The 144179-nt window shown below is 42.9% G+C and overlaps 1 protein-coding gene across 1 annotated transcript; it reads right to left on the bottom strand.

The window, feature by feature from the left end:
* Positions 1-34344: 34344 nt before the first annotated feature.
* On the bottom strand, positions 34345-99701 carry LOC147429747 (dolichol-phosphate mannose synthase subunit 3-like). The gene is made up of 4 exons (XM_086495294.1): positions 99567-99701; positions 73422-73538; positions 34730-34837; positions 34345-34655 (listed from the first exon to the last, which is right to left on the bottom strand). The coding sequence occupies exons 2-4, from the start codon at positions 73527-73529 to the stop codon at positions 34596-34598; spliced, it is 276 nt and encodes a 91-aa protein (XP_086351420.1). The 5' UTR covers positions 73530-73538; positions 99567-99701; the 3' UTR covers positions 34345-34595.
* Positions 99702-144179: the final 44478 nt, after the last annotated feature.

Below are 144179 nucleotides of genomic sequence, written 5' to 3'. Positions count from 1 at the left end.
TAGTTGCAAGGGTGGTAAGGCACTCTCCCATAATTTTACTTGCAATGTTGTTGTAGGTGGTGAACTTACAACGGTGGGTACAAATTCTTTCTTGTTTGTAAAGATAATTACAATGGTAGGTAGAGGTTGTGTCGAAGCTTGTATTTATGTTGAAGAACTACATGAAGAGCAAGAAGATCCATTTGTTTTTCTATGATTGAGCTGAGCAAAACAAGCCTTTCTCGCTTGGGTACCCAAACTAGCCACCGATCAGGTGTATAGTGTTCTGTGATCTTTCCCTTCCCACGATCTTCAATCGGCTTTATCGTTACATGATTTGACTCACATGGGTCTCTTGGTGACAGGTAAGAACACAATCTATGTTTAGCCACCAAGATTTGATCATTCGCTTCATAGTAGCCTTGGGCTTCCAATAGTCGTTGTCGCTAAAGAAGCTTTAGGGACCCATTTGTATGTTTTCTTTGTTATACTACACTGAGTCTTGTGTGTCTCATGTTTTCTTTCAGCAACAGAAGTCGAAGTTCCAGAGGGTTGGGCCATAGGTACAAATGGTTCAACCTCTTGGACATGCAATGTTTTGGGTTTTATTTTCTCAGGAGGTGATATCTAAGGGACTATCACTTAAGTGGTGGGGCTAAAAGTTGGTTTTTGTGTTGTGACACTTCCATTCCCCAATCAATAGTGGATTTGGTCGCTATCATCATGTGAATCCTACGTTTATATTGCCTTTCATAGTCCCAACATGCATGACCAATAATTCTTGAGCTACGACCCCGTTGTCATAAGTGACAGAAGTGTGCCAGGTTCCAAAAACCGTTGTTTTTTTGTTGTTGAATACCCTTGGCTTGGATAATACTTCTCAGCTAGAGATGGCTTTCTTAACTAACACCCACACTCCATATGATAGCATATTATATTTAGCACTCGTCCAACAAGAGAGTTATATAGAGCACATTCCCCATAGGGTTATTTAGCTCAATAGGGTATCGTACAGGTGTGCCACAGTTTAACCAATCATCCTTCTGTTAATCATGTGAATCCTACGTTTATATTGCCTTTCATAGTCCCAACATGCATGAACAATAATTCTTGAGCTACGACCCCGTTGTCATAAGTGACAGAAGTGTGCCAGGTTCCAAAAACCGTTGTTTTTTTGTTGTTGATACCCTTGGCTTGGATAGTACTCTCAGCTAGAGATGGCTTTCTTAACTAACACCACACTCCATATGATAGCAGATTATATTTAGCACTCGTCCAACAAGGAGTTATATAGCACTTTCCCATAGGCGTTATTTAGCTCAATAGGGTATCGTACAGGTGTGCCACAGTTTAACCAATCATCCTCTGTTTCAGCGTGAAATGCATGTGTAACTCCAACGTTGGCCTCTCATTGGCATCTTATACGTTGTTGTTGCTCCTTAACCTCAGCTTGAGCTTGTATCATTTTCAATCGTACTTGTGTCTTGGCTTCCTTTTGTTGTTGAGCTAGCTCTTGATTTTGTCCTCTCCTTACAGTACGGCTGAACTTTGGTTTCTCTGTAGCTTCTAGCTATGCGATGTCAATGGGTTGTGGACTACACCACATGATGCTTTGAAGGTATGATGCATCATATGCCCCCACATAATTAAGCCATTCTGTGGTAGATTTCTTTTCATTTATTCTAGCACACACATTTGCTCGATATCGTCGTCTCTTATATCTCTTACTCTTCTTGTCTAATTTTTTATTATGGCCGATCTCCAGTGAAGAGTCACTAGCTGAATCGCTACTCATGTCTTCTCCCCTCCTCAATAGATTGTCATCTAGGTTACCACTGGGCCCTGAATGGTTTTTCCCCACATTTGCACCAAGATTTAACTCAGATTCTTCCTCAAAGTCAATTTCAATTGATGACTTTGACTCCCAATCGTGTGGGCTATAGTAGTTTGAGACGCTATTGGTTCCAATGTCAGTCAAGCCTTCATCTTGTAGGTCATTAGAAGCTATATGCATTGCTCCTATCATATTTAAAGGTACGAGTGGTGGCATTTCATCCCCCTCAGGTGTTACCTAGGTCATTCCCCTTTTCCCCCAAGTGTCTATGGTTGCTGCTAAGTGGACCCAATCCACATTGTCAGACTTAGTCATCCTAAGTAGAACATCCATATAAGGGGAATCTTCCCCAACATCAATGTCCTTTTTACACGTATAACAATACTACAATGGGGCTGAGTGAATTGTGGTGTCGGATCTATGATCAATTATAAATCTGTTTCCTAGAGGGTGTGCTTGACCAGTTACAAGATCAACTCGAATGACAGAGTCTTGGAACTACAAGTAGACATGGTTTTTAGACCAATCATGCACCATTTTTGCTTCCCTCATGAAAGGATGTCCTAAGATCATCTCAGATGACAAAGTGTGCTTGGAAAAATCCATAACAATTAAGATGCCTTAATTTGTGTCCAAAGACCTTGATCTTGAGATCCTCTAGCATTCCAGTAGGTTTAAGAATAGTCCCATTGGCCATCTTTACCACTATGTTTGTAGTCCAAGGTGAGGTCTTCCCATAGTTTCAAATCATTTTTTAGTTACAATGCTAACCCCAAAGCCACCATCAAGGATTCCCTTCACAATTAATCCCTTGGAAGTGATTGGTATGGTCACATTGGATTCATTGCCTTCATATTGTCCCAACTTGTTAATAGATATTTCAACAACAGAGTTCTCATCTAAGTTGGGTTGTGGATCTATTTCAACAACAGAGTTCTCATCTAAGCTGGGTTGTGGATCTAAGTGTTCCTCCTATATTGGCACCTCCCTAGCTCCATCCATCTGTGAAAATTGTGGTAGCCCGACTTTCAGTTCTCCATTGAGGAAAGAACGAAGAGCTGAGACTATCTTGGGCTCTCCATATAGTTTAGACATGATGGTGGTTCTAACTTCTGAAGCCATGAAATCCATCACTTTGGAAATATTAAACGGCACTTTTTGGGCTTCAGTCCCTTGAGTGGGGAAGATGAGATCTCCATTTCTTCGAAGGGTCAGGTAATCCCTATGTAAACATTCTCTCCAACAAGAGGGAGTACGCCCACTACCCGATGACTTAAAGTCACTTTCTTCTTGGATGACACGAGGTGTGGCTAGTGGTCTATGGTCTTTGTGAGGTTGCTTTTGCGTAGAGAACACTGTGTGGGTAATCTAGATCTGCCTAGGTGCTGGCTCTAGATCCCTTGTGATCTCTTCTACCAAATTCATTAATTGCTTGACTCGCTCGATCTCCTCTATAGGGTTTGGGTAAGTTCCTATCTTCTTCTTGGGTCCTGGCCATTGTAACTCATGACGATCTTCCTTGTTTGTTTCTTTTCTAATGGTCATTTTAGTCTCCATGGTTTCACCTGAATCAGAATCATCTTCAACGTCGTTCATATATACGGGATCATCACCAGTCCCTATGTTGGTCTTTGAACTAGGGTCTGACTTCGCTGCTTTTTGCGATCTCTTCCTTCGTATTTTCTTCTTCTTCTAAGATTGGGCAATTGATGTTATGTCTCTTTCTTCAAGAATATAATTTTGGTTTTGGAGCATCGATCGTGTGAGTACATTTACTGGTATCACAGGTGTACTTTGTGTTGGTTCCTTAGTAACCTCAATTAAAGTCAATGGAATTATCTTTGATGCATTTGGATTATTAGGACATTGGCCAATCAAATAATCTATGCCACATCGATTACACATGAGTATCGGCATTGTAGATGTGCTCGCTTGATTGGTTTGCATTAGTGTGGCATTCTTTTGTAGTCTAATGGGATACTCGGCTACACGATGTGGACCTCCACACTTGTAGCATTGAAGATGTGGTCTCTTGGCAGTGAAATTGATATTTTGACCTCTTGGAACAAGAGTAGCTACTTGATAGATAGGTTTGACTTGTCCCCAATAGTCCTCCATGTAGTATTGTGGACTTTCTTCAAGTGCATCAATCCCACATGCAATATTAGGGTCTTTATCTTCCTCACAGCCTTCCAAACAAGTAATAGATGACTCACAACCCACTTGATTCACAGAAGTGATTCTTGGATGTGGGGGCTGCGGTTCTAGCACTGGAGGTGGTAAGGGTGTTGATTGGACAACATTTTGGGCCCTAGGGACCATGTGTTGTGATGGTTGTTCAAGAGGTGGATCCGTCATCAATGTAGACACTCGTGGTGTGTCATCCATGCTAAGGTTGGTCTATTGGCCATTGCACGTTCAAATATTATGCAATCCTTAGCTTGATGACCATATCTCCCACATGCATTACAATTCCCATTAAATTTTACTCTAAACGTAGGGCATTCACTGGTACTATGTGGACCGTAGCAAAATGAGCACCATTGTTGCTCCGTTCTTGGATACATATGATTGTTTTGTGGAGCACAATTTTCTCTAAGACTTTCTTGAATGGCCTTGGTGAGGATATCTTTGGCTCTTTAGCAATAGGCTTTATGGTCATTGTCTCATGTCTTGATGCTTGCGAGCTAGTAGATTTAGGTTACTCTTTCTCCTTGAATCATTAAGTTGTCCTCCAATTGCATCGTATTGGTGGTGACTGCTTTCCAAGTGGTGATTCCTCTAATGACTAGGCCATTGTAGATATCTTCATGTTGTATCCCCTAATGAATCTATCGAGCGAAGCACTCATTTGGATTCCAACGAGAATTCAAATGCTTCAAGCGACTAATAAAGTCTTCCACTCGCTGGGTTTTTTGGATATGAATATTGCCATATTGATGGATTTCATGGCTTCAGAAGTTAGAACCACCATCATGTCTAAACTATATGGACACCCTGAGATATTCTTAGTTCTTAGAGCTTTCCTTAATGGAGAACTGAAAGTCGGGCTACCATAATTTTCACAGATGGATGGAGCTAGGGAGGTGCCAATATAGGAGGAACACTTAAATCCACAACCCAACTTAGATGAGAACTCTGTTGTTGAAATATCTGTTAACAAGTTGGCAAAATACTTTGAAGGCAATGAATCCAATGTGACCATACCAATCACTACCAAGGGATTCACTGTGAAGGGAATCCTTGATGGTGGCGCTGGGGTTAGCAATTGTAACTAAAAATTGATGGGAAACTATGGGAAGACCTTACCTTGGGACTACAAACATAGTGGTAAAGATGGCCAATGGGAGTATTCTTAAACCTACTGGAATGCTAGAGGATCTCAAGATCAAGGTCTTGGACATAAAATAAGGCATACCTTAATTGTTATGGAATTTTCCAAGCACACTATGTCATCTGAGATGATCTTAGGACATCCTTTCATGAGCGAAGCAAAAATAGTGCATGATGGGTCTAAAAACCATGTCTACTTGTAGTTCCAAGACTCTGTCATTCGAGTTGATCTTGTAACTGGTCGAGCACACCCTCTAGGAAACAGATTTATAATTGATCATAGATCCGACACCACAATTCGGCCCCATTGTAGTATTTTTATACGTGTAAAAAGGACATTGATGTTGGGGAAGATTCCCCTTATATGGATGTTCTACCTAGGATGACTAAGTCTGACAATGTGGATTGGGTCCATCTAGCAGCAACCATAGACACTTGGGGAAATAGAGAAACGACGTGGGTAACACCTGAGGGGGATGAAATGCCACCATTCGTACCTTTAAATATGATAAGAGCAATGCATATAGCTTTTGATGACCTACAAGATGAAGGCTTGACTGACATTGGAACCAATAGCCTCTCAAACTACTATAGCCCACACGATTTGGAGTCAAAGTCATCAATTGAAATTGACTCTGAGGACAAAGAATCTGAGTTAAATCTTGGTTCAAATATGGGGACAAACCATTTAGGGCCCAGTGGTACCCTAGATGACAATCTATGCGGGAGGAGAGAAGACACAGGTAACGATTCATCTAGTGACTCTTCACTGGAGATCGGCCATAATAAGAAATTAGACAAGAAGAGTAAGAGATATAAGAGGCGACGATATCAAGAAAATGTGCTTGCTAGAATAAATGAAAAGAAATCTACCGCAGAATGGCTTAATTATGTGGGGGCATATGATGCTCATCGGAAGTTGGTAGATAACTGGGGTGAATACCTTCAAAGCATCATGTGTTGTAGTCGACTTCCCTTAATACCATAGAAAATACCTTTCTAATTGTCAATGGTTACTTTAGGTTCTTAATCCAATTCAAGAAACATTGTGTGCAATGTACTAGTGCTTTCTATAGGGCTTAATCCCTATTAACCTTTAATTTAAGTAGTATAAAGGGAGTTTATTGTTGTGATGAGCCGAGGAAGGGTGATAGTGTCAATATGACCCCCCAAAGTTACAAAATTGAAAGGTAATGAAAAACAAAACAACAAAACAAAAGTGCCAATAATGTAAATCTTAATTTGGTTCTTCACTCACATGTATTGCCTATGGTACTAGGGCCCTAGAGGTTCCCAGTGTGGGCGCTTTTCCTTGAAAAGCAAAAAGCCCAAGGCATACAAAATAAGCGCACACATCAAAAATTGAATCAATGTGAAAAAACTTTGGGGGGTTAAAGAAAAGGGAATAATTCAAGCGATGATTTCATAAGCAATCCTTTTATCATAGCTTAACCAGAATTTCTTCTAGGTATAGCCTCTAGTCAGCCCTCGGACATGAAATACTTTGCTCCCACGATTAAACAGCTTAATTGACCATTGAGAATTGAGAAGCTTACCTATGGTATTAATAGTTGATCTCTTGTGCCTCTCGATCGCTAAATTAGCAACCCGAAACTTGTTTATTTTTTGACCTTTACAATTGCTTATGCGTTTGATTATATTACATTTTAATGTTTAGTGCTGACAAATTGTTTAATATTTTGTTACCAATCAATTTGTGTGCTTACTCACAGCATATGCCTTTTAATTGTATAAGAAAATGCAATTACTGGGCCAATTTCGATTGATTTTGTAGTGTTTGAAGAAGGTTAAGAACATTCAATCTTAGATGCTCTTCCACCTCGACGAACGGGCTTCATCTCAATAGCTTTCGAGGACGGAATCTACATTTGGAAGGGGGGCATGTTAAACCTTACGGACACCCTATCACCTTCGACGGACGTCTTATTCCTTATTTGAGTCATGGACCGGGCTTGTCGATCCTATAGGTGTGTAGGTGATCTCCGATGAGAGGTGCACCACTTATCTTATTTTTACAGTATTTTTGCAACAATCGGCCAATATCGACGTCCATGTATGAATGGGTCAGATTCTTATAAAAGGTCTATTTTGACCTAAAATCCTCATTCTTCGAGGTGCATGCTAAGAAGTGCTCTTGCTCTACCTCTATCTCCTTCTCCTTTGTTTGCTCACGGGTGTGTGTGTGTGTGTGTGTGTGTGTGTGTGTGTGTGTGTGTGTGTGAGAGAGAGAGAGAGAGAGAGAGAGAGAGAGAGAGAGAGAGAGAGAGAGAGAGAGAGAGAGAGAGAGCATTGCGGTGGCATCGGCGGCGAGGCCGTTGAGCGCGGCGGTAGCGATGTCTCCTTCTTCTTTGCGGCACAGGATCCTTTACAACGGAAGCATTGAGCGGTGAGTGACACACCATTGTCCCTTTGAGCTTTGTCTAGTTGTGTGCTTTCAACCATTCATGGCTTGCACATGGTGTTTTGGCAAGTTCCGAACCTCCAACACGTGCGGCAAAGCGCATAGTACTCAATATGACTTCTTAGTTAACATGCCCTCAAAAATAGTTGGAAGTACAAACACATGACATTAAAATATGTCATGAAACCATCCTCCAAAAAGAGGAAAACTGCCTTTTATACATAAACATTTAGTTGAAACAAAATGCTTGTTGGGATACAAAGGGTTAAAGAAATCAAGAAGAAAAGCTACACTTACAAAGAAGTAGTATGTACATGTATTTATATTGCAATATTCATGAGTTTATCCTTGATAAATGATTCACCAACCTCAAAATTTCTATATTTAAACAAATCATAGGTGTCCCAATGAGATAGTCATGTTCACCATTATGAGTTTATCCTTCATAAATGATTCACCAACCTCAAAATTTCTATATTTAAACAAATCATATGTGTCCCAATGAGATAGTCATGTTCACCATTATGGTGTAATCTATACTTAGCATGGTTTGAACTTGTGTGCATTAAGAGGTTATCCCGTCTGGGAAACATGAAATGTCAATACAAAGCTTTTCTTTCAACATGGAGATATATAAGGTCAGTTAACATAATAAACTGCTTAAAGCTTTCCGACTGGAATATTTAGACAACAGAGGAGATGAGGATATACTCTATGAGTTGGATAAGATAAGGCATAGAAAATTGTCGGTGAGAAGCTATGTTGAGAAAATCAAGGAACTAACTAGACAACTGCAGGAACCACCATCCGGAAAGCGGCTGTGAGCATAGTTTTTGAATGGTTTTTGCAGTAAGAATCTTAGGGAACAGGAGGTGCCTGCACCAACCAAGAAATTCAATGATTTGGTGCAGCGAGCCCTGAAGCTAGAACAACAAGCTAAGAAGGAAAAGAGTCATAAGAAGAGGAGGCCCAGTAGTAGCAGTACTTCTACTGAAGATTCTGAGTCCAGTAGAGCCTAGAGTATTTCTGAAAGTAGCTCAGATGAAAGAACCAAAGACAAGATTAAGAAAGGATCTTGGTCTAAGAAGATTGAAGAGATGGCCCGGAAAATTGCTGAAATTAGCCAAACCAAACAGCCGGTAAGAAGAATGGAAACCTGGTGTTCAAAGTGTAAATCTAAAGACCATGTTTCAAACAAATGCCCACAGTGCACTTATTGCAAAGCCTATGGTCATCTATGGAACAAAATGTGGTATTCGAATTCATCATTTTAAGAAGGGAAAAGATTTGTCAGTGGTGGCATTCACCAATGCTGAACCAGTAAGAGTGGAAACTACTAGTGCTTCTCAAGAAGAGAAACCAGGTGTAAGTGGTACTGGTGCAGGGCACGGTAGATACCAAACAGGTACCAGTCGGGGCCAAGGTCGTAGTAATTTTTAGAATCGAAGCCTGAATTGCTATACATGTGGTAAGTATGGGCATTTCGTGGCTCAGTGTCCAGAAACACCTGGGGCTACGGATACCGAGGCGAAGGTTCCAGAACCGATCCTGTACGAGCAGTTACATGAAGTAAAGGGGTGGTGATTGAGGAAATTCCAGAAAGTCCAACTAAAAGTAGCAAATGGGCTTAGCAAAGAGAGGTATGGAAAGCCAAGGGTAAAGAAAAGGTGGTTGATGAATGGCAGGAGCAAAGAGAACTAGCGGAGAAAATCAATGAGGATTTAGCCAAGAAGCTGCCAGAGCAGCCAGAGAGTTATGATGCCCGGGTCATTCATAAGATACCTACCCAGTTGTCTGAGATAGCACAACCAAATCAGTCAAAGCTTGGGATGCCTCAGACCATGTTGGCTGTAGTACAAGGGTTGATGGAAGAGTTGGGAACTGTTGAAGGAGCTGAAAGCACTGAACTAAAGGAATGGTATTGTGAGGATACTACCAGTTCTTCAAGTTTTGACGACAACTCTGATCATGAGAAAGAGGAAATTCATGTCAAAATTTGTGACAGAATTCAGAAACTCATTGTGGAGTTAGAGGACATTAGAATAACTTTACCTGAAGCAACGAAATTCATCAGGCAATGAATGAAGGTTGAGGCGGAGGTCAGATCAATCTACTTGACAGTTGTCAGAGATGATGAAGTGCTGGTGATTCAGGTGGACTACAAAGTTTGGAAATAGTGGGAACCACTCTCAAGCGTCATACTAGATGGAGGAGCAGGGGTAAACATTTTGCGAGTACATCTTCAACAAAGGATGGGAATTACTAACTTGAAACCAGCACCTTTCAAAGTCTGAATGACGGATCATCGAGTGGTGCAGGCAACTAGAATGGTAGAGAGTATGCAGATATGAGTGAGCAAAGAAAAGTTCAAAGCGAGTTTCCTAGTACTATATGTGCAAGGAGCGTATGGGATGCTACTGGGACGCCCATGGCTGCGAACGGCAGAGGATGTTCATGACTATGCTAACCAGACTTTGACAATACAAGGGGCCGGTAACAGAATCCAGATTCAGACGAATAACACTAGAAGTTGGAGAAAAGAACTGAGACCCAAAGAGCTTTGCCAGAAGTACAAGGTGAAGAAAATTGAGAGAATGTTAGCAGCTATGAATACTTTTTCATTAACAGAGATAGATCTCAATGCAGTTTTAATAAACAAAGATGAAGCTGAAAAACAAAAGAAACAATTTCCATACCAGTTTAATGAACTGAATTCAGGAGAACGTCCAGTTCGGTTAATTGGAAGGCCAGAAGAACCAGTTGAACCAGTAGAACCGGCATACTTTGGAGGAGCGACTGGAAATCAGAATGGTAATTCAGAGCTCAGAGGATCGTCCTGGGATTATGCTGAGGAGTCAACCAAGAGAAAGGGTGGAGGGCCTAACTGGTTGCTTCCAGATGATCAGGAGATAGAGGAATGGAATTTAGGGTCTGAAGAAAACCCTAGAATGATCAAGGTTAATAAACATATGAATCCTACGATGAAAGAGAAGGCACGTCATATGTTCCAACACTATAAAGATGTGTTCGCATGGGAACATACTGACCTCAAAGGAGTGGATCCAGAGGTCTGTCAACATCGAATACCACTGAAACCTGATGCCAGGCCAATACAACTGTAGCGCTATCAAATGAATCTGAATTATGCTAAGAAGGTCAAGGAAGAGATTGACAACCCTCTAAAAGATGAGTTCATTACTAAAGCAGCTAGTAGTGATTGGTTGTTTCCTATTGTGGTTGTGCCTAAGAAGAATGGGAAGCTGAGAGTATGTGTAGATTATAGGAAATTGAATGCTCAAACCATCAAGGACCCATTTCCATTACCCTTCACATATATGTTACTTGATGAAATTGCAGGATATGAGATGTATAGCTTTATGGATGGGTATAGTGGTTATAACCAGTTACAAATTGCTCTTGAGGATTGGGGAAAGAGCACTTTTATTACAGAGTGGGGAGCATTTATGTATCTCGTAATGCCATTTGGCCTTTGCAATGCACCGGCAACTTTTCAAAGATGTATGATGGAAATATTCAGTGAATTTCTTCATCAATTCCTTGCCATATTCATGGATGACTTCACTGTATATTCCATAGAGGAAAATCATTTACTATTTTTGGAGATGGTTTTTAAGCGTTGTCAGGAAAAGCGGATTTGTCTGAATCCATTCAAATCTGTTTTCTTAGTCTGGAAAGGATAGCTACTGGGACATGTGGTGTCCAAGTATTAAATAGAAATGGCCAATGACAAGATCCAGTGCATTCAACAGGCTAAGGCGCCGAGGAATGCGTCAGAATTAAGTTCTTTTTTGGGATATATTAATTTTACAGAAGGTTTGTGCACAAGTTTTCTTCTCAAGCATTACCATTGTATGAGCTTACAAAGAAAACCACCAAGTTCAATTGGACTGCTAAATGTGAAGAAAGTTTTCAAAAATTAAAGAAGGCCATTGTCAGTAAACCAGTTCTTCGACAACCGGATTGGGATGTCATTTTCCATGTACATGTGGATGCTTCGGGACTGGCAATGGGAGCAATTCCAGCTCAGCCAGAAGGAAGAACTGACTATCCAGGATACATTACCAGTCAGGTTCAGTGAAGTTGAACAAGGATATACAACTACTGAAAGAGAAGACTTAGGGATGGTTTTTAGTGCCACCAAATTCAGACATTATTTGTTGGGCAAGTTGTTTCATTTCTATGTGGATCATCAAGCCTTATTATTTTTTAGTAATAAAGTCATTATTCAAGGCAGGCTGATACGGTGGATGATGTTCCTCATGGAATTTGAATTTTGTATTTTCCATAAACCTGGCAAAAACCATTGTGGTGCTGATTTCTTATCCAAGAGTACAAAAGGCTACTCTAAGGAGTCTTTAAGAGACGAGCCAGTAGATGCAGAACTTTTTCAGCTAGAAGCGGCAAAGTCAATCGATCTAGAATTGTATGAAGTATATCAGTTCCTATCTAAGGGAGGGTTCCCAGATGATTGGACTCAGAATCAGAAGAAGTCTTTGGTTATTAAAAGCCTTAAGTTCACTATCATTGACGGCTCACTCTACAGATTGGGTGTCGATGGGATTCTTCGCAGATGTGTGCCTATGGAGGGTAGAAGGTAAGTTATTGCAGAGGCACATAATGGAGAATCTGGTGGACATTTTTCTATTGATATTACTTTCAAGAAGATGCTACAGGCTGGGTTATGGTGGCAGACTTTAATATCTAATGTCACAATCTTTTGCAAAACCTGTGATATATGCCAAAGAATGGGCAAACCCACAGCAACAGACATGACTCCATTAACACCACTCCAGCCACTGGGTGTTTTCATGAAATGGGGTTTGGATTTTATGGGGCCATTCAAAAAGATTACTCCCAGAAAGAGTAGATATATATTAATGGCTACCTGTATGTGACTAAGTGGGTTGAGGCTAAGGCTCTTCCCGACAACACAACAAAATCCACGGCTAGGTTCTTATTTGAGAATATTGTCTGCCGATACGGATGTCCTGTGCAGATTGTGTCAGACCAAGGTAGACACTTTATAAATGACACTATGGATATTCTCATGCAAATGCTTTCAGTCAAGCATCGGAAATCAACACCTTATTATCCTAGATGCAATGGGCAAGCGGAAAGCAGTAACAAGACTGTCAAGACTATCCTTACCAAGATCGTGCAGAAAAAGCCTTGAAACTTCAAACTACTCTATGGGCATATAGAATAGCTTATAAGGTCACTACCAGGTTAACACCATTTAGAATGGTGTATGGCACTGAAGTTGTTGTACCAATGAAATTTGTCATACCCTCAGAATGGCCGTCGAGCATGGCCTGGATTTTAATCACAATCTAAAAAAGAGACTGGAAGAGCTGAGACAGAGGGCTATGCTGGAACAAGAAATTGTTCAGCAATGAAGGAAACACTGGCATGACATACGAATTAAGGTCAGGGAGTTTCAGAAAGGCGATCTGGTTCTCTTATATCAGTCAAAATTAGGCCCTAAGAAACCAAACTTAAAGATAGTCTGGGAAGGACCATTTGAAGTTGATTGGGTGTTCTCAAATGGCACGGTAAGGCTGAAAGATCTGTCTGGATTATTTTTTCTAGGGGTATATAATGGAGCTAAAATCAAGCTCTATTATTCAGAAGCCAGGAAAATGGGTATTGATGGTCTAGGAACTGAAGACTAGGAAAATCCAGAATCAACTATTTTAGTTCTTTTCGATGTACAACCAGTTCGAGAGCCAGTCAAAAAGCCAAAACAGTACCAGTGCAACCAAACCCTGTCCAAACCAAAACCAGAAAAGTATGGGAACCAATATCAGTTCTTAGGGAAACAACGGTCGGAAGGACTATCAGTGGTAATCATTTCAAAGACAAGAGAAAGTATTGTCCAGTGCATGTCTGCCACGTCACTTGCGGTGCACAGAACTCTAGGAACGGTAAGTGGTGGAGCTTTTATGGCACGAACGCGTATAACAGTAAGGCGAGTAAGCGTTTTTCCTCGCAAGTCTCCTGCACGACGCCAGATTGTTGTTCATTCGCCATCGCCGAGCTCTGAAGTTTCTTTGCTACAGCCGCAAACCTCTTCATCCGAGGAGACTGTAGACTGCAGCTTATCCTTGCCAACCACACCAAGATACGGGTTTGACAAATCAAGTAAGTCATCTTCTTCTTTGTATACTGATTCATTGACTTCACGGTGTATGGGTAGGAAGAAAATGTCGGAGAAGATGCAGAAACTATAGACGAAACCCAACCCCTTATTGCTGTTGCAAAAGTGACTCTTCCGCTTATTCCTCACAGCAAAATATAGAGATATGTGTTTACTGAGCAAGCAGAGGCCTTACTGAGACTGTGGGATTTACATGTGGTTGTGTAAGCAACAAGGATAGAGTTCGACACAACCATTATAAGGCAAGTTTTGGATTCCTTCAATGTTGAAGATGGAAGTGCTATGATCTATGGTAGAAAAGTAGCAGTCACTCCAGAGAACATTGCTTTTGCATTCCAAATGCCAAATGGGCCAAAGCCATATGTGGCAACTGCACAGCAAATCAGTGCAGCCTTGAAAGAAGATGATGCTGCCAAAAAGAAACGAAAAGCCAGTGCGCAAGGAGTGCCAGTAGCAGGTCTGGACATTCCTGCTGCCTACCGCTTTGTGGCTGAAGCTGTGAGTCTTAAAAATAATCCTACTTATGTGTCACAGAAGCTCTTTGCTATGCTCTTAGCAAAAATATTGGACTCTACAGTTTCTATTAATCTCAGTCAGATATTATCACACAATGTGCTTCAGCAGACTGCCAAGTTGAAGTCCTAGAATGTCTTCAAAGCTTGGTATGTTTGGCAGTTTCTTTACTGGGCATCTGCTTCAGACCCCCATGCCCAGGTAAGATTGGCTTGGAGCCAGAAGCCATTTCCAGCGCCTAGCAATGTTGAAGTATCTTCAGACGAAGAGTCCCCAGAAAACCAGTTAGTTATCATTGGACAAAAGAGAAAGGCCACACAAGAGGAGGCTGGCAGTTCTAAAAGACCAAGGACGACATTGACTAGAAGCACTGCTCTTCTTAAGAAGTTAGAAAGCCAGATTCAAACAATGTCCACTGAAAAGACTCCGGCCAGTTAGACTGAACAACCTCTCAATCAGACCATTGGTGGAGTTACCCAGTCAACAGGGTAGATTTCAACAACTACCAGTACGGAACATGACCAATCAGATAAGGCCAGTGCTGAGCAACCAGCAGATCAGACTGACAAGGGAAAAGGGCCAGCACCTTCAAGTCCATTGGGAAAGGTTTCCATTCCTTATAGTGAAGCGGCCCTACGATTAACAAAGAAAGACAGGTTACAGCAGCTGCGGACTCATCCTCTCACAGGACATCTAATTCTATAGAAATTTGATTATTCTACACTACCATATATGGCTCCTGTGACGGTTTATGAGCCAACTGCCTGTGACCCAGCCACAGTGCAGGATGGATGTTCTATATTCAGACATCTTGGAACACTATTGTGAATGCCATAAGACAAATGTTGGATACTTCAGTGTCAGATGATGAATTAACCAAGGCAAAAACTGAAGTGAAGGAAGCTGAGCAGCGGATTGAAAAGGTGGAGTAGGAGAGGGCCTCCCAGACCCTGCACCACAGTATCATTGAAGCTCAGTCGGCTAGGACCATTCAGTAATTAGAAAATAGGTTATCCAAGGTGGAGTATGAGGTACGGACTTTGAGGGCACAAAAGATAGAAGCTAAAAGGGCTGTGGACAGATTCGAAACTCTGCTAAGAATGAAGCGAGTTGATTTCAACTCCTTACCGAATACCCACACTGCTCTGAAAGCAACCTTAACAGAAAGATACATCTATAATAATCTTGCTGAGATATTAAATCCAGAAGGGAATGCTGTTTTCAATATATAGATTTAAGAACTCTCATGGAGACAATGTAGAGTGACTTGCAAGACAAACTCTTTGAATATAATAGTGCTTTGGCAAATCAAGTTATCCTTGATTATATTGAGCAGCAGAATAACCTTGAGGAAGATGATGATAAGGCAGAAGCTGATGAAGAAGAGAAGGGGGAGGAATATGAAGAAGGGCATGGTAATGATGACTCTCCTCCATCTCCACCTTCAGGACCTAGTAATGGTGGAGCGGGGGCTACAGGAGGGAGTCCAAGGTAGACCAATTAGACCAGCCTGAAGGACAACAATTGGGTGACCAGCAAGGGGGACAACAAGGGGGAGATCAACAAACCAGCAATGCTGGAAATTCACCAACACACCAATCACAACACGGTACAGATGATAAAGGGAAAGGCAAAGCTGTGACTGAGATTCCAACAAGTGATAAGCAACATTCATTACACCTCATCACGCTGAAGAAGAATTACGACATCAGTAGGCTCCTATAACCAGGATGTATCTGGAGGATGATGATCTTATCACTAATCTGGAGCGATTTCAGCAACTATATGTCGACGCTAGGAAAATGGTTCAACATTGGAAATCAGCTGCTTTCCATGATCAGGAGGTGTGCTAATTGCCTGAGCATCCTAGTACAATACAACTACTAGAGAGAGTGCTTGAATGGATATTAACTGCTGATGATAAAGTGGTTAATCCACATTGGCATAGGCATTCTACTGCAGATTTCCATTCCCTTTCTATGTAATTAGAACTCTTGCTGGGGAATAAGCCGACATATAGATGGATGAAAGATGTCAGAAGTCGGTTAAAAGAGGTCTTAGTGCAAATGCAGATTGTTTGGGGAGTTTTGGATTAGAGGGTGAGAGCTATTCTTGAAGACCAGACTACCACAAGCAAAGGACCTCAAACTCAAATGACAGTAGGAGAACAGGTAACTGCTCTTCGGAGATTATTTCAGCTGGTTAAAGTTACTAGGAAGATGATGCAGCAGGAGAACCAGGTTGTCCTTAATTTTCTAGAGTTTGTCCCTGATTCCCTAGTTCTTCTGTATGCTTTACCAGCAAGAGAAGTGGAGCTGCCAAGGTTTTTTCCAGCTCTATACCCTCAACATACTAAACCAGTAGATATACTAAACCAGTAGATCGGCTTACATGCTTTAAGATTACTGATGATCTTCAGGATTGGTATGAGTGATCGACTGTGGAGTGGAAAACCTGGCAAATGCTATTCAATGATGCTCTTTAGCTAAATGATTTCCAAGAATTGAAAGATGAGGTACAAAGGATCAAGCTCTATATGGGACAACGGAAAATTCAGATTAGAGACCTCATTAAGATCACAAACCAGCTGCTGCAACTCACTATTGAGTCCTCTAAAGTTCCTGAAAAGGACATTACGGCTAAACCAGGCCTAGGACCCCAGTACAAAGAAATGTTCGCTTTTAAGCTAGGATCAGAACAAATCAACCTCTTCCAGAAGGATGGATCCATACAGCTTTGCATTGTCACAAATTGACCAGGACTCATCTAACAAAAGGCAGACGCACGCTCTATGATCCTGAAACCAAAACTTATCATCCCCTCATGCCTTATGAAGTCGAAATGACCACAGAGAGGCGGGATCAGCTTGAGCAAGAGGCCATTTACAGACTCATTTAGAAGGACAATGCTGGCACTGGGACTTCGGAGACACCATCAAGACGTAAGGGCAAAAGGAAGCGGGTTCAGTGGAAGGATACTGGGTAGTTCCATCTTGGTATTCGATGGAGGAATTTTCCAGCCGTCTCAGAATCAGACGGTGGATTTTCTCAGCTAGGTGTGGGCATCTATTTGGCTGACACCCTTGGAATTACAATTATAGGGGGTGTCAAGCACTCAACAAAGCATGAAATATGACATAAATCTATGTTTCAGAAAGATCAGACGGTGAATCATTTTCCAAAATTTTTGGAGTCTTACCAAAATTCAAGAAAGGACGGAAGGATGTAGATGGCGAAGGCAGTCTCACTGGCGGAGGCAGTTTCACTAGGTGGGAACCAGCTCCTGGAAAGCCGAGCAACGGACCAATCAGTAATTACCATGACGGTTACCACAGTAACTCCAAGAGGCTATAAATAGGACCCATTACATTGTAATCAGGTTGGCTGTACTTTTGGGCTGTTTTATCTTTTGACTTCCTACTCTTAGTTGTGTGGTTGTAGTCCTGAAGTTGTTCCCAAGCTACATTATTCTCACTTGTACTCTTACTTCGTAATTCTTAATACAGTAGTTGAGTATACTTCAGCCAGATATACTTTGTATCCATTCCAACTAAATCTGAATCTGAACTGAATCTCAACACTAATTCTAGTCATTCAGTTGTCTATTTCTCAACAGATGTATTCCAATTCATGTAACTGTTCTAGCTCAGTTTCTATCCTTTCCTCCAGTTCTACTGATTGAACTAATGAATCACCAATAGCTGTAAACTCTAACACTGGAATAAGCTATCTAAAGAGATCAGGTCCAATTCCAAATGTCTTGAATGGGGTTCGCATTGAAATGTCTTGAATGGGGTTCTCATTGAAATCATCCATGTTTTGATCCAAAGGAACCAAGTCCCCTCGTCCCCTCTACAAGATGCCATCGACTGAAAAAAATTGAACTAATGAAGTTTTGGCTATGGATCATGTATTTACAGGTAGTGGAGCCAGATTTCACTTTGTAAAGGACCCCATTCACTGTTTTTTGACTCCAACCCTCATCCACAAATTCTAACACATCTTCATTGTCTAAGCACTTAATTGACATCATTGTTCTAGAGACTTTCACGTCAAGCTTTGAAAGAAATACACAAAGACAATGATGGGCATAAACATTTAAACCATGTAGCTTGCTTGCAATGTTGGCCTTTAGACATTTCTGGATCTCACAAAAGGCCTTGCACCTATAGTTTTCACTTGTTACTGAGCTTGGTGAAGGAGTACGAGCGGAAGTGCGATGCGAGAGAGAGTGCGAGAAGAAGAGCACGACGATATGGTGAACTCGCTCTACTATAATGTGTAGAGCATAGTGAGTTCTTATTAGGTTTTTACAAAAGAATATGTGTACATACCTAGCGGCCCGCCCACTTACCTGGGCGACCACATTGGGCTTTATACCCCAACAACCTCCCACTTAAAGTCCAATGTGGTACTTTAAGTGTGAGAGAAGCTACTATACAAGCTAATATACAAGAGATGTAGAGAAGTGATGTACTACCCTACACCTAACTGCTTGCGAAAATGCGCAAAGCTCTCTGAGGGAAGTCCTTTTGTAAGTAGATCAACAGGATTTTCTGTGGTGTGAACTTTGACAAGCTGAAGTTGCTTATCCTCGAGCATTTCCCTGATGAAATGATACTTCACATCCACAAGCTTTGTCTTTGAGTGATAAACTGGATTGCGAGCCAATTGTATAGCACTTTGACTATCACAATATAACACAGGCATCTCTTCTTTGATTCCCAAATCTGTTACTAGTCGATTAAGCCAAATTGATTCTTTGCATGCCTCTGATGCTGCAACATATTCAGCCTCTCTAGTAGACCGAGTAACACAATCTTGTAATCTAGAATGCCATGATACTGCTCCACCAGCCAATGTAAAGATATACCCTGACGTAGACCTTCGGTTGTCTAAGTCACCTGCATAATCTGAGTCTGTAAAACCCTTTACACTTAGCTCCTGACTCCCATAGTATATACGCATACTCTTTGTAGCTTTTCAGGTATCTCAATATTCCTTTCACTGCCTCCCAATGTTTCTTGCCTGGGTTTGACATGTATCGACTTACTACTCCCACTGCAAATGCAATGTCTGGGCGAGTAGCAATCATTGCATACATCAAACTACCCACTGCAGACGCATATGGAATCTTATCCATTTCAGCCTGTTCTTCCTCAAACACAGGACAATCTTGTTTGCTAAGTTTCACATATGGTGGCAATGGAACACTCAGTGCCTTTCCCTTCTCCATATTGAAACGTTGCAAAACCTTGTCAATATACTCTGTTTGAGATAACCAAATCAACTTCTTTGATCTATCTCTCTCAATGCGCATACCAAGTATATGACTTGCCTCACCCATGTCTTGCATTTCAAACGATTTTGCCATCTTTGACTTCAAAGCTGAAATTTCTTCCAAGTGCTTGCCAGCAATCAACATGTCATCCACATACAAAATAAGGATCAGCCAACTGCCTTCCTTAGCCTTCTTTGTATATAGACAGTGATCGAACTCACTACGTTTGTAGCCTTGAGAAAGCATAAACTTGTGGAATTTATGGTACCATGCCCTCGGTGATTGTTTTAAGCCATAAAGACTCTTTAACAACTGGCATACCCAATCTTCCTTGCCTTTCTCAACAAACCCTTCTGGCTGCTGCATGTAAATTTCCACATCTAAATCACCATGAAAGAACGCTGTCTTGACATCCATTTGGTGCAACACCAAATCTAATATGGAAACCAATGCAAGAAAGCATCTCAATGTAGTCATCTTGACCACCGGAGAGAAGACTTCATCAAAGTCAATGCCTTGTTCTTGCTTAAAGCCCTTGGAAACAAGCCTTGCTTTGTACTTTGGCTGACTATCATGAGCGGTGATCTTATACCTGTAAACCCATTTACAAGGTAGAGCCTTTTTGCCCTGTGGTAATTTAACTAGCTTCCATGTCTTGTTTTTATGCAGAGCTGTCATCTCTGACTGCATGGCCAATTCCCAATTCCCGGAGTCCTTCATTTGCACTGCTTCCTTGTAACATGAAGGCTCATTGCAATCAGCCAACATGACATAGTTCATAGATGGAACAAACCTATCAGGAGGTCGCGTGACACGTCCAGATCTACGCACAATAGGTGGCTCAGGCTCAGCCACAACCTGTGGTTCCACTCTATCCTGTCCTTGCTCCTCTTGAGCCCTGACATTTTGTCTTGCACGTGCAGGTCCATCTTCTTGGAAGACAACTCTTCTAATCTCCTCAACCCTCTCTGGTTTAGAATGATATTTGGATTCATTAAAGTGAACATCATTGCTGCGGACAACCTTTCTGGATTCGGGATCCCAAAGTCTGTACCCCATCTCACCAGAATTACCATAGCCTAGAAAGATGCACTTTCTACTCTTTGGCTCAAGTTTATTCCTAAATTCCTTTGGAACGTGAGTATATGCCTCATAGCCAAAGACTCTGAGATGCTTGTATGAGGGCATTTTGCCTGACCATACCATCTCTGGCACTGAATCCTTCTGCAAAACCTTGCTAGGAGATCTATTTACAAGATGAACAGCTGTTGATACAGCTTCAGCCCAAAATCCATTTGGCAGTTGTGCATTAGACAACATACTTCTGACCTTCTCTTGTATGGTCCTATTCATCCTCTCAGCAACACCATTTTGAGGAGGATTGCAAGGAGCAGTAAGTTCACGTTTTATACCTTTTGACTCACAAAAGTCCTGAAAGGCCTTTGAAACATACTCTCCACCATTGTCAGTGTGTAAGCATTTAAGCTTCTTGCCACTCTGATTCTCCACAAGTGTCACAAACGTTTTGAAAACACTAAACGCTTCATCCTTGTGCTTGAGAAAGTAAACCCATACTTTCCTCGAGTAATCATCTATAAATGTCATAAAGTAAGAAGCTCCCCCTAGAGATAGGTTAGGCATAGGTCCACACAAATCACTATGAACAAGTGCCAACTGTGTATCTCTTCTACTGCTTCTATGCTTATGTGGCTGCTGTGTTTGCTTACCATACAGACAATGTTCACAGAATTCAAAATCATTAAATGAAAAGCCAGGAAATTAACCAGAACGAGACAAGATTTCCATTCCCTTCTTGGACATATGTCATAACCGGCTATGCCACAAAGAAACGTTTGGCTGCTCGGTTACATTGATTACATTTTTAGAGACATTTGATACATAAATCATGTAAAGTCCTCCAGACTTTACTCCATGTGCTACTGTCATAGAACCCTTGGATATCTTCCACATGTTCTGTCCAAAAGTGGTGACGTAGCCAGCATCATCAAGTAAGCCTGTGCTGATCAAGCTCTTTGTAATTGCGGGAACATGTCTCACATTCTTCAGCGTGAAAGAAGAGCCATTCTGAAACTTCAATTGAACATCTCCAATACCTAAGATCTCACATGTTTGCCCATTGCCTAGCCGAACATGATCTTTAGTGGGCACATAAGAGGTAAACCACTTTTTGTTTGGAGACACATGAAGTGATGCCCCTGAGTCTATAATCCAGTCACTCAGTGAATTTCCATCAGATGCTGTAAGAAGAGCTGAGTCCATTGTATTCTTCAAGAAGTAGATGTCTCCTGACACTAGACTGTCATCCACTGCAACAGTGTTTGTCACATTTATTTCTTGAATCTTCACTGAGGACTTGTTCTTCTCACCATGGTGTGTTCAAACCATCTGGAGGTGCAGAATTACTCAAAGCTGTGCGAAAAGTGTCCCAACTTTCTGGCAATGTGATGAACAGGAACATAGCTCTAACATGTTCATCAAACTTGACACCTTGAGCTGACAACTGACTGTAGATTGTGTTGAATTCATTCAGATGATTGGACATAGGTGTCCCTTCTTTCATCTTCAAGTCAACAAGCTTCTTAAGCCAGTATACCTGTGAAGCTGCACTCTGCTTCTCATAAAGATCACTCAGCTTTAACCATGCTTGATAAGCCGACATCTCGTCTGCTACATTGAAGTAAACGCTTTCTGCCAAAGTCAGCATAATGGTAGAAAGTGCCAATTCATCCATTTCGTTCCATTCATCTTCGTCCATATCTTCTGGTTTTATCCCCTTGAGATTTATAGGTTTTATCTGCTTCTTTTGTACCAACACGTGCCAAATCTGCTTCTTCCACAATGGGAAATTGGTTCCATCCAGCTTCTTGATATTGTAAAGAGCAATGTCCTGTGATCTAGCCATAGCTACGCTTCACAGTGGTTTACTTTCCTGGGAAAAATTCGGCAGAGTTTGCCCTGTAAACTGACCTCTGAACCAATATCAACCTGTCAAATGAACCAAGAAAGCTTCAGATTCTGCATAAATTTTGGCAGAGTCTCCTTTGTAAAATGGCTCTGGTGTACTCAAAAACAGACAAAAAAACAGCTTAAAAAACATTGTCTCTCTGACACTGTAAGCTGTGGGTAAACCTGTCCTGCACCTGTACTGTCTCTGACTGTCCTGTCACTGTCCTGTAAGCATAGACTGCGACAATGCCTCAATGGCAGTAAAGCAAAGATGCAATCCCAACTATCTAACTCACAGTCAATACATCCTAGCTGCCTATCTAAGGGTGCTCGAGGGATCGCTCCAAGACCTGTATCACCGAAAGGATCTCAACATTCGAGAATCCCCCAGCTCAATAAAACCTCACTCAACCCTCAACAAAGGCTACAGTAAATCTGACAGTACATAGACTTCCCACAAAGTCATACATCCACAAATTTCCCACTGTATGCTGTAACCGCTGCGGCGGTTGTTTGCTGCGTGACTCACAGCCAGCAAACCCTCAACAAACATACATCATCTCTAACAACACATCCCATGTGGAAGTACCTGCAATGTCAGGATGAAATCTAGAATATCAAGCAGCAAACACAAGCTACCTGATGAACTAGTGGATGTCGCCTACAGTCTGTGTGTAGATGCGCCCATGTCGTATGTGACACGCCTCCAAGAACTGTGAGCCGTCCTTCGATGTGTAGACAGCCACAAATCAACACTCTGGGAGTGTCGATATCCTCAGCACCTGCAGTCGTAGGCCGAAAACCCCAAATTTGCAGAGTCGGATCTGCACCCGTTGAGACCACATAGTCGAAAATGGCCTGCGCAGACCTTTGTCGAAGCCGAACAGTGGCCGAGATGACCTCAGAATGAAATTCTGACAACACCAAGCCCGTCGGGTTTTCCCACGAGATTTGGGGCCGTGTCTTTGCCTGTCGAATTTCACTCCAATCTGAGTTGGTGACTCTAGCCTCCTGCAGTGCTGCCCCGAGCCTCGATCTGAGCTCTGATACCAGTTGAAGGAGTACAAGCGGAAGTGCGACGCGCGAGAGAGAGTGCGAGAAGAAGAGCACGACGATATGGTGAACTCGCTCTACTGTAATGTGTAGAGCATAGTGAGTTCTTATTAAGGTTTTTACAAAAGAATATGTGTACATACCTGGCGGCCCGCCCACTTACCTGGGCGACCACATTGGGCTTTATACCCCAACACTTGGCAATGGCCACTCTCCACTTCTGAAACTAATCAATGCAACCTTGGTGACAATGCCCCAATCCTTCATAGATTTTGGTGGGACATAAAAGAATATCCGTTTTTCATCCAGAAAACTATGTGTTATCCCATTGTAAATATCTTCACCAATGGATCCATGCGAGATATCTAAAATATCTATGACACACTCCACTGGTTTCCATTTCTCTATGCTTAAGGGATAAAAGTTTGTAATGAGCATAGTAGAGAACCACAAACATAGTAGAGAACCACAAACCAAAATTATAACAATCACGTACAGAGGATAATCTACTGTAACAACAAACAAGAATAGAACCAACCATAAACAAGAAGAAAAGTGTGAAACACTTACAGTTAGCTCTATGCAGAGGAAGATTTGAGCTTTCAAATTGTAGGTGAAGCTCCTTTTGCATGTAAACATGTTGCACCAAAACCTCTTTCACTGTCTTCTTGGATCCAACAAGTCGGAAGTCTTTACTCTCCCTTTCCAGCATGACAAGAATGGGTTCTTGGATGAGCATTATAATTAATCCTTGGTTATAGATATTGGGATCCATTGGTTGTGCTCATCTAATGTGGCATAAGTGGTGATAGATTCAATGGATGTGATAGGGCGTTTGAATCAAGTGGACACCATTGCTCAAGGAGAATAGGATGCAGAGCAGATGAGGGTGAAGAGAGGGTAGTGGGAAGAGGATAGAAGAGGAGGAAAGGGGAGGTGAGACGAAGAGAGGTGGGAAAGGAGGGAAAAGAAGACCGTGAGAAGATTCAAAAATATTTGGGGTTGGTGAAAGAGACCTTTTTGAGTTAAAAGGCACATGTACTTAAGAGTTACCTCAGATTGTGGCTCCGAGAAAATTCACATTAGAAATCAAATGCAATTCCAAAAATAAAATTCCGTAAAAGAAGCCTTCTCTCTCTAAACTTTAAAAGGCAAGAAAGGGACTTCAAACTTCCCCTAATGTCTACACCTTTTGGTATAAGAGAAATAAGTCTCGAGTAGATAGAGGCATGCATCTCTCCTGTGTCAAGTATGTGCTACAAACCTGAAAGTATAATAGTACTAAGAGAATCTCGGAACCTTAGAAAGAACTGTCTAGTCAACCCATCCTCTTCGAGACAAGAGGCCCTATCCAGGCCAACCACTATGTCATGCCGATCTTCTTCACAGAGAAGGAAGCTAGTAACATATAGCAAATAGTCCATGTAACCATTGGTTGTACATGAGACAAAACCTCTTCTCTAGAACCCACAATATCATTTGTACTATGATCAGTAGTAAACAAATGCTCAAAATAATTTGAAGCTATGTCAAGGACCTTGCCAGGATGCGAATGTAATCTATCTGCAAAATCACGTAAGGCTCTAATGGAAGTCCCCTTGGGACGCTCTCAAAAGTGGGCAAAGGAATCCTTAATCATATCTGCTTTGAATATCCATGTTGAGACCAAAGCATGATAGGCGAGTTCGGATTTCTTTGTCTGAATGTGACTAAGTGACGTTGAATATGCTAAAGCAGTGCATGTCCAAACATCTTGAATCAACTGAGGCAATAAATCATTCTCTACACCAAGTCAGGTATGTGAAATCCTCGTCTAGGCATAGAGAAAGATTCAAAACGTAAGTGCAAGAAAATGGGGCATGATCAAAGAGCAATGCACCATGCTAAATCGTAAGTGTCCCACCATGTGATGCTACCCATGTGCCCACATAGAATATGTCTACTCTCTCTAATAGAAGACCCAAATACCATCTAAAACCCCACAAAAATTGTGATGACTATGAAGTGCGAGCCACAGATGAAATATGTCGGGCATCTATACCAAAAACTGTAAAAGGGAATCTCTCACACACAGTGCTACATATGGTAAGCATGGGGGCTGAAGGGCGCATCACTCCTCACTGGTCTCTACATTGTTGATATCACCACCAACAACCCATGAATCCACAGGAGACAATGCATGTACAATCTGCTGCCAGAACTCGGCTCTCTCTTGGGCTGAAGTGGGGGCATAGGTGCACATCACACCAACCACAGTATCAGCAATCTCTAGAGTAACCCACATCGCTCTACCATCACACCATGGTCACGAACACAATGGTGTCAACGTGGCCCCGCACAAATTCATACACCGCTGCTAGAGTACAGATCTCCAATCATAGTCTCCCAAAATTTATGAGAATCCCTAGGTAACAACTTGCCACATTTGCGGTAACTATCTTTTCATAACTTGTGCTCCTACACAATAAGTATATCCACATCTTGATCTACAGGAGAGCGCAAATCTCTGCAAAGCAAATTCTTTTTGGGACCACTGAAGCTAGTATGATGCAAGCCATTGACATTCCAAGTGACAATACATAAATTTATATGTCAACCAATGATAAATCTAAAACCTCAAAAGCATACATCAACTGTGTCAACGTTGTGACAAGACTCAAGATCAATGCCGTCCTCTCTTGATCCCTGGTCAAAGCCGTGGAACAAGAGCTAAAGGAAGCGCATCCTCATCGTGGGGAAGTGGTCCGAGGAGTTGTCCTAGAGCAGAGGAGAGAGCAACTATAAACGACAAACCAAAGTAGTCAGAAGAGCATCACAATGTGGAGACTACTGTCAACTCTGCCATACTTGCATGGTGGGAGGGATCGATGTAGTATGGTCCACAAACCGAACCAATGGTAAACAGTAGCAGTCCTCTGTATGGAGCCACTGTGTGGATCCTATGCTCTATGCCAATTTGTCTATAATAATGCATGATGGAATGCAACCGCCCAAGTCTGGATAGCCCGCAAGGTGTGACAAAGAACAATATCTATGATTGAAACCTTTGTCCATGTATCTCTGCTAGTAAAAGGTACTGAGAAGGAGAGCATGAGACTCTACCTACTACCTAGAAGAGAGTGTGCCATCTGGGCACATGCACAAGCAGCTAATAACATACTAGTGCTATCACCGTTGTACTTAGCTCTAGAAAATTGCCAAGCTAGAGGCGTAGAAGCTATGAAGGATCTAGGAACCTGAGGGGGCGGTGGGGCTCACAGAAGAGGTGGAGAGGATAGATTGTCATCGATGGGCATGGTTGGGTGGGGATGTGTTGCAGGGGGTGATGGTGTTGTAGTGTCAGTGAGTGGAAGCGAAAGGAAACAAGGGGCTGGTGAAGATAGTAGAGGTGGGAAGTTTGTCTCCGTAGCTAAATGTGATGAAGCTTTGGGTGGATGCCATAAAGTAGAGCGTATGTACCGTAGCGACTGAACCGGCTCAGTGGTTGAAACATGTGAGACTATTGGGGAGATAAACTGTTGAGGCGGTGGTTGTGGTGTTGTTGGAGGTGGCGCCCATCAAAAAAGTATGGCGACGAGGAACCTTTTGCCAACCTCCCATTGTGCCTTGAGGTGGGAAATGTTGTGGCTCATTGCGAGGCGGAGGATGGGAAGGGAAATTCTCTCACCATGTGCCCAAATTGATGGCATATAAGACACTGATCCGGGAAACCAATAACCACCAACCTCTATAGACGGACCTGCTCTATGGTGGGATCGTGAAGTCGTATTGTATCTAGTAATTGGGTGTCTCCATGTGTGTAGACATGTATCCGTGGTGTGCCAATATTTGTATCCATCGACTCTCTCTCTCTCTCTCTCTCTCTCTCTCTCTCTCTCTCTCTCTCTCTCTCTCTCTCTCTCTCTCTCTCTCTCGTCGGCTAGATCTTTAAGGTCTCTTGGGATAGTTTCCTACGACGTTAAAATTCTCTTATTCTCATTCTTCTTCTTCTTCTTCTTCTTCTTCTTCTTCTTCTTCTTCTTCTTCTTCTTCTGTGTGTGTGTGTGTGTGTGTGTGTGTGTGTGTGTGTGTGTGTGTGTGTGTGTGTGTGCGTGCGTGCGTGCGTCCGCACGCCATGCAATGATGTAACATAGGTTATGTTCACTAAAGTGAGTAGGAGGTTTTAAATTGGACTTTTTAATCCATCTTGGTTTACGTGACTGAGAAATGTAGGTGTGTCCTCTTAAGTTGGCATTATAAAAGGCTACTCTGATCATTTTTCTTAAAACGTTTTTTAAGTCCCAACGCCCCATTGATGGGAATGTTTTCATAACATTGAGTGATATCGACAGAGAAGAGATAGAAAATTAATTTGGGAGGTTAAGTGTGACTTTGATAAAGTTTTTAATGAGCCAGTATGGATTGTAATGGATTTTAGGAAAGTCTTAAGCACATTTTTTGGTTTTTAGCACAAACTAATTCAAACTCGGGTAGCACGAGATCAAGACACATAGTAATGTCTTTAGTAAAGTTTGTAAAAATACCACTAGAGGCATCCAAAGTCCATTTAAATTTATGTTTGTGGTATTTATAAGTTGGAAATAACACAAGTGATTTGTTTTCATCAAGGGAGTAACCAATATTCCTAAAGTGGTCGGTGATGAAGGTAGTGGCATCTTTAGGAGATGCATTGAGTAAAGTAAACCCATCACCGGCAAGATGCAAGTGAGTAGCTTTCCAAGCAAGATTTTTGCAGATAAAAGTAGGACTATCAACAGCTTTATCTAGCCCAACAATGAACCATTTGTGTGAAAGTCTCTGAAAAATTCTTGCTAGTATCAAGAGTAATCCAAGAATTTGAAGTAGACAACCATTCATGTAGTAAGAGAGCTATCTTTTGTAAAAAAACGGTTTTTAAGTAGATTGGTTAAGCCTGGTAGGACTGCCATCTCCAGTTGGAGAGTATTGCAGTCAAACAGCTAAGTAAAGTTGTAAGGCGAGATATGGATTTTTAGGAAACATAGGAATATGATTCAAACTCTTACCAATAATTCTTCGAACCGAGGAATTATCAATGATCTTAAGATCATAAGTGCACACATGATTACCCAATTCGCCAAAATCTTTACAAAATAACTCACAACCTGCACAAAAATATTCAAGAATATAAAAAATAGTGCTATCTTATAAAAAGTCCATGTTGTAAACAAGATTCTTAATGGGTTGATGATAAGTCCAACCGATTATGACATTTTTTAACAGGTTGTGATGATCGAAAAATACATTGAAACATTCACAAAAGATAGATCCTAGAAGAAACCAATCAAGGAGTTTAGTGTAGTAGAGACAATGTACATAAATCTAGTCCATAATAGAAGTATTACTGAAAATTGTCTTTCTTCCACAAGGGCCAAAAGTAACATGCACACCAAATTGAGCTACATGTCAAGAAGGTGTCGAATAGGGGCACTCCTTCCTTTCCCTCTAGTAAAACTACGAGATTTTCTTCTATTAGAGCTAGTAGAAGTGCCAGGAGACGTAAAAGAGTTGGTAGGAGTAGTTAGTGAATTTGGTCTTTTAAAAGATTGAGAATTATCGTCTTCAATACATGGTTTAAGTAGACCTGTGGCTATTTTGACCCCTTTATAGTTGGCATAGGTGGTAAGATAGGTGCAAGGTTCATTAGATTTAAGTTCCTTGAGGATATCGAGCATCGGGCCTCTAAAGGCATTGAAAGAAATCTGGGCAATAACAAGGAATCTAGCTTGTTCAATATACCAGATAGCATGGTCAAACCACATAATACTAGATTCACAAGCTGGCTTTGGGTCGAGAAATTTGCAAGCACATTTTAGGTAAGGTCGATGTACATTCCAAATGTAGAAGTCGGGATTTCTCTTAGCAAACTCCATAATTCCTTTTGTTAACGAATATAGAGGCCAGCATCAGAGGCACATTTAGCTTTATCAACAAAACTGAGGTTGAAAGGGGCCTTTATAAGCTCTCCTTTGTCCAAAAACTGGCCACCTTTAAGAATATTGAGACGATAGTCTTCAACATTAGATATTGGTAGGTTAGCAAGGTAAACCCAGATTTCAGTGAGTATGGGTGTTGAAAAAGCTTTGCTAGGGAGAATCTAGAGCTGACGGTTTACTCCAAAACATTCTACTTCGATTTGTCTGACCGGTAGAAAAGGGAAAACTTTAGAGACTTTTGGAACCATGTTTAGGAGGTTGGAGTCATTGAGAGTACACGAATTGTGTTGGAATTCTTTAACAGCTTCCAAAGTAACATTGTCTCTTAAAAAGAGGCCACCAGTTTGTGGGACAATAGGAGTAGTCGAAGTACTAATAAAAGCAGGATTAAGCCCATAGAATTTTTTGAGAAGATTGACAAGTTCAACACCAGAAGAAGAGAATTGGACAAGATCTTGATTATATTGATGAGCTAATACATATAGTTGAGTAATGTATTGTGAGATCATAGCAACACCATCCTCACGATTTTGTTAAGAGTGACAAGAATCTTGACCCAATCACTGGAAGACAACACATGTAAGATAGAAGACTTCTTGTCAACTCATAGGGTGAAATCATATAAGTTGCGAAGCATCCAGATTGCTCATATATCGAAGAACAAGGGAGCTGGCAATAGAAAGGGGTTCTGAAGCTAACTCAAGCCCTTGGGAGAGGGATAAGGCTTGTAACAAAAGAGTGAGAGATTAGATTGTACTTATTTGGGATAAGTGATCTTTTAACTTTTTGCTTTTCTATTAATAAAAGACGTAGTCCTAGGAGGTCAGGGTTTATGCAAAGGGAAGTCTTTTAACTATTGCAAAATATTTTTCATTATCTTTACATGTTTCAGAGAGTCATGGATAACCCTTATACGAACAGCATGCTTATCTATAACATGTACCTGAAAAATCAGTTAAAACAAGGGTAAGTGGTCATGGATTAACATGCAATCCTAAAACCGACAAAGTCCAAAGACTATAATAGCCATAAGAAAGAACCCGATCTATAGTCTACGACGGACTACCGAACACCAATCAACCTAAACAAGAATTATAAACAGTGGAAATTATAGACAATGGGTCAATCGAAGCACTATAGACCAATAGATTTCTAAAGCCGGTGTCTTGGTCTCTCGACATTCCGAAATAACCTTATGTTTAGGACGTTGTGTTGTTGTACTAAACTAATACTTTTGCAAGAAAGAGCATGAAAGATCAAAAGACGACTGGCTTTAGACATAGAACAAAGATTAGCACAAAACCGATTAAGTCTTACATTCATTTTTGTAAATAAATAATGAGAATGAAGTGTCATTCTAATGCTTTTGTACAAGAGATGGTCAAGATATAATGGTCCTAAAGTAAAGGAACCCAAGTTCTTCAGTGACAAAGAGCAACTAAGCCAAAAATTTCTTAAGTAAAGATAAAATTCTCACATGTATCCATATAAACAAGACAACCGATTCGTTAACGTTGAATATGTATTACAAGTGTAAACAAACCTATCAATTGTTATCCATGTCCTTAAAAACTTTTTTAATTCAAATCTATTAACCTTCTTAGAGTATTAAATAGTACCAAGGATTTAGGAGACAAAAAGCCCTTCAAAAAGTAGATAGACCTAAAGAAGTGTTTTTCCACATGTTTTCATTGTGATCAAAAGACAACCAACCCTCCTAATCCAAATGTCAAAAGATCCCTTAAATATTTCATACAAAAATTGAAATATTCCAAATACGACGTAACTTTTTGAATTACAAAACTTGACATGTTATCATTGTGATGAGAAAGCCACCACCCCTTCTGATCCAAGTGTCAAATCCCTTTAATGTTACATTTTATTAAAAAAATTGATGGATTCAAGACATGATGTCGCTTTTTGAATTACAAACCAATAATGAGGGCATCAAAAGGCCATTACCCTTTTTGATGCAAGTGTCGTGATAAAAATTCATCGCAAATATTCAAATTGAAATTCTTGTACATTCACTCCTAATTGACCCATAATAAGGCCACATAGTAAACTTTAATGTAAGGTTTTTTAGCAATGCTTTAAGAAAATGAAAGATAATCAATGAGTTTCAAAGTTAACCCATTTTAATTGACTGGACTATCAAGTTTTAAAAAAATAAAAGAGTAGACAGATAGTTGCTTGGTCCTTCAAAGCAAAGTCACCATAGATCCAATCAAATGTAAAGTGGATTTCTAACATTAATTGGAAACCACCGGCTAAATAATGTATAGCCATGTGGGGTAGGTAAATGGTTTAGATGCATTAAATTAATGTTGTCAATTATCCATGCCAAAAGAGATCATTGAACCATACTCTATTTAAATCTATCAACCTAAACAGGTCGCCAAGTATCAATCATCTAACAATGATATTTTCAATAGTTTTTAGCTTAGTGTACCACAAAAAATATCATCTGCAACAGGCAAACCACAAGGTTTTTATCAGCCAAATTGAGTATCGGTATTGCATAGCAGTAGAACAGGCAATATAAGTTATACATACTGAGTATTTGCATAGCAAAAGATCTAACACTATCAACTTACATATGAGATAATGTTATTTAAACCTATCTGGTTTTTTTTAAAACCATACTTATAACCAAAGAAGTCAGCCAATACAGGCGATCATTAATTTATTAGGGCAGCCAAAATGAAAAGCAGCACAACCCTGCGATAACAAATACAGATATACGGAAAATTGGTGCAGTATAAGACACAAGCTCAATAGTCAGTGATGACACTACAACACCGGGACTTCATTAAGCAAACGCTACTGCAAATCTTCAAAGATTGACAGATCATGCCACCACAATAGTCTAATTTAAGTGATTAGTTAAAACTACTAAAAATCATCAAGCGATTCTGCAATTACAAATATGTAAATCATCACAAATGAGAGATCATGCAACAAAGCAAACCCAATTTGAGTGATTTGTTTCAATCATTAACAAATCATCAAAAGCGGTTCAGCACTAACCAGAGGCATTAGTTTTCTCAACCAGTTCCATAGTGTAGCATTCAGGACAGCAAACAATGCAGGGACCCTCTCTCACAATTCGTACTGTTAATATGGTAGGTCAAGGCGAAGTTAGGGATAAACAAAACCCTCACCTGTTTATAAAGGCACAAGTTGAGCCAGTACTCCAGCAGATGCCTTGAAGATTTCTCTGCATTCAACACGACCAGTGGTAAATCCCAAAGCAATCCAAGGCTGCAGGGACTAAAGCCTTCATGCTAAGTATAGCTGCTGCCAAAAGGCCAGATTCCAAGCAGTTACAGGGACAGAAGGGGAGAAGCAGTATGAGTGTGCGCGAATATGAGGGCTAGGGGCAGAGAGAGGGGAAGTATTGCATTAAGAAGACCAGAGCTGGTCATCGAACAGAAGGGAGTAGCAGGCGACGTCACAGCCAACAAAAGTCAGCTTATGGAAGAAGGCGCGATTAAATGCCATGCCAGGGAATGTGGGAAAGGTCCCATAAGTGGGGATAAGACCTAGTTTTAGGACTCGGGCAGCAGACTCGCCATGATTTTTAGGCCAAGAGGAAATAATGGGTAAAATCCAAAGAAATACCAGAGAGTGTAAGTGCTGGTAAGTAGATTTTTTGTAGATAGATTTAAAAATCCAAGTGACAAGGCTAGGGATTTTAGGGAGATAGATCCTGCCAGCAGTCACTGTATGACATAAATTAAGCTACTATAAGGAAGAAATTAATGCGAAGGTGCAAATATATCAATAAATGTAAGTGGAAGGTAGAGGAATTTTCCAAGGGAAATGCTCCATCAGCAGTCACCAATGTGTGTGTGTGTGTGTGTGTGTGTGTGTGTGTGTGTGTGTGTGTAGAACTGCCAAAAGTCAATGATAAAAGCCTCACATAGAAATATGGTAGGGTGGAAGCCTGAGTGGAGAGCCATTGGACTTGTGAAGTTGTAAGTCTGCCCCAGACGGGCATAGAGGGAACAAAGGCTAACCATCGTTTCACTATCACTGTAGATGAGCCCGAGGAGTCATCCCATAAATTGTACAAGGTATGAATGCATAATTTGGAAGTGGAGGAAGGCTCTACCCCCAATATGTGAAAACAACACATCTTCCAATCCACCCCGCACCTGCACTAGCTATCACTGTGAACTGCTAGCATGCCCAATGCGAGGACATCTAATATGCATACACGCGAATGCATGAAGAACAATATATTGTGCAAGTAGAGACGATTGAGGGGTATCAGAAGCATTGATACAAGGCTTTACAAGCTACCATTTCTTTATAGATATTTATATAAGGTGGCATATGAGCTGAATGCAGGATTCATTGAGTAGAGGCATAAGGCCATGTAATGTTGCCGCTGATCAAGCGCGAAGAAGACAAAAGTGGGAGATCAGTCTCCAAAACCAAGCGGAAAACCATGGCCAATCAGCCACATACAATACATATCCATCTCCTGGCAGTCCAGCTCTCCCATTAGTATCTCCAAAAGATGGTAAGAAACATCACAGATAGTCCACCATGTAACCAAGACTAAGGCGTATATCTTGGCATATATAAAGCATGCAGCACATAAAGGGAGGAACCTGGCTAGCAAGGTTAAAGTCGAGCCTACAACCAGCATCTTGACCAGGTTGATGGAGTTCTCATCCTGCACTGGCAATCTGTTCCTTTTCCTCCCGAAGCTGCAGATCAAGAAGTCCACACAAAGAAAATAGAAACATCCTAACATGAGATTGTTCATAAACTTATCAATGTTAACAACCCAATTGAAAAACAATATGAACAAAGAATGTGATCAAAGAGGAATTGAGTGTATCAAACATTTGAAAGGTGTCCATTCATGTACACAGTACACGTACGGCCGCATTTTATCAGAAGTGCTTCAAGATGTGTTGTTTTGCTCTTCAACTGTTTTACATCAACTATAGGATTTGACTGGTATGCAGCATATCTTAAGAACTAAGTTAAGGACAGTAGCCTGATTTCAGTTACTGTTGGCTCACCTCCTTTGTGTAGCCTAGACTACAATTTGCACTAGATTGCTCAGCTTCTAAAAATATCTATTTGGTTTCTCTGTAAAAACTCTTTTGCCTCAGCTATATCCTGCACGAAGGAAAAACTGATGTTAGTATAGCACCACAACAAATTGTAAGCTGTGAGAGATTGCTCTATGTTACCTTTTGCAAGAGAACTGCCTCTTGTGGGCAAGTTGGGAACACCATCAAGCCATATCCAACCATGGCCAAACCATAACAACCCAACACCACCACAGCGTACAAAGGAAGCTGCAATACAACGTCATCAGTTCCTAACACTGAGTTACAAAATGAAGAAAGACATGAGAAGTTGATACACTTAAAATTTGCCGAGCATGCCTCTAAGGCTGATCCAGTTTCTCAAAAGCCATACCCCTAAATCTTTAATCTGGAACCCTAAAGTCTGTCACATACTCAAACCGGCCCATAAGGCAGTAGTAGGGCAACTTTCCCTTTGAAGACAAGTTTTTTTGCGTGAAATCTCTCCAAATTCACTTGTACCTGCGGGGGATTAGCAACTAGCTAATCCAATACCTGTGCAAGAGGCTCTTGCCTTGGCAATCGCGCATAAACCCACACAACTGTACATACAGATGAAAAGCCCTCTAGCGGGGCATCACGTTTCTATATTCAAAGGGGGGGAGGTGTGCACGAGAGCGGAATCATCGCGTTACATAAAGCAAGGGAGAAGGCAAGCTTTCCATTAAAGCGGTGAAACCTGCACCCACTACTCACCCACACACTGTAGTTCACTTAATGAACTAAAATCAGCCTCCTCTCTCAATTTGCGCGCGCCCTCTTCATGTTGGCTTGGCATTTTTGCTCGGGAACCGCCATGTGTCCACTTAGCCTCTTTTGAGTTAATTCCTTGTACCCACCAACTTATAAGTGTAACAAGGGGCCCTAAATGACTTTGAGTTGAGCTTAGACACCCTACTGCTCGGATTTTAGTGCCGGTCGCCCCGACCAACTCGTGGAGACAAGGCCTTCCCGTCTGCGGGTGAAACTCTAGGCCATCGGCTGTTTCACACTGGCCACACAATGTCCGGCCATTTGTGACTTCAAAAAGAGGGTCCCAAAAATTAAATAAAAATCATCGGAAAGAAACCAACAACTAAGGTTAGCAGTTGCCACGTCCTCGTGACATACCCCCCTCTTGAAATCGCAAACGTCCTCGATTGCATGCTATATACATGCCATCAATGATCTTGTGTTGTCACCACGCTTTTATCATCACATGTACCCGCAAGAAGGGTCATAACACAAAGATACAAATGACTTAATGAGACATTCATACTTTTGTCATTTCCATCTATGATAGAAGTGAGCATAATACCTTTAACACTTGAAGAGCGATGCACACTTCTATTGCAACCAATCTGTATGCACATTTGATGTGCTAGCTCCATCATTACCCCTCCTTTGCACACATTGGGTTGGGGCATACATAGGCTGTAACCCAAAGGCCTCAAGGTAAAGCTGCAATACATTTGGTGACTCTGACAGTTCATGCTCTTCCATCCACTTTGCATCCATAGGTGGATAGTTTTTTAACTTCACCAAATAGCGTCTTGCAACCTGTCCCTTAACATTTCTTTCTTTATGTGGAAAAATCTGCTCGAGTACCAAGATCTCATCAAGTTCATCAACTTTTGGCTGATCCTCCAGTGGCAGATCTTCTGGCACATCACCCACAAAGGGTCTTAGAAGACTCACGTGAAACGCATTATGAATCTTCCAAGTGTCAGGCAATTTCAGCCTATAAGCAGTATCGTTGAGCTTATCAAGGCCCATAGTAACGCATGTTCAGTTTCGGAAACAACCTTTCCTTGCCCTTCATCTTCTTTAACCTTGCCTTCTCAAACCGTAAAAGTACCCAATCACCAGGTGAAAATAGTAATTCACGACGGTGAAGATCATCAACCCTTTTCTGCTTTGCTTGAGTCTTCTCAAAGGCAAGCTTAATCTTCTTATATATTTCATCCATGTTCTCAACATATCGATCTGCCTCAAAGATCTTGTCCTTCGTATGAAAAATGGGAGAAACCTTTTTGCCACCTTCAACAATCTCAGAAGGTGCCTTGCCTATGAACAAATGCACCGTATTGTTGTAGGCATGCTCAAGCATAGGCAAATAATGTTCTCATTTGCCCTTATTATCTGGCACATAACACTTCGGTAGATCCAAGACACTAGAATTAGCCTCTTCTGACTTTCCATCAGTTTGTGGATGAAATGAGGATGAAACCTTGAGCCTGGTGCCCATGTTTTCAAATAATCCTCTCCAAAACAAACTCGTCATGCCAGGATCATGATCACTGACAATCGATTGTGGCATACCATGGTACCTAAACACACTGTACATGAACAACCGTGCCATCTCGTCAGATTTTATCTTCTTCTTGACAGGAATAGAATGGGCTTGATTGTTAAACATACAAATAATGGTCCATATATCATCATTCCCTGTCGGCGTTCTTGGACGATCAAAGATAAAATCCATAGCAATGCTTTCCCATGGCTTATCTGGAATCGGCAGTGAGTGTAACAACCCTGGTGCCTTTTTGCCTGTCAAACTTGACCTTTTGGCAAATCACACATGCTCGCACAAAGGCATCCACATCTCTCCTCAAAGTAGGCCAATAAAAAAATGTCTCGACCGCTTTCACTGTTGCATCTATACAACGATGCCTTGCATACGGTGGGACATGGCTTTCTACCATAACCTTATGTCGCCAATGGCTTAGTGACACAGTCTACCATGCATCATCATAAAACCATCCTTGAGGAGGTAGTGCTCATGGCGTTGTCCATCTTGCAATTGTTCAAAGATCCTTGCAAAATCTTCATCGGTACTATATTGTTCCTTCATGTTATCAAGCTCATGATGATAAGAAATTGACACAGCTGAAATTTGTGGCTGTCTAGCTAACGCATCAGCCACAACATTCTTCTTGCCTTCCACGTGCATAATCTAGAAGTGGAACATAGAAAGAATGTTTGCCCATCGCATATGATTTTCGGATAGCTTTGACTGTGTCAAGAAGTATCGCAAAGTCTGATGATCTGTCTCGACAACAAAATCAGCACCTAACAGGTAGTGCTTCCAACTAGAAAGCGCATGAATCACGGCCAAAAGCTCTTTCTCGTAAATTTGCATAGTCTTCTCTAAAATTCTGTTTTCATAAGCTACTACCCGTCCATCTTGCATTAGCACTGCTCTGTTGCTATTGCCACACGCGTCACACTGGACCACAAATGACTTCCTAAGATTTGGTAAAACAATCACGGGATCTGAAGTCAACTTTTCCTTCAAGAAACTAAAAGTTGAAATCTCTTTTTGGGTTCATCTGAAAGTGACCTCTTTCTTTTGCAAAGCATGAAGAGGTGAAGCTATCTCTGCAAAATTCCTGATAAACCTTCTATAGTGCGAGCACAATCCCAAGAAGCTTCAAACATCGTGCACAGTATTCAAGACCGGCTATATCTTAATAGCTTCAATCTTTGCGGGATCCACTCAGACACCATCCTTGACACTATGTGGCCAAGAAAGTAAATCTCTTCCAAGAAGAATTCACTTTTCTTAGGATTGACAAGTAACCTGTGACTGCGTAGCTCTTTGAACACAATGGTCAAGTGACGTCAAACACACACGGCTTGGGAGCTAGAGCGCTACCAAGTAGACGCCGACAACCTACTGACCCCAAAGACTGGAGCCCCTTTCGGTATTTCTTTATTCTTATAAAAAAGGGAATAAAACTTGCGATTTCCTACAAGCTATCTCGCATAATCCGAGCTAGAAAAGACCATTCTGGCCCGATTTCAACAACATAACCGTACTAGGAAATGTCACAAATTGCTGACGTGTTAAAGTCCTAAAGAATGGAGCCAACTTGCAGATGCCGGCCGAGGAGCCTAAACCCTAAGAAGAACAAGTAACAGAAGAAGAAGTCCTACCAACTTATAGGGACCCCGTTCGATGGGGCCCTAAGTGACATAAAGGATTAGAATAAAGATGGACCCTCTCACACACAACGTGGAACCGATGACGTGGCAGATTTCTGAGAATTACACTGACAATACTGACGTGGCAAGCTAGGATTTCCGCGTTTTGCGCTGATTGCTGACGTGGCAGTTATACGGAATTCCATGCTTTACGTTGGCATATGGAATTCCATGCTTTACGCTAGCAGCTTTTGAGCATTGCTTTTGGACCAGAAGCTTTTGAGTTTGAAGGCTTTTCATGTAAACTGCTTTTCGGGCCTAGGGCCTTTAAATATGAGGCCATGGGCTCATTCTCAGGCACACTTCTAGGAGGAGGTGCAAAGCGTGAGTACCGGCATTGTATGAGTTCAAGAAATATAAAGAAATACCGAAAGGCGCGCCACGGTTTGGGGCCAATACTCTTTGGGGTGGAATTCCGCCACTCAGTGTCGCGTGTCGTCTCGCTTTCAGTTCAATTGTTATTGACTCAATTGCCTTTATTGTTCCTTCTATGCCCTATGGCCTGCAAATGGTGGATTCACTCCATATTACTTTTCGTCTTGTGAGACATAGCGTCGCCCGCTCCATTAGAAAACCGTCTTTGAGAGAAAATCCAAAGGAGTCTCTCCATTTTGAAGCCTAGATTTCACGCGAAAAATCTCGTCCGATTCAAAGGGTAAGTAGCCCTACAAATGCGGGAGCTTGAGGGCTTGCTACGGTTGCGATCGGCACGCGAAACGGAGCCTAAAACAGGGAATTACAGTCTGCTGTGTAAATTTTCAGGTTTAGGGGTTTGGCCCTCATTGATCCCTAATACCCTTAGGAGGTGTGGGAAGCGAGGGGATCGCTGTACATGCAATCTGGTGCATTTTCGGGGCAGAAAAAAGAGAATTTAGTGTGCTGCAGATTCTCGCCAGGTTTGGGAAAGTGCCCATATGCGTCGGGAAAGTCATCCAATGCGTGGGGATTTGTCTGTAAGGTTTCCTATCACAAGACGAGCACCACGTGCCAATAGAAAAGAACAGTCTGAACAGACAGGGACAAGGCAATTGGGTTGCTTCAATCTTTGCATATGCTAGATAGGCTGTGGGACAGCATTACTAGGCCATGATGTTCTTGGACTAATATAAGCAGATTTAGAAAGCAAGCTCATTTTGTTCCAGTAAATAAGACCATCAAGGCTGATCATATGGCTAAGTTGTTCATTGCTCAAATTTTCCGATATCATGGGATGCCTACTTCCATTGTGTCCAATCGAGATCTTTGGATGACTAATTTGTTGCAGCGAGCTCCATGTGAGAATTGGGATACTACTCTCAAATTCTCTTCATCCTTACATGCCCAGACAGATGGTCAGTCAAAGATCACTCATTGAGTGATTGCTTGCCCTTTGGTTGAGTTTTCCTAGAACAGCACTATTCATAGATCTACAAGGATGGACCTCTTTGAGATTGTTCAGGGTGGCAAGAAAGTTCCGCCCATCTTGTGCCAACATTTTCCACGTAGGTGAAAGAGGCTTGCAAACATCTCAACATAGGCACAAGAAGGCAAAAGATAAGAATCCGAGGGATTGCAGCTGAAAGAAAGAGATTGGATGATTCTTAGGATTAAGAAGGCTAGGCTCAAAAAGATGATAGGAAAGGAAAAGCTTACCCAAAGCTTGCTATGAGATACTATGATCATTAGCACTTTCAAGATCACTTGAAAGACAATGATATATCTTTCGGGATCAGCTGCCAAATCACTAGAGGATTCACAATGCTTTACATGTGAGTCTTCTTAGGCAATTTCAAGGACAAGGACATGGCTCCTGAGGAGCAACTAGAGGATAAAGAGAGAGAGAGAGATTCTTCAGCCTGAAAAGGTGTTGATACATAGAGAAAGGAGGTAAACAGTAAGATGATCCGACGATACTTGGTCAAGTTTAGGAATTAACTGGCTTTAGTAGTTGGAGGGGGACTAGGCAAATTACCCCGTTGTTGGATCTTCACCGTGAGTAGTTTCAAAGCTTGAAACTTGAATCTGATGCAGGGCTTGCTAAATAGATGGGAGCCACACCACTCCCTTGTCAACAGATCAATTGGAATATGTATAGTAGTCAATTGGTATTTCTTTTAGCATGCCAAGAGGTCCTAAACTGACAGTACTCTGCCCGTGGGACTTCTATAAAAGTACATAAGGATGGTTGCAACACTAGTAACACTTAATCATGATCGACTGTCACGTGACACATCCAACCCTATGTGTCCATGGACAAGCTACAACACGACAAGGGTTCAGTCAATCCCGTCAGTCTAGATTTAGAAGTGATCTCGCACTTTTGTGAGTCTGTTCGCAGACCGTGCATGTCCAAACACTTAGTGTAGATGCATATCCTCCAATTGCACACAGCATGATCATAAGCATTCCCATCAAAATCCATCAGAATCCTTCAGGAGAATTTTCCAGTGCATTTAGCCTATTTTACCTATTTTTGACATTTTTCACTTATTATTTTGAAGTGACTTTTGTTGGAAAGTAGGTAGGGCAAATTGAGTAAGTTTGTATATAAGCAAACCTAGACTAGCACTAATTGGCAGAAGAGGAGGCAAGAGCCCAAGCTCAACAGGCAACTTCTCAAGCAAGAACCCTTTGGTGGACTTTTCTCCAAGCAAAGACATCCCCACACCTAGCGTTTTTCCTCAAGCTTCATCGCCACAAATTGCTCTTGGCTAGCGTTTCCTCAGCCAGAAGTCATCGCCAGCAGACTCCAGCATCTAGCTTTTTTGAAGATCTGCAGCCCTAGCGTTTTTTGAGAGTTCCAGCGTTTGCAGATTCTTAGCCCTTGCAGATTTTCAGCCGGTCATTTTCAGCAAGTTTCCCTAGCCATTCAGCCCCACAGTAGATGTGGATTTTCAGCCATAAGGACCAGCAAAATCAGCGTTTTCCATAGCGTTTTCGGCAACAGCAGATTTCAGCCCATAGAGTTTTTGGACAACAGATAAAAGGTTGCAGATTTCAGCCCTTAGGTCGCACTCGCCATCACCGTCGTCAACACCGACATAGCCTAGACTTGCATCAATCACATGCATTCACTTTATACCAGTTTGTGCAATCATAAGTAGACCACTCTCGCCGACGAGAGTGGGGCCTTGCGGAGGAGGGGTTTACGTCTCTGGTGTCGTATCTCCTTCTCTCTCTATCTCTCAATCTCATACACTTGCACGCACAGTGTCCACTCACTTTGTTCGTAATCATTGCACTCTCTCATTAAGAACGGAAGGCTCTCCCTTCCATAAGAACAAAAGGAACCTTGAGCACAGTTCGGAGCACTCATCTTGAGCAAAGTTCAAACATTCATTCCGCTGCACCTTACATTGGTATCAGAGCTTTGGCAGTATTTTGTATCACTCAAGGAAAGAACCACAAGAATCACAATAATTTTTTTTTGCTTGTTGCGGTCGCACGAACCAAAGTTCACTTGGGCGCGATTCCTAATCGTGTTTTTGAAGAGTGAAAGGAATTCCAAGAAAGAAGGGCTTGTCCAACCTCCCCTTGTGCCTCTTTTCACTCATTGAGACCGGACCGTGCACTTAGCGGACGGCCAATTGACGTGAGGTGGGAAAAAGCAACCTTGGTGTGAGCGCAAGGCCGCCAAGGGGTGCGCCCGCAGAAAAGAGAAGAACTCGGGTGAAGAGAAGATCCTTCTCAAACACAGATTGCAAGCGAAAGAAAACCTCAAGAACCTCAAGACCCCAAGAACCCAAGTTCCTCGTCAACTTAAGAACCCAAGACCACAAGAACCCACAAGAACCCAAGACTTTAGTGGATGGTCATCACTCAAAGCGGAATGGATACTTCGCTTGGAGATGATGAGCATGAGAAAGGTGAAGAAGAATTTTCCCCACCAGGAGGTTTTTCCGACTCTTCTCCTTCCCCATCTACGTCAAGGATTGCACTAACTGCTATGGAGGAGTTGGAGCAGATCTTTATGGAAAGGAAGTTAGAACGCGAAGCAAGAAATGCAGAAAGAAAGGCAGAAATGGATCGCAGACACGCAAAAAGAAGAGCAGAAAGAAAAGCAGAAATGGACGCAAACACTAAGAAAGAATGGCAGCCATAGCGCGTGAGCGCGAGCAACCATGCTTGGAAGCCAAAGACGACAAGCCAAATTGGATCGTGAGCGCGCAGAAAGACAAGCAAAGAACAAAGCAAGACAAGCAGAATTTGATCACGAGAACAAAGCCATCAAAGAAAAGAGCGACCAACACATGAACGAGTTCTTGCAACACTTTTCTCAAGTGCAGGCACAGATGCAAGAGATTCAGGAGACGGAGACTCTCTCACTCTCTTCTTCTCCCAAGCATGACACACAGGATTTGCATGATTATGAGAAGCATGATGAATTGAATGATAATGATGATACGCATGATGATTTGAATGACAATCATGAGCATGATGATTTGGATGACAATGACAAGCAAAATGATTTGCATGATCAAGATGTGATTTCTCACAAACATGATGATTTGCATGAAGATGACGTGATTGTTCAAAAGAATGATGAGTTAGTTGATGTTTTTTCTAGCAAAGCTAATCTCGTTGCAGATTCGATCAATCACGAAGGATCGATCTTGGCTCACTTCTTGAGGAAAAAGTGATTGATGTCCCGACAACGGAACCTTGAAACTGCCCCGAGGCTTTGGCTTTTCACCCGAAATCTCTTACTTTAGACACACACAGAGAGAACGTGTAAAGGAAACTTGCGACGAGAATTAACACTTAAGTACACACACGGCTCGAAAGCTAGAATGCTTCGGGCAGACCCGACAACCTGTAGGCCCCAAAATTGACGCCCCATTCAGTATTTCTTTATACTTTGAGAGAGTAAATTACAAAAAGAGTCCCGGGAATCCTTTACCTGTATCCCGCTAGATACCACCTGTTTTGGCCAAAATTTTAGCAACATAACAACCCCGAAACTTGCGCGAAATCAATTCCCCTGCTGGAACTCACTTCCACTGGCATAAACCCTCTGATTCCTGCCCAAAAACAGTAAATTCAGCACGGTGTATTTACTGGTTTTTGCCCTATTTTCAGCCCCAAACAGTCCCCGAACTGTCCTCTGCCAATGGGACACGATTCCCAATGGTTCTCGCGTCCGTATGGCTGAAAAACAGTCAATTTACAACGCATACACAACGTTGAAAATGCACCTGTACGGTGAAGTTATGACCCTCACCGGTGCCTGCTTTGGAGTAGCAGTTAGCTACCCCTATTCCTACTCAAGGAGGCTCTTGCCTCAGCACAAAAGCATGAAACCACACAATTGTACATCAGTCAAATGAAGAGCCCTCTTGTGGGGCATCACATAACTGCACGTAGGGAAGAGAGAGAGAGAGAGAGAGAGAGAGAGAGAGAGAGAGAGAGAGCAATGTGTAGTGTGCAGAGCATCACTCCTAGCACCAAATTGTACATGAGAGGGAAAGAAAGCACTCCATAGCTCTTAACCTGTGACAAATGCAAAATGAGGCCTCCCTCAGCTAGAAATTCAGCAACAAATTTTTTGTAAGAGGCAAGTGCATGAAATTGTGCCACTTGGCGCGATTATAAGCTTTTGCCGGATTGCCGCCTAAAAATCTCCCGACCGGTTGCCCAATTGACTTCGCGGTAGAGTTGTAAAGTGTTCCCCTAGTCATATGGAAGGTAATGACGCAAACACATTTCACGGCCCAAAATAGCAGTTCCCTAATTTTTAGGAAATGATTCCGTTGGGCTCACACTGGTCATCTGACCATCTATCCTCATTGGGACCGTATCCAAAAGTGCAATGTGGCCCAACTGTCGGATACTTCCGGTTGGTGATCCCACCTTGACTTTATGCCTTTATTGAGTTCACTTCCTAGTATCCACCAACTTGCTAAGTGCGACGGGGGGACCAACATGATCTTGCACTGAGCCTAGACACCCTCTTACTATACGAATTCCAGTGCCGACCAACTTCCCGTCTGCGGGTGAAGCTACCGTTCACATTGGCCATACAATGTCCGACCATTTGCAACTTCAAAAAGAGGGTCTCAACAGTAAAACAAAAATCATTGGAAAAAAACCAACAACTAAGGTTAGCAGTTGCCACGTCCTCGTGACATAGTTAACAGTTGCCACGTCCTCGTGACACTGAGAGTAACCACTACTTAGACTTCTTAATACTCCCCCCCTAAATAACCATCCAAGTCCGGGCCATGAGTAAAAACAACATTTTTCAAACATTCAATACTCCCCCCGCAAATAACCACAAGGGTCCAGGCCATGAGTATGAACAAGCATTCTCAAACATCATTTCTCACTACTCCACCGAGGAATAAAATCAACAATCATTGAAACCAGTATTAAAACCAGAGTCACAATTCAAATCGGCAGCAAGACAGGTTTAAAACAGATAGCATCCATTTCAAACAAATTCCAAACAGGATCACCAAACAAGTTCCAAACAGGACTCAAACTTAAAAAAGAAATCTCGACATTAGTCAAGCTCAAAAAGTCAATTGACTTTCTATCCCATAACCTGCACCAAAAATTAGGGTTAGATTCCTTCCATAAGGTCATAGCCGACCACAACATGGTCCATCAGCTCTTGGACAGACAGTGTTCCTCTAGCGGCGATGGTAGTCCCAAGACATAGCAATCACACCGGACCTCCAAGGTCATCAGCTCATGAAGAGACATCTACTGAGAGATGTCGAGAAATTTCAAGTTATAATCTGCTAGAGCCTAGGGTTCCATGGCAAGCATTTCAGGATACTCCTCTCTGACAAAAGTTGCACTCCGAAGGAAGATGTTAGAAACCAAATAACTGATGAGCGCGGAGCGGTGTGTGCAAGTGATAGAGCACGCGAAGAAGTGTAGGGTGTGTACCTTGGAGGGAGCGAGTGCAAGCAGAGAGGTGGGCGCTAGCAGAACGAAAGAGGGAGAGAGTGAGGTAGCGCTAGATTTTGGAAGGGGAAGAATTGAGTGAGTAAAATGACTCACGTTCCCTTTATTAAAAGTATAGGACCAATTTTAAAGTTAGTGGCCAAGTTCAATGTGAACTTGCCAAAGGTTAATAACCTTTAAACTATACACAAAAGGGGGCCATTTGAACCTTTAACCCAACAACCTCCCACTTAAAGGCATAAATGGCGCCTTTAAGCTACGTGACTCCCACCATCTCTATGCATAGGTGATGTTGTGCTTTGGATAAGCACTAAGTGAGAGCATCTGCTGGATTTTGTGATGTATGGACCTTAACCAATGTAATAAGGCCATCCTCAAGCACTTCTCATATGAAGTGATACCGCACATCAATATGCTTTGTGCGTGCATGAAACATGGCATTCTTTGCCAGGCATATGGCACTCTCGCTATCACAACCAAGCATAGGTGCCTTGTCAGGCAAACCAAACTCGCTGCATAGACGTGCTAACCAAATGGCTTCTTTGGAAGCCTCAGTGGCTGAAATATATTCAGCCTCTGTCGTAGACAATGCAACAATCTTTTGCAATCTAGAACACCATGAAACAGCACCTCCCGCAAGAGTAAACACATAGCCACTTGTGTATTTCCGTGTATCCACATCACCAGCCATGTCAGAGTCACAAAATCCCTTCAACTCCAATGGTCCTTTACCATAGCAGAGGCATTTTTTTAGTCCCTTCCAAGTACCTCATAATGGACTTCACTGCATCCCAATGCAACCTGCCTGGATTAGCCATAAACCAGCTCACAACTCCCACTACATGGGCTATGTCAGGCCTAGTAGCAGCCATAGCATATATAAGTGAACCACATGTTGAAGCGTAAGGCATACTTTGCATATCATTGGCTTCTTCCTTTGACTTGGGACAATCATCCTTGGAGATTTTGACATATGGCTGTAATGGCACACTAAGAGGCTTTGCTTCAGTCATGTTAAATCTGTCCAGCACCTTTTCAATGTACTTTTCTTGTGATAAATACAATAGGGCTTGTCTCTTTGCCTTGTAACACGCACTCCAAGTATATGTTCAGTTGCCCCAAGGTCTTTCATTGAAAATGCAGATTTCAGCTGCCCTTTAAGAGCATCAACATGCTTCTTTTCTTTGCAACTATCAGCATATCATCCACATAGAGCACAAGAATGATAGGGCTGCCATCCTCATCACATTTGGTATACAAACAATGGTCTGCATGGCTTCTTTTGTAACCATGTTTAAGCATGAAGCGATCAAACTTCTTGTACCATTGTCTACATGATTGTTTCAGTCCATACAATCTTCTATTGAGCATACATACCAAATGTTCCTTGCCAGGAATAACAAAACCCTCGGGTTGCTTCATGTAAAGCTCTTCTTCCACATCACCATGCAAGAAAGCGGTATGTACATCCATTTGGTCCATTTCCAAATCAAGAGCAGCCACTATGGCAAACAATACACTCAAAGTGGTCATCGTCACAACATGAGAACACTTCCTGAAAGTCTATGCCCTTGGTTTGAACATATCCCTTTGCAACTAGCCTTGCCTTATAGTTGGGTTTTGCATCAACTGTCTTGATTTTATACACCCATTTGTTAGGAATAGCCTTCCTTCCTTTGGGCAATTCCACCAAATCCCAAGTATGATTAGCATGCAAAGCTTTAATCTCTTCCTGCATAGCAAGCTCCCACTTGTCGCTATGCTCACATGTCTTTGCCTCTTTATACGTAAGAGGCTCTCTCTCTCATTTGTCAACATAATGTAATGCAAAGAGGGATCATATCTGCTGACAGGCCGTCTTTGACGAGTAGACCGCCTCACCCAAAGATCCACATTATCCGGCAATGGGTTTACATCAGGTGGCATGATAAAATCATCAACAATGGGCTGCTGTACATCATTTTCAGCACCGTTTTCAGCATTGTTTCCTGGCTGCAAATGCCCTTCAGGAGCCTCAATTTGCTACCCAACATCATCTGGCTCAAACACCACTGGATCATCTACATTTTCAGCCATATGTGGTGCATCCTGAGGGTCAAAAATAGGCCTAGCAAGTGGCTGGTCATGCTGAAATTTGACCCTTTTATGGTCATGCTTTGAGGCACAATTGTTTTGAAGCAGTCTTGCCTCATTAAAAACAACATCCCGGGTGCGTACAACCCTTTTGAGCTGAGGTAACCAAATCCTGTAACCCATTTTGCCTTCTTCACCATATCCCATGAAAAGGCCTTTAATGGACTTGGCATCTAGTTTGCTCCTCAACTCGGATCTAACATGCACAAAAGCTTCGCAACCAAAAATGCGTAAGTGATCATACGAAGCAAGTTTGCCAGACCAAACCTCTTCAGGGATGTTACCTTTCAAAGACATGTGAGGGGATCGATTGCATATATGGATTGCAGTTTTCAAAGCTTCTCCCCAAAATCCATGAGAGAGATTAGCTGTGGACAGCATGCATCTCACCCTCTCACAGAGTGTCCTATTGAATCTTTCAACCACACCATTAGAAGAGGGGCTGTATGGCACAGTAAGCTCCCTCTTAATGCCCAAATTTTCACAAAATTTGTTAAATTCAGCACTTGTGAACTCCCCCCCCCATTGTCCGTACGCAAGCATTTTAGCTTTCTACTTGTTTGGGTGGTCACAAATGCATGAAATCTCTTAAATGCAGCAAAGGCTTCATCCTTAGATTTAAGCAAATAAACCCAAATTTTCCTAGAATGATCATCAACAAAGGAGACAAAATAGCATGCACCTCCCATAGACTTAGTAGGCATGCTACATACATCAGAATATACAAGATCAAGCACACAAGATTTACGAGAGATACCAGAGTAGTAAGAACGCTTTACTTGCTTGCCATATTGACATTTATTACAAAAGTCAAGCTTTGTGCCCTTAGCATCAAGCTTGTTCAAAGTACAAAGTTTAGAAAGGCCCTTTTGGCTCATATGGCCAAGCCTCTTGTGCCACAACTCCATGTGAGAGTTAATTTCAGCCAATGCAATAAACTTGCCCAACACAACCTTTCCATGCATGCAGTAAAGTGTCCCTTTCTTTGTGCCCTTTACAATCAGCCTTAAGCCTTTAGTCATTATCCATGATCCTCTCTCAAAGAAGATGCTGTAACCATGCATATCCATCTGACCAACAGAAAGCAGACTCTTCTTGATTCCCGGCACATATCTAACATCATGCAAGACAAGCTCAGTTGTGCCATCTATGGAGAGATGCACAATGCCAATACCCTCAATGGAACATGCATGATTGTTTCCAAGGTATACATGGCCACGCTTGCCTGCATCAAAAGTAGAGAAACATTCCTTGATAGGAGTCACATGAAATAAAGCACCGGAATCAACAATCCAAGTCTGGGATAATGCATCATTGACAGTCAACAAAGCATCAATGAGATCACTCTTGGTGATCTGCATGTCGTGTGAATGAACATTTAGAGAGGCATCAAGGTCATAAGCATCATCATCTGCAAAGTGGCACACAAGATATCCTCTACATCTGACAGCTCCTCAATCACAACACTAGAGGCCACATTGGCCTTCTCTTTGTCCTTTGAGCTATCCTATGCATCTGTCTTGACTTCCTTCTTCTCTTTCTTTTTGTCTCCGCCATTCTTTTTCCGTTGTAACTCGGCTTTATAGTACCTGCAATCGGGTTTCTTGTGACCTTTCCTGCCACACTGATAGCAAGTCACATCACCCTTGCCTTTGCTGGCATTCCCCTTTCCTTACTCTTACTCTTACTCCTTTGTGCATAGACATTCTTCTTCTCTTCTTGCCTCTAACCATGTTAGCAGAGCTGCCTCCCTCCACTTGCTTTCCTCCTGATTTCCTCATTCAATAGAACCCCTAACACCCAAACAAAATTGGGGTTATTTGACAATGAAACCACCAATGTTTCCCATGACTCACATAAGGTCATAAGCAAGAAGATAGCTTTCAGCTTATCATCCTTCAAAAAAGAGGCAATGCCTGGAGTCCTGTACTGCGAACAAAGTACCTGCGAACAACGACAAATGCTCTGCAGCGCTCTTGGACTCATCTAGTTGCATGCCACAAGTTTTAGCATCAAATGCACTTGGTTGACAGGCGTTGTATTCTCATACATTTCCTTTAACTTCTCCCACACATCAAAAGCACTTGTGAGACCTTTGACATCAATGACTGGCTCATCGGTCATGGCCATTTTAATGTATGTAACAGCCTTCCTGTTCAGGCTAACCCATGCTTCATCCGTCATATTTGTGGCTTTACTGTTCAAGTGCCCCTTCACAATCCTTAAGAAATAGGATTCCCTGGGTCCTATCTTTTCCAAAGGTCGAATCCTGTTCCATCGAACCTCCTAATCTCGAAGAGATTCTTCACATCCGAAGAAGATGAGGCCATAGTTGCACGAATAAGAGGGCTAATACGCTGAGTTTTTGGGCAAAATGCACAACAAAGGTAAGCCTAAGGAGAACAAGTCTTCTCACAGTACCTCTTAGAATTCTCAGAACCCCGCAAAACTGTAAGAACGGTAAGAACAACGGTAATTCTCCTAATCAATCTTCCTCTATTTCTCAAGCACATAATTGTCACAATGAACCTCAAGGAAAATGAAAAGCTAAAAGTCAAGAAAACCCTAAGTTGACGCCTGATGAAAAATCCGCTCAAGGAATTTTAGAAGGTTGGTTAACTCTTTAAGGACAAGCCGAATATGCACGAGACAAAAGATGTTTCGAATGTCACACTGAAGGTCATATGAAAAGAGATTGTCCTAAGAAAGCATCCAACGATCCTAAAGAACCCACATAACCCACATCCTCTATTAATGCCATAAATGAGAACACTATTGTGTCCCAAGTTTCTAATGATCATCTAGCTGATGAGTCTCTCATGAAGTGTTATGGTCATGTGAATAGTCAACGCATTGTGATCTTGTTTGATTTTGGCAGTATGCATGATGTGAGGTGGTGACTCTCTTGTAGAAAGAGCCGCTTGGAGGTTAGCCAGACAACTCCTCTCGAGGTGTCGGGCTTCGCTCCGGTATGGACTCTCTCATTACACGAGAATGCCTTGATGTATTATTCACTGTTCAGCAAGCTTCCTTCCGTAGAAGATTTGTTGTGCCTCCTCTCTTAAAATGTGATATGATTTTGGGCATTCGATGGTTTGTGAACATAACCTCTTATTGATTGGTAAACAATACGCTCACTCTAAATGCCAAAAGTGACTCTCCCATTATCATTCATGGTGAGGAGGGTCTTCACTCTTTACTCTCATTTCTCATGTGCAGGCGACGCTTGAAAAAGAAACATGAGAAGGAGACCTCTCAGTCCTTTCTTCTCCGAAGCACGGCACACATTTTTTGCATGATAGAGATGTGATTGTTCGCAAGGATGATGGTTTGCATGATGATGTTTCTAATGCAACTAACCTCATTGCAGATACGATCACCCGCACAGGACTGATCTTGGCTCTCGAGTCGAGGTCCAAAAGACCCACTCAGGAAGTATTGTGTGTTCGCATAAGTAGTCAGCACGCATTGTTCGAGTTTCTCATGCATGACGGTTTCTTGTATTTTCGTCACCGTCTTTATGTGTTCCCTTTTCACAGGCATGCCGTATTGTACGATGCACATAGATTCACTCATGGATGAGCACGGATGCATGCGGATCACTCTCGAAAAGTTTGCATTAAGGAATTCACATTGTTTCTCGATTGTCTATTTTATCAATATGTTTCTTCCTTGGCATGACACAGTCTCAGAAAGAGCACAAGCAAGATTGTCCATCAAGCATCGACGTTTCGGTTCTGATTTGCCACAGTTGATAGGTTTAGGTCGAAAGGTCAAGATTTGATCTCACTTTTTGTGTGTGTGTGTGTGTGAACAATTTGGCATAGGTTGCATATGTGGTAAGAGATGGGGGATGAAGCATGGAACACCTTATTCCATAGAGAGATGAAGGAGATGGCATCGCTTAGTGGGGATATTGCGAGGAGGTGGGCATGGGGTTTTTGAGGACCTGGGAGTAAAGATGATGGCAAGCAAGCACCCATGGAGGTCCTTTCAACTTGCAGCTATAGCGAGCAAGAATTCCATAGCCTACAGTTGGAGGTAGGTGCAAGCTCGACCAAGGGATGGGTGTAGACGCTTGATAAAGGCTCGACTGGTTCAACCTGCAGCAGCTACCGAGTCAAACAATGGAGGGAATATCCAATCGGAGAGGGGTCGCAACAGCTCGATGGAAATGGGGGAATAGCCAATTGGCGAGGGGTCGCAACAATCATGGAAATAGGCAGAACCTTGGGCAATAACTGCAGAGGACAATGGCTGCAATAGGAGCTCAAGGGAACATTTGGAGAGGATTGGTTGGCGGGACGGCGAAGAAAGGGAGAGAGAGAGAGAGAGAAAGAGAGAGAGAGAGAGAGAGAGAGGTTTGCAGCTTGCGACACAGTGCATGTGGCGGCTGCATGGTTTGTGTGTGTATACCAAACGAGAGGCAAAAAGAAAAAAGGGATACATGCACAACATGTGGTCATAGTTGGCCGAGATAGATTTGCATGATGATTTACATGACGATGATGTGATTGTTCACCAGGATGATGGTTTAGTTGATACTTTCTCTAGTGAAGCTAACCTCATTGCAAATTCAATCAATCAGGAAAAACCGATCTTGGCTCTCAAGCCTAGGTCCAAAGAACCCTCACAGGAAGTACTATGTGTTCGTATGATTAGTCAGCCCGCATTGTACGAGTGTTTCATTCCTGATCGTTTCCTGTATTTTAGTCAGCGTCTTTATGTGATCCCTTTTCCTAGGTATGACATATTGTACGTCCAACACGTTTCACTCATGAATGAGCACGGATGTATGCGGATTTCTTGTGAAAAGCTGAAAAGTATACATTCAAGGAAGTCACATTCCATGTCTCTTCCTTGGCACGACACAGTTGTAGAAAGAGCACAAGAAAGAATGAGCACCAAGCTTGGGCATTTCCGTTGTGAATTGCCACAGTTGATTGATTTAGATCAGCAAACAAGATTCGATTTCATTGTTTGCGTGTGTGTGGTGAAACGGTTTGGCATTCCGTCTATTGGTTCATCTACATTGCATACACAGTCTTTTATGAAGACAAAAAATTTTCCAGTCCCTTTACATGGAATAGGTATGTTCATGTTTTGTGTTGGAAGTGGTTTCAGGAATTTTCAGCCATGGACATTCTGCCCAGAGAAGCAAGCATTGCAGACCTTTATGAAGTTCAAGTACTGCGCGACCCACACAGTGGGCCAGTGAAGAGTCCCTTCTAGGATTCCGGATGCTATTGGCGATCTCCTTCAACGCTATATAGTTCGGTACCAGTACCTCACTTTGAAAAGGAGGGGATGTCACGTGACACATCCAACCCTATGTATCCGTGGACAAGCTACAGCATGACCAGGGTACAGTTCAGTCCAGTCAGTCTAGAATAGGAAGTGATTTGGCACTTTTAGTCTGTTCGCAGACCGTGCATGTCCAAACACTTAGATTAGATGCATATCCTCTGGTTGCACACAGCATGACCATCAGATTCCAGTCAGATCCCATCAATAGCATTTTTACAGTGCATAGGCCTATTTTTCTTATTTTTGACATTTTTCACTTTTTATTTTTATGTGACTTTTGTTGGAAAGTAGGTAAGGCAATTTTGCTAAGTTTGTATAAATAAAAACCTAGCGCTAGCACTTTCTGGCAGAAGAGGCAGCAGGAGCACCACTCAGCAGGCAACTTCTCCGCAAGGACCAGCCCATATTAGCGTTTTTGGTGCCAGACAATTTCAGCCATCAGCGTTTTTGGGAGAGCAGCGAATCAACGACAGATTTCAACCATTAGCGTTTTTGGACAGCAGTACCAAAGCAGCAGAATTCAGCTCTTAGATCGGTCTCGCCATCCCCATCGTCCTCATCGATCTAGCTTAGATTTGCATCAGTCACATGAATCCACTTTGTACCAGTTTGTGCAATCAATAGTAACCACTCTCGCCGACGAGATTGGGACCTTCGGAGGAGGGTTTTACATCTCTGGTGTCGTATTCTCTCCTCTCTCTATCTCTCACTCTCATACACTTTCTCGCACAGTGTCCATTCACTTGTTTGTGATCATTGCACTCTCTCATTAAGAACGGAAGGCTCTCCCTTCCATAAGAACAAAAAAGGAACCTTGAGCACAATTTGGAGCACTCATCTTGAGCAAAGTTCAAACATTCATTCCGCTGCACCTTACATAACCCTATGTGCATGTGGACAAGCTATCACAATTCTAGGGTTCAGGTTAGCCTAGAAAGTGTTCTAGCACCCTTGTGAGCCTGTGCGTAGGCCGTGCATGTCCAGGCACTTAGAATAGTTGCATACCCTCTGATTGCATATAGCAGGATTATTAGCATGGCATTTAGTACCCAAGCATGAGCATTTTTTAGAGCATTGAACCCTTTTTGCCAAAGTACACATTTTTCAATTATTTATTAACAAGTGACTTTTGTTGGAAAAGTAAGTAAGGCAATTTGCTAAAGATCTATAAAGAAGAGACCCATGGGACACTCAGTAGAAGCAGAAGAAGCAGGGACACAAGGAGGCAGGCACCCAGCAGTCAGGCAACGTTTTCTTAGAAGAAGAAGAAGATCAGCGTTTTCAGGCACTAGCACCAACGTTTTCAGTTTTCAGCCTTAGCCTCGCGAGAACCCGCTCCCACATGGTTGAAGATCCTCGCCAGATTTCCCATCTAGTACCATATCAGCCCAGCATTTCAACAGATCAGCCTAGCGTTTCCAGATTTCAGCCAGATCAGCCAGTGTTTTTGCTTTTCAGCCCTTGCACGACACGGCAGTTGCAGATCAGCCCTGCATTGCCGCCACAGCAGCAAATCCATAGCAAAGCATCTAGCGTTTTCAGTTTTCAGCCTTCACACTGTCGTCATTGACACCATCGTCGTCGCCGACAGTCATCATCATCACAATCCCTCTCTTGATGACGACACCTTTGTCATCGTCGACGCAGATCCCTAACTTCACGACGACACCTTCCTCGCCATCGTCGCAGACTTGACGACGACACCATCGTCGTCATCGTCCTAGTCTCCATCGTCGTCGACAACATTGTCATCATCAAGTTCACACCATCTAGACCATTGTACCAAATTTGTGCAATCTATAGCATAGACCTCTCTCGCCATAGAGAGGGGAGCCCTTGGAGGAGGGTTTGAGAACCGTCTCGTGTCGTATCTTCTCTCTCTCTCTCTCATTCACAATAGCATTAACTTTGTTGGTGATCATTCCACTTGCACTCTCTCTCTAAGAAGAACGGAAGGCTCTCCCTTCCGTAAGTAAAAGGAACCCTTGAGCACAGTTCGGAGCACTCATCCTGAGCACTATCAACCTTCACTTCCATTGCATCTTACATACAGCAAGGCAGTGGGGGGTACCATAGGCCGCTTTTGGTATAACTTGTTTTTCCGACTAGCAGATAAATATGGCACCAAGGAACCAAAATGTTAATGGCCAAGGGGCACAAAAGATCCCCACCACTGTACCCATGTTGCAAACACTTCCCTATGATAATCTGGGAGCATTGGAAAAGCCAAAATCATACAAAGAAGGTGGTGCAGCTATGAAGTTTGATACTTTCGAGGGATTTGAGGACAAGACGAAGGCTCTTACTTTCCTCCAATAGTTTGATACGGCTTATACAGGGGGGAGAATTTTACGGAGGCCTCCAAGGTCAAGAAAGCTGCCACTTTCTTAAAGGAAAGGCGTGTTCATGGTGGACAGCATTGTTGATGCAAGGAAGGCACCCGCACTTGGATTTACTTCAAGCAAATGTTTGCATCTACGTGGCTGTTAAACAAATTTGAAGCCGATGTCATGACAGATTGGCACCAACTCAATACGGCTTCTTGCAAAAGCTTAGATGAGTACAATCAAAAGTTCTTAAAGCATTGCTCTCAATAACTTCCTACAGGTTTGTGCCACTGAAGTATTGTTGTATGATGCCTAAAGGGCTCAGGAATTACTGCATAAAGAATAAAGTGGACACCCTTACTGTGCTTATGGAAGTTGCCAACACCGGTCATGCCTTGTTGTAGGGAGAAGATAGTGGATTTCAGGGCAGTGTGAAAGGGGGTCGGTCAGAGAAAAATTCAGCAAAGAGGTCCTTTGCTAAAGCGACTCCTGAAGCTTCCTAGGGGTCAAAAAATGCAAAGAAGGCTAAAGACTTAGCCAAGTCTTCTAAAGACAAGGCAAAAAGAAAGAGAAGTTAAGGGAAAAGTTACAAGACGTTATTTGGTGAAGTTCAAAAACTATCTGTCACGTGACACATCCAACCCTATGTGTCTGTGGACAAGCTACACCATAGCACGGTTCCCGTCAGTTCAGTCAAGTCTAGATTAGCAGTGATCTGGCACTTTTGTGAGTCTATTCGTAGACCGTGCCTGCCCACTCACTTAGCATAGATGCACATCCTCCGGTTGCACACAGCATGATCATCGGAATTCCCATCAGAATCCATTAGCATCAGTTAGGGAAATTTTCCAGTGCATTTAGCCTATTTTCCGATTTATTGGTATTTTCACTTATTATTTTTAAGTGACTTTCCAACAAAAGTAGGTAGGGCAATTTTGCTAAGTTAATATATAAGCAAACCCAAGTTAGCACTTTCTGGTAGAAGAGGCAGCAAGAGCTTCCCGCTCAACAGGCAACTTCTCAGCAGTACCCCCCAGCAACCCCAGCGTTTGGATCCCCATCCCCGCGGGCAAGTCCCCACCTCTGGCGTTTTCCCTCTTTTCATCACAAAAACGCCAACCCTAGACCCGCAGCATCAGCGTTTTGATCAGCAAATTCAGCCTTGAAGAAAATGCAGGTTTTCAGCCATCACACAGTAACAGATTTCCCCCAAGTTGGTTGCAGATGATCCCCTATTTTCAGCCATAAAAATGCAGCCAAAACAGTCATTTTCAGCCACCGAAACAGCCCCGAAATTCAGCGATTAGAAGATCTCGGATTTCAGCCATCAAGTCGTCGTCGTCATCACCGTTGTCGTCATCGGCATAGTCCCATTGCATCAGTCCATTGCATACGCATTGTACACCTTTGTGCAATCAAAGTAGACTACTCTCGCCGAGGAGAGTGGGGCCTTCGGAGGAGGGTTTTACAACCTCTCAGGTGTCATATCTCTTCTCTCTCCTTCTCTCAGTCTCATTCACTTGCACGCACATATCCACTCACTTTGTTCGTGATCATAGCACTCTCCATACGACGGAAGGCTCTCTCCTTCCCTAAGAACTAAAAGGAACCTTGAGCAATAAAGATCACTAATCTTGAGAAAATACAACATTCATTCCGCTGCACCTTACATTGGTATCAGAGCTTTGGAAGTGTTCTGCATTACTCAAGGAAAGAACCACAAGAATTTTTTTCTGCTTGTTGCGATCGCCCGAACCCAAGTTTACTTGGGCGTAGCGATTCCTAATCGTGTTTTGTTGAAGAGTGACAGGAATCCCAAGAAAGAAGGACTTGTCCAGCCTCCCTTGTGTCTTTTTTCACTAATTGAGAGTGGACCGTGTACTTAGCGGCCGGCAAATCAACGTGAGGTGGGAAAAAATCAACCTTGGTGTGGGCGCAAGGCCGCCAAGGGTGCGCCCGCAGAAAGGAGTAGAACTTGGGTGAAGAGAAGATCCTTCTCCAACGCGATTTGCAAGTGAAAGAAAACCTCAAGAACCCCAAGAACCCAAGACCCTCAAGACTCGAGAACCTCAAGAACCCAAGATTCTCACGAATCAAGGACCTCAAGAACCCAAGTTCCTCGTGAACTTAAGAACCCAGCTCACAAGAACCCACGACTTCAGAATGATCATCACTCGAAGCGGAATGGATACTTCACTTGGAGATGATGAGCATGAGAGAGGCGAAGAAGAATTTTCCTCACCAGGAGGTTTTTCCGACCCTTTCCCATCTACGACAAAGATTGCACGAACTCCTATGGAGGAGTTAGACCAAGAAAGAGAAGCAGAAAGAAAGGCTTACGAAGAACGAAAGGCAGCCATAGATCGTGAATACAAAGAAGTAATGGCAGCCATAGCGCGTGAGAGCGCGCAAGCACGCTTGGAAGCCAAAGCAAGAGAACCAAAATTTGATCGCGAGAACAAAGAAATGCAAGCCAAGTTTGATCACGAGAACAAAGCAATAAGGCAAGAGATGTTGCGACTCTTTTCTCGAATACAGGCACAGATGCAACAAGATCGGGAAAAGGAGACTCTCTCAGTCTCTTCTTCTCCCAAGCATGACACACAGGATTTGCATGATTGTGTGAAGCATGATGATGATTTGATTGACAATGACTTGCATGATGATTTGAATGACAAGGATAAGCATGATGATTTGGATGCCAATGATTTGGATGACAATGACAAGCATGATTATTTGCATCATCAAGATGTGATTTCTCACAAGCATGATGAGTTGCATGAAGAAAATGTGATTGTTCACAAGGATGATGTGTTAGTTGATGCTTTTTCTAGCGAAGCTAACCTCCTTGTAGATTCGATCAATCACCAAGAATCGATCTTGGCTTTCGAGTCGAGGTCCACAGATCCCCCACAAGAAGATTCGATAGATCCCGAAGAAGCGATCTTGGCTCTCGAGCCTTGGTCCAAGGAACCCTCATAGGAAGTATTGTGTGTTCGCATGATTGATACGCACGCATTGTTCGAGAGTTCCATTCGTGAAGGTTTCCTGTATTTTAGTCAGCATCGTTATGTGATCCCTTTTTCTAGGCATGACATATTGTATGTTGAGCACGTTTCTCTCATGGATGAGCACGAATGTATGCGGATTGTTCATGAAAAGCTGAAAAGTTTGTATGTAAGGAAATCGCATTCCATGTCTCTTCCTTGGCATCACACGGTTTCCGAACGAGCACATGATTGTATGAGCACCAAGCATGGGCATTTCCATTGTGATTTGCCACAATTGATTGATTTCGATCAAACAGAAAAGATTCCAGCGCATTGTTTGCATCTGCTTGATGAACGGTTTGTCACTCCGTCTCTATGTTCATCGACATTGCATACACAGTCTTTAGAGAAGACAAGATTTTTTTCCTTCACTTTACATGGAATAGGTATGTTCATGGTTTTGTGTTGGAGATGGTTTCAGGAGTTTTCAACCATGGAGATTCTTGAAGACGAAAGAAGCAGATCTCTAGACGCAGTTGACACAAGAAAGGAGATTCAAACGACTGTGTCGCTTTCGGCACGGCCCAAAGAAGCAAGCGTTGCAGACCTTTATGAAGTTCAAGTACCGCACGACCCACACATCAGAGTGGGCCGATGAAGAGTCCCTTCCAGGATTCCGGATGCAGTTGACGATCTCCCTCGATGCCATACAGTTCGGTACCAGTACCTCACTTTGAAAAGGAGGGGATGTCACGTGACACATCCAACCCTATGTGTCCATGGACAAGCTACACCATAGAAGGGTTCCCGTCAGTTCAGTCAAGTCTAGATTAGCAGTGATCTGGCACTTTTGTGAGTCTATTCGTAGACCGTGCATGCCCACTCACTTAGCATAGATGCACATCCTCCGGTTGCACACAGCATGATCATCGGAATTCCCATCAGAATCCATTAGCATCAGTTAGGGGAATTTTCCAGTGCATTTAGCCTATTTTCCTATTTATTGGTATTTTCACTTATTATTTTTAAGTGACTTTCCAACAAAAGTAGGTAGGGCAATTTTGCTAAGTTAATATATAAGCAAACCCAAGTTAGCACTTTCTGGCAGAAGAGACAACAGGAGCTTCCCGCTCAACAGGCAACTTCTCAACAGTACCCCCCAGCACCCCCAACGTTTGGATCCCCATCCCCGTCGGGCAAGTCCCCACCTCTGGCGTTTTCCCTCTTTGCAGTTACCGCCGGCAGCATCAGATTCACAGCATCTCCCCCTTGCATGATCGCCCTACAGTACCCCTTCAGCCCAGCGTTTTTCATTGCAAAAACGCTACCCCTGCAGGAGCGTTTTTCATCACAAAAACGCAAGCCCTAGACCTGCAGCATCAGCGTTTTGATTAGCAAATTCAGCCTTGAAGAAAACGCATGTTTTCAGCCATGACACAGTAACAGATTTCCCCCAAGTTGGTTGCAGATGATCCCCCATTTTCAGCCATAAAAATGCAGCCAAAACAGTCATTTTCAGCCACCGAAACAGCCCCGAAATTCAGCGATTAGAAGATCTCAGATTCTTCAACCATCAAGTCGTCGTCGTCGTGGCATAGTCCCATTGCATCAGTCCATTGCATACGCATTGTACACCTTTGTGCAATCAAAGTAGACCACTCTCGCCGACGAGAGTGGGGCCTTCGGAGGAGGGTTTTACAACCTCTCGGGTGTCGTATCTCTTCTCTCTCCTTCTCTCAATCTCATTCACTTGCACGCACAATATCCACTCACTTTGTTCGTGATCATAGCACTCTCCATAAGACGGAAGGCTCTCTCCTTCCCTAAGAACTAAAAGGAACCTTGAGCAATAAAGATCACTAATCTTGAGAAAATACAACATTCATTCCGCCCCACCTTACACTATCCACCTATGGATGCAAAGTGGATGAAGAAAGTGAACTGAGAGTCACCAAATGTATTGCAGTTTTACGGTTTACCTTGAAGCTTTTGGTTTACAACCCACGTATTCTCCAACTCGGATCACCTCAGTGGAGCAAAGGTCAAAGAGCTTGCAACATGCTCAGAAGAGGGATGATGATAGATCTAGCACTTCATATGTACATAAGGATTTAGTGCAATAGCAATGTACATTGTTTGACAAAAGTATAAAGGTCTCATTAAGTCATTGTGTACACATGTTTGACAGTCTTTCTTGCAGATACATGCGATGATAAAAGGGTATTTACCACACTTCATCTATAACATATATATATGGCATGCAATCGAGGACGTTTGCAATTTTAATATGTCACGAGACCATGACAAGCACTACATATATTTGTTGGTTTCTTTCCCTTGATTTTTATTTAATTTTTGGGACCCTCTTGTTAAAAATCACAAATGCTCGAACATTGCATGGCGAGTGTGAAACGGCCGTTGGCTGAGAGTTTCACCCGCAAAAGTCAAGGCCAGGGAGCAACGAGATGGTTGGGCTGATCGACACTGGAATCTGACTAGTAAAGAAGTGGCTAGGCTCAATTAAAGTCATTTAGGCCCCTCGACAAGACTTTATAAGTTGGATAATACTAGGAATTAATCCAAAAGGAGCAAAACGGACACATGGCAGTATGAGAGCGACTTATAGATCAACTCTCATTCTCCAGAAAGCTCATCCCAAGAGGGGGCGCCCAAAATTGGGGTTGGGGCTGATTAATGAAAAGAAGTGCTCCACAATGTGTGTGTGTGAGTAGTGTGAGAGTGCGTGTGTGCACGAGAGAGAGAGAGAGAGAGAGAGAGAGAGAGAAGAGAGAGGAGACTATAACTAGCAATACACAGTAAAGGGCCGTACAAAATCTATAACCTGTTAAATTACACACAGAGTACTGATGGAAAAGAGAGAGACTCAACACTTGCGTCCAACGGTAAGAATGCCCTGCGCAATGATGACCGACACCCTGTTCGCCCCAAAAACTGGCGCCCCTTGCGGTATTTCTTTATTTGATTGCGATGGGAAAACCCCAAGCAACTTTACAAGCTGTCCAAATCTGTCTAGGGCTGTGATTTCAGAATTAGGCCAATTTCCACATCATAACGGCTGCATAACCTGTATAGACCAAAAGTACAAGTCAGGGGTGACTTCCCATGCAATTCTGAAGCTCTTCTGTGGGCTGGCGAGAAAACGCAGAGAGCTGTTTTTCACTGTTACAGCCTCTAAAAAGTTCCCAAACTCCTATATAGCCACACTCTAGCTTCCCGGAAGCTTCTGTGAAGTTTCTGGTGCACTTTAGGAGCAAAAAACCCTAAACCTGCAATTTTACACAGCAGGCTGTATTTCTCTGTTTTGGGTCGTTTCAGACGGAGCTAACACACCAACACGCTCCCCAAGACCTCCCACACGCAATGGGACAGTTGCCTTGTGATTTGGAGGAGTTTTCACGCGAGAAAACTCTCCAAATTCGCGTTCCTTCGCGATGGGGCTGTGCGCACCTGTGGGGGATTCCCAGATTAGCAATAGCTAATGCGATTCCAATTCAGAAGGCTCTTGCCTTAGTAAACGTGCATAAAACCCACAGAACTGTACATGATCATTTGAATAGCCCAACTAGTGGGGTATTATGATATGTGCAAAGGGGAGAGAGAGATGCGCGAGAGCAAATCGTCGCGCTACGTAGAGCAAAGGAGAAGGCAAGCTTCCAATTAAAGTTGTAAACCTGCACCCACCACTCACACACACATTGTGGCTCACTATGAGTAAACTTCAGCCTCTACTCTCAAATTGAGCGCCCCCTCTTCATGCTGAATCTGGCAAATTCACCTGGAGCCGCCATGTGTCCAGTTTGCCCCTTTTGAGTTATTTCTCTAGTCCCCACTAACTTATAAAGTTATAGGTGACTTCCTGAGTGGCCCAAATTCCATCTGGTGCACACAAGCTTCCATACTCATCACAATTCAATGCTAATTGGCCCGACCAGTCCCATACTGACCGACCTAGACTCCCGATGTGAGAAACCCGTTCGATCGCAGCCGTTTCACGCTGGCCATGCAATGTCCACTTACACCTTTTCAAAGGTTCCGGGGAAAACAAGTAAAAATGAAATAAATCAAAATATGTAGTACATAATTAGAGAAGGCAGCAGGAAAAATACACCTCCTGGTGACACACCCCACCCTTGAAATATTGCAAGCGACCTCGCTTGCATGCCAATAATACATGTTGTTATCTGCTGATAACACATATATTCTATGATAGGAATCCAAGATATACATACTTCCGGAAATGTAGAGTTGGACGATTAAACAATCCCACCAACCTGGCTACCACAGATATATCAAGCATAGAAGTCTTCTGGTGTACGCTCAAGCACAAACTTCTCTAGCCAAATTCTGTATAGAAAGAGTAGATACAATTGCTTAACTACTCTTTTGAGCATCATGAACCATGCTCTCACATTGCGCCATAGAGCTACATCAAGTCACTGTGGGTTCCATTTGAAAGGCTTCAAGATATAGTTGCAATAGTTGAGGTGAATCAGCAAATTCAGACTCTTCCATCCATTTAGCATCCAATGATGGATAGTTCTTGAACTTCACCAAGTAACGTCTTGCAACCTTTCCTCTAACCTTCCTTTCCTAGTGTGCCAATATTTGATCAGGTCCCAGGAACAAGAATCTCATTCAATTCCTCCACTTCAGGCTGTTCCTCATCAGGCATATTCTCTGGCACATCACCACCAAAGGGCCTTAGAATGCTAACATGGAAAGTATTATGTATCTTCCAACCTTCTGGTAGCTTCCACCAGTAAGCTACATCGCTGATCTTTTCTGAAATCTGAAAAGGATCATAATATCGCATATTGAGCTTAGGAAACAAACGTTCCGTGCCTTTCCTTTTCAAAGCACAAAAGCACCCAATCACCAAGTGAAAATACAAGTTCATGACGGTGACGATCAACTGCTTTCTTTTGCTTAGCCTGAGTCTTCTCAAGAGCAATCTTTATCTTTCTGTATGTTTCATCCATATCTTGCACATACTTGTCTACCTCAAATATATTATCCTTAGTCTGCAAAATGGGCGTGACTTTCTTCCCTCCTTCCACTATCTCAAATGGTGCCTTACCTGTTGACGTATGCACAGTGTTATTGTAAGCATATTCAATCAATGGGAGATGGTGTTCCCAAGTTGCCTTGTGCTCTGATACATAACATTTGAGCACATCCAGGATAGTAGAATTTGCCTCTTCTGACTGTCCATCACTAACAAGATGTTTGCCCATCGCATGTGTTTCTCAGACAACTTCGTTTGCATGAGAAAATATTGCAAGGTTTGATGATCTCTTTGGACAACAAAATCAGTCCCCCAGCAGATAGTGTTTCCAACTAGTGAGAGCGTGAATTACAGCCAACAATTCTTTTTCATAAACGTGCAAGTTCCTTTCGGTCTTCAAAAGTATTCTGCTCTCATATGCAACTACTCAGCCATTCTGCATTAGAACTGCACCAAGGCTATGACCACATGCATCACACTGTACCACAAAAGGTTTTGAAAGATCTGGCAAAATGATTACTGGATCTGAAGTCAATTTCTCTTTCAAGTGTTTGAAGGCTAAAATTTCCATGGCTTTCCACTTGAAAGTAATTGCTTTTCCTTGTAGTGCATGGAGTGGAGAAGCAATCTCAGCAAAATTTCGGATGAACCTCTGTAGTAGGAACATAAGCCTAGAAAGCTTCGAATGTCATGTACGAACTTCAAGTCTGGCCATGACCTAATTGCTTCCACTTTGGCGGGATCCACGCATACCCCATCCTTTGAAACAATGTGCCCTAGGAAGTGAATCTCTTCCAAAAAGAATTCACTCTGCTTCGCATTAATGAGTAGCATGTTCTTACGTAACTCATTGAAAACTGCAGTCAAATGATCCCTATGCTCCTCTTCAGACTTTGAGTAGACAATCATGTCGTCAAAGAAGGTACCCACATAGTTTCTATGTGGTCTAAATATTCTGTCCAATCATCCTATTGAACGTGGCAAGAGCATTTGTGAGACCAAATCGCATGACAAGAAACTCATAGAGACCAAATGTTGTCATGAACGCAGTTTATGGACATCTTCTGGCCTAATGCGTATCTGGTGGTACCCACTCTTTACGTCTATCCTTGTAAACAATGACGCTCCCTCAAGCCGATCAAGGATATCATCTATCCTCAATATGGGGAACCTTTTCTTGATGGTATTTTTATTCAAGGCCAATAGTCAATGCACATGCGCCATGAACCATCCTTCTTCTGCACTAGGAGCACAGGCGAACAAAAAGGGGATGAACTGGGCTGAATCAGCCCCTTCTCTAAAAGCTCGTTGACCTGACTCATAATCTCTTTCTGCTGGGCTGCACTAACCCTGTATGGTGGTCTATTCGGTGCACTAGAACCTGGCACAACATCTATGGTATGATCCTCAGGTCTCTCAGGAGGTAACTCCCCTGGCGAAGAGTCGAAAAACAATCACTAAAACCACTCAAAAAAGTTGACCTATCTTTATCTAAGGTAGACAAATTAGATACAACTTCAGGTACTTCTTTTGCAAAGATCAAGTACGCAAAAAGATGATTCTTTATTCAAGATGAAATAGCAAAAGCAAAAACAACCGGAACAGACTCGCCTTTAAGCTTTATGACATGAGTCTTTCCTCTATGTACAAGGGTAATCTTTTTGTTGTAAATATCCACCATAGCATGCAACCTGTAACACCATGGGATACCCAATAACACGTCACAACCCTCAAGTGGCATAATATGGAATTCTTCCGCATCCACATAACTCTGAATGTGCAGACGAAGCTTCCCCAAAATGGGAGTAACAAGCTCTGAATGACCTGGGCATGCCAAACCTGCTTCACCTGTCATATACCCATCTCCTCTGCACGAATGCCCAACTTTGATGCCTAGTGATATAAAATTTGCAAGGGCTCCTGGATCAAAGAAAACCAGCATTGTCTCGTCTCTAACTTTGCCCCAAGCTCTGCACAGTTCCGTGGCATCTATGTTTGGCTGGTCACGAACCAAATCTGGGACAAGTGTTACACTCGGCTTCGGCTTCTTCCCTTATGGTCTGACTTGTCATCCTTATCCTGTGACTTCCTCTATGGGCATTCATTAGCAAATTGTCCCTCCCTTTCACAAATGTAGCATTTCTTGGCCTCTCTTAGAGCTTTCCTCTCCTCAAATGTCTTGCTAGAAAAATGCCTTTCCTTCCCTTGGCTTTGCCCAGAAGAAGGTTTGAACTACCTCTGTCCTCCGAAAGGCTTCTTCTTGAAATTGCCCTTGGCTGAAAATTGCTTGCCCTGGGACTCCTTGTTGCTACCTTTAAATCCATTGGATTTACTTTGCAAAAAGTTATTGGCCACTGTCGCATTCTCAATCAACTGCATAATGTTGATGACATTGGTCTTTGTACAGTAGTCCCTGATTTCCTTTGGTAATCCACAACAGTACCTTCAATCTATTGTGTCAATTGTGCAAACCTGTAAGAGCTTATGGGTAACAAGGCATCCCAAAATTTCTGATTGTACTCTTCCAGATTTGCACAATTTGACGCATTCAAATCATACCATGCCGTGATCACATCCACCTCGGAGTGTTTGTGAGCCACGTAGGAGCAAATATCTGTTTAAACTGGACCCATGTTGTAGGTGCTTAGCCCTGAATTAACAACGTGGTCCACCATCTCAACGCATTACCCTTCAAAAAGGTGGCAACCTTGCTTATCTTGGAAGACCCTGTGAAGTTTCCATCTGCATATGCCACATCAAACTGTTGTATGAAGGTCAAGGCCTTCATTTTGTCATATGTGCCATTAAAAGTGTCAAACTTCACGGCTACCCAGCCTTCCTTGTATTCTTTTGGCTGGCTCGTAATAACCACATTATCATCAACAGATGCTTTAAAAAGTGGTACTTCTCGGTTAAGCATTCCAGCACTCATATAACCTGTTTTGCCAGTGTTATTCGGATTCCGAGCATTTTGCTATGAGAAACCAGCCATGCCAAAATGAGTTCAAGGCATCCCAAAATTGCCATAGGCACCGTGAAAACCTGGTTGAACACCTATGTTCCCGTACATAGGGTTAACCGCACCTGGTTGCATTGCCCCAAACACATTCCCTGGTATGTACCCTTGTAAACCAGTGGATGGTCCAACCATAGCCTGAAACACTGAACCACCACCAAAGTAACCAGGATATGAAGTAAAGGGTGGAATGGTCTGCCAAACGTCTTGTTCATTACTATCTTGACCATTCACAGCCTCATGTCCAGATACCACCTGTTCTTTTGGACCTGTAGACAAATTGGGTGTCTTCGCCACCTGTTGTTGCTCTTCCACAGGAGCCTTTCCATGAGTGTCATGAGACCCCTCTGCATGTGAACCCTCTTTTTCAGGTGGTAGGGAAGAGACATCCCATTTAGGGGAGCTTGTAAGTACTTCTATAACTTCGGATTCTGAGCCATTTGCTCGAAGATATCCATGATCTTCAAAAACCTAACTTTGAACATAAGATCCTCATCCTCCGGCTCCATGGGTTGCATCCCTTTGTCAACAACCCTTTGCTCCTCCTACCCACTGTAAGAGGATGCTTCCTTTTCAGAAACCTCGTCTCTCCTTTCTGCCATAGTGCTTAACTCTATATCCTTTCACGCACAACAATCCACGACGCACTCTTTGAGAAAAAAGTGTCTTATCCCGTCGATGGAACCATACAACCAGCCAATGCACAGTAAAGGACGGTACAAAATCTATAACCTGTTAATTACACACAGAGTATTGATGCAAAAGAGAGAGTTTCAGCACTTGCGTCCAGCGGTTAGAAGCCATGCGCAATGATAACCGACACCCTATTGGCCCAAAAAACTGGCGCCTTGCAGTATTTATTTGATTGAGATGGGAAAACCCCAAGCAACTTTACAAGCTGTCCAAATCAGTCTAGGGGCTATAATTTCAGAATTAGGCCCAATTTCCACATCATAACGGCTGCATAACCTGTATAGACCAAAAGTACAAGTCAAGGGTGACTTCCCATACAATTCTGAAGCTCTTCCGTGGGCTGGCGAGAAAACGCAGAGCGCTGTTTTTCACTGTTACAAACTCTAAAAAGTTCCCAAACTCCTATATAGCCACACTCTAGCTTCCCCAAAGCTTCTGTGCAGTTCTGGTGCACTTTAGGAGCAAAACCCTAAACCTGCAATTTTACACAGCAGGCTGTATTTCTCTGTTTTGGGTCGTTTTGGACGGAGCTATTGCATCAACACGCTCCCCAAGACCTCCTGCACGCAATGGGACAATTGCCCTGTGATTTGGAGGAGTTTTCAAGCGAGAAAACTCTCCAAATTCGCATTTCTTCGCGATGGGGCTGTGGGTACCTGTGGGGGATTAGCAATTAGCTAATCCGGTTCCTGTTCAAAAGGCTCTTGCCTTAGCAAACGCTCATAAAACTCACAGAACTGTACATGATCATCTGAATATCCCAACTAGTGGGGCATTACGATATGTGCAAAGGGGAGAGAGAGATGCGCGAGAGCAAATCGTCGCGCTACATAGAGCAAAGGAGAAGGCAAGCTTTCCATTAAAGTTGTAAACCTGCATCCACTACTCACACACACATTGTGGCTCACTATTGAGTAAAATTCAGCCTCTAATCTCAAATTGGGTGCCCCCTCTTCATGTTGAATCTGGCAAATTCACCTGGAGCCACCATGTGTCCAATTTGCCCCTCTTGAGTTAATTCTCTAGTTCCCACTAACTTATAAAGTTATAAGTGACTTGCCGAGTGGCCCAAATTCCATCTGGCAAACACAAGCTTCCATACTCGTCAGAATCCAGTGCTAAAACTCGCCCGACCAGTCCCAGATTGACGGACCTAGACTCCCGATGTGAGAAACCCGTTCCGCCGCAGCCGTTTCACATTAGCCATGCAAAGTCCACTTGCACTTTCTCAAAGGTTCCCGAGAAAACAAGTAAAAATAAAATAAATAAAAATGTGTAGTACATATTTAGAGAAGGCAACAGAAAAAATACACCTCCTGGTGACAGAGAGACAGTAGACCACAAACACGAGATATGGTGAAGAGGGGCGATCAGCGCGCCATGACTACCATGAGCAAAAGACCCAATACACAATACCCAGATAGTGGAAGTGGGTACCCCCTGGCCCCATAAATAGGTGTCCAAGGGGAGGTAGGGCAAAGCCTGGAAAAATCCCCCAAGACCCAGCAAGAAATACATGAATATGAGGGCGCCCCGACAACGTGGGCAGCCGGCCCAGGAGTAGGCGGCCAGACAGTGCAATCTAAATGCATATGCAAAGGGTGTCCAGCCCGGAGGCACACTAGCCGTACATGCATGCCCTAGACCTGTGAAGCTGCAGAGTGGTGTAAATCTAACACCCCCTCTAAGCACCTGACGTTGAACAAACCGCGTGAAGCCGAAGATGTGAGGCAAATGATGAAGATGTCTGTTGAAATGTCCACTGAAGGACAATACTCCGTGAGTGTAGCAGCAGTCAGGGGTGTCCCAACCGCCAAGAAGTCTCCATGGTAAAGTGACATCACGAGCAGTGTAGTTAATTGTTGTACTCCGTCGATACAGGATGAAGATACTGCGTGAAGGTCCCGAACTGAGTGTGAAAACAACTCCTTGTCGTAACAGAAGTGCCAATAGACCATGAAGTGTCCTATCCAATAGGATCTGTGGTGTCTGTAGTCAGCAGACCATCTGGAGATAATGGGGAAGCCCAAGAACCATCATGAGAATGACCGAAAGCCTGTCAATGCATGAACATGCAACCGAGTGTGGCCAGGTGGCTAACCTGCGTAAAACTCCAGGAAGGCCAGATGTAACAATTTGCATCGTAAACGTCCTCCGAATCAAGGAAAGCCACACTAAGCAGTCTGCACTGTAGAAGCTACCAAAAGCTGCAGCAGGCACCGAGAGACCGCACGGACGACCAACAGATGGTGTCCTGTCAGTAGGTAGGGTAATCCAAGATGAGGGGAAAGCCAGACTCAATAGTCTATGTTGTGAGAAGAGGTGTGGTCAGACCAAGCTGTCTACACCGTAATCATCATGTATGAAGTAGGGAAGCCAGACTGAGAAGTCGGCACTGTGAAGAACCTCTGAGAAGAGGAAAGGCCATACCAATCTGTCTACGCCCTCTTGCTTGTATCTCCTACCTCCAATCCTCCGGTGTCAACCAAACAGAATTTGCGCCAACAACGCCACCAAAACGCATCTTGGTCTGGCTCTCAATGTGAATGAGCTGGGAGTGGCCTACTGCCCAGGTCGGGGGATAAGTTTGTTGTAAGGTTACCGAGGGTGAGTCTAAGCAACTCTGAAGGTAGCAATCCAAATGATCACGAGTGTAGAAGAGAAACTGCTGTAACAAATTGTTAACGTGTCAAAGCCTAAAGAATGGAGCCAACTTGCAGATGTCGGCCGAGGGGCCTAAACCCTAAGAAGAACAAGTAACAGAAGAAGTCCTACCAACTAATGGGAACCCCGTTCGATGGGGCCCCAAGTGACATAAAGGAAGAAAATAAAGCAGGATCCGGACACACACCAAAAACTGATGACGTGGTAGATTTTCGAAAATTGCGCTGGGATGATGACGTGGCAAGCTGTACGGATTTCCGTAAATTACGCTGGCAGCTTTTTGGCTTTGCTTTTGGATTAGAAGCTTTTGAATTTTAAAGGCTTTTTACTGTAACTACTTTTCAGGCCAAGGGCCTTTAAATATGAGGTTGGGGCTCATTCTCTGGCATGCTTCCTGGAGAAGGTGCAGAGTCTTGAGTACCGGCTTGTATTGAGTTGATGCAAAATAAAGAAATACCGAAAAGGGCACCAAGGTTTGGGGCCAATACTCTCTGGGGTGGAATTCCGACACTCCGTGTCGCGTGTTGTCTCTCTCCCTTTTTAGTTCAGTTGTTAATGAAGTGCTAAAAGTCTGTTCAGTCTATTCTTTTCTATTGGCACGTGGTGCCCGTCTTGTGACAACTGCACTACCATCCAAACCAAGCTCCGGGTGACTTTGGGTGTAGCGGGATGCCTGATCTCCCGCATCTCGCGGGTAAACTCTCCAAGAGAGTCCAAAGCATTGAAATCCCACTCGAGTCTGTAGATCCAAGCAATGAACCTGTCCAAGAAGAGATCCAAGATCCTCTCCCTAAGTCCATGTAGATGCTCCTGTGTAAGCAAGTGATATGACGTGTCGAGGTCAAGTGGTAAGTGTCTGTCCACCCAAGATGGTGGTGTCTTCTCTGGGAATGTCGGAATCACATATGCCATGAGCATGGCCATATCTCGTGTGAGCTCCTCTGATGAGTGCATAGGTGTGTCCATAGCAAACCACAAGTCACCACCCCCTCTATAGTGCGCAACCGCCAAATGATGGCTGGAATGAATGAATCTTCCAAGGATCATACGCCCGTAGATGATCAAGCCAATGTCAAAGATACCGTGTACTACAACAGTCAATGAGAGACCGTATGGACCACCACCGGATGGTAACCTGGTAGGAGGTAACTTCATCCTCTGTAAAAAATACAAGCCATGTGGCTGCTGTCCACCCAAAAATGCAACTGCGAGGTGATGAAAACGCTGCTGTCCAGCGATTTTCAACATGCTCGTACGCTCCCAGCATGGTCCGAAGCGGTGTAGAGGGTGTAGGGAGGGCGGGTAATCAATTTCACAGCCCCAGGTGGGCTGAAAACAGAGAAAACAGCAAGGCTATATGGCTGAAATCTGTAGATCTGAAGAAGAATCGGACCGGCAACGCACCGGATGCAAGGCCGAGTGTCGTAGGCAAGATCTGGTGGAGCAAAGCCCCGCACTCCCCTCCTCTGCTGAAAACGCAGCAGCAAACCAAGAAACACAGCGAGGTGTAAAAATGTAAGCTGTCCCAAAAACGCAGATCTGGTCCAGAAAACGCTAGGCAATTCTGGTGTGTTTTTGGTGCGATTTGGTGTAGAGAAGTGAGCGCCTGTAGTGGGAGATGCAGAGCAATGCTTGCAATTGCAAAACGCCAACCTGATGCCAAAAACGCTAGCCTGATCTGCAAAAAACGTTGAGTAATGCAAAAAATGCTAGGCAGGTAGGAAACTTTCCGGAGATGAAAGTCGACAGAGATGCTAGCGCTAGGCCTGCATAGTGAAAACACTGGCTGTTGTGATCCCTTGGGAGGAGAACCTCTACAGAAGCGCTAGTCCCATGGAGAGCCTAAAGCTCTGATACCATGTGAGAGTGCGCGTGTGCGGAACCGTGAGAGAGAGAGAGAGAGAGAGAGAAACCACATACGCAAGATATGGTGAAGAGCGGGCGATCAGCCCCCCATGACTACCATGAGCAAAAGACCCAATACACAATAACCAAATAGTGGAAGTGGGTACCCCTGGCCCCATAAATAGGTGCCTAAGGGGAGGTAGGGCAAAGCCTGGAAAAATCTCCCACGACCCAACATGAAATATGAGGGCGCCCGGACTAGGTGGGCGGCCGGATAGTGCAGTCTAAATGCATATGCAAAGGGTGGTCGGCCCGGAGGCACACTAGCCATACATGCATGCCCTAGACCTATGAAGCAACAGAGTGGTGTAAATCTAACAAGTAGTGAGTGCAGGTGATCACAACTTTAACGGAAAGCTTGCCTTCTCCCTTGTCTCATGCAACGCGATGATTTGCTCTCGCGCATCTCTCTCCCCCCTTTGCCCATATGGTAATGCCCCTCTAGTTGGGCTTCTTAGATGACCATGTACAGTTCTCGGTATGCACGTTTGCCAAGGCAAGAGCCTTCTGTATAGGAACCGGATTAGCTAATTGCTAATCCCCTTCAGATACGCACAGTTCCATCGCAAACGAATGCCAAAACGGAGAGTTTTCTCGCATCAAAATTCGTTCGATTTACAGGGGGAACTGTCCCATTGCGTGCGGGAGCTTTTGAGACACGCGTAGACGTGTTTGCTCTGCTCAAAATGATGCGAAACAGGGAATTACAACCTGCTGTGGTTTTTTGCAGGTTTAGAGTTTTGCACCTAAACTACAAGGTAATGCTAGGGGAGCCTCGGGAAAGCCTTGGGCGCTTATACAGGACAATTTAGAGAGATTTCCCACGCAGAATCTCGTCTAATTTCAAAAGGCAAGTAACCCTACATGTGCGGGAGCTCGAGGGCTACCCACAAGAGTGATCGGCGCACGAATCGGAGCGCAAAACAGAGAATTACAGCTTGCTGTAATTTTTGCAAGTTTAGGGTTTTGGTCAGTTTTGACGCCTACAAGTCCAAAGAGCTTCAGGGAAGCTAGGGAATCACCAAATAGGTGTTTTGGTGCAAATTGGAGGCCAAAAACAGAGATTTCAGTGTGCTGTAATTTCTCGCCAGGTTTTGTAAAGAGCTTTAAAGTGCGTGGAAAGTCACTGTTTACTTGGGATTTTGTCCGTGGAGACTTCTATTGTGGTTATGCTGCCAAAATTGGTTAAGAGTAGGGGAATTTCAGCGCGATAAAAGTGGGACAGCATGTAGAAGTTTACATGTTTTTCTCAAGTGCAATAAGAATAAAGAAATATCGAAGGGACGCCTGTCTTTGGGGCCAACAGGGTGTCGCTATCTGCTTGGAAGCACTCTAGCTGCCAAGCCGTGTTTTATTTTGAAGTGTTGAATTCCAATCACAAGCTTATACGTGAAGTTCCATTGTGTCGTAAAGTTCAAGTAAAGTTACACAGTGTAAAGATCGGGTGAAGCTAAAGTCTACCGCCCTACAGGCCGGTTTCAATTAGAATAGAGGAGATGCATGCTCTGTTGAATAACATAAATGGGTTGAGAATGCATTGTTGTGAAGTCCTTATGAGAATCGTGTGCATGGGCTAGTGATACCACCAGAGACAGAAGAAATAAAGTGTAATATTCATCTCAAAAAAGTGTTTGAATGTATAACATAGAATATTGATGACTTGTTCAGTCCCTTCCTAGCACATAGACTTGCATGAGGTTTCTCACAGCATGATTATTGCACAAACATAAAATTAATTACTTTACGCACAAGTAGACGCGCACAAATGTTAAGTTGTCCATACCTACATAGCACATACATTAAAGTTTACAACGATGTAAAAGTTACAGATTCGTTAGCTTTTTCTTTTAAAAACCATTGACCTCACAACACTTACAGTTAGAATTATTTGTTGAGGAAATAGAGGGGGTTGTTGGTTAAGGAGGGCAATCCAAAGAGCTAGTGCAGCAAGGGCGAGTGTGCAAAGTCTCCACACTTGCTTCATGACGTGTTCCTATTGATTTACCAAACAAACAAGAACAATTTCAAGAAATTACAAGGAAGAACTCTCTCTCTCTCTCTCTCTCTCTCTCTCTCTCTCTCTGTGTGTGTGTGTGTGTGTGTGTGTGTGTGTGTGTGTGAGAGAGAGAGAGAGAGAGACACTATGCTTATGATATGGGACCCATCTCTCTTGAAGCCTATAGGATTTTCTTTGATTGTTTCTAGCTTTCGGAGCTTCAAAATGCTCCATCTTTTTATTGGAAGAGAGATTTCTGAGAAAGCTACACACACACTATGCAATTGCCATGGAAGCTACGATACACAAAACTTGAAGCAACGAAAAACTAACTACACACTTTATTGAAAAGGAAAGTGTCACGTGCACATTTAACCCTAGGTGTACGTGGACAAGCTACTTCATGACATGGGTTCAGTTCGGTTCAGTTAGCTTAGGAAGTGTTCTGGCACTTTTATGAGTCTGTTCGCAGACCGTGCATGTCCAGACACTTAGAGTAGATGCATATCCTCTTGTTGCACACAGCATGATCATCAGATTACAGTCAGAACCCATCAAGAGCATTTTTACACTACACAGACCTATTTTCCCTATTTTAGCCACTTTTCACTTATTATTATTAAGTGACTTTTGTTGGGAAACTAGGTAGGGCAAATTGGCTATGAATATATATAAGAAAAGCTAGCGCTAGCATTCTCTGGCAGAAGAGGAAGTAGGGACCTGTGTCCAACAATGCACCTTCTCAACAAGAGACCCCCCGGCAGGATGTCACGTGACACGTCCAACCCTATGTGTCCGTGGACAAGCTACAGCATGACCAAGGTTCAGTTCAGTCAAGTCAATCTACAATAGGAAGTGATCACTTTTGTGAGTCTGTTCGCAGACCGTGCATGTCCAAGCACTTAGATTAGATGCATATCCTCTGGTTGCACACAGCATGATCATCAGATTTCCATCAGGAGCATTTTTACAGTGCATAGACCTATTTTCCCTATTTTTGACATTTTTCACTTATTATTTTTAAGTGACTTTTGTTGGGAACTAGGAAGGGCAGTTTTGACAAGGATGTAAATAAGAAACCTAGCGCTAGCACTTTCTGGCAGAAGAGGCAGCAGGAGCTTCGGTTCAGCAGGCACCTTCTCAGCAGGAACCCCCAGCAAGGCCTAGCGGTTTTTGCTACACAGCAGCGAGACTAGCGTTTTGCATCAAGAACCCAGATCAGCCAGCAATTTTGCACTTGCAGATTCCCGGCAATAGTAGAACCACAGATCAGCCTACAATAGAACCAGCAAAAGCCCTAGCGTTTTTGCAAGAAGACTTCAAATCAGCCCTAGCATTTTTGGTTTGCAGATCAGCCCCGGCGTTTTGCAGATTCACCACGACGGAACATCAAGAACCACCAGCGTTTTCAGTTTTCAGCCTTTAGCACTCGCAGATCTAGCCCCAAATCTCGCAAATCTCACCTTCCCACAGCAGATCCTCGCCGCACGGTCAGATTCCGCAAGGTTTACAGATTCAGCCCGGAAAACGCAGATTTCAACATCTGCGTTTTCAGCACGTCGTCGTCGTACCGTCGTCATCGAAATAGAGTCAGAATTCAGCAGATAAAGATTTGCAGATTTCAGCCCTTAGTATTTTCAGATTTCAGCCCGTCTCGTCATCGTCCTCATCGTCGTCGACATCGTCGGCAAGTCCAAGCATTGTAGAGATTTGTGCAATCATAAGTAGACCACTCTCGCCATAGAGAGTGGGGCCTTCGGAGGAGGGTTTTACGTCTCTCGTGTCGTATTCTCTTCTCTATCTCTCAGTCTCATGCACTTCCATTCACTGTGTCCATTCACTTTGTTTGTGTCCATTGCACTCTCTCACTAAAGGAACGGAAGGCCCTCCCTTCCGTAAGTAAAAGGAACCTTGAGCACATTATGGAGCACTCATCTTGAGAAAGAACAACATTCATTCCGCTGCACCTTACATTGGTATCAGAGCTTTGGCAGTGTTCTGTATCACTCAAGGAAAGAACCACGAGAACCACAAATTTTTTTTTGCTTATTGCGGTCGCACGTAACCCAAGTTTACTTGGGCGTGTCAATTGCTAATCGTGTTTCTGAAGAGTGACAGGAAACCCAAGAAAGAAGGGCTTGTCCAGTCTCCCCTTGTGCCTCTTTTCACTCATTGAGAGCGGACAGTGCACTTAGCGGCCGGCCAATCGACGTGAGGTGGGAAAAAGCAACCTTGGTGTGAGCGCAAGGCCGCCAAGGGGTGCGTCCGCGGAAAAGAGCAGAACTAGGGTGAAGAGAAGATCCTTCTCTAACACAGATTGCAAGCGAAAGAAGAACCTCAAGACCTGCAAGACCTGAAAGTACAAATTTTGCCGCTTTTGGGGCAACGTGAAGGATCAGGAAGCTCTTTTGAAGGAGCCAAGGCCAACTTCTTTTCACTTGGAATTGGCGGCTCGATTTGTAATTACGCCCGACAGACTGACGCCACAGGCGCAGGTAGTTCGACTGGCACCCGGACGGGATGTTGCCATTACACCAAGCATTGGCAAACTTCGTTTGCAATGACAGAGGTGTTCAGGGCACGCGAGTGACGTTCTACTCGGAATCCCTTGATACCACAAGAACTACGCCGTGGTTGACTACCGGGCCGAGAAAAGCGACTTTGACAAATGAAGGGCTCAGAGATTGTACTTGATGAACTTCAATTTCTTTACTCATTCTTTTGGGACAGAACTGAACGATGGATAAAGATTGAATATGTTTTGACCTGAACAAAAGAACGCCAAGGATTTTCTCCACACTCATGTCAATTGCTTTTTAGAGGGCCTGAAGATCACACCATTGATCTGATACCTGGAAGCACGCCACCGAACCGGCCACCTTACTATGTGAGCCGAGTACAAAATGAAAAGATTATGAACCAAGTGAAGGACCTCTTGGAAAAGTGTCTTGTCCAGCCTAGTACTTCACCGTATTGCTCTCCACTGTTGTTGGATTTGAAGAAAGACGGATCTTGGAGAAAGTGCATCGATTATAGAGCTCTCAACAAAATCACCATCAAGAACAGATTTCCGATTCCTAGGATCGATACTCGACAGGTTACAGGGATCCTCGTGCTTTAGCAGGATTGATCTGAAGAGTGGATATCATCAGATTTGAATCGCATCGGGAGACGTCTACAAGACAGCCTTTCGGACTACTTTTCGGGTTATTTGAGTTTTTGGTGATGCCTGTTGGCTTAACCAATGCTCTTGCGACATTTAACCGGATGATGGACAGGATTTTCGAGAGTACAAGCTATTTGTTGGCACTTTCTTTGATGATATCATTGTTTTCTCCAAGAATCAGGCAGAACACAAAGATCATCTGCTTCAGAGATATACTTTTTTTGGGACACTTTGTCTTAGCAGCAGGAGTGCAAATGGATCCGGCCAAGATAGACACTATCCGTGATTGGGCCGATTTGAAGAATGTCCATGAGGTTCTTGGGACTGTGTTCGTACTACAAACGGTTCATTCGAAAGTTTGCAGAGGTTGCTTCCCCTTTGCATATCTTGATACAAAAAGGAGTCCCTTTCTCGTGGGGATCCACAAAGGTGACTGCTTTTCAAACATTGAAAGAGAATTTGACTACAGGACCAGTTTTGACTTTGCCAGACTTGCAGAAGTCCTTTGAAGTATATTGTGATGCTTGTGGTCGTAGTCTGGGTGCGGTCTTGATGCAAGATGGCCATGTCATTGCTTACGAGAGCCGATTGTTCTCTAGGCCGAAGATGACAGCACAGATTTATGAGAAAGAGCTTTTGGCGGTTATCCATGCTCTTACTCAGTGGCGGCATTACCTCCTCGGAGCGGATTTTACTGTCTTTACAGGCCATGAGAGTTTACGCTACTTCTTGTCACAGAAGCAGCTTTCGGAAAAGCAGATGCGGTGGGCGAACATCTTGTCACAGTTTCACTTCCAGATTGTCCACATGCAGGGACAAAAGAATGTGGTGGCAGATGCTTTGTCTCGGAAGTCGTTGGTTCAGGCTATTTCCGCGATACATCATAGGACCTTCGACGATATGGTCGATCAGTATGCCACAGATACAGACTTTGCATACACGAGACGGGGAGACAGCAGGATACTCCATTCGGGAAGGCTACTTGATGAGAAAAACTATGTTGTGCGTTACACAACCGTTGAGGGGAAAAGGTTATGACAGAATACCACTGTCCACCCTTTACGGGTCACCACGGCATTGCTACCACCATGAAAGGGGTAGAGAGATACTTCTTTTGGCCGAGACTCAAAAAGGATGTGGAAGAGTTTGTGCGCAGTTGCTTAGTATGCCAGAAGGTCAAGTTTGACAGGCATAAGGCACAGGGATTGTTACAACCTTTACCCATACCCACCCGCCCCTGGGAAAGTATTGCAATGGATTTCAATTTTGATCTCCCGAGAACACAGAATGATCACGATGATTTTCCAATAACATGGCATGTCTGAGACGATTGTCTTCGACAGAGACCCCAGATTTATGAGTTTGTTTTGGAAGGCAATTTGGGAGAACATTGGCACGCAGTTGCAGTTCTCGTCATCGTTCCACTTGCAAACTGACGGGTAATTTGAGATTGCCAATTCAATGGTTTTAAATTTATTGAAGTCTTGTATCTCGGATTAGAAGACTCAATGGGAAAAGTACTTACCTTTGGTGGAATTTTCCTACAATAACACGATACACTCTTCGACGTGGAAGACGCCATTTGAGATTTTTGAAAGTGCTGCAAAGCTTCAACCCTTCCTGAGCACGACAGATAAGAATTTTTTTTGGAAGCTAATGAATATACGCGACACTTGGATACACCTTTTGCCAAGGTTCGCGAGACTTTGCAGAAGTCTCAAGAACGACAGAAAAAGGCAGCGGATTGCCATCGTCGCGACTTGAAATTAAGGAGGACGATTGAGTGCTCTTACGTTTTGAGAAGGCATGCCTAAGAAAGAAAAAGCGAAAGGAGAGGCTTTTTCCAAAGCTTAGTATGCGATACTACGGAGCTTTTTAGATCACTGAAAAGATAAATGATGTCTCCTTCCGATTGAAACTGCCAAATACTTGGAGGATTCACAATGCATTCCATGTGAGTCTCTTGAAACCTATTAAGGGTGATGTGCCTGATGATAAGGAGCCTGATGAGCAACCCGAAGTGGAAGAAAACGAGGAGATCCTTGTTCCTGAACAGATTTTGGCACATAAGGATACGAAGAATAAAGGTAAAGTCGGAAGGCGGTTCTTGGTTAAGTTCAAGAACTATCCTGCATTGAATGCGAAGTGGATGGAGGAGGAAGACCTAGCAGATACTCCTCGGATTGTGAAACTTTACCTCGATGTTTTTGGTTTAGCATAGTCTACTCCAAACGGAACCCAGAATTCAGCTTGGCCGGAGATCTGGTGCAGTGGGATGCACAAGAGGGGAGTCACTCCACTCCTTTGTCAACACATGCCTTGATTTTGATACTAAAGTCACTGATGTCTCTTTGAGCTTCAGGGATACTGAGAGCTAACAATATTCTACTGGATGACTTTATGAAATGGAATTCCTGATTATGATACTGATTTGTTCTTGACTTCTTTTGAGTACAAAGTGATGGCTACCGACAGCAGAAACCCTAATTTCTACCAGAAACCCTAAAATTCCTGCAAACCCTAATTTACAGAAACCCTAATTACTGGCTGAAACCCTAATGTGGCTGGAAATCCTAACTTTGGCGCTGAAATGCCACGTGGCAGCTTTTTCCAGATTTTGCGGCGTGGAAAAAGGGGCCAGCAAGCGACGCAAGATTTTGGGGCTTTTTGACTACGCAATTTGAAATGAGAGAGAAAGAGAGATGATTTGCTTTATTTCTGCTCTCTTAAGAGAGAGAGGGAATTTTGCTTTTGAATTGGAAGCTTTTGGGGCTCTGCTTTTGGGCATCCCTTGTAATCTTTAAATACACGGTGAGGGGTTCACTCTGCAGAGCATCGGGACGCAGAGTCTAAGAGTGAAACCTAACCGCTCTTTGTACTTTGACATTGATTTAATTCATAAAGAGATACCGAAAGGGGCGCCAGTCTTTGGGGCCAATATCTCTAGGCATAGAACTCCGCCGGGCCAGTGCAAATCTATTGTGATCTGTGAATTGTTTTGAAGTGGTTATTTGGTGCTGTCGCGATTGATTCTTGACTTGGAGTGTCCAAGTCTATTGCAGTTCGACAGACGAGATTTTTTTTCCAGTCACTTTACATGGGATAGGTTTGTTCATGTTTTGTGTTGGAAGTGGTTTCTGGAATTTTTAGCCTTGGAGATTCTTGAAGAAGATCGACCTACGTCCATAGAAAAGTTGAAGCATTGAAGGAGCTACAGATGACTTTGTGTCGCTTCGGCGCGGCCCAAAGAAGAAAGCGTTGCAGACCTTTATGAAGTTAAAGTATCGCATGACCCACGCATCAGAGTGGGCCGGCGAAGAGTCCTTTCCAGGATTCCAGACTCTGTTGGCGACCTCCCTCGATGCCATATAGTTCGGTACCAATACCTCACTTTTAAAAGGAGGGGATGTCACGTGATACATCCAACCCTATGTGTCCATGGACAAGCTACAGCATGACCAAGGTTCAGTTCAATCAAGTCAGTCTAGAATAGGAAGTGATCTGGCACTTTTGTGAGTCTATTCGCAGACCGTGCATGTCCAGGCACTTAGATTAGATGCATATCCTCTGGTTGCACACAGCATGATCATCAGATTTCCATCAGAATCCATCAGGAGCATTTTTACAGTGCATAGACCTATTTTCCCTATTTTTGACATTTTTCACTTATTATTTTTAAGTGACTTTTGTTGGGAACTAGGTAGCGGATTTTGACAAGGATGTAAATAAGAAACCTAGCGCTAGCACTTTCTGGCAGCAGGAGCTTCGGTTCAACAGGCACCTTCTCAGCAGGAACCCCAGCAAGGCCTAGCATTTTGCTACACAGCAACGAGGCTAGCGTTTTGCATCAAGAACCCAGATCAGCCAACATTTTTGCACTTGCAGATTCCCGGCGATAGTAGAACCACAGATCAGCCTAGCGTTTTGCATTTGTAAGACATCCAGCAACAACAGAACAAGCAAAAGCCCTAGCATTTTTGCAAGAAGACTTCAAATCAGCCCTAGCGTTTTTGGTTTGCAGATCAGCCCCAGCGTTTTGCAAATTCACCGAGACGGAACATCAAGAACCACCAGCATTTTCAGTTTTCAGCCTTCAGCACTCGCAAATCAAGCCCCGAACCTCGCAGATCTCACCTTCCCGCAGCAGATCCTCGCCGCACGGTCAGATTCCACAAGGTTTACAGATTCAGCCCGGAAAACGCAGATTTTAGCATCTGCGTTTTCAATGCGTCATCGTCGTACCGTCGTCATCGACATAGAGTCAGAATTCAGCAGATAAAGATTTTCAGATTTCAGCCCGTCTCGGCGTCGTCGACATCGTCGGCAAGTCCAAGCATTGTAGAGATTTGTGCAATCATAAGTAGACCACTCTCGCCAGAGAGAGTGGGACCTTCGGAGGAGGGTTTTACAACGTCTCTGGTGTCGTATTCTCTTCTCTATCTCTCAGTCTCATGCACTCCATTCATTGTGTCCATTCACTTTGTTTGTGTCCATTGCACTCTCACTAAAGGAACGAAAGGCTCTCCCTTCCGTAAGTAAAAGTCACCCTTGAGCACAGTTCGGAGCACTAATCTTGAGCAAAATTCAACATTCATTCCGCTGCACCTTACGCAGGAGACCATTTTGAGTTTTCAGCCACAAGAACAGCCAGCGTTTTCAGCAGTTACAAACCAACCTGCGTTTTGCAACTTGCGGTCAACCCGACGACCGCAGGACTCAGCAGATACCTAGCGTTTCTCCAGCAGAACCTCAAATTAGACCGGTCAGCCCAGCGTTTTGCAGTTCCTTCAGGACAGAACCCCCAGAAGCATCAACGTTTTCAGTTTGCAGCAGTCAGATCCCGTAGTAGAAGTCCCAAACCTCGCAGATCTCACCTTCCCGCAGCAGATCCTCGCCGCACGGTCAGATCCACCAAAGTTTGCAGATTCAGCCAGAAAAATGCAAATTTCAGCATCTGCGTTTTCAGCGCGTCGTCGTTGTCGCCGTCGTCACCGACATAGAGTCTAAATTCAACAAATAGAAGATTTACAGATTTCAACCATTAGCGTTTTCAGATTTCAGCCCGTCTCATCGTCATCCTCATCGGCGTCGACATCGTCGGCGAGTCCATTGCATTGTAGAAATTTGTGCAATCATAGAGAGTGGGGCCTTCGGAAGAGGGTTTTACGACATTCTGGTGTCGTATTCTCTTCTCTCTCTATCTCTCAGTCTCAGCACCTTCATTCCCAGTGTTTATCCACTCTGTTTGTGACCACTTGCACTCTCTCACTAAAGGAATGGAAGGCTCTCCCTTCCGTAAGTAAAAGGAACCCTTGAGCACAGTTCAGAGCACTCATCTTGAGCAAAGTTCAACATTCACTTCCGCTGCACCTTACAGAAAGAGCTCATATATAGGCTTTATGACAAACAGAAATTATGGCCTCAATCGAGGGATTTTGGCCGACCTACAAAAGGCGGTTTGATTCTAGGTGAAAACCATTCAAACTTACACCTTTGATATGCCCTAAGAGGACAACAATCTAACAAACCCTCCTTGATCCAAACTAGGGCAGGCAATGCTAGAAGCTACTCTCTCTCTCTCTCTCTCTCTCTCTCTCTCTCTCTCTCTCTCTCTCTCTCTCTCTCTCTCTCTCTCTAGTGCAGCCGATTTTTGACCTAGTAGACAGCAATTCACTCTTTTGATCATAACTTCTTCATCCGAATTTGGGTGATCTATAACCTCAATCCAAGAGCATGACACCCTCTACGCATTGATATAAAGACAGAAATTTCAAAGTTATGGAAGGCATTTTTGTAGGTGAACAGGTTCAGGAAAGTTGACTCTCATCTCTTATTTTACATACAATGTCTTCCGGCACTTGCAAGGGTTCTTCTTCAACAAGGTCCACAACCATTGTGGAAAATGATCCAAAATCTCGTAAGTGTTGAGATAGCAACACAACCACCCAACCAACAACATCGGAAACCATGATCATGGCATACTTGGTATCGTTGCAAGAGACTATAAACAAACAAGGCAAAGACTTACGGGCGCTTGCAATGGAGAATGGCACACTAAGGGTACTTATGGTTGAGAATAAGAATCTCAAGAGGACACTTGAGACGCAAACAACACGTTTGATGCAACTTGAAGAGGAAGTCAAGGAATGTAAACGCTCTCTTGTGGACTTGAATGCTTTGAAAGAGCGCATGAGCAAAGTAAAGCATGGTCATGTATTGAAACAGGAGAAATTTGACACCATGAGCCGGGATGTATGCGACATGAAAAATGTATGCACAAGCAAGTCTTGGGCTGATGTATGTGGTAACAATGTGGTTCCTAATTCCTCACTCACGCAAGCTATGGTTCAAACAAAGAATGACGTTGAGAATGTGGATATGGGGAGTTGAAGGAACGAGAGCGATGTTCCAAGAACATTGTTATTCGTGGAATTCCAGAAGAGAAGTTAGAGACACCTCCTTCTCTTGCCATTGTTACCGAAGCTTTCTTCAAACCCCACTTTGGCATGTCCGGAATTATGGATTATGGAGCACATAAAGTCGGTAAGCAAGGAGCTCCTCGCTCGGGAAAACGGCCAATTGTATGCACCATGCCGGATGAGACCAAACAAAAGATTATCCTTGATAATAGTTGAATCTATTTACGGGAGACAAAATGTTTTGTATGTGAAGATGGCACTATTAAGCAACAAAATATGCGTCGCAAGGCATATGAGGAAAAGAATAAGAAAAACAAGGAGATCTCTCACGAAGAAAATGTGCCCAAGGCGGAGAAAAGTCCCTTGAGCAAATAGGGATGCTTGACCTATGCGACCGAGTTACAATTGAAAATATGCTTCTAGAATTGCAATGGATACCCATGAAATACGGGGGTTGGCATTGATGAACTAACAAGCAAAGCCAATGTTGTACTTCTTGCTTAAACTTGGGAGAATGATACACAGGACGGCATGGAGGATTACAATGTACATTCATTGATGTGGTCAAAGAATCTCAAGCAACAAAGACACAAGGAGGGGTAGCATGTATTATTAAGAAAGGATTGGAAGATTTTGTATCAATTGTGAAAGATGACAAGTACAAATGTAACAAACTTGGACACCCCAGTCAAGATTCTACCGCGACACAGCAGAGATTCACTTCAAAATAGTTGACAATTCACAATTAGCTCGACATGGCCCTCAAATCGTAAGAGTACCCAATCGTCTTCCTCTAATTTCAAAACGCGACGGTGTCGATCTACTGCCTTCTTGTGTCTTTCTTGAGATTTTGCTAAAGCCTCCCGGACCTTGCCAAAAGCAGTGTCCAAGTCCCTCGTATACTGGTCAACTTCAAAAATCTTATCTTTCGTGCTTAGGAAGGGTGGAACCTTCGTAGCACCTTCAATAATCTCAAATGGTGCCTTCCTCGTCGAAGAGTGGATCCTGTTATTGTAGGAAAATTCCACCAAGGGCAAAAACTTTTCCCATTGAAACTTCTGATCAGAAATGTAAGACTTCAATAAATCCAGTACGACTGAATTTGCAATCTCAGATTGCCCATCTGTCTATGGGTGGAAAAACGACAAGAACTGCAACCGTGTGCCAATTTTCTCCCAAATAGCCTTCCAAAACAAACTCGTGAATCGGGGATCTCTGTCAGAGACTATTGTCTCAGGCATGCCATGTAATCTGAATATCTGGGCAATGAACAGTCTCACTAAATGATCGGGGTTGTTGATTGTTTTCTTCACTGGAATGAAATGAGCTTGCTTGCTAAATCTGTCAATAACAGTCCAAATACCATCGTGCCCACTCTGTGTCTTCTGGAGATCAAAAATGAAATCCATAGCAATACTTTTCCAGAGGCGGGTGAGAATGGGTAAAGGATGTAACAATCCCTGTGCTTTATGCCTGTCAAACTTGACCTTCTGGCATACCAAGCAACTGCGTACAAAATAGTCCGCATCGTTCTTAAGGCTCGGCCAAAAGAAGTATCGCTCCACACCTTTCAAGGTAGTGTCAATGCTGCGGTGACCCGTAAACGGTGGACAATGGCATTGTTGCTAAATTGGCTTTATCTGATATAAAAATAATTCTAAATGAATTATTGGATTTATAAGTGAGAGGGTTTTTCTCGCTTGGAACACCAGGAAAAATAATTCTAAATGAATTATTGGAATTTTAAGTGAGAGGGTTTTTCTCACTGGAGACATCCGAGTACAGAGTATTCCTAGTGCATCATTGAAAGTAATGACGGGAGCACTGAGAACGAGAATATATGTAAGGCCACCAGGAACGGGTACTTCTGATGCGTCACATCGGATGGGTGACAGGGAGCATCGGAAAGAAGTATCCGACCATCCGAGAACGGACATCTCTGATGCGTCATAGGATGGGTGACATAGAGCATCGTGAAGGGGATTGTACCGTAAGTTCGGTAGGAAAGGACTAGGTGATGGGTATTCCTGATGCGTCACAAGGTGGGTGACGGGTGCATCAGAAAGGGGATATCTATAGTCGAGAGGAAATCCGAACTGGAAAAGAGGAATACGCGTAAAGACGCAAGCACAAGAATAAAGATGGATTCTGAGAAGCTTTTCTTAAAAAGCGGAATATTTTAACGAGTTTTCCAAGAAGAGCAAACGCTTTCCCGCGAGGAAGCTATGTCTGCATTGCATTTGTGCATGTAGTTGCATCCAGGGACGCCTGGAAAGTGTTGTAAAAAGCATTGTTTTAAACTTATAAGGTTTTATTGAGTTTTTGGGCAGTTTCAGACCAATTTTAAAATATGCCGGCCGTCCACTTAATAAGTGGGCAGCCACTAAAAAAATAAAGCAACAAAACTAGCCAACGAATTCTCTCTCCCTATTTTGGGTAGAATAGAAAAAAAAAAACGGCCGTGATCTCTACGCGAGCAGCTATTCGTGCCGTGGTCAAGGAGCTATAAAAGCACCACATGCCCTCACTAAAAAGGAGTTACCAACGTCAGCAAGAGAAGACTCTGCCGCTAGATAACGCAAGAGATCACGAGACTACGAAGCACGGAAGTCGCTTTTAAGAGCGACAGGTATCTATTGTGGATTCGCCATACGAATTGTTGTCACGTGTTTGCGTGTGTGTTTGCAGGTACTTCATCGTGAAGGAGGAGTGAGAAGGCTTCGGTCTACGCTTGGGAATTCCGAGAACGGAATTCGGAAATTGTCTGCGGAATCTCAACTCCGAGTACAGACGGAAAAAGGATTGAGAGCTCGTCTCTCGGATTTCCCTTACGGGAAGGAACGACCATCGGGTCAGAGATTTAGAACGGAGAGGTTTTCTCCGGTTCTTGTGCTTGTAAAAAGATTCTCCCTAATAAACAATTCTCTTTAAGGGGGGGGACCAGCCCATCTTCTGGTCCATAGTAATGTGTCGATCTTCTGACTCTCTCTCTCTCTCTCTATTTATTTCTCTCTATATCCTCTGGCTTCAGTATTATTTGATAAATTCTATTTATCCAAGTATATTTTATATTGGTATGCGCTCCGTTTGTGACAGTGGTATGGTCTCCTCTCTTTCTCTGTAAAGGAGGATGACTCTGGGAAGATACGGGAAGAAGCCATGACAAGCCAAGAGAGAAGTAAGCAGGCGGAAACCTGAGTCCTGCAGGAAAAAGCTCGCAGAGTTGGAATTTTTTTCTCTCTGCAAGAAGTCGACAGAAGACTTGGGATTCTCTGAGAAGGCAACAAGAGCATGATGCTCAAGAACCTAGAGAATCCAAGGAGCGGAATGCTCGAGATCCTTCAGAATCCAGAAAATATCCATGAACATCAATCCATAACCATAGCCAAGAAATCCCGTCATTCCGGGAAGGATATGAAGAAGGTCTTTAGACCTCAGAACACTCCAGTCAAGTTTGATACTTTTGACCGATGGGAAGATGTCCCAAAAGCTAATGCTTTCATTTGACAGTTTGAAGTTGCCTTTGCAAGCGGCAATTTCTGAAAAGCGTCAAAGGTGAGGCATGTGACCAAACACCTCAAGGGGGATTGCAAGTACTTGGTGGTATACCAAAGCTTTGCAAGGCACTTACAACAAGACTTGGATTCAATTCAAGGCTGAAATTTCGGACAAATTTTTTTTTCCTCTACGCTTTGAGGAAGGCATTCAAGAAGATTGGGATTGGTTTGCCGAATAGGAACACGAGCGAGTCAAAGCAAGTAGTGGTTCACTCTTGCCAAGGTAGCTCCATTCTTGATCCTCTTCGAGGAAGGAAAGATGAACAAATGTAACGAAGGACTTTTGCCCGAATTTTGTAAATCCATCTGCAAGATACTTTGCAGCAGATGGTGGAGTCAGCAATAAAAGCTGAAAGTGTACACCTTGATGTACATAGAATACAATCCCCATAGTGGGACGAGAACCATTGAACACAGAAAGTTTGGAGTAAAGGAATTCAATCTGACTCTTGAATTCTTGAATAGAAGACCCTCAAACTCTAAGTGAGAGGGCAAGTCTTTGATCAAAGTTACATCTTTGAGGAAATCATAAAGTGCATGGTGCTTGTTTGCTCTTTTGCACGAGGTATGGTTATGTCTGACCAGGACTACTCACTCTCGAGTGTTTATGAGAGTAGGATCAATTTGAAACATTGTTTTCTAAGATGAATTGGTTTGCTGAACTAGCCGGAAGGTCAACTATTGATCTGGTATCCGGTAATTCTCGAATAGATTATCTGCTATTGTGGGTAGGAAAATTATGAAGGAACCATTCTAAGCTTTTCAGCAGAGAAAAGCTTTCATTAAGCTTGAATACTCTTTAAGCCCACACCCTCTACCCGGTCAGGGAAGACATGGTAGTGCTTTTCGCACAAGTGAATGAACACTCTTTACGAGGGAAGGAAAAAGTGACGACTACGGCCTATGCTCGAGAAATCCAAGGATTGAAATCCTAGTTTATTTGATGAGCGGCTTTTGCTCTAAGATCGAGCCAAGGGATTGTCAGGTTGAGCGTCTTCGCTCTAAGGATCTTACGAAGGGAAGGAAATTTCCCAGGTTCACCGAAACTCTAACACAGCTTAAGAATTATGTACACCTTTGAGTACATGGATAACACACGAAGATGCAGACCTATGCCAAGGAACTGGATGAGAGTTTGTTATACTCTCTTGAGCGCCTTTTTGCACGGAAGGATATTCCGACACGAGAATCTCTATTTGAGATGTGTTCGGTACAAGGAATTTGAGTTTCTCTACGGAGAGGAGGTTTTCTGATGGTCGTTGATCATTGAGTACGCTATGTGCTTTTACCATTACAGTAGCAACTTTTGGTTGCGGTATATGTTTCTCCATGAGCAGGTCAAGTAGCATTTACACGCTGCTGGAATAAATTCGAACTATTATAGTCGTAAGAATATAGTTTGCCAACCATTTCAAAATGGTAAGAATCAAAGAGGGTTCGCTCTATTGTGAACCGGGTTTGAACGTACATTCAGAAAATGCTATGGCTAGAATCCTATCTGCCTGAGATTTTGCAAGGCGTCATTGATGCTCGCAAGGTGAATCATTTTTTATGATTCTGTAAAGAAGAGACTCTAATGGGCGTCCGGAAAACACTGCTAGTGGTAATAACTCGCAGGAGGAAAAGATTGGAAGGAAGTGCCGCCGTGCACAAGGAATCTTCTGATTGGAACCGTCCACCTACGTTGAGCGACGGCCCGGAACAAGAACCTTCTTTAAGGTGATCACAAATTGTGAAAGAAAGACATCGAGCTTAATGCTCTATGATTTGGGCATTCCCTATGTGGGAGGACACAAGAGGTTTAATACCCGCTAGACTAACAGCGCAGGATTATGCACAAGGATAGATACCTAGATTATTTTCTAGGAAGATTATTCTTATCGAATTTGAGAAGATGGAATCAAGTTAACAAAGTCTCAGATAAGGAAACTTTGGATCAGAACAATTGGCCTACCCAAAGCAAAGGCTTCGGAATAAGAACTTACTTTGGTAAGATGGCACACTTTGTGCGCCATAGGAAGATTCACCTGAGCTTAATGCTCTCGACATGCCCTATGCGGGAGGACAAAAGAGGTTTAATATCCTCAGGACTAATAGCGCAAGGTTATGCGCAAGGACAGTCCTAAATTGATTTTTAGGAGGATTATTCTTCTTGGGATTGAGAAGTTGGAATTGAGTTAACAGATTCTCGGAAAGACGCGAATGACGAGTTCTTACATGGCTCGTAAGTTTGATGAATAGTGAAGGATATCCTCGAAGTACTAGAGGAAGGACATGGACATGAACTGGTAAGGTAAGTATTGAATTATGAAATTTTTGTTTAATTTACTTTTTAAGTTCTGTACTGAGAAAGGACCAGCTCAACTCACCATTGAGCAAGATTTGGAATTTTTCCGGCTTCTCCCCGGCAGTTCAGTTGGACCTCTACAGTTGAGGACAACTGTTTATAAGTGAGAGGGATGTTGCTAAATTGGCTTTATCTGACATAAAAATAATTCTAAATGAATTATTGGATTTATAAGTGAGAGGGTTTTTCTCGCTTCGAACACCAGGACAAATAATTCTAAATGAATTATTGGAATTTTAAGTGAGAGGGTTTTTCTCACTGGAGACATCCGAGTACAGAGTATTCCTAGTGCGTCATTGAAAGTAATGACGGGAGCACTGAGAACGAGAATATATGTAAGGCCACCAGGAACGGGTACTTCTGATGCGTCACATCGGATGGGTGACAGGGAGCATCGGAAAGAAGTATCCGACCATCTGGGAATGGACATCTCTTATGCGTCATAGGATGGGTGACATAGAGCATCGTGAAGGGGATTGTACCGTAAGTTCGGTAGGAAAGAACTAGGTGATGGGTATTCCTGATGCGTCACAAGGTGGGTGACGGGTGCATTAGAAAGGGAATATCCATAGTCGAAAGATCATCCGAACTGGAAAAGAGGAATACGCGTAAAGACGCAAGCACAAGAATAAAGATGGGTTCTGAGAAGCTTTTCTTAAAAAGCGGAATATTTTAACGAGTTTTCTGGGACCCGCGAGGAATCTATGTCTGCATTGCATTTGTGCATGTAGTTGCATCCAGGGACGCCTGGAAAGTGTTGTGAAAAGCATTGTTTTAAACTTATAAGGTTTTATTAAGTTTTTGGGCAGGTTCAGACCAATTTTAAAATATGCCAGCCGTCCACTTAATAAGTGGGCAGCCACTTAAAAATAAAACAACAAAACCAGCCAGCGAATTCTCTCTCCCTATTTCGGGTAGAACAGAAAAAAAAAATTTGAAAAAAAAAAAAAAACGGCCGCGATCTCTACGCGAGCAGCCATTCGTGCCGTGGTCAAGGAGCTATAAAAGCACCACATGCCCTCACTGAAAAGGAGTTACCAACGTCAGCAAGAGAAGACTCTGCCGCTAGATAACGCAAGAGATCGCGAGACTACGAAGCACGGAAGTCGCTTTTCCCGGCAAGAGCGACAGGTATCTATTGTGGATTCGCCATACGAATTGTTGTCGCGTGTCTGCGTGTGTGTTTGCAGGTACTTCATCGCGAAGGAGAAGCGAGAAGGCTTCGGCCTACGCTTGGGAATTCCGGGAACGGAATTCGGAAATTGTCTGCGGAGTCTCAACTCCGAGTACAGACGGAAAAAGGATTGAGAGCTCGTCTCTCGGATTTCCCTTACGGGAAGGAACGACCATCGGGTCAGAGATTTAGAACGGAGGGGTTTTCTCCGGTTCTTGTGCTTGTAAAAAGATTCTCCCTAATAAAGAATTCTCTTTAAGGAGGGGGACCAGCCCATCTTCTGGTCCCCAGTGTTGTGTCAATCTTCTCACTCTCTCTCTCTATTTATTTCTCTCTATATCCTCTAGCTTCAGTATTATTTGATAAATTCTATTTATCCGAGTATATTTTATATTGTTATGCGGTCCCGTTTGTGACAGGCATTCAGTCATAACCTTTTCCCTCAACGACTATGTGACGCACAACATCGTTTTCTTCATCAAGTAGCCATCCCGAATGGAATATCCTGCTACTACCTCCCCATTCTGTATTTGACTGAATACATCTAAAAAATCTGGATCTATGGCCTACTGATCGACCATGTCCTGGAAGCTTCTATGATGAATCGCGGAAATAGCCAAGACTAACAGCTTCAGGGACAAAGCATCTGCCACCAAGTTCTTTTGTCCTTGCACATGGACAATCTGAAAGTGAAACTGTGACAATATGTTAGCCCACCGCATCTGCTTTTCCGATAGCTGCTTCTGTGACAAGAAGCAGCGTAAACTCTGATGGTCTGTGAAGACAGCTCCGAGTAGGTAATGTCGCCACTGAGTAAGAGCGTGGATAACCGCCAAAAGCTCTTTCTCATAAATCTGTGTTGTCAATTCCGGCCTTGAAAACAATCGGCTCTCATAGGCAATGACATGGCCTTCTTGCATTAAGACCACACCCAGACTACGACCACAAGCATCACAATAAACTTCGAATGACTTTTGCAAATCCAGCAAAGTCAAAATTGGTCCCATAGTCAATTTCTCTTTCAAAGTCTGAAAGGCAGTCACCTCTGTGGGTCCCCACGAGAAAGAGACTCCTTTTTGTGTCAAGATATGCAAAGGGAAAGCAACCTCTGCAAATTTTCTAATGAACAGCCGGTAATAAGAACATAAGCCCAAGAAGCTTCTAACTTCATGGACATTCTTCAAATCGAGCCAATCACGTATAGTCTCAATCTGTGACCGGTTCCATCAGTACTCCTGCTGCTGAGATGATGTGTCCCAGAAAGTGTATCTTTGCTAAGAAAAATTCACTCTTCTTGGCATTGATCACCAACTTGTGATCTCGCAATGCTTGAAAGACCTGTAGCAGATGTTGTCTATGTTCTGACTCATCCTTGGAAAAGACTATAATGTCATCAAAGAAAGTGCCAACAAAAGATCTGTACTCTCTGAAAATCCTATCCATCATTCGGTTAAAAGTCGTTGGAGCATTGGTAAGGCCAAAAGGCATCACCAAAAATTCATATAAACCGAAGCTCGTTCGAAAAGCTCTCTTGTAGACATCTCCTAACGCGATTCGGCTCTGATTATATTCGCTTTTCAAATCGATCATGTTGAAACATGAGGATCCCTGTAGTATATCAAGAATATCATCGATCCTTGGAATCGAAAACCTGTTCTTGATGGTGATTTTATTGAGAGCTATATAATCAATGCACATTCTCCAAGATCCATCTTTCTTTAAAACCAACAACATCGGAGAGCAGTCTAGTGAAGTATTCGACTGGATATGTAACAAACTTGGACACTCCCAAGTCAAGATTCTAACGCGACACGACAAGAATTCACTTCAAAACAGTTCAGTTCACAGTTGAGTCGACACGGCCCGGCGGAGTTCCGTGCCTAGAGATATTGGCCCCAAAGACTGGCGCCCCTTCCGGTATTTCTTTTTGTATTAATCTGTTGCACAAAGTACACAGAAGTGGTTGGGTCTCACTCTCAGACTCTGCGTCCAAATGCTCTGAGAAGTGAGAGCCCAAGCCACACTTATAAAGAGTTCACAAGGGATGCCAAAAGCACAGCCCCAAAAGCTTTCAAAAATAAAGCAATTCCACTCTCAAGCCTTATTAAGTAAAATAAAGCAATTCACATAAAGCCCTCTCTCTTTCTCTTGCAATTTGCGTAGAATAAAGTAGGTCAAAGCCTTTGCGTAGAATTCAGCATTTGCGTAGAATAAAACAGTTGCCACGTCAGCCCAGCCGTACGCTGCTTGCCATCGCTTTTTGCACCGCAATTTGCGGAGGGTCCATACATTGCTGCGACATCACTGCTGCCTGAGCATTTTAGCCACAGACGGGTGTGTGTGTGTGTACTGGGCAGCCACGTCACCAGTTTCTGACATACCCCCCTCTTGAAAGTATTGTAATCGCCCTCGATTACGCCTACAAAACAGACAAAGGCCATAAACTGTGTTAGCAGACACTAATTGTTAGTACTGACGCACTAGGAACACACATCTCGCACATGTACCAATCGGGAGTCACATCACAGGACATCACTTGACAAATCACATTCACAAATTCATTCGGATCTCAGACAATGATTTATCGGCAACGTATTTAGCAATCGCATCTAGATCCAATCGGGACCTCAGAGATGCCCGATTGACTAATCCTTATTGCAACCATGTCTATGAGACCGTTCAGACCAAAATGCTGCAGTCGTTTCGTCTATCAGTTCCTGCACTTAAACAAGTCAAGAACTAATCAATATCATATTATCGGGAATTCCAGTTCATACAGTCATATAGCAGAATTTGTCAGCCCACAGTATCCCTGAAACTCAAAGAGACATCAATGACTTTAATATAAAAAATCGAGGCATCTGTTGACAAAGGAGTGAAGCAACTCCCCTCTTGTGCATACCCGCTGCACCAGATTCCACCCAATCTGCTAGGTCCTCCTCCTCCATCCACTTCGCATCCAATGCAGGATAGTTCTTGAATTTAACCAAGAACCGCCTTATCACTTTACCCTTAATCTTTCTGTCTTTATGTGCCAGTATCTGTTCTAGCTTTGGGTTGCTCATCAGGCTCCCCATCTTCGGGCACATCGCCTTTAAAAGACTTCAAGAGACTCACATGAAAAGCATTGTGAATCCCTCCAAGTATCGGACAGCTTCAGTCTAAAGGAGACATCATTTATCTTTTCAAAAATCTGAAAAGGTCCGCAGTATCGCATAATAACCTTTGGAAAAAACCTCTTTTCCCCTTTTTCTTTCTCAGGCGTGCCTTCTCAAAACGTAAGAGCACCCAATCATTCTCCTTCAATTTCAAATCACGATGATGGTGATGTGCTACCTTTCTCTGCCTTTCTTGAGATTTTTGCAAAGCCTCTCGACCTTGGCAAAAGCCGTGTCCAAGTCACGCGTGTACTCATCGGCTTCAAAAATATTATCTTTCGTGCTTAGGAAGGGTGGAACCTTCGCACACCTTCAATAATCTCAAATGGTGCCTTCCCCGTCGAAGAGTGTATCGTATTATTGTAGGCAAATTCAACCAAAGGTAAATACTTTCCCCATCGAGTCTTCTCATCTAAGATGTAAGACTTCAATAAATCTAGTACCACTGAATTGGCAATGTCTAATTGCCGGTCAGTCTGCGGGTGGAACGATGACGAGAACTGCAACCGCGTACCAATGTGCTCCCAAATAGCCTTCCAAAACAAACTCGTGAATCTGGGGTCCCTGTCGGAGACAATCGTCTCAGGCATGCTGTGTAATCTGAAGATCTGGGCCACATACAGTCTCGCTAAGTAATCCGGCTTGACTGTTTTCTTCACTGGAATGAAATGAGCTTGCTTGCTAAATCTCTTAATAACAGTTCAGATACCATCGTGACCACTCTGTGTTCTCGGGAGATTAAAAATGAGATCCATTGCAATACTTTCCCGAGGGCGGGTGGATATAGGTAAAGGCTGTAACAATCCTATACTTTATGCCTGTCAAACTTGACCTTCTGGCATACCAAGCAACTGCATACAAAATCGTCCACGTCCTTCTTGAGTCTCCGCCAAATAAGTATCTCTCCACACCTTTCAAGGTGGTAGCAATGCCGCGATGACCCGTAAAAGGTGGACAATGGCATTCAGTCATAACCTTTCTCAATGGCTGTGTAACGCACAACATGGTTTTCCTCAACAAGTAGCCATCCAGAATGGAATATCCCGGTACTATCTCCCCATTGCCGAGTGAAAATATCTGCAAAATTTGTTTCTGTGACATACTGATCGACCATATCCTCGAAGCTCCTATGATGTATCGCGGAAATAGCCAGAACCAACGACTTCTGGGACAAAGCATCCGCCACCAAATTCTTTTGTCCCTGCACATGGACAATCAAGAAGTAAAACTGTGACAAGATGTTCGCCCACCGCATCTGCTTTTTTGATAGCTGCTTCAGTGACAAGAAGTAGCGTAAACTCTGATGGTCTTTAAAGACAGTAAAATCCGCTCCGAGTAGGTAATGTCGCCACTGAGTAAGAGCATGGATAACCGCCGAAAGCTCTTTCTCATAAATCTATGTTGTCAATTCCGGCCTTGAAAACAATCGGCTTTCGTAGGCAATGACATGGCATTCTTGCATTAAGACCGCACCCAGACTACGACCACAAGCATATCACAATATACTTCGAATAACTTCTGCAAATCCGACAAAGTCAAAATTAGTCCTGAAGTCAATTTCTCTTTCAATGTCTGAAAGGCAGTCACCTCTGTGGGTCCCCACGAGAAAGGGACTTCTTTCTGTGTCAAGATATGCAAAGGGGAAGCCACCTCTCTAAACTTTCTAATGAACCGCCTGTAATATGAACACAAGCCCAAGAAGCTTCTAACTTCATGGACATTCTTCAAAATCGGGCCAATCACGGATAGTCTCTATCTTGGCCGGGTCCATCTACACTCCTGCTACTGAGACAATGTGTCCCAAAAAATGTATCTTGGGTAGGAAAAATTGACTTTTCTTCGCACTTATCACCAACTTGTGATCTCGTAATGCCTGAAAGACTTGTAGCAGATATTCTCTATGTTCTGCTCATCCTTGGAGAAAACAATGATGTCGTCAAAGAAAGTGCCAACAAATAGTTTGTACTCTCAAAAAATCTTGTCCATCATCCCGTTAAATGTTGCAGGAGCATTGGTTAGGCAAAAAGACATCACCAAAAAAATTCAAATAACCCAAAAGTCATCCGAAAAGCTGTCTTGTAGACATCTCCCGATGCGATTCGGATCTAATGATATCCGCTCTTCGAGTCAATCCTGCTAATACACGAGGATCCCTGTAGTCGATCAAGAATATCATCAATCCTAGGAATCGGAAGTCTGTTCTTGATGGTGATTTTGTTGAGAGCTCTATAATCGATGCATAGTCTCCAAGATCCGTCTTTCTTCAATCTTCAAAACCAACAACACTGGAGAGCAGTACAGTGAAGTACTAGGCTGGACAAGACCCTTCTCCAAGAGGTCTTTCACTTGGTTCATAATTTCTTTATTCTGGGCTCGGCTCACACGTTAAGGTGGCCGGTTCGGTGGTATGCTTCGAGGTATCAGATCAATGGTATGATCCTCAGGACGAGCGGGTGGTAACTCGCCTAGCAGGCCCTCTAAAAAGCAATCGACATAAGTGTGGAGAGTTCTTGTTGTTATGTTCTTTCGGTGCCTTTTTAGGGCACTTCGCGGAGATATGCCCAGTTTCCCGCATCCGAAGCACTTCCCCTCTTTGATGTAGAGAGCTCTCTCCCGAAGAGTAAGCTTGGGTCGTGCATCCTTTTCTTTCTTTTTGGGGTTGCTCTTCTTCTTTCTACTTTCATTGTTCGAAGTCTGTTCGTTCCTCTACGTCATGATTTCATCTGTGGGCTAGATCAAACTGCCTGAGTGAATAGCAAAACCCCGTTTCGCATTACTCATCAATTCGTGAATGGAATCTGACTTTTGCTCTAAGCAGTGATCTCGGATCTCTGTAGAAAGTCCCAAGGTAAACCGCTCAATCTGTTCTTTGAATGAGATCTTCTTAAATGAAGAGGCCGATAGCAAAGAGCTCCAGAATCTCTCACAATATGCATCCAATGAATCTCTCTTGTCATCCGAAGATGGTTCCAAGCAGTTCGTATGTCACGTTCGTACTCCCGAGTCAACCGGAAAGAAATAAAAAGCCTTTTAAATTTCAGCCATTTAACTGGCGCTTGCTTGTTCAATAGAAGCGTGGACCACCAAGTTTGAGCATTTCCCTTGAAGTAAGAGGTAGCCCTTCGAATCTTGGAGTGCTATTAAGTAACACCCTCCAAAGAAAACTATGTCAAACTGTTGTATGAAGGCCAAAGCCTTCGAAGCATCTCGAAAACCAGAAAACGTATCAAATTTAATTGATTGTCCACCTTCTTTGAACTCTCAAACTTTCTTGCTTTTATCTTCCAAAAAGTCAAAGTGATTGGCTTTCTAAAAAATCTCCTTCCTTGCATAAAATCTACGGTCATCGGAGTCCGAACTTCTATCCGAAGACGAGTCCTTTGTAGAACTGTTCAAAACTCGGCGAGATTTAGACTTCTTTGCCTTTTTCTTGCCCTTTCCAAAGCGTTGCTTTTTGCTTCACTTTTTGCATTTTCTATCATATTCGCTCGAGTCAGAAGAGCTAGAAGAACTGTCAGAAGAAGAAGGAGAAGAAGAACTAGATAATCCTTCAAACCGCACATGCTTCTTTGCTTTCTTGCCGAGGCAAAAGTAGATTAACGACCCAAATAACCCGGGAAGTCAGTTCCTTTCTTCTGCTTTTTGTTGTGCTTTTCAGTTTTGTTATGCGCGTCAAAAAGCTGAGAAATCCATGCATCAAGCACCTCTTCTAATTCTTGCTCAGTAAACATCCATGGAGTAGGAGATTTCTTGAGTACCGATTTGGGGGGTGGTTCTATGGTTTGCTGCCACTGTGCATACACCTCGTCGAAGGAGGTCTGGGTCATAAATTTTGCAAATTTTGGGTCCTTCGCAAAATTTAACATCATCTTTCCTGCATCGACGATCAATCGTTGACACTTCATCTCTTCAAGCTCCGTCGAAGTAGGCCGGGACGGGCCGTACTCCTCGCGAGAATCTTCTTCATGATCTCTTCCCGCATCTCCATATGCAGAGGGAGTCGATTGATCTCTGTCTGAATCCACAAGTGCCGCGTAAAAAGGATCTGATGTCCCGATAGCAGAGAAATCAGCCGCGCTTTGATACCACTGTAATAGACTTGGACACTCCAAGTCAAGATTCTACCGCGACACCACAAGAATTCACTTCAAAAGTTCACAGTTCACAATTGATTCGACACTGGCCCGGCGGAGTTCCGTGCTTAGAGATGTTGGCCCCAAAGACTTGCGCCCCTTTCGGTATTTCTTTTTGTATTAATCTGTTGCACAAAGTACACGGAGTGGCTGGGTCCCACTCTCTGACTCTGCGTCGAGATGCTCTGAGAAGTGGGAGCCCAAGCCACACTTATAAAGAGTTACAAGAGATTCCAAAAGCAAGAGTCCCAAAAGCTGCCCATAAAAAGCAATTAAATCTCCTCTCACAAGGCTTGGTAAAAAAATAAAGCAATTAAATAAAATTCTCTCTCTCCCTTGCTAATTTCCGTAGAAAAAAGCAGGTCCAAAATCTGCCGCTGCTGCCTCCATGAAACGCGCAGAAATCCATACAACGTCCATACACTGGCTGTCAGCGCATTCTACGGCGGGATTTCTGAGAGACTGTACAGCTGCCACGTCAACATTCCGCAGAGCAATGTGTGTGTATAGGGTAGCCACGTCACCAGTTTGTGACACAAATAATGGCATGTTCATAAACAACCATAAAAAACTTCACTTATCAAATCAAACCACATTACCAAACAACCCATTGAAAGATTAAACTTTATAAACAGAAACATTGCACTTGAGAGCATTTGCTGCATCAACCTTAAATGATAGATCTTATGTCTACTATCAATTATTGAATAAACCATGATACGTTTCTTATAAATAAGTCTTTTTATGCAAGTACTCCTATCTAGGTATTGAGCACAATAATAAGTCACATATGCTTCAAAGCGTAGTCATCCCTCATCTTTGCCACTTACATCTAGTAGGCAAGTGGTGGCACTGTCATTCGGAGCAAGGGGCAATTAGATATGGTGTGATAATGAAGGGCACGTCAATTGGTTATGTGGAATGAGAGTGGCATGGCAGGTCAAGAGCAAGTGCAATATGCTAACGTAATCTAGCATTGAGGCAAGCCATCAAGCATGGAAACAGGCTGTGGGCACAATGGCGGCATGCATAGCCAACAACTAGCGCCCACAACGGGCAAGGTGGTTGTAGATGGGAAGCCTTGGACCATTGCTAGCAACAAAGACAAGACAGAGGATGCACGTCCTAATAGATGATGCAAAGGGTGCCAATGCCAACCGCAGGAGAGGCAAAGGATTTTCCCATCGCAGGGACCGTAGGGGGAAAAGGCTTTGCCTAGAGCGAGGAGACCCAATTAGGTTTGACTCAAAGTTTTCATGAGTCGAAGAATCCTTCTTGGTTTTTAGGATTTTAACTTTTTGACTCAATCGACCTTGGGTGTACTAAAGATTTCTCTCTCTCTCTCTCTCTCTCTCTCTCTCTCTCTCTCTCTCTCTCTCTCTCTCTCTCTCTCTCCAAATCCACCCATACCAAAGATATACTGACTAATAGAGCCATTGGGCTTGGGAGAGCTAGACACTTACGTCTACGAAGACCACCATGACATTGATGGAGCTCCGTCATAGGATACATAGGATCAAGACTATTCTAGCACAACATGAGAGTCGTTCAATACAACTATTCACAGAGACGGCCATTAACGATGCTCTTCAAAGACTGGCACAATACATCCTCGGATAGAGCCTAAAGTCCGACATCCTCGAACACTCATGTTCTTTTAGCTTTCATTTTACTTTATTTTATTTTAAACCCAAACATTGTATTAACTCCACTAGGATTGTATCAATTTGGTGTCACAGGTCATTTTGGCCTTTGGAAGACATTCAACATAACATTTCATCTCTCTCTACATTACATTACAATTCATTTCATCATCTCTCAATCCACTAGGATAGTTTCCTACGACATAAAAATTCTCGTCTTCTTCTTCTTCTCTTTCTCTCTCTCTACACATTACATTACATTTCATTTCATCATCTGTCAATCCACTAGGATTGTATCAATTTGGTGTCTCGGGTCATTTTGGCCTTTAGAAGACATTCTACATGACATTTCATTTCATCTCATCTCATCTCCTCTCTCTCTCTCTCTCTCTCTCTCTCTCTCTCTCTCTCTCTCTCTCTCTCTCAACCTTATATAAACTGTTTGCAGCCGCTTGGCCGGTAGAGCCGGGTAGATCAGCAGAGTGTGCGCGTAGCTGAGGGAGAGGGCGAGGGAGGAAGATGTGGCAGCTGAGGCTTGCGAGGGAGGAAGAGGGGTGCAACAACGCGCGCGCGCAGGACTTAGATTTGCAGGAGCGGCGCCATTGCAACAAGATTAAAAAAACAATAGAAGAAGCTCATTTTTGGTCAAAATTTGATAATTAAACTAAAACTTATGTAAATTTCCAGGTCTTGAATTCAACTCTCCTCGTCGGATAGTTCTTTAAGGTCACTTGGGATAGTTTCCTACGACGTTTAAATTCTCTTCTTCTTCTTCTTCTTCTTCTTCTCTACCCTATCCCGTACTTGCCCTAACTCATGTCAGGAAAAAAAATCGGGGTTTAATGTATTTTAACCAACTGAAAATTGTAAAATCTCGATTAGATTTTGAGCTTAACTTTAAGAAAAACCGGGATATTTACATAAGTTTTAGTCTAATTACTGGCAAAAGTTTCAATTTTTGACCAAAAGATCGGGATAATTTCAAGTTTGCCCTTATTTTCATCGGTTAGGAAAATTGTATTTTTCTAGCCTTGTTCACGCGGGGAATCACACGGATGGCAATGTAAGAAAAAATTTGGGGTCTAGTGTATTTTAACATACTGAAATTGTAAGATCCCAATAATATTTTGAGCTTGGCTTTAAGAAAACCGGGAAATTTACATAAGTTTTAGTGTAATTACTAGCAAAAGCTTTAAATTTTGACGAAAAAATGGGAGAATTTCAAGTTTGCCCTTATTTTCACTGGTTAGGAAAATTGTATGTTTCTAGCCTTGGGTGCACATGCACCGATCGCAACCTTCGGAGCTTGGTACAATGGTATTTGGAAAAACAAATTCTCCAGGTATCGAAAAAAGTCAAAGGACACACGACCTAGGAAAATACTGTCCAAGTGCCAACTTTCTATATAGAAAACAAGTGGAAACTCCTTGTATTCTTCTAACGACCTTTGAAGTTCGTCTCTTGCTATTTCTACTTAGTTAGTACCAACGCTAAACTTTTCTTACTCATTGTGGCTTTCATCTCTTGCCACCATTTTCATACTGCGAATTGATTCTCGTCAAATCTTCATGCAAGACAACAGCTTTGACATTTGCTATTTCCTCTGCTTGAGTTGTTGACCAGGCATGCTCCTCGACAGTTTCTCAATCAACCCAAAGGTGCCAAAATCCAAGTTGGAAAATGCAAAAGGCCTGGATTATAGCTTTCCAGGGAGGATGGAAAATATTGCTCCCCTCAGTAAAAGTTACACGGACAGAGTGCAGTATACTGGGGAATAAAAAGCCATACATGCCTTTGTGTAAGCATTATGCACAGGATTGGCAATAGCAGACCCCGCCATGAAAGTACTCATCGATACACATGTTACCATATACATGTGGTAGTGATGTGTGTGAACACACTAGGACCGCCGGGGCATTTTTTCCCTCTTTAGGAGGTTTTTTCCCCCGTGCATTGTATATACGCCCATCACTCTAGGGCTATCTATCTTTCCATTGCACACTAAGTAACACACTCTCTATTGTGTGCCTTGAGCTTCCTTCGTCTTCTCCAAGCTGTGTGTGTTTCTCTGCAACCCTAATTCCAACAATTGGTATCAGAGCAGGTCACGTCCTCCCGGGCTTAGTCGCCAGCTGCTCCAACACACGCCTGCTCACTTTCTCCGATTTTAGTGAGCTTTGGCGAGCGTTCGCAGGTCGACAAATATTTTGGGAAAGCCCGAAGAGCTTGGTCTGCTCAGAATTTTGATTTGGGCTCATTTCAGCCTCCGTTTCCACTACGGACAGTACTGCACAGGCTATTTCGTCATTTTGTGCAGATTTTCTGTCAGTGCCGTTTTCTGCAAAACAGGTGTCTTATAGTCTTCTACGGTTTGTGCTATATAGCACAAGTTGTTCCGGCTCCATTTCTCCTATTTTCGGGCAGTTTTCACATCAGGTGCAGCATTTACCATGGCTGACAACAACAACACAGATGTGTTCAAGATGTTTGTTGCTGAGGACATGTTGGATGGGGACAACTACCCTATGTGGGCTTATATGATGCAACATGTTCTTGTGTCAAAAGGTGTCTGGAACATTGTGCAGGGCATTGATGTACGTCCTGGTTCTGAATATGTAGGCGATGTTGAGGATGCTGCAGGTCTTGCTGCAAGGATTGCAGCTGTTAGAGTTGTTTTGCCTACGGCAGAACAAGCTCGTTGGGATGTTAAGGATGCGCAGGCTCATGCATTGATTGCGTTGTCTGTGAAGCGCACCATTATTCCTCACATCCGTTCAGCAAAATCTGCAAAACAGGCTTGGGATATTCTAGCAGGTCTTTATGCAAGCCGCAAGGAGGCTAAAATTGCTTTGCTGCGTAAAGAGCTAGAGTCAAAGATTATGTATGAGGAAGATGATATGGACACTTTCCTTGCTAGTGTCAAGGATATCAATGAGCAACTCATTTCTGCAGGTGAAGTCATTTCGGACAGTTCCCTTGTGCAGACTGTTCTTGATGCCTTACCAGATTCCTACCAGACTTTTGCTAGTACTTGGAGACTGATGACCCAAGGAAATCCTGAAGTTGTCAAGTTTGATGCATTATGCACATTGCTGTTGCAAGAGTCACTTTCTAGAAAAAACAGGACTAGGCAGCGTGCAGTTGAACAAGTTTTTATTGCTTCTCAAAGAAAGGGTGGTAACAGTAATGCAGCCACTTCTTTTGGTTCTGCTGCGAGTGGCAAAAATTCTGTTCCTAATGCTTCTACTGGCAGCACTTTGTCTGGCAATTCTGGTGATAAGGGTTGTATCATCCGCAAACAAAACGTATTCTGGTTTCACGGGATGTAGTGTTTGTGGAAGACTCTGTTCAGCCCTTGTTGTCATGTACTAGAGACAGTAATGTAAGCTCACAGGACATTTATGACACTTTGTTGCCTCTTTTCAGTGGTGGAAATACGAATGTAAGTTCCAATGATGCAAATGTATAGCCTATGGGGGTTTTTGAAAATGTTTTAGAACAGCCTATTACTGATGCACATGTACATGATGTACTTGATGAGGAAAGGGCTGAAAATGAGCAGGCTAGAGGTATGCCAAAATGGCTGGTGCACACTTTGCGTGACAGTAAATTGGATGCACCTTTATCTAGTCGTACTCGTTCAGGCTCTCGCCATGCATCTTATGCATCAGATTGTTATGCTTTGGCTGTGTCTAGTTTACATGATGTTGAGGAGCCTCTGTCTTTTGATGAAGCACAGAATTCAGAAAATTGGATTGCTGCCATGAAATCAGAATATGATGCACTTATAGAGAATGACACATGGACTTTATGTGATTTGCCTCCTGGCAAAAAGGCCATTGGTACGAAGTGGGTTTATGGGCCTTGCTGAGCGGCTTGGAAAAGGCACATTGTGGAACGGTTTGGGAGATGAAGCGGCATAGTTTGGCCTTAAGAGAGGGACAACTTGGAGTTTGGAAAAGGCAATAGAAGCAGAGGGTGCGGCAAGCATTGTACGTGGGAGCGGCTTCGTGCCAATCTTGCGGCTCGGGAGAGGCGACCAGTTTGGAGCTTAAAAGCAAGATATCAGAGGGTGTGGAGCAGTTTGGCGTAGGCCGTAGAGTGGATCGGCATCAGCTTGGAGTTCTTGCGGCTTGGAACTTGGAGCAACGAGGAAATTTTTGTGGCCTATTGGAGTGCAAGAAGGTACGAAATACCAAGTTTTGCAACTTCAAAAAGGCACCCCCTTGCTCAAGCACGCGCGACGACATCGACCAAAGACAACCAAAAGCTATGGATAACGGACCATCAACCATCCATTTAGCGGCCTATACAACGGCACAATTCTCAAGGAGCCCGGCAAATTGTCCCACTTGTCGTATGACTACTGTGCGTTTTCTATGTGCATTGGCAGCTCATTTTGGTTGGGATGTACATCAATCAGACATTGTTACTGCTTTCTTGAATGGTGACATATTTGAGGAAGTTTATGTAACGCAGCCTCGCGGTTTTGTCATAAAAGGACAAGAGGACAAAGTGTGCAAATGTAAGAAGGCTTTGTATGGGTTGAAGCAATCTCCTCGTGCTTGGTATGAGAAAGCTGACACTCATTTGGTTAAACGAGGCTTTCGTAACAGTCCAACAGAAAGCACATTGTATGTAAAGCGTGAGGATGATGTATTTCTCATTGTGGTTCTTTATGTTGATGATTTGCTGATCACTGGACCAAATGAGAGACATATTGCTGAATTTAAGGCTGATTTGAATGCTACTTTCAAGATGAAAGATTTGGGGCTGTTGCATCATTACTTGGGTATACAGTTTAAGCAGTGTGATGGTGGTATTGCCTTGTGTCAGAAAAGTTACATAGAGACATTGCTATGTAAGTTTGGACTTGAGGATTGCAAACCTATTGCCACTCCCATGGAAACAGGTTTGAAGTTGAGTCTACATGATGTTGGCGATCCTGCTGATGTCACTATTTACCAAACTGCTGTTGGCTGCCTCATTTATGTATGCAACACGAGGCCAGATATTCAGTTTGCAGTCTCACAGGTCAGAAGATTTATGCATAGCCCAGGGTCTAAGCATTGGCAGGCTGTCAAGAGGATTTTCCGCTACCTTAGTGGCACTTTACATCTTGGCTTGTTTTATCCCAAGGGGGGATCATTGCCGCCAGACTTACATGCTTTTTCGGACTCAGATTGGGCTGGTTGTTTTGACACGCGAGTGTCCACAAGTGGTTTTTGTTTCATGCTTGGCAGTTCATGTATATCATGGTTGAGCAAGAAGCAACCTACTGTGGCCACTTCGAGTTGTGAGGCTGAGTACAGGGCAGTCTTCACAGCTACGGTTGATTGAGTGTGTATGGCTCAGACGCCTTATGGCTGACTTGGGTGTTGGACAGGACACTGCCAACACTATCTACACTGACAGTCAGAGCGCATTGGCAGTTGCGAGGAACCCAGTTTTTCATGCTCGCACAAAGCACATTGAGGTGCATTACCACTATGTCAGGGAGAGGCTCTCAGCAGGAGAGATCAGCTTGGCTTATGTGCCAACACAGGACAACCTTGCAGATCTTTTCACAAAGGCATTGTCTCATGAGAAGCTTGATGCTTTCCGCAAAGCTTTGGGCTTACTCCCCTTTGTGGACTGATCCTGTCCTCAGGGCATGGCACTTCCCTTTACTCATGTGCCAGCTCTCGTTCACCGCATCACTCCAGGGGGGAGTTGTTACCATATACATGTGGTAGTGATGTGTGTGAACACACTAGGACCGTTGGGGCATTTTTTCCCTCTTTAGGAGGTTTTTTCCCCCGTGCATTGTATATACGCCCATCACTCTAGGGCTATCTATCTTTCCATTGCACACTAAGTAACACACTCTCTATTGTGTGCCTTGAGCTTCCTTCGTCTTCTCCAAGCTGTGTGTGTTTCTCTGCAACCCTAATTCCAACAGCACACGCGCGCACGCGTGCGCAGAAGCCTACTAATGAAGCCTAAAGCAACAGCTGATGTGAGGCAAGTTACCTCCTCAATGATAACTTCCAATCCCACTACCACTTCATTAACTCACAACATGCTACTCAAAGCACTCATTGTTTGTGAAGCCCTTTTCCAATAAAGCAAGTAGGTGGAAATTAATATCTCTCTCTCTCTCTCTCTCTCTCTCTCTCTCTCTCTCTCTCTCTCTCTCCCTTCTTTCTCTCTCCATTGAAACAACCATTGTATTTAAGGTGGCCCAGGTAGTTTTATGTACACTTCCCCCCCCCCCCCCCCCCCTTATGTATACGGTATGAGTATGAATAAATGAGGGGCTACCCCTATTGTATATGCTTATGTACAAAATCCAACAAAAACCCTCTTGTACACTCACGTGGTACCATAAGGAAAAGCACAGTGAATCCCCCCGGTTTCAAATGTCTACTACTATCAAATGTTGACTTTTTTGTTGCTCACATGATTGATTAACTTGTGCTTAGCACCACCATGTGTCTCTTGAGACCTGGAAATTCAATTTGCAATACTTATGATTGTATTATGGTTTTGTCTTCAATGAAGAGGTAGATCCGACAGATCTGAAGATGAAAGATGATCCAAGCGCACAGGAGGTAGATCAGCAGCTCTAGGATGAGCATGAGGAGGTCCTTCTTCAGTTGCACAGAGAGCTTGAGTGTGTGGAACGATGGGTCACTTGATCCAAGCATCAGCAAATAGCATTTCCCTTTGATTTGTAGAGAGTGCACAACGAGAGAGCATTTGCAAGGGGGATCTATTCGCATTGGACAGAGGCGTGTGAATGAGGAGGTTTGTCTCGTTCACACTCAAACGCACTCAAACACACTCAAAGTTTGCGAACGGATGACCCCCTTGCGAGTGATGCAGCCTTTGCAGAGGAGCAAAGTCCCTCGATTGTAGTGCCCACTCTTCATCTTTATCCAATAACAAGATTTGAGATAGCCAGTGGGTAGCACTTCATCTACAGTCTATTACCTAGTACTCATGGATTTTTCAAACTCTAGTTTATGTTGTCGTTTTCAGTAGCCCATTGGTGGTGGATTATAGAGTCTTTTTCATTTCACCTTACTTTGTATCGTGTATGGCATGTACCATGGATTTATCTACTATCGAGAGTGTCAATTTTTAGAAATTCAATGCTCTAATTATTGAGTCTTGCAAATCTATGACATTGTAATTCATCTCTATTTATTGTTCATATAGATTCTAAAACCTTTTTGTGCGATACAAAAATTGAAATCTAGAAATGGTTGAAGGGTCTTATCTTGTGCTAATGTTCACTCTATATTGTTAATCTATGAAGTAGGGTCATTGCACACAATATGTAATGGATACATGACTGGTATATTTGTGAAAATGTAGAATTTTTCTATGATGTTCATTTTTTTAAAAATTACACCGACTGATACGTACCTCAGAAATATTATCAATCCAAAGGTATGTACATACCTAACATATTGAATCCGTACCGTACACTATGTACCTTTCCACCATATAGCGGACCCTAGTGCCTCCCTTGTATTTATCTATCATAAGCAGTATAGCCATCATTTTGGGTTCATACCGCACCCTCTTCGTCTCCTCTCTCTATGTTCTCTCTTGAACATCCCCCCCTCCCCCACCTTGGACAATCTCTCCCTCCCCATTTCTCTTGCATTTTCTATGTGAATGGATTCATCCAATGCCACGTAGCCCACGAACAACTCCCCTTGCGTCTCCTTAGGCTCCTATTAATCTCCATAGAGAGTCTGTGGAGTGCTGCTCACTGATTCTAGCTGACCTGGGAGGCAGTTCTAGTGGCAGTTGCTCGTGTTGAGGTGGATGCACATATTCAGAGAGACGTGTCCCTACACTAGTTGAAGCCATTTTGACATCACCTGGTCGTCACTTGAAAGAAACATCAATGTGGAAGAGGCAAACTCAATTGGCAACCTTTAATTCCATCTTAAGACATAAATAGACATACATGTATATATTGTGGTCTTTGAACTCCTAGGGCAAGTCTGAGTGCGAGGAGTCTTTTGTGACGAGCAAAGCATGATATGTGTGCGAGAGGGCAGTTGACTTCGTGTGTGCACTGCTATCTCAAATTGCCCATCTGTCTGCAAATGATAATCTGTGAATGTGGTTAGCCCATTGTTTTGCAACACCTAGTCTTCTAATGTAATGTAAACACTCATCTCCTTCAGAATTAGAAACACAGTAAGTTGCACAAAAGAAGTGTTTCCACGGAGCATTTAGGTTCCTTAAAAAAGGACCTTGGTTTGATTTTTTGATCCATTTGCATGTGTGGGTGTATGTAAGAGAACGCCCTTCAGTCTACAACGCAGAATCCTCTCTCTCTCTCTCTCTCTATCTGTGTGTGTGTGTGTGTGTGTGTGTGTGTGTGTGTGTGTGTGTGTGTGTGTGTGGCGGGGGGGGGGGGGGGGGGGGGGGGGGGGGGGGGGGGGGGGGGGCAAAAGAAAGCTTACATGTTTGCTCACAGTTTGCGATCTATTGCTATGAGAAGCAGCTTTCATGCAAAGAGAACATTGGAACATAGGAGGGCCTACTTAAGTGCAAATTGATATTTCTAGGAAATTCAGAACCGAAAGGGAGAGAAAGAACCAAATCTATAGTTTACAAGAAGAATGACCATTTGGTAATTTTATATCATTAAATAGTTACCAAATGGTAATTAAAATTTTAAGAAAAATTATCATCATGTTTTTTTTTGGAAGTATATAACTAAGTTTAGAAAGGCCCGGCTCTTTGTGTAGATGCAGATGGTGTGGACCCGATGTGCTGCCAAAGATGTGTACAGGTCAATGATGACGTAATGTGTAATGGAAATGGCCTATGAACTTTGAAAGTAGCGGAATTAGGAAATTAGGTGAAGCACTTTTGAGAGATTGCATAGCGGGTGAACTTAATTGATGGTAGCAACATAAACATGGTACTTAGTTAACTTGGCATGAACAATACTTTTGAAAGAGAGAGAGTTTAGAGAACATGACAATAGTTGAGGACCGGATTCATACAGAGCCGGTCCCCCCTCCAATAGGCATTTGTATTATAGTTTCTCCCATCAAGAGAGACTTGGTACAATACAATCTTTGTGTTCCTTGTGACCTAGGTGATGTAATGAAGATGGAAATATTCATGTATCACAAGCATAACATAAACGTTATAGAAAGCATTAACTATCCCAAGCCTCAATCCCAAGGCCTCAAACACCTTCGAAGGTGGAGAGAGCTAGCGGGGAATGAGGATAGGGAAGAGGAAGAAGAAACATTCCATAGGAGAAAGAAATAGTTCCTCACTTATCATTACTCTTCTTCCTAGCATACATATAGCATAGTAATGAAGAAGGAGAAGATGGCAAGCTTAAGCATTGAAGCATGGCTCTTGGTTGGATTTGCATTCCATAGCCAAGAGTGTTGGTGTAGGCTCTCACTTCTCACAAGATTAGAGAAGGAGGTGGAGTTCCTCAACTTTTTCCAAGTGAGAATGGTTCCACAAAATGAGTATGTGTGTGTGGTGTATATCCCCCTAGCACCCCCCTTGCTTGCTTAGGGCGAGTTGTTGCTTTCCACATGTTTCAAGCTCATTGGACCCCTCTCCCCCTAGCGAATCACATACATCATGCAGTCAAGTACATGGGTAGTCTTTTGACAAGTCCTCCTTATCCCTTAGAGAGAGAGAGAGCTTGAAAATATCTAGATATTTGTTGGATGGAACTAGAAGCTCATTGGACCCCTCTTTAGCCCAACTAATAGCATTCAAGCACACCATGTGGTTAAGATTAATGAGAGTCTGACATGTGTCCCATGTGCTCTTTTAAAAAAGGGGTGCCCTTTCGGTGAGTGGAAGGTTAGGTCAAAGATTCCCCTAACTTTGGGACTTTATGCATAGGAAGCTTCTCAAGCAACTTCCTCACAAGTTTGTAGGGTCTCTTTTTGACTCAAGCACCTTACCCCCCATGCATAGTGTGCGCTCCTTGCCGCACTGTCGAAGCAACGGACTTGCCAATACACCATGTGCGAGCCACAGACGGCTCCAAGCACACAACAAGCCTAAACTAGCAAGCTCAAGAGAGCAAAGGGTGTACTCACCGCTCTACGCTCGCCTTCGTGGTGGATTCCTCGCCGCGATGAAGAAGAAGTTGCAGTCGTGCCGCGCTCAACCGCTTCGCCGCCGTCGTGCCTTCGTAATGCTCGATCGCACACACACTCTCCCTCTCCCTCTCTCTCTCTCTCACACACACACACACACAGTCATAAAATCTAATATCTAACTAACCCAAATGATTTTCTCATATTAAATTGATCACTTAATGTGGGAGAATAAACGGGAACAAGTGTTAAGATATAGGTATGTGCTTATAGATCTATCTCAACACGGGGCCAATGGTAAAGGGGCCCAAAAGGGAGATGGTCTATCAAAGAGCAAGGCTAACCAATGGAGCATAAGACCTTAGGGTTAGCTTCATTGAAGACCTCCAATAAATGTGTGTGAAAGTCCTTTGACCTTAAGTAAGCTAGGGCTGAGCTTGAGGTGGGAACCCAGCCCAAGCTTGAGGTGCTTGTCCTGCTTGAGGTGCTTGTCATGCTTGAGGTGTTTTTCATGCTTGAGGTGCTTGACTGGCTCCATGCTTGAGGTGCTTGACTTGCTGCATGATTAAAGTACTTGAGGTGCCTTGAGAAGCTTGCCTGAGATGCTTGTGGGAACACCCCCTAGTTCAAGTGCTTTGTCATGCTTGGTGAGTAAGGTGCTTGATCACCTAAAAGTCAAAAGCATTCCTACAAGAGGGGGGGCGAGCCCTTTTCCTAGGGGCTAGAGAGAGAACACCCACTCACACACACAAGGGAAGCCCAACTTGAAGAGGCAGCAAGGACACATGTCAGGCCCCTACCCATGTTACCTTCATGTGTTGCTTGAAGCCTATTGGCTAGGCTTCAAAGGGGTCCAATGATAAATTACATGAATTATCTAATTGTTTTAGCATTTATCAAGTCCTCTCTCTCAAAGGGGAAAGGGGGACACTTGTCCCAAGGCTACCCATGTTGCTTGTAATGGCTCCTGCTTGTGATTGGCTAGGCCTGGAGGGGTCCAATGAGCTTCAGGCATGAGCTACAAGGGGGGGTCGACCCAAGCAAGCTAGGGGGGTGCCTAGGGGGTATACTCACCCACACACACTCACAAGCACTCTCATTGTGTGATATGCAAAGTGCAAGAGCTCCCTCTCCAAGCAAGTAGAGGTTGAGAGCCTACACCAACACTCTTGGCTATGGAGTGCAAATCCAACCAAGAGCCATGCTTCAATGCTTAAGCTTGCCATCTCCTTCTTCTTCATTACTATGCTATTATGTATGCTAGCAACAAGAGTATGATAAGTGAGGAACTAATTCTTTCTCCTACGAAATGTTTCTTCTTCCTCTTCCCTACCCTCATTCCCTGCTAGCTCTCTCCACCTTCGAAGGTGTTTGAGGTCTTGGGACTGAGGCTTGGGATAGTTAAAGCTTTCTTCAAGTTTATGTTATGTTTGTGGTGCATGAAGCCTTCCATCTTCATGGCATCACCTAGGTCACAAGGAACACAAAGACTGTATTGTAACAAGTCTCTCTTTATGGGAGAAATCATAATACAAATGCCTATTGGAGGGGGGACCGGCTCCACATAAATCCGGTCCTCAATTGTTGTCATGTTCTCTAAACTCTCTCTCTTGCAAAAGTATTGTCTATGCCAAGTTAACTAATTGCTATGATTATGTTGCTATCTTCAATTATGTCTACCCGCTATGCTCACAAAATCATTTCTTGAAAGTACTCTCATTAAATTCCGCTATTCTCAAATTGAATAGGCAAATTCCATTACATTGGTATCAGAGCATTTGGTTTCTCTTTTCTTGCTTAAGAAGAGAGGTCCTTAAGTAGCTTATAAATGGTTGATGTTGTTAATTATAATAGAGTAAGTGGAACTGGGATCTAATACCGGTTTTGTTAAGTCCACTATGTGGGGGATGGTGCACACCTCGGGAGCTTTGGACTTAATAATGGAGTCTTTTTAGACTTGCCTACGGCTTTACCATTATTGAGCCATAAGAAGTCCGAAAGGGGCTAGCCCTTGGCAACTCTGCTATGTTAGACCTACTCCTCTACTCTCTATAATTAACCACTTTGAGCCGTGGGTGTAGATACTTAAGAGCCGATTTTCAAAGGCTAAGAGGAGTGGCAACTAAGGTTTTGAATTGCCAAAGCATACACAAAGTACATACATAAAATTTTGTTAACATGGCTGACAATAATCAAGAGAGTAGAATGAACATTGATAGCTTTGATTTTGCACATGAAAGTGCTAATGATGATGCTCCCATGTTTGTGAATTATCTTGTGACTAGGTTGCAACAAGCTATGGGCAACCCTACCTTGCAAGCCGAAGTTACTCAACAACTTCGTGCCTATGGAATTTCCCTTCCTCTCCAAGAGGAGAGAGAGCTTAGGAGGCCTCTTGAAGAGACCCCCAAAAGAAGACTCTCTCCCATTCGAGAGGAGGAATCCAAAGAGAAAGAAAGCAATGAAAGTCTAAGTTCTTCTGAAGATGTGGCTCCACGAAGAAGGCGGTCTAGACGATCGCCTACTCCTCCCAAGAGGAAAAGAGCAACCCATAGTCCTTCTCCTCATCACTCTCAAAGGCAAGAGAGGAAACAAAGGAAGAAAAGGGCTAGGAAGAGGTCACCCTCTTCTCCTTCTTCTTCACCTTCCTTCTCTTCCGATGAAAGTTATGGCTATTCTCCTAGAGAATACAAGAGGGGAGGACATCGCAAATCATTTCCTGCATGGCGAAGGTCACAAAAGCTAAAGAAGTTCAAGGAGGGAGGAAAGAGTATCTCTTTTCTCACCTACGATGGCACCTTTGGTGCTACCGACAAAGTGTTGGCCTTCATCCAACAATTTGATGCGGCCTTTGGGGACGAGGGCTTCACAGAGTCCTCCAAGCTACGCCATGTAGCTATGCACTTCCAAAAATCAGCTCGTCAATGGTGGGCTAGCCTTCGTGGCAATGGAGAAGCCCCAAAGACATGGAAAACTCTACGAGTTTCCATCATGAAGCAATTTCTTCCAAGCGATACTAAAGATAAAGTTCTTACCGAATGGCGCGGCTTGAAGCTCCTCTCTCATGAGTCTATCAACAAGTATGTAGATAAGTTTTGGGATTTACATCTCAAAGCTACTGTCTTTCAAAAGATAGACTTTGCCGAGCAAAGACAGCAATTCTGTGCGGGATTACCTGAAGAGATGGCCGAATATATCAACTCTCAACGGCCCGGTACTATTACCGAAGTAATCCGCCACACCATGGTTGCTTCACGCATCAATTTCCATCAAGGGGCTAGACGTAATGTCAAGCCCATGGAAAAAAAAGATAAAAATGATGCAAAGGGAAAATCCAATGCTCAAAATAATTCCCAAGGCACTTCCAACAACAACAACAATCGGTCCAAGGAGAAGGGAGTTTACACAGGTAAAAACAAACTCTCTCCTGAAGAGCTTGAAGCTTTTCGCAAGGACCATAAGTGTTTCAAGTGTGGGGAGCAAGGACATGGCTATCGTTCTTGCCCCAAGAAGAATACTCACAATGAGATTCCTAGGGCTTCCACCATCGAAGCTCCAAAAGAGGATGCTCATTGCAAAGGATCATCACTCTCCTATGCTTGGGGAAAGGTAAGAGAGCATGATGCCTTCATCTTGTTTGACCCTGGCTCTACTCTCAACTTCATATCAATAGAGTTGGCCACCAAGTTGGGCATTCAAGCTTTTGAGATGGGAGATATAGTAACAGCTGATGCATCTTTCAAGGGACAACAAGCCTCCGTTACTACCTTGATTGGGAAGTTGAGGCTTCATGTCCAAAGCTATGTCGACAAAGAAGACTTCTTCATCTCTCCCCTCCAACATCAGGATGTTATCCTAGGGGCACCATGGTTTGATCGCATGGCTGCCAACATGAAGTTCCCTGAAAAGAGAATTTACTTCACCTACAGGGGAAAGAACATGTATATATATGCTAGTGAGCGTGGTCGCACTATTCCACTTGTAAATCCTCTTTCTTTTGATAAATCAATGAAGAGCTCAGTTTCTGCGTACATGATTTATGTCAAAGAGTCTCTAAAAGCTAATAATGTTTCATCAAATGAAAATGATAGGAATCAAGAAGAGTTAGACTTGTCTACTTTTCTAAAAGGATTCCAAGATGTGTTCATCGATGATATCCTTATGGACCTACCTCCAAAACGAGGGGATGATGACCATCGTATTGAGCTCCTTCCAGGAAGCTCACCGCCTAACAAACCTCCTTATCGAGTCTCACAAGCTCAACAAGAGGAGATCATGAGGCAAGTACAAGAGCTGGTAGACAAAGGGATGGTGAGGCCTAGTTCCTCTCCCTTTTGTTCTCCAGTCCTTTTAGTGCAAAAGAAAGATGGTACATACCGTATGTGTGTGGACTATCGAGCACTAAACCATATCACTATCAAAAACAGATTTCCCGTACCTCGGGTAGAAGATCTGTTTGATAAGCTACAAGGCTCTACCTACTTCAGTAGGATTGACCTTAAGAGTGGCTATCATCAAATAAGGATAGTGGATGAGGATATCTTAAAGACCGCGTTTCGCACAACATTTGGTCTTTATGAATATCTAGTCATGCCTTTTGGCTTGACTAATGCACCAGCTACGTTCAATCGTTTGATGGAGAAAATTTTTAGACCATATCGAAAATTCACTGGAGTGTTCTTCGATGATATCATCATCTACTCTAAGTCTTTGGAGGAACATAAGCAACATCTCCAAGTGATTTTTCAAGCCTTGAGGGAGAACAAACTTTTTCTCAACCAAAAGAAAAGTGAATTCTTCCTTCAAGAGATTCAATATCTAGGCCATATTATCTCTCACGATGGTATTCGTATGGATCGATCAAAGTTAGAGGTAATAAAATCATGGCCTAACCCAAGGAATCTACATGAGCTAAGAAGCTTTATTGGTATGTGTGCATACTATAGACGCTTCATAGCAAAATTCTCTCAAGTAGCAGGACCACTACACGACTTAACCAAGAAGAACGTTAAGTTTGTATGGACTGCTAAGGAGCAAAATGCTTTTGAAAAACTCAAAGAGAAGCTTACTTCCCAACCAGTCCTCGTGCTTCCGGATCTCTCAAAGCCATTTGAGGTCCAATGTGATGCTTGTGGTGATTGCCTTGGAGCGGTTTTGCTTCAAGAAGGGCATGCCATAGCATATGAGAGCCGAAGGCTCAATGGTGATGAACGAGTCTTGGGCATTTATGAGAAAGAGCTTTTAGCTGTTCTACATGCCCTAGACACATGGAAGCACTACCTATTGGGGACTCCATTTATCCTACGAACCGACCACCAAAGTCTCAAGTATTTCATGACGCAAACCAAGCTTTTCGACAAACAAATGAGGTGGGCAAATTTTCTTTCGCAATTTAATTTCCATATTGCTCACATAGCTGGTAAGCACAATCAAGTTGCCGATGCACTTTCACGACGACCAAAAGTTAATGCGGTGTCTATAGCTACTCACAATGATCTATCCTCTATGATAGATGAGTATGCTACTGACCCTGACTTTAGAGACATAATGTCAGCCCTTGCTTTGGGGAAGAAAGAGGAACCATTCACCTTGCAGGATGGTTATCTTCTCCACGGCAATAGGCTATGTGTTACCCATTCCCTTCGTGAGAAGGTTATGTATGAATCCCATGCTCCTCCATATGCAGGGCATAGAGGTATTCAACCTACTCTCCGAGGAGTAGAGACGTATTTCTATTGGCCTACCATGAAAGTGGACATACAAGAGTATGTTTCAAAATGTGTCGTATGCCAAAAGACCAAGTATGATAGAGGGAAGCAACTTGGATTACTCTAGCCATTGCCTATTCCAAATTCACCATGGGAGAGTATATCCATGGATTTCATCTTTGGATTACCCAAGTCTATCCATGGGAATACAGGAATATGGACAATAGTTGATAGGTTTAGCAAGTAAGCACATTTTATTCCTGTCAAAAAGACTATTAAGGCACATCAAATGGCAACTCTCTTCATATCTCAGATTTTCAAACACCATGGATTACCCACATCCATCGTGTCAGATAGAGATCCTAGAATGACCAGTAATTTCTGGAAAGGTCTCTTTGAAAATCTAGGAACAAGATTGAATTTCTCTTCGGCCTATCACCCACAAACGGATGGCCAAAGTGAGATAGCCAATCTTACGATACTTGATCTACTCAAGACTTATGTTACCGAAGTAGATCAACGCTCACAATGGGAAAAGTATTTACCGCTAGTAGAGTATGCCTACAATAATACTGTACATACTTCTACGGGCAAAGCACCTTTCGAGATCATAGAAGGAAGACCTAAAAGTCCCTTGCTACTGAAAGCACATGGGAAGATCTTCGCCGCCGATGAGTATAGCCGTGACCTACAAGAATCTTTTCAAAAGATTAAGGAGGCTATAGCCATCTCTCAACAAAGGCAAAAAGCTGCTGCTGATAAACACAGAAGAGCCTTAATGTTCAAAAAAAATGATTGGGTCTTACTCAAGTTTCCTAAGGCTCGATTAAGGCAAACGACGGGCAAAAATCCTACGGGCCATCAAAAGTATTATGCTAAACTAGCAAAAAGATACTATGGTCCTTTCCAAATCTTGAAGCCTATCAATGAGACGGCTTATCAACTCAAGTTGCCCAACCATTGGCTTATACACAATGCCTTTCATGTAAGCTTACTTAAGCCCTACAAAGGAGAGCCACCAATTGAACCAATTATTGAAGACCCTACCGAAGTTGAAGACCAAGAAGAGTTGCTACAACCCGAAGTTATCCTTCGACATGAAGACAAGGTACTACGACATGGTAAGATTATCCGACGGTATCTTATTAAGTTCAAAAATTATCCTTTTGAAGATGCTAAATGGATGCAAGGAGTACAACTTAAGGATAGTATGAACCTTGTCAATGCTTACAATGCTACATTAGAGTAAGCAAATGTACAAATTTCTTTTAAATAACTCATGTTTTTGTCTTATATGACTAGTCCTCTTTTTAATTGTGCACAAATTTAACTAGTATGCATGCTTAGAATCATGTTTGTGATGACGACGTCTCTCAAACACCAAGTAGAATTTGTCACTCTACTTTGGGAGAATGAAATGGACTAAAGAGCAGACATGCTTGCGGCAGCTATGTCTCCCAAGCACCAAATGGATTAGTCATCCATCTTGGAAAGATGTCGTAGGGTAAAAAGGGATCCTTTACCCGCTAAGTACGATTGACTAATGACTAAGACTTTATCTCTTCTACCTCATAGTCGAGGACGACTATGATTTCAAGAGAGAGGTAATGTCATAAAATCTAATATCTAACTAACCCAAATGATTTTCTCATATTAAATTGATCACTTAATGTGGGAGAATAAACGGGAACAAGTGTTAAGATATAGGTATGTGCTTATAGATCTATCTCAACACGGGGCCAATGGTAAAGGGGCCCAAAAGGGAGATGGTCTATCAAAGAGCAAGGCTAACCAATGGAGCATAAGACCTTAGGGTTAGCTTCATTGAAGACCTCCAATAAATGTGTGTAAAAGTCCTTTGACCTTAAGTAAGCTAGGGCTGAGCTTGAGGTGGGAACCCGGCCCAAGCTCGAGGTGCTTGTCCTGCTTGAGGTGCTTGTCATGCTTGAGGTGTTTTTCATGCTTGAGGTGCTTGACTGGCTCCATGCTTGAGGTGCTTGACTTGTTGCATGATCAAGCAAGCTAGGGGGGTGCCTAGGGGGTATACTCACCCACACACACTCACAAGCACTCTCATTGTGTGATATGCAAAGTGCAAGAGCTCCCTCTCCAAGCAAGTAGAGGTTGAGAGCCTACACCAACACTCTTGGCTATGGAGTGCAAATCCAACCAAGAGCCATGCTTCAATGCTTAAGCTTGCCATCTCCTTCTTCTTCATTACTATGCTATTATGTATGCTAGCAACAAGAGTATGATAAGTAAGGAACTAATTCTTTCTCCTACGAAATGTTTCTTCTTCCTCTTCCCTACCCTCATTCCCTGCTAGCTCTCTCCACCTTCGAAGGTGTTTGAGGTCTTGGGACTGAGGCTTGGGATAGTTAAAGCTTTCTTCAAGTTTATGTTATGTTTGTGGTGCATGAAGCCTTCCATCTTCATGGCATCACCTAGGTCACAAGGAACACAAAGACTGTATTGTAACAAGTCTCTCTTTATGGGAGAAATCATAATACAAATGCCTATTGGAGGGGGGACCGGCTCCACATAAATCCGGTCCTCAATTGTTGTCATGTTCTCTAAACTCTCTCTCTTGCAAAAGTATTGTCTATGCCAAGTTAACTAATTGCTATGATTATGTTGCTATCTTCAATTATGTCTACCCGCTATGCTCACAAAATCATTTCTTGAAAGTACTCTCATTAAATTCCGCTATTCTCAAATTGAATAGGCAAATTCCATTATACACACACACGCACACACACAAGGAGGTGAAGAAGAAGAAGATGGAGATGGAGATGGAGCAAGAGCACTCTTCTATTGCACACATCGGCGATCACTCTTATCCTTTTCCTATTGGTCCGACAAGCCCGGTACTTGACTCTAAATAATACAACGTTTATAGATCATAGGGTGTCCGTGTGCCGTGAGGGTTAACATGCCCCCCTTCGTGATGTTGATTCCGTCCTCGGAAGCTATTGAGTTGAAGCTGGTTCGTCGAGGTGGAAGAGCATTTGAGATGAATGTCCTTAGCCTTCTTCAGTCACTGCAAAATCAAACAACATTGGCACAGTAATGGCATTCTCTTAAAAAGCATATGCAGTTTTAGGTAGACAAATTGATTGGTAAAAGAATTTCAAACAATTTGTTAGCAATGAACATTAAATTGCAATGTAATCAAATGCATAAACAGATGTAAAGGTAAAAAATTAAACAAGTCTGGGGTCGCTAATTTGACGGTCAAAAGGCACTAGAGATCGAATATTAATACCATGGGTAAGCTTCTTAATTATCTGTGGTCAATTAAGTTGTTTAATCGCGAGAGCCAAGTATTCATGTTCGAGGGCTGACTAGAGGCTATATCTAGAAGACCTTGTAGTTAAGCTACCATAAAAGGAATTTCTCATGAAATCATCGCCTGCATGATTACTTTTTCTTTGACCCCCCAAAGTCTTTTCACATTGATTCAATTATGATGTGTGTGCTTATTTTGTATGCCTTGGGTTTTTTGCTTTTCAAGAAAAAGCGCCCACACTAGGAACCTCTAGGGCTCTAGTACCATAGGCGATACATGTGAGTGAAGTACCAATTTAAGCAGGGATTTCTCTTCCAGCTTAAAATTTTACATTGTGGCACTTTGATTTTTTGTTTGTTCATTTTCAGCATTTTAATTTTGTAACTTTGGGGGGTCATATAACACGGTTACCCTCCCCAGGCTCATCACATTAGTAAACTCCCTTTATAATACTTAAGCTAAAGGTCACTAGGGTTAAGCCCACTAGAAAGCCCTAGTACATTTCATACAATGCTGCCTAAATCGGATTAAGAACCTAAGTAACCATTGATTATTAGGAAGGCATTCCCCATGGTATTAAGAGAAGATTTCTAACACCTAACTTGGTCAAACTAGCTTAGTCGGATTGCTTGAGTTTTAAACCTAGACAACTAATTATGACAAAACATTACATTGAATTAAATGTTTGATACTAAGCCAATGCGCTGAATATTATGCTACCAATCACAATCAAAGCAGACAAACATGGATGCAAAAAGATAAGGGCAATGCTAATGGACATAAAACACCTGTTTGTGTCGATGGTCACGCTTGATTTGAAGAGTGAGTCGAGATAAAGATTCCATGAAGGTTCAATTCCTATCAATAGCAACACGCTCCTGTACACACTAGGAAACAAAAGGAATACCTCCAGGAGGCACATTAGTGGGAAAAGAGAACTTCGCTAATCTCTCAACTCTACAACAGAAACACTCCTATCGTACTAATCTTACCTACCCTCCATCACTCAAGTGATGAGGATCAAAGGTGTTTTATGGCATAGGTTTCTGTTTCACTGTACCAGATGCGACATGTGTAGGTCTGAGTCAATGTTTTGACTTTTATGTGCATACTCGTTTGCTAATTGCTCTTGCTCTTTATTTTTTTTTAAATTTTTTTTGAGTATAAAGCTTTATATGTACATTCCCTAAGATCGGAGATTAAGAGGTCAGGGAGAAAGGTTGAGAGGGAAGCAAGTGAATAATGGATGTGCACAAACACTCCCCCCCTTCCTTGGGTAGATCATACCGTTTGAAATGAGCTTGTCACCCTTTGAAACCAATTGTTCCAGTTGGTAATAGGTGAGGATTTTTTCCAGTAGTTTTCTATTACCCTAGGTGCCTCGTGAAGCTGCAAGGGTGGTAAGGTACTCTCCCAGGATCGAACTTGAAGTGGTTCATCAGGTGATTCTTGAACACTGGGAGGTGTGGATTCTTTTGTAGCTTCATGGAGGTCCACTACTATAGATGGAGGCTGTGTAGAAGCTTTTACCTCTATGGATGTATTACATGAGGAGCTAGAAGCTTCATGGGACTCCCCCCTTCCTGAGCTAGGTGGAACAAATCGTTCTTTCTTTGGTACCCAAACTAGCTCGGGAGCGGGTGTGTAGCATTCTGTGATTTTTTTCTTTCCACGATCATTGATTCGTTTTGGAGCTACGGGATTGGGCTCACTTGGGTCAGGTGATAAGTAAGAGCACAATCTACGTTTTGGCACTCAGATTTGATCATTTCCTTGATAGTAGCCTTGGGCTTCCAATAGTCGTTTAGGGATTCATTGCAACATTTGCTTACTTTTCTTGGAGCGAGTGGTACGTTTCTTACAAGGCTTCTGTTTTTTTGCACTAGCTATGGTCACTAAGGAAGCTTTAGGGACCCACTTGTATGTTTTCTTCGTTACATTAGGATGAGTCTTGTCGGAAGCGATATGCATTGCTTGTAGCATATTTAAGGGTATAGGCATTTCATCCCCCTCAGGTATTACCCAGGTCGTCCCCCTATTTCCCCAAGTGTCTATGGTTGCTGCTAGGTGGACCCAATCCACATTGTCCGACTCAGTCATCCCAGGTAGGATATCCATATGGACACTCTTTGGGGGTGTGGGGTCCACGTGCGATGTGAAAGGAGAGTCCATTTCCCCACCCCCTTCGTGTGCTTCATTTGCATCAGGTTCCGAGCGAGTAGCTCTACCTAATGTTTCCATGAAACGGCTAAACATACTAGTACTAGGCTGTGGAGCTTCGGGAGGTGCATGGCCTTCTCTCTCAGTGTTTTGGATAGGGTATGCTTCCATGATTTCTGAGTCGGAGGAGGAATCATTAGCGGCTATTTTAGGGTCTTGGGTGGTGCTACCTTGTGTCCCCGCTGAGGATCTAGAGCCTATCGTGGATGGGTAATGGGTGTCCGTATGAACAGAGGCACTACCAATGTGATCGTGCTCTAACACTCGTCCAGAGCGTAGGTTCATATGACTTGATCCCCTAGAAGTGTCAGTGAGTGCCCGTGAAGGCTGCTCACCTAGTATTTTTGGGTGTTTTGCAACCCAAGTCTTTCCTTAATTTGACTTTTTGGTCTTTTTTTTCTGACTCGGCTATAGAATAGAGCGTATGATAGCTCAAAACGAGCGTCTCGGTCACAGGGTCGTGCCGTGCTTTACAACCCTCCGTTTGGTCACTCTATGCCCTCGGAATCCCTAAAACTGTCAATTTCCAGTAGGGAACTAGGCCCAAACTAGAAAGTCTAAGGGTGCAAGTGGGAAGAGAAGGGAGGAGAGTGGAGGCCTTGTCCCACATGCTCTCATTCTCTCTTGAGGGAGTAGGGTATATATATAAGAGTGAATCTAGTATATATCATAAGACTGAGGACTGAGACTTAGGCTTGGGCTTGGGGAAATGATCCCGATCTATCTTTTATACAGACCAACCCGTGCGTTTTTATAACTCACGTTTTTTATTTTCGAAAATTTAACCTCCCACTCACTCGCGTTTTTATTTTTCGGATTTTTTTTTTCACGAATTTTTTTTTAAACATTTTTTTTTGAGATATTATTTGGTACGCGTTTTGGTCTCAGAAACCAGAAAACACAGAAAACACAGAAATTGAAACTTGACAGAACTGTGCAGTGAAAACACAGAAAATGCAAAAAAAACAAGAAATGCTAACTATGTGTAAACAGAAAAACAGAATTTTGCTAACTGTCTAACTAATACTAAATGTACGCAGCAGAAAACACAGAAAATGCAAACTGTGCGCAACAGAAAAACAGAATTAACAACTTGCTGAAAAAATACGCCTTCCTCTCCCTCTTCTTTCCTACTGCAAACCACTCATACAAGAAGCACAAAGTGCCTCTTGGGCTTAGTGCAGGGCTATTCCCCGGCAGCGGCGCCAAAAATGTGTGCTCCTTGCCGCACTGTCGAAGCAAGGGACTTGCCAATACACCGTGTGCGAGCCGCAGACGGCTCCAAGCACACAACAAGCCTAAACTAGCAAGTTCAAGAGAGCAAAGGATGTGTCACTCACCGCTCTACGCTCGCCTTCGTGGTGGATTCCTCGCCGCGATGAAGAAGAAGCTGCAGTCGTGCTGCGCTCAACTGCTTCGCTGCCGTCGTGCCTTCGTAATGCTCGATCGCACACACACTCTCCCTCTCTCTCTCTCTCTCACACACACACATGCACACACACACAAGGAGGTGAAGAAGAAGAAGATGGAGCAAGAGCACTCTTCTATTGCACAAATGAGAGAATGAGTAAAAATTAGGTTTAGTTGACTTTTATATGAGCTCACCCTATTCACACTTGGGCGCCTATGCTTAGCCAACTAATCCCTTGAATGTCCCAGTTAGAGTGCGCCTCTCATCGGCGATCACTCTTATCTTTTTCCTATTGGTCCGACAAGCCCGGTACCAAACTCTAAATAATACAACGTTTATAGATCATAGGGTGTCCGTGTGGCGTGAGGGTTAACACATAGGAAGCTTCTCAAGAAACTTCATCATTAAGTTTGTAGGATCTCTTTTTGACTCAAGCACCTTACCCTCCATGCATAGGAAGCTTCTCAAGCACCTTCCTCATTAAATATGACAAGTACCTCAAGTACCTTAGTCATCAAGCATGACAAGAACCTTAGGTGGAGTTCCCGCCTCAAGCTCAGTCCTAGCTTGCCTAAGGTCAAAGGAAAGTTTAGGTCGGGTTCCCACCTCAAGCTCAGCCCTAGCTTGCCTAAGGTCAAAGGTAAGTTTAGGTCGGGTTCATACCTCAAGCTCATCCCTAGCTTGCCTAAGGTCAAAGGACTTTTAACACTATCCATTGGAGGTCTTTAATGAAGTTAACCCTAAGGTCTTTTAAGCTCCATTAGTTAACCTTGCTCTTTGACATACCATCTCTCATTTGGGCCCCTTTACCATTGGCCCCGTGTTGAGATAGATCTGTAAGCACATGTCTATATTCTAACCCTTGTTCCCGTTTATTATCCCACATTAAATGATCAGTTTAATATGAGAAAATCATTTGGGTTGGTTAGATATTAGATTTAATGACATTACCTCTCTTTTGAAATCATTGTCGTCCTCGACTATGAGGTAAAAGAGATAAAGCCATAGTCATTAGTCAATTTGTCTTAGCGGGTAGAGGATCCCTTTTTACCCTACGACATCATTCCAAGATGGATAACTAATCCATTTGGTGCTTGGGAGACATAGCTGTTGCAAGCATGTCTGCTCTTTGGTGCTTGGGAGACATAGCTGCCCGCAAGCATGTCTGCTCTTTAGTCCATTTCATCCTCCCAAGTAGAGTGACAAATTCTACATGGTGTTTGAAAGACTTCGTCATCCCAAACATGATTCTTAGTATGCATACTAATTAAATTTGTGCACAATAAAGAGAGAATTAGTCTTATAAGACAAAAACATTGATCATTTAAAAGAAACATGTACATTTGCTTACTCTAATGTAGTATTGTAAGCGTTGACAAGGTTCATACTATCCTTAAGCTGGATTCCTTGCATCCATCTAGCATCTTCAAAAGGAAAGTTTTTGAACTTAATAAGATACCGTCGGATAATCTTACCATGTCATAGTACCTTGTCTTCATGCCGAAGGATAGCTTCGGGTTGTAGCACCTCTTCTCGGTCTTCGATTTCGGGAGGGTCTTCAATAATTGGTTCATTTGGAGGCTCTCCTTTGTAGGGCTTAAGTAAGCTCACATGAAAAGCATTTTGTATGAGCCAATGGCTAGGCAACTTGAGTTGATAAGCCACCTCATTGATTGGCTTCAAAATTTGAAAAGGGCCATAGTATCTTTTTGCTAGTTTAGCATAATATTTTTGATGACCCGTAGGATTTTTGCCCGTTGTTTGCCTCAATCAAGCCTTAGGAAATTTAAGTAAGCCCCATTCATTTTCTTTGAACGTCAAGGACCTTTTGTGCTTGTCAGTAGCAGCTTTTTGCCTTAGTTGGGAGATGGATATAGCCTCTTTAATCTTTTGAAAAGATGCTTGCAGGTCACAGCTATACTCATCAGTAGCGAAGATCTTTCCATGTACTTTAAGTAGGAAGGGACTTTTAGGTCTTCCCTATATAATTTCAAAAGGCGCTTTTCCCGTAGAAGTATGGATAGTATATTATACGCATACTCTACAAGAGGTAAGTACTTTTCCCATTGTGAGCATTGATCTACTTCTGTAACATAGGTCTTTAGTAGATCAAGAATTGTAAGATTAGCTATCTCACTTTGGCCATCCATTTGTGGGTGATAGGGAGAAGAGAAATTCAATCTTGTACCTAGATTTTTGAAGAGACCTTTCCAGAAATTACTGGTCATTTTAGGATCTCTATTTGACACGATGGATGTTGGCAATCCATGGTGTTTGAAAATATGTGATATTAATAGAGTTGCCATTTTGTGTGCCTTAATAGTCTTCTTGACAGGGACAAAGTGTGCTTGCTTGCTAAACCTGTTGACGATTGTCCATATTCCCGTATTCCCACAGATAGACTTGGGTAATCCAAAGATAAAATCCATGGATATACTCTCCCATGGTGAATTAGGAATTGGCAATGGCTGGAGTAATCCAGGTTGCTTCCCTCTATCGTACTTGGTCTTTTGGCATACCACACATTTTGAAAAATACTCTTGTATGTCCACTTTCATGGTAGGCCAATAAAAGTATGTCTCTACTCCTCGAAGAGTAGGTTGAATGCCTCTATGTCCCGCATAGAGAGGAGCATGGGATTCATACATGACTTTCTCACGAAGGGAGTGGGTAACACATAGCATGTTGCCATGGAGAAGATAACCATCCTGCAAGGTGAATGGTTCCTCTTTCTTCCCCAAAGCAAGGGCTGACATTATATCTTTAAAGTCAGGGTTAGTAGCATACTCATCTATCATAGAAGATAGATCATTGTGAGTTTCTATTGACACAGCATTAACTTTTGGTCGTCGTGAAAGTGCATCAACCACTTGATTCTGCTTACCAGCAATGTGAGCAATGTGGAAATTAAATTGCGAAAGAGAATTTGCCCACCTCATTTGTTTGTCGGAAAGCTTTGTTGCGTCATGAAGTACTTGAGACTTTGATGGTCTGTTCGTAAAATAAATGGAGTCCCCAATAGATAGTGCTTCCATGTGTCTAGGACACATAGAACAGCTAACAGCTCTTTCTCATAAATGCCTAAGACCCATTCATCTGTGTTGAGCCTTCGGCTCTCATATGCTATGGCATGCCCTTCTTGAAGCAAGACTGCTCCAAGGCAATCACCACAAGAATCACATTGGACCTCAAATGGATTTGAGAGGTCTGGAAGCATAAGGACTGGTTGGGAGGTAAGCTTATCTTTGATCTTGCCAAAAGCATTTTGCTCCTTAGTAGTCCATGAATACTTAACGTTTTTCTTTGTTAAGTGTTAACCCTCACGGCTCACGGACACCATATCACCTACGACGGACGTTGTACTATTTACTTGGTAGAGTCAGGTACCGGGCTTGTCGATCCAATAGGAAAAGGGTAAGAGTGATCACCGATGAGAGGCGCACTCTAACTGGAACATTCAAGGGATTAGTTGGCTAAGCATGGGCGCCCAAGTGTCAATGGGGTGAGCTCATATAAAAGTCAACTAAACCTAAAATTCACACACTCTCTCATTTGTGCAATTGAAGAGTGCTCTTGCTCCATCTCCATCTTCTTCTTTATCATCTCCTTGTGTGTGTGTGTGTGTATGCGTGAGAGAGAGAGAGAGAGAGAGAGAGAGAGAGAGAGAGAGAGAGAGAGTGCGATCGAGCATTGTGGCGGCACGACGGCGGCGAGGCGGTTGAGCGCGGCGTAGCGGCGTCTCCCTCTTCTTCGCGGTGAGGAATCCTCCACGACAGGAAGCGTAGAGTGGTGAGTGACACACCAACGCCATCTTTGAGCTTACTAGTTTAGGCTTGTTGTGTGCTTGGAGCCATTTGTGGCTCGCACACAGTGTATCGGCAAGTTCCTTGCATTGACACGTGCGACATACGCGCATATTTTTGGCGCTACTGCCGGGGAATGCCATACACTAAGTTTGAATGGCACTCTGTGATTCTTTTGTAGTGCAATTTCAATTGTAGGAAAGGTAAGGAAGGAGGGTGTGTGTGTTGAGAAAAAGGATTTTGTGTTACTACTGTGTATTTTTTTTTAAATAGAGTTTTCAAAGGTACTGTGTTTTTTCTCTGTGTAAGGTGTTAGTATTAAGGTTGTTAGTTCTGTGTAATGTAATCTACAGTAAGTAGGAAGTAGATCTGTGAGAGCTAATAGAGTGTGTTAGTGTGTAACAGTAGGTGTATTAGTTGGAAGTAGGTAGGTAGAGTGTGTGTGTGCTCTCGCGTAGGCCGCGGCGACCTTATCCTTTTTTAGAAAAAAAAATTTAAATTTTTTTAAAAAAAAAAATAAAAAATATAAAAGTAGGACCGGGATCGGAAATATCTCCCAGATCCAAGCCCAAGCTCACGCTCAGGCTTAAACATCTATCGCCCTTTAAAATTACGAATTTTAGCTTCACACGTAGCTAAAAATTGACTTTTTTGAGGACCAATGGAGCTTCAGGTGACCGAACGTTGTGTTGTAAAGCACACCGCGACCCTCTGAGTGATACGCTCGTTTTGAGCTATCACACTTTAATAGAAAAAAAAATCAAACATTAAAAAACATTAAAAACGTAAAAAACACGAGCGAAAACGGACGCTTAAAAAAGTAAGCGGTTAACCTTCTAGGTTATTTGCCGACGCTTGTAGGGTGCCAAAGGCACATGCATCTGCGATCTGGTCGTGTGCTAGAGACGGAGCAACTAGAGAGAATTTCTACTTACGCGAGTTCTCAATATCCACCTACTTTAGGTTCTGGACCCTCGGCGGGGACCCAAGGTAGTACAAACCAAGACCCGAACATAGCGGCTAGTGACTCTTCCTCTGACTACGACGTCATGGAGGGTTCCCAATGCCTAATCCCGATAGCTCAAGCCAAGACATGCATGCCATGGGCCCGCGGTCCGGGCCGAGCATGCTTAGCCGCTTGAAGGAAACCTTTAGTAGAGCCACTCGCTTCGAACATGGAGCTAATGATGTAAATTAGGACGGTGGGGAAGTAAATTCTCCATTCGTGACCAACGTAGACCCTATGCCCTTAGAGAATGTACATGTGAATACTTCATTCACTGCACCTCTTGACTCTTCATCGTTATTTCCCTCCGAGGTAATATTACCCGATGGTAGAAGCCTTGCCGAAGTGCAAGAGGTTGAGCGATATATCATTGCGGCTAGGGAAAAGGAAATCAAGAGCTTACGCAAGGCGGAGCAACGAAGAGAGTTAAAAGCGAAAGCCCCTATGTCAATATCCTTGCTAGGAGAGCAATCGAGTGCTCCTGACTTAGCAACCGCTAAGGGCCAACCCCTAGAAAGCAACATTGCATCTAGCTCAAAGGACACCCCTAGCACCTCAATCCTAGATGGAGTGTTCTTAAATGAGAACTGGGAATACGAACTACAAACAAAAACTCTGACCGATCTATACACAGGTCACACCTATCACGTGGGTTGGTTAGATGTCCTACAATCCACAATGGGTGCTACTAGTGTGGAGGATCAACAACAAAGAGTTTGTGAGGTCATCCATAGGGTCATTGAGCTAGAGAGACAGAACAAGGGGATCAACATGCCTTCAATAGGTCTCATGAGATTCTTGGATACAGGAAAGGCTAAACAACTGACCTTATCGCAAATGGAGACTCCCTCGGTAAGTCCGATGGATCCTCCATATGTTGTTTCGCCAGGGGTCTCAATGCAATCTGAGCCCACAAGTGATAGCTTCACCTTTCCAAGTCTAGCTCATCTTTCCCTTGATGACACTACGGCTACCATGCCTACCCCAATGATGGGCATGCCGAGAAACACGCCATGGACCTCATTTGTTAGTAAAGCACCGCTACATGGTAGCTCAATGCCTGCAACAGTACCTACAAGTGTGTACTAATCGTATGCACCTATGGGTCATCGTACTCATGTAGTCCCTACTCCTCCCATTGTTTCAACAACCTATGCTCCAGAACCACAACACCCTATTTCTTATTTCCATGGGACTATACCGGCTAGCATTAGCATGTCACATCCGATGTCTGCTATGCCTAGGGCCACACATATGAACTTTGGGCCGCCACATGGCACAACATCGTACCCAACGTGGAACCCAAGGGCTTCCTATGCACCAAGCCCAATGCCAATACCTACTCCACATGTAGTCTCTGGAGCACCTTCACCCACGGTGCTTGCTCACTTAGGTGACTTGGCAACATTTTCTCAAGCTATTGGTCGATCTATTGCTGAGAATATGCGTAACACGCCTGATAGAGACCCTAGAAGTAAGGCAGTACAAATAGCCAAGCTCACACAAAAATTTAGTGGAGACGGGGATGTGAGAAAGCATATCGAAGTGTTTGAACAAATATGCGATTCTCTAGGAGAACACAATGACCTGCATAAGAGTAATGCTTTAAGCCTAACCTTAAGTGGAAAGGCAGGGGATTGGTATAGAACCTTAAGGGTGGAAGAAAAAACGATTTACCCTACTCTTAGGAGACTGTTCTTGAAAGAATACATACGAGAGGGAGTACTTTGGGATGTAGCCTCTTAGGTCCAGAAAGCCCAACGAGAGGAAGGAGAGTCGGTGAGAGACTTTATTAGTCGCTTGAAGCATTTGAATTCTCGTTGTAATCCAAATGAGCACTTCAATAATAATCAATTGCTTGATAGATTCATTAGGGGATTACGACATGAGAATATCTACAATGGCCTAGTCATTAGAGGTATCACCACTTGGGAAGTAGTCACCACCAATGCGATCCAATTGGAGGATAATTTAATGATTCAAGGAGAAAGAGTGTCTGTTGAGTCTAAATCTATTAGCTCGCAAGCATCGGGGCATCAATCAATGACCCTAAAACCTATTGCTAAGGAGCCAAAGATATCTGAGATGACTTTAGCAGATCTCACCAAGGCTATTCAAGAGAGTCTTAGAGACAATCGTGCTCCACAAAACAATCATATGTATCCAAGAAGGGAGCAACAATGGTGCTCAGTATGCTATGGACCGGATAGTACCAGTGAATGCCCTACTTTTAGAGTAAAATTCAATGGGAATTGCAATGCCTGTGGAAGGTATGGTCATCAAGCTAAGGATTGCATAGTATTTAAGCGCGCGATGGCCAATAGACCAACCTTAGCACGGATAGACACACCTCGAGTGCCTGCATTGATGCCGGCCCCACCTCTTGAACAAACAACACAACACATGGTCCCTAGGGCCCAAAATGTTGTTCAAACAACACCTTTACCACCTCTAGTGCTAGGACTGCAACCACCACATCCGAGAATCTCTGTGAATCAAGTGGGTTATGAGTCATCTATTGCTTGTTTGGAAGGCTGTGAGGAAGATATAGATCCTAATATTGCCTATGGGCTAGATGTGCTTGAAGAAAGTCCACAATATTACATGGAGGACTATTGGGGACAAGTAAAACCTGTATATCAAGTAGCTGCTCTTGCAGCAAGAGGCCAAAATATCCATTACACTGCTAAGAGACCACCTCTTCAATGCTATGAGTGTGGAGGTCCACATCGTGTAGCCGAGTGTCCTATTAGGCTACAAAAGAACGCCACACTAATGCAAACTAATCAAGCGAGCACGTCTACAATGCCGATACTCATGTGTAATCGATGTGGCATAGCTCATTTGATCGCCCGGTGTCCAAATAATCCAAATGCACCGAAGATCACACCGTTAAACTTGATTGAAGTTATCGAGGAGCCATCACAAAGTACACCTGTGGTACCAGTAAACGTACTCACATGATTGATGCTCCAAAAACAAAATTATATTCTTGAGGAAAGAGACACATCATCAATTGCCCAATCTCAGAAAAAGAAGAAAACACGAAGGAAGAGATCGCAAAAATCAGCGAAGTCAAACCCCAGTTCAAAGACCAAAATAGGGACTGGTGACGACCCCTTATATATGAACGACACTGAAGAGGATTCTGATTCAGGTGAAACCATGGAGACCATAACGACCACTATGATAGAAACCAACAAGGAAGATCTTCATGAGCCACAATGGCCAGGATCCAAGAAGAAGATAGGAACTTATCCAAACCCTACAGAGAAGATTGAGCGAGTCAAGCAATTAAGGAGTTTGGTAGAAGATACCCAAAGTGGTCTAGAACCAGCATCTAGGCAGATCCAGATTACAGACACCGTGTTCCCTACACAACAACAACCTCACCAAGTCCATAGACCCTTAGCCATACCTAGTGTCATCCAAGAAGAAAGTGACTTAAAGTCATGGGAAAGTGGGCGTACTCACTCCTTGATGGAAAGAATGTTTATAGAGGGACTACTTGATCCTATCGAAGAAATGGAGATCCCATCTTCCCCACATCAACGGGCTGAAGTCCAAAAGGTGCCATTAAACATTGCCAAATTGATGGATTTCATGTCTTCAGAAGTTAGAACCACCATCATGTCCAAACTATATAAAGACCCTGAGCTAGTCTCAGCTCTTCGAGCCTTCCTCAATGGAGAACTAAAGTTTGGGCTACCACAATTTGCACAGATGGATGGAGCTGGGGAGATGCCAATAGAGGAGGAACACTTAGATCCACAACCCAACCTAGATGAGAACCTTGTTATAGAAATACCTGTTAACAAGTTCGGACAACACTTTGAGGGTGATGAATCCAATGCGACCATACCAATCACTACTAAGGGATTAACTGTGAAGGGAATCCTTGATGGTGGCACTGGGGTTAGCATTGTGACTAAAAATTCATGGGAACTATGGGAAGACCTCACCTTGCGACCACAACCATAATAGTGAAGATGGCCAATGGGTCTATTGTTAAACCTATTGGGATGCTAGAAGATCTCAAGATCAAGGTCTTTGGACATAAAATAAGGATTACCTTCATTGTTATGGATTTCTCAAAACACACTATGGCATTGGAGATGATCTTAGGACGTCCTTTCATGAGGGAAGCAAAAATGGTGCATGATTGGTCTAAAAACCATGTCTACCTACAGTCCCAAGATTCTGTCATTCGAGTGGATCTTGTGACGGGTCGAGCACATCCTCTAGGAAACAAGTTTATAATTGATCATAGATCTGACACCACAGTTCACTCGGTCCCATTGCAGTATTGTTACACGTGTAAAGCGGACACTGATGTTGGGGAAGATTCTCCTTATATGGATGTACTACCTAGGTGACTGAGTCGGACAATGTGGACTGGGTCCACCTAGCAGCAACCATAGACACTTGGGGAAATAGGGAGACGACCTGGCAACACCTGAGGGGGATGAAATGCCCGTACCCTTAAGTATGCTACAAGCAATGCATATGGCTTCTGACAAGACTCATCCTCATATAACATAGAAAACATACAAGTGGGTCCCTAAAGCTTCTTTAGTGACCATAGCTAGTGCTAAAAAAACAGAAGCCTTGTAAGAAACGTACCACTCGCTCCAAGAAAAGTAAGAAAATGTGGCGTTGGATTCCTAAACGACTATTGGAAGCCCAAAGCTACTATCAAGGAAATGATCAAATCTGGGTGTCAGAATGTAGATTGTGTTCTTACATGTCACCTGATCCATGTGAGCCCAATCCCAACAAAAGTCAAAACATTGACCCAGACCTACACATTTACATCTGGTACACTGAAATAGAAACCTATGTCATAAAACACCTTTGATCCTCATCACTCGAGTGATGGAGGGTAGGTAGGATTAGTACGATAGGAGTGTTTCTGTTTTAGAGTTGAGTGATTAGCAAAGTTCTTTCTTCCCATTGATGTGCCTCCTAGAGGTATTCTTTGTGTGTACAGGAACGTGTTGCTGTTGTTAGGATTTGGACCTTCATGGAATCTTTCTCTCGTTCACACTTCAAATCAAGCACGACCATCAACACAAACAGATGTTTCTTGTCCATTAGCATTGTCCCTTATCTTTTTGCATCCATGTTTTTTCACTTTAATTGTGATTGGTAGCATAATATTCAACACATTTGCTTAGTATCAAACATTTAATTCAATGTAATTTTTTGTCATAATCACTTGTCTAGGTTAAAAATCGAGCAGTCCGACTAAGCTAGTTTGACCAAGGTAGGTGTTAGAGATCTTCTCTTAATACCATGGGGAATGCCTTCCTAATAATCAATGATTACTTAGGTTCTTAATCCGATTTAGGTAGCATTGTGTGAAATGTACTAGCGCTTTCTAGTGGGCTTAGTCCCTATTGACCTTTAGCTTAAGTATTATAAAGCGAGTTTACTAGTGTGATGAGCCCGTGGAGGGTAACAATGTTATATGACCCCCTAAAAGTTACAAAATTAAAATGCTGAAAACGAACAAACAAAAACAAATCAAAGTGCCACAATGTAAAATCTTAAGCTGGAAGAGAAATCTCAGCTTGATTTGGTACTTAACTCACATGTATCGCCTATGGTACTAGATCCCTAGAGATTCCCAGTGTGGGCACTTTTCCTTGAAAAGCAAAAAACCCAAGGCATACAAAATAAGCACACACATCAAAATTGAAACAATGTGAAAAGACTTTGGGGGGTCAAAGAAAAGGTAATCAATCAGGCGATGATTTCATGAGAAATTCCTTTTATCGTAGCTTAACTACAAGGCCTTCTAGGTATAGTCTCTAATCAGCCCTCGAACATGAAATACTTGGCTCTCGCGATTAAACAACTTAATTGACCAGAGAAAATTGAGAAGCTTACCCATGGTATTAATAGTTGATCTCTAGTGCCTTTCGACCGTTAAATTAGCGACCCCAGACTTGTTTAATTTTTTACCTTTACATCTGTTTATACATTTGATTATATTGCAATTTAATCTTTATTGCTGACAAATGGTTTAAAATTCTGTTACCAATCACATTGTCTGCCTACAACTGCATATGCTTTTTAATTGCTTATGAGAATGCAATTACTGTGCCAATGTTGTTTGATTTTGCAGTGACCGAAGGAGGCTAAGGACATTCATCTCAGATGCTCTTTCACCTCGACGAACGAGCTTCAACTCAATAGCTTCCGAGGACGGAATCTACATCAGGAAGGGGGGCATGTTAACCCTCACGACTCACAGACACCATATCACCTACGACGGACGTTGTATTATTTACTTGGTAGAGTCAGGTACCGGGCTTGTCGGTCCAATAGGAAAAGGATAAGAGTGATCGCCGATGAGAGGTGCACTCTAACTGGAACATTCAAGGGATTAGTTGGCTAAGCATGGGCGCCCAAGTGTGAATGGGGTGAGCTCATATAAAAGTCAACTAAACCTAAAATTCACTCATTCTCTTATTTGTGCAATTGAAGAGTGCTCTTGCTCCATCTCCATCTTCTTCTTCTTCATCTCCTTGTGTGTGTGTGTGTGTGTGTGTGTGTGTGTGTGTGTGTGTGTGTGTGTGTGTGTGTGAGAGAGAGAGAGAGAGAGAGAGAGAGAGAGAGAGAGAGAGAGAGAGAGAGAGAGAGAGAGAGAGAGAGAGAGAGAGAGAGTGCGATCGAGCATTGCGGCGGCACGATGGCGGCGAGGTGGTTGAGTGCGGCGTAGCGGCATCTCCCTCTTCTTGGTGGCGAGGAATCCTCCACGACAAGAAGCGTAGAGCGGTGAGTGACACACCAACGCCATCTTTGAGCTTACTAGTTTAGGCTTGTTGTGTGCTTGGAGCCATTTGTGGCTTGCACACGGTGTATCAGCAAGTTCCTTGCATTGACACGTGCAACATACGTGCACATTAAGTCATATAATGGTCCTGCTATTTGAGAGAATTTTGCTATGAAGTGTCTATAGTATGCACACATACCAATAAAGCTTCTTAGATCATGTAGATTTCTTGGATTAGGCCATGCTTTTATTACCTCCAACTTTGATGGATCCATACGGATACCATCTCGAGAGATAATATGACCTAAGTATTGAATCTCTTGAAGGAAAAATTTGCCTTTCTTTTGATTGAGAAATAGCTTATTCTCCCTTAATGCTTGAAGAATCACTTGGAGATGTTGCTTGTGTTCCTCCAAGGAATTGGAGTAGATGATGATATCATCAAAGAACACTCCAATGAATTTACGATAAGATCTAAAAATTTTCTCCATCAATCGATCGAATGTAGCTGGTGTGTTAGTCAAGCCAAAAGGCATGACTAGATATTCATAAAGGCCAAACGTTGTACAAAACGCGTTTTTTAGGATGTCTTCATTTACTATCCTTATTTGATGGTAGCCACTTTTAAGGTCAATCCTACTGAAGTAGATAGAGCCTTGTAGCTTATCAAACATATCTTCTACCCGAGGTACGGGAAATCTATTTTTGATAGTGATATGGTTTAGTGCGCGATAGTCCACACACATGCGGTATGTACCATCTTTCTTTTGCACTAAAAGGACTCGAGAACAAAAGAGAGAGGAGCTAGGCCTCACCATCCCTTTGTCTACCAATTCTTGTACTTGCCTCATGATCTCCTCTTGTTGAGCTTGTGAAACTCGATAAGGATGTTTATTAGGCGGTGAGCTTCCTGATAGGAGCTCAATTTGATGGTCATCATCCCCTCGTTTTGGAGGTAATTCCATAGGGATATCATCGATGAACACATCTTGGAATCCTTTTAGAAAGTTAGACAAGTCTAACTCTTCTTGATTCCTACCATTCACCTTTGATGAAACATTAGGACCTTTTAGGATTCTTTGACAAAAATCATGTACGCAGAAACTGAGCTTTTCATCGATTTATCAAGAGCAAGAGGATTTACAAGTGGTATAGTACGACCAGACTCATTAGCATCTATATACATATTCTTTCCCCTGTAGGTGAAGTAGATTCTCCTTTCAAGGAACTTCATGTTGGCAACCATGCGGTTGAACCATGGTACCCCTAGGATAGTATCCTCACGTTGGAGAGGAGAGATAAAGAAGTCTTCTTTGTTGACATATCTTTGGACATGAAGCCTCAACTTCCCAATCAAGGGAGTAACGGAGGCTTGTTGTCCCTTGAAAGCGGCATCGGCAGTTACAGCATCTCCTATCTCAAAAGCTTGAATGCCCAACTTGGTGGCCAACTCCATTGATATGAAGCTGTGAGTAGAACCAGGGTCAAACAAGATGAAGGCATCATGCTCCCTTACCTTTCCCCAAGCATAGAAGAGAGGTGATCCTTTACAATTAGCATCCTCTTTTGGAGCTTCAACAGTGGAAGCTCTAGGAGTCTCATTGCAAGCATTTCTTTTGGGGCAAGAATGATAACCATGTCCTTGCTCCCCACACTTAAACATTTGTGATCCTTGTGAAAAGTTTCAAGCTCTTCAGGAGAAAGTTTATTTTTACCTTTGTAAACTCCTTTCTCCTTGGACCGATTGTTGTTATTGTTGTTGGAATGCCCTTGGGAAAAAATTTGGGCATTAATTTTTCTCTTTGCATCATTTTTGTCTTTATTTTCCATGGGCTTGACATTCCGTCTCACCCCTTATTGGAAATTGATGCGTGAAGCAACCATGGCATGGTGGATTACTTCACTGATAGAACTAAGCCGTTGAGAGTTGACATACTCAGCCATCTCTTCAGGGAATCTCGCACAAAATTGTTGCTTTTGCTTAGCAAAGTCTATCTTTCAAAAAACAGTAGCCTTGAGATGTAAATCCCAAAACTTGTCCACATATTTCTGAATAGACTCATGAGAAAGAAGCCTCAAACTTAGCCATTCGGTGAGCACTTTGTCCTTTGCATCGCTTGCAAGGAATTGCTTCATGATGGAAACTCGTTTTCCATGTCTTTTGGGCTTTGCCATTGCCACGAAGGCTAGCCCACCATTGACGAGCCAATTTTTGGAAGTGCATAACTACATGGTGTAGCTTGGAGGACTCCGTGAAGCCCTCGTCTCCAAAGGCCGCATCAAATTGTTGGATGAAGGCCAATACTTTGTCGGTAGCACCAAAAGTGCTATCATAAGTGACAAAAGAGATACTCTTTCCTCCCTCTTTGAACTTCTTTAGCTTTTGTGACCTTCGCCATAAAGGGTAAGATTTGCGATGTCCTCCCCTCTTGTATTCTCTAGGAGAATAGCCATAACTTTCATCGGTAGAGGAGGAAGGTGAGGAAGAAGGAGAAGAGGGTGACCTCTTTCTTGCCCTTTTCTTCCTTGGTTTCCTCTCTTCCCTTTTGGAGTGACGAGGAGAAGGACTATGGGTTAACCGTTTCCTCTTGGGAGGAGTTGGCGATCATTTAGTCTGCCTTCTTTGTGGAGCCACATCTTCGGAAGAATTTAGGGATTCATTTCTTTCTTAATCTTTGGATTCCTCCTCTCGTATGGAAGAGAGTCTTCTTTTGGGGGTCTCATCAAGAGGCATCTTAAGCTCTCTCTCCTCTTGGAGAGGAAAGGAAATCCCATAAGCACGAAGTTGTTGAGTAACTTCGGCTTGCAAAGCGGGGTTGCCCATAGCTTGTTGCAACCTAGTGACAAGATAATTAACAAACATGGGGGCATCATCATTAGCACCTTCATGTGCAAAATCAAAGCTTTCAATGTTCATTCTACACTCTTGGTTTTTGTTAGCCATGTTAATTAAACTTATGTGTTACTTAGTGTATGCTTTGGCAATTCAAAACCTTAGTTGCTACTCCTCTTAGCCTTTGAAAATAGGCACTTAAGTATCTACACCCACGGCTCGAAGTGGTTAATTATAGAGAGTAGTGGAGTGGGTCTAACATAGTAAAGTGGCCCAGCAATAGTTCCTTTCTGACTACTTATGGCTCAATAATGGTAAATCCATAGGCAAGTCTAAAAAGACTCCATTATTAAGACCAAACCTCCCGAGGTGTGCACAATATCCCACATAGTGGGCTCAGCAAAATCGATAATAGATCTTAGTCCCACTTACCCTATTATAATTAACAAAAACAACGATTAATAGGCTACTTAAGGACCTCTCTTCTTAAGCAAGAAAAGAGAAACCAGATGCTCTGATAACGATGTAATGGAAATGGCCTATGAACTTTGAAAATGGCGGAATTAGGAAATTAGGTGAAGCACTTTTGAGAGATTACTTTGTGAGCATAGCAGGTGAACTTAATTGATGGTAGCAACATAAACATGGTACTTAGTTAACTTGTCATGAACAATACTTTTGCAAGAGAGAGAGTTTAGAGAACGTGACAATAGTTGAGGACCGGATTCATACGCAGCAGGTCCCCCCTTCAATAGGCATTTGTATTATAGTTTCTCCCATCAAGAGAGACTTGATACAATATAATATTTGTGTTCCTTGTGACCTAGGTGATGCAATGAATATGGAAGCTTCATGCATCACAAGCATAACATAAACGTTGTAGATAGCATTAACTATCCCAAGCCTCAGTCCCAAGTCCTCAAACACCTTTGAAAGTGGAGAGAGCTAGCGGGGAATGAGGATAGGGAAGAGGAAGAAGAAACATTCCATAAGAGAAAGAAATAGTTCCTCACTTATCATTACTCTTCTTGCTAGCATACATAACAACATAGTAATGAAGACGGAGAATATGGCAAGCTTAAGCATTGAAGCATGGCTCTTGGTTGGATTTGCATTCCATAGCCAAGAGTGTTGGTGTAGGCTGTCACTTCTCACAAGCTTGGAGAAGGAGGTGGAGCTCCTCAACTTTTTCCAAGTGAGAATGGTTCCACAAAATGAGTGTGTGTGTGGTGTATATCCCCTTAGCACCCCCCTTGCTTGCTTGGGGTGAGTTGTTGCTTTTCCACATGAAGATGGGATGTCATGTTGAAGAATTTATGACTGCAAATATGCATGCTAGGATTTCTTTATGTCGAGGTGGTTGAGCGTGCACACCAAGTAAACTACCCTCTCGAAGGCGCACCACAACTGAAACCCCTGGTATACAATGTTTGCATTTTCTACACTCAAGGTGCATGGTCCTACGTGCAAAGGCAAGTCCCGCGGTTCCTTGAGTGAGAAAACGTCCTTGGGCAACTCGCTACAACACACTCAAACACTAGAGAGAGAGAGAGAGAGAGAGAGAAAAAAAATATTCAAAGATTGGCGGATTAGTGCAAAATCACAAAGCTCTGATACCAATGTCAAGTGCAGTGGGATTGAAATGGTGAAGATCTAGGTTTTACAACACTTCCACAAATCTTTACTTCTTTCCTTGCATCTGTAATGGAAATGACCTATGAACGTTGAGAGTAGCGAAATTAGGAAATTAGGTGAAGCACTTTTGTGAGATTACTTTGTGAGCATAGTGGGTGAACTTAATTGATGGTAGCAACATAAACATGGTACTTAGTTAACTTAGCATGAACAATACTTTTGCAAAAGAGAGAGAGTTTAGAGAACATGACAATAGTTGAGGACCGGATTCATACGGAGCCGGTCCCCCCTCCAGTAGGCTTTTGTATTATATTTTCTCCCATCAAGAGAGACTTGGTACAATACAATCTTTGTGTTCCTTGTGACCTAGGTGATGCAATGAAGATGGAAAGCTTCATGCATCAGAAATAACATAAAAATCATTAACTATCCCAAGCCTCAGTCCCAAGGTCTCAAACACCTTCGAAGGTGGAGAGAGCTAGCGGGGAAGGAGGATAGGGAAGAGGAAGAAGAAACATTCCATAAGAGAAAGAAATAGTTCCTCACTTATCATTAATCTTCTTGCTAGCATACATAATAGCATAGTAATGAAGATGGAGAAGATGGCAAGCTTAAGCATTGAAGCATGGCTCTTGGTTGGATTTGCATTCCATAACCAAGAGTGTTGGTGTAGGCTCTCACTTCTCACAAGCTTGGAGAAGGAGGTGGAGTTCCAACTTCACCAAGTGAGAATGGCTCCACAAAATGAGTGTGTGTGGTGTATATCCCCCTAGCACCCCCCTTACTTACTTGGGGTGAGTTGTAACTTTTCTACATGTTGCATGCTCATGGACCCCTCTCCCTCTATCCAATCATATATAGCATGCATTCAAGTACATGGGTAGTCTTTTGACAAGTGTCCTCCTTACCCCTTAGAGAGAGAGAGAGCTTGAAAATATCTAAATATTTGCTGGACGACACTAGAAGCTCATTGGACCCCTCTTTAGCCCAACCAATAGCATTCAAGCACACCATGTGGTTAAGCATAGGGAGAGTCTGACATGTGTCCCATGTGCCCTTTGGGTGAGTGGAAAGTTAAGTCAAAAGATTCCCCTAAATTTGGGACTTTCATGCATAGGAAGCTTCTCAAGCACCTTCTTCATTAAGTTTGTAGGGTCTCTTTTTGACTCAAGCACCTTATCCCCCATGTATGGGAAGATTCTCAAGCACCTTCCTCATTAAGTTTGTAGGGTCTCTTTTTGACTCAAGAACCTTACCCCCATTAAGTATGACAAGCACCTCAAATACCTTAGTCATCAAGCATGACAAGCACCTCAAGCACCTTAGTCATTAAGCACGACAGGCACTTCAAGCTTAGGTCGGGTTTCCACCTCAAGCTCAGCCCTAGGTCAAAGGGCTTTTAACACTAACCATTGGAGGTCTTAATGAAGCTAACCCTAAGGTCCTTTAAGCTCCATTAGATGCACATTTCTCTTTGATAGACTATCTCCTTTTGGACCCTTATTGAGATGTAACCATCTCTCCTCTTGGTCCCCTGCTGAGGTAAGTCTAGAAGCACTTATTGCACATTGCTCTTTGATAGACCATCTCCTTTTGGGCCCCTATTCAGATGCAACCATCTCTCCTTTTGGTCCCGTGTTGAGATAGGTCTAGAAGCACATGTTCTACTTGGTGTTTGGGAGACGTCGTCACCACAAACATGATTTTAAGCATGCATACTTCTTAAATTTGTGCACAATAAAAAGAGAACTAGTCTTATAAGACAAAAACATTTTTCATTTAAAACGATTTTCATATGCTTACTCTAGTGCAACATTGTAAGCATTGACAAGGTTCATATTATCCTTAAGCTAGGTTCCTTGCATCCATTTAGCATCTTTAAAAGGATAATTATTTAACTTAATAAGATATCGTCAGATAATCTTACCGTTTCTTAATACCTTGTCTTCGTGTAATAGGATGGATTCAGATTGTAGTACTTCTTCTTGATCTTCGATTTTTGGAGGGTCTGGAACTATTGCTCCTTTTGATGACGCTCCTTTTGTAAGGCTTACGTAGGCTCTCATGGAAAACATGGTGCATGAGCCAATGGTTGGGACAACTTTAATTGATAAGCCATCTCATTGATTGGCTTAAGAATTTAAAAAGGACCATAGTATCTTTTTGCTAGTTTAGCATAATACTCTTGGTGGCCCATAGGATTATTGCCCGTAGTATGCCTTAGACAAGCCTTGAGAAACTTTAGCAAGACCCAATCATTTTCCTTAAAGCCTAAGGCTCTTGTGTGCTTATTAGTAGCAGCCCTTTTTGCCTTTGCTTTGAGATGGATGTAACCTCTTTAATCTTTGGACAAGATTCTTGTGAGTCTTGGCTATATTCATCAGCGGTGAATATCTTCCCATGTATTTTAAGTAGTAAGGGACTTTTGGATCTTGCCTCTTTAACCTCGAAAGGTGCTTTTCCCCATAGAAGTATGTACAATGTCATTGTATGCATACTCCATAAGAGGTAGGTACTTCTCTCATTGAGAACGTTGATCCACTTCCATGACATAGGCTTTTAGTAGATCAAGAATTGTTAGATTAATTATTTTGCTTTGCTCATCCGTTTGTGGATGATAGGGTGAAAGAGAAATTTAATCCACTTCCTAGATTCTCAAAGAGACCCTTCTAGAAATTACTGGTCATTCTAGGATCTTTGTCCGACACTATGGGTGTTGGAAATCCATGATGCTTTAAAATTTGAGATCTGAACAAGGTTGCCATTTGATGTGCCTTGATAGTCTTTTTGACAGGCATAGAGTGTGTTTTCTTGTTAAGCCTATCGATTGAAACAATCCAAGTTGCTTCCCTCGATCAAATTTCAACTTTTGGTATATCACGCATTTTGAAACATACTCTTGTATGTTTACTTTTCATGGTAGACCAACAGAAATACATTTCTACTCCTCAAAGAGTAGGCTATGGAATTCCTCTTTGCCCCGCATAAGGATTCATACATGACTTTCTTATTGTATGGGTGATTAACACATAGCCTATTGCCGTTTGGAAGATGACCATCCTTCAAGGTGAATGGTTCTTTTTTCTTCCCTATTGTAAACGCTGTAATTACGTACTTAAAGTCTCGGTCAATAGCATACTCATCTATTATAAAAGATAGATCATTGTGAGTTGCTATAGACACCACATTTTTACCCTTGGATGTTGTGAAATTGCATCGACCACTTGTTGTGCTTGTTAGCAATGTGAGCAATATGAAATATAAATTGAAAAAGAAAATTTTCCCACCTCATTTGTTTGTTGGAGAGCTCGGTTTGCGTCATGAAGTTCTTGAGGCTTTGTGATCCATTTGTAGGATGAGTGGAGTCCCCAAGAGATACTGTTTCCATGTGTTTAGGGAATACAAAATAGCTAGTAGCTCTTTTTCGTATTTGCCCAATACTCACTTATTGAAGTTAAGTCTTTGACTCTCATATGCTATGGCATGCCCTTCTTGAAGCAAAATAGCTCCAAGGCAATTCGCACAAGCATCACATTGGACCTCAAATGGCTTTGAGAGATCTAGTGGTGTGAGCACACTTGAGAGATAAGATTCTCCCTAAGCTTCTTCAAAAGCTTCTTGCACTTTTGCAATCCATGAATACTTAACATTCTTTTTGTTAATTCATGTAATGGGCTTGCTACTAGTGAGAATTTTTTTAATGAAGCATCTATAGTATGCACATATACCTATGAAGCTTCATACCTCCTGTAGATTCCTTGGATTAGGCCATCTTTTTATTACCTCTAACTTTGTCGCATCTATACGGGTGCCATCTTTAGAGATAATGTGACCTAAGTATTGAATCTCTTGTAGGAAAAGTTTACTTTTTTAATATATTAATGAAAAGCTTATTCTCTCTCACAACTTGAAAGATTACCTGGAGGTGTCGCTTGTACTCCTCAAGAGAATTTGAATGGCCTGAAGATTTTTGTCCAGCATGAGTTTGAATGCGTGGGAGCATTTGTCAGGCCAAAACTTGAAATTTATTAAATAGATCTTCTACGCACGGCACGAGAAATCTATTTTTGATAGTAATCTTATTTAGTGCTCTATAGTCGACACACATGTGATATGTGTCATCTTTCTTTTGCACTAAAAGCAATGGTGAAAAAAATGGAGAGGAGCTAGACATCACAATCCCTTTTTCCACCAATTCATGCACTTGCCTCATGATCTCCCTCTTATTGAGCTTGTGAAACTCGATAAGGAGGCTTGTTAGGCAGTGAGCTTCCTGGTAGGAGCTCAATTGCATGGTCATCATCCCTCATTTTAGAGGTAGCTCACTAGGGATGTCATCAATTAAAACATCTTGGGATCCATTTAGGAAATTAGACAACTCTAATTCCTCTTGATTCCCTTTATTGCAAGGATATGGTGGCAAGATAATTAACAAACACGGGGGCATCATCATTAGCACCTTCATGTGCAAAATCAACATAGCCTTGCACGGTCAGACAAGGGGTCATTATTCCACTATGCTTTGAACCTCACAACTATGCATGGAGAATCTCAATCCATTTTAGAGGTTGCTGAGAGCACGATTGTGAGAGGTGGTTGAGAGCAAGATCGCAAAAAGGAGAAGTCAAGGGCGATTCTAAAGGATAGTTCTTTTTCATGTCAGGCATGCTATCTCGCTTCTTCCTGCGAATGTGTAGGACAAAATCTATGTAATAGATCCACTTATATCGCCTACGCTTCAGAACAATGGAATGTCATTTTTTACGCTACTGGGCTGATTTAGCAGACTAAACTGGGATCTAGCGTGCTTTTTGGTCACTGCCTAGAATCAAAGGTGAGTTTTGTGTCGGTATGCAGAGATATGTTGGATTTAGGGTCTTGCGATTTCTCATCCTTGATGGTTTTGATGTTTTCTTTTTGTGTAGTGAACATTGGAGTCTGGTGTTATTCGACATTGAAGCGAAGGTCCTCTACTATGGAAACTCTGGGCAAAGCAAGGGATTCCATGGGAGAGTAAACGCATAAGGCTTATCTTTATGCTTTTGCATGTAGTGTCTGTTTATAATGCCCTACTGAGCAAGTGCTTATGTATGTAGTTCTAGAGACAAGTTATTTGCTGTGTGGAGCATATTTTGTTAGAACATGATCTAGGTGCTGCCACTGAGCAAGTGCTTATGTATGTAGTTCCAGAGACAAGTTATTTGCTGTGTGGAGCATATTTTGTTAGAACATGATCTAGGTGCTTCCACTGAGCATCGACGGGTCAACGTGCCCCACTCAAATTGATAATTTTAACTGTGGCTAAATGATGTGTATGAATGCTATCCTCCTTCTAAGACAAATTTTGGATGTACCAAACCTAAGTACGCATGTTTTTTAAGTGCTTGTATCACTGCAATGCCTTTATAAAAAGAAGATACTTCTTTACTTACTTTCTTATTATCACGCATCTACAGGACCTTCAATTACATAACTACAACCCTTTTGATGTGCACAAATTTTCTGTAATGGCCATTCAACATATTATAATCTCAGTGCATATTCGGTCAAGAGAGGAAAGCACACGAGTTGAGGAGTTTGAACAAGCCCACATCAAAGAAATGACGTAGAGACAGACTCAAGAGGAGGTTCAAGACATGCAAGAAGCAATCAATCAATATTATGCAGACACCACAGAAGTAGAGGATTGGGTTACACATCAGCCTCAAGAGAGAGAACACAGGGAAGCTTCACAGGTTCAAGATGCATGGGGCGCCACGGACAAAGCCCAAGCATTTGAGAGACGCGAAAGGGCTCCTGAGACCAGTGTCCCCTGAGGGAGAAGGAGCAGCAATCGAGGGAGAGGGCAGGGGAGCAGTGGTAGCAATAGGGGTAGGGGGCAAGGCAGTAGTGGTATCAACCGAGGCAGGAGGTAGGGGAGCAATGGTAGCAACATGGCAAAAGGCAGTAATCATCACCCCTTTGTATAAATTTTGAATAAAAAATTACAATGTATAAAGCCTTGAGACACTGTAAAGTTTGTGATTTTGAGACAATGTATGAATGACACAAAATGTCTTTGTATTAATCATTTTGGGGTGCACTCATTGCGTGTATAGGGTTTGTGACTTAGCCTCCGGTTGAAGCAATCAAGTGAAGTGTATTTGAGAGGGACTCCTTGCACAATGTTGTTTTCTCCTTGGGTCTTGGAATATGAGGAAAACAAAGTGTTAGTATCTATAAATTTAAGGCATTGAAGACAAGTGATTTTTTTCCATTTAG

The sequence above is a fragment of the Adiantum capillus-veneris genome, chromosome 22, assembly GCF_014529385.1.
Source record: "Adiantum capillus-veneris isolate H3 chromosome 22, ASM1452938v2, whole genome shotgun sequence".
NCBI lineage: Eukaryota > Viridiplantae > Streptophyta > Polypodiopsida > Polypodiales > Pteridaceae > Adiantum > Adiantum capillus-veneris.
The sequence above is the reverse complement of the archived record's forward strand: the minus strand, read 5'-3'. Positions and strand labels throughout refer to the sequence as shown.

Excerpts from the sequence above, each read along its gene's own strand:
- LOC147429747 (XM_086495294.1), bottom strand. The coding sequence starts at position 73,529 with ATGAAGCAAGTGTGGAGACTTTGCACACTCGCCCTTGCTGCACTAGCT. Across the intron at positions 34,838-73,421 it reads CTCAACAAATAATTCTAACT|CTTCCTTTGTACGCTGTGGT; the intron begins GTAAGTGTTGTG and ends GTTGTATTGCAG. Across the intron at positions 34,656-34,729 it reads AGGCAGTTCTCTTGCAAAAG|GATATAGCTGAGGCAAAAGA; the intron begins GTAACATAGAGC and ends TCCTTCGTGCAG.